We start from the raw sequence: 144,179 nt of genomic DNA, 5'->3' as shown, positions 1-144,179 counted from the left end.
GTCATAAATGATGATGTAACACAGGTTTGATAAATATTTTTCACTAGAATTTGTTCTTTTCAGCTAACAAATGTATTAAACCTCAACTTGGATCATATTTATATTTTTAATATGTTCATAAATATTATCATAATTTTCGCTAAATGCATATGTTTCGATATAAACAACAAATTTACATTCAAAAAAATTTATTAAACAAGCGTCACATCCTTATTTAGAGCATTGTTATGCAACAACGATAAATACCAAAAGTTGGCCCCAAATACCCACCATACAAAAATCTTTTCAAATACCACTTTCTCTTGAAAAGAAAAATCAAAAAAAAAATATTAAAGACTATATTTGCAAATAGGTTTTGACGTTCTTTCATCTGATTTTGACATCATTTTTATATTTTCTTCTCCTTTAATGCTGAACACCAAGCGAGGAAGTTACAACTTCCCCTTTTAACGTCATAAGTCTGACCCGACTCAGGATTAACCCTGGATTTACCGCCTCCGAAGCAGGCGCTCTACCAGCCGAGACACAGTATATGAACACAGGTCTTATGATCCCTCGTCATAACATGACTGAAAATTGTTAATTACGAGCGAAAACATACATACATACATACATACATACATACATACATACATACATACATACATACATACATACATACATACATACATACATACATTCATACATACATACATACATACATACATACATACATACATACATACATACATACGTACGCACGCACGCACGCACGCACGCACATACATACATACATACATACATTTATTTTCCATCAAACTTTGCCTGAATCCAAATGGATTCCTTGGGAGATGAAGTTGGGAATCTAGTTTCAGATACCTTTTCATTCAAATTGTTCTTTATTTATCTCTTTTATAACCAAACCTTTATGAAAGATTTATTTATGTATTCATTCATTTATTTGATTAGGGTTTAAAATCGTTTTCAAGAAATTCTGAGTTATATGACAAGTTTAAGGATGCATGCAGTAACCTAGAGTAAACCAGTAACTTTTGCCGTGTACCTGGCAAACTCGGTGAGTTAAAGCTGTAGTATGAATAGGGTTGATTTATGAATAACACCAATACAGTTTGGATCACCCATGGTTGAAATCTACCTTACGGTTGACATGGGTCTGGCCTAATAAAGAAATGTTGATGTACTTTTACTTCCAGTGGGTTCATGGCTATGAATATATGGCCTTATTGGGGTAGAACGGAGTAGCGGTGAGTTCATGTCAGCATTTAACATAAACCAACTGGAGTGACAGTGACAACTTGCAGAGGTGTACTGTGTTAGGTCAATATTAAACATGAACCCACTGGAGTGACAGTGAGATCTCGCACAGGTGTACTGTGTTAGGTCAATATTAAACATGAACCCACTGGGGTGACAGTGAGAGCTTGCAGAGGTGTACTGTGTAGGTCAGTATTAAACACGAATCCACTGGAGTTACAGTGAGATCTCGCACAGGTGTACTGTGATAGGTCAGTAGTAAACACGAACCCACTGGAGTGACAGCGAGATCTTGCAGAGGTGTACTGTGATAGGTCAGTATTAAACACGAACCCAGTGAAAAGACAGTGAGATCTCGCAGAAATGTACTGTGCTATGTCAGTAGTAAACATGAATCCAACGGAGTGACAGTGAGATCTTGCAGAGGTGTACTGTGTTAGGTCAATATTAAACATGAACCCACTGGAGTTACAGTGAGATCTTGCAGAGGTGTACTGTGTTAGGTCAATATTAAACATGAACCCACTGGAGTTACAGTGAGATCTTGCAGAGGTGTACTGTGTTAGGTCAATATTAAACATGAACCCACTGGAGTGACAGTGAGATCTCGCAGAGGTGTACTATGTAGGTCAGTATTGAAACCCACTAGAGTGACGGAGAGATCTTGCAGAGGTGTACTGTGTTAGGTCAATATTAAACACGAACCCACTGGAGTGACAGTGAGATCTTGCAGAGGTGTACTGTGCTAGGTCAGTAGTAAACATGAACCCACTGGAGTGACAGTGAGATCTTGCAGAGGTGTACTGTGTAGGTCAGTATTGAAACCCACTAGAGTGACGGAGAGATCTTGCAGAGGTGTACTGTGTTAGGTCAATATTAAACATGAACCCACTGGAGTGACAGTGAGATCTTGCAGAGGTGTACTGTTTAGGTCAGTATTAAACATGAACCCACTGGAGTGACAGTGAGATCTTGTAGAGGTGTACTGTGTTAGGTCAATATTAAACATGAACCCACTGAAGGGACAGTGAGAACTTGCAGAGGTGTACTGTGTTAGGTCAGTATTAAACACGAATCCACTGGAGTTACAGTGAGATCTCGCACAGGTGTACTGTGATAGGTCAGTAGTAAACACGAACCCACTGGAGTGACAGCGAGATCTTGCAGAGGTGTACTGTGTTAGGTCAGTATTAAACACGAACCCAGCGAAAAGACAGTGAGATCTCGCACAGGTGTACTGTGTTAGGTCAGTAGTAAACACGAACCCACTGGAGTGACAGTGAGATTTAGCAGAGGTGTACTGTGTAGGTGAGTATTAAACATGAATCCACTGGAGTGACCGTGAGATCTCGCAGAGGTGTACTGTGTTAGGTCAGTATTAAACATGAACCCACTAGAGTGACAGTAAGATCTTGCAGAGGTGTACTGTGTTAGGTCATTATTAAACATGAACCCACTGGAGTTACAGTGAGATCTTGCAGAGGTGTACTGTGTTAGGTCAATATTAAACATGAACCCACTGGAGTGACAGTGAGATCTTGCAGAGGTGTACTGTGTTAGGTCAATATTAAACATGAACCCACTGGGGTGACAGTGAGATCTTGCAGAGGTGTACTGTGTTAGGTCAGTATTAAACATGAACCCACTAGAGTGACAGTAAGATCTTGAAGAGGTGTACTGTGTTAGGTCAATATTAAACATGAACCCACTGGAGTTACAGTGAGATCTTGCAGAGGTGTACTGTGTTAGGTCAATATTAAACATGAACCCACTGGAGTGACAGTGAGATCTTGCAGAAGTGTACTGTGTAGGTCAGTATTGAAACCCACTGGAGTGACAGTGAGATCTTGCAGAGGTGTACTGTGTTAGGTCAATATTAAACACGAACCCACTGGGGTGACAGTGAGATCTTGCAGAGGTGTACTGTGTTAGGTCAATATTAAACATGAACCCACTGGAGTGACAGTGAGATCTTGCAGAGGTGTACTGTGTAGGTCAGTATTGAAACCCACTAGAGTGACGGAGAGATCTTGCAGAGGTGTACTGTGTTAGGTCAATATTAAACATGAACCCACTGGAGTGACAGTGAGATCTTGCAGAGGTGTACTGTGTTAGGTCAATATTAAACATGAACCCACTGGAGTGACAGTGAGATCTTGCAGAGGCGTACTGTGTTAGGTCAGTAGTAAACATGAACCCACTGGAGTGACAGTGAGATCTTGCAGAGGTGTACTGTGTTAGGTCAGTAGTAAACATTAACCCACTGGAGTGACAGTGAGATCTTGCAGAGGTGTACTGTGTTAGGTCAGTAGTAAACATGAACCCACTGGAGTGACAGTGAGAACTTGCAGAGGTGTACTGTGTTAGGTCAGTATTAAACACGAACCCACTGGAGTGACAGTGAGAACTTGCAGAGGTGTACTGTGTTAGGTCAGTATTAAACATGAATCCAACTGGGTATTAGGGAGTGAGTTCGCGTACGGACCTATTGTGCTATGCCAGTATTAAGCATTAACCCACTATATTGGTATTAGGGAGTGACGATGAGTTGTACAGGGGTCTACTATGCTATGTCAGTATTAAACATGAATCCATGCTCTGGGGTTTTAAGGAGCGACACGGAGTCCATACAGAGGTCCACTGCACGTGCTATGTGGGTATTAAAGTGAAAGACAACACCAGACTACATGTCTATGTCCACTGAAAGACTACCATTCAAAGTATCTTAAATCGGCATTAAATACTTTTTTTTAGGATTTTTTCATCCCAGTAAAAGTTTAGTGAATTTCGTCTTGTCAAAGCTTCAGTGCGTCTCCGACGGTAAGGTGACGTCACTTTTGCTCTAGCTGTCTAACGTCGAAGGTATTTCCCGTATAATAGTCTAAGCAGTAGCCTATGACACATTAAAGTTGTGAACTTCGGCGATGAAGGACCAAGTGATAAATAGCTTTCTCGCAAATATGCGTACTGGAAGGATATTTCTTATATTGCTTGAATTGTTCATACAGTAGGCCTACGGTATCATTTATACAGTTTACGAGTAGCCTGCAAATGCATGGCTGGGGTATTCAGGTCGCAACCTCCGGTGGGGTTTTGCTAGTACAGGTAATTCTGACCCCTATTAAATGTTTACAAAATTACAATAGATTGATATACAACTGGATTGATGCTCAATCCTGACACAAATGAAAATAAATCTAAGCACCACTGAGGGTGATCTAGGCATTTGATTCGCTGGATGTCAGGCTTCAGTTTTGTACTGTGGCTTCTAAGATGATAGCAGTGCTGACTTAGTTATCGCTGACGTCGGAGAAAGCACCCTCGGCTTTAACACAACTTTTCAATAATTTTACTGTATTTGAAAAAAAAAACAGAACACAAGATCCCTTGTATGCGAGAAAGACAACGGGCAAAATTTAAATTCTTCAATTCTAATAAACTCAAAGAACAAAAAAGAAAGATTTAATAAATTTTAAACATTGTTTGATGAGGTGCCGTCGACCTTCTCTTTCCCATATACCATCGGTATGCTTTATGAATTTTTCACTGACTCTGATATTTGTTATTTAGCAACTGCATGCTGACTAAACCCTAACATGAACGGCAAAAATGTATTTGTATAGTCTGAACAGCATGTCTAAGTAGGCCTAATGTCTACAGGAGAGATGAATGCGGTTTGGGAGTGATTGCTTTTGGTTTAACGTCGTACTCAACAATTTTTCAGTCATATGAATCTTTAGGGTGCATGTACGTGTAATGTGCCTCCTTGTAGCAGGACGGATTTCCACCGCTCTTTTATTTAGTGCTGCTTCACTGAGACGACTTACGGAAGGCAAGTAAGAGGCCCCGCCCGAGCCATTATACTGATACGGGTCAACCAGTCGTTGCACTATCCCCTTCATGCTGAACGCCAAGCGAGGAAGTTACAACTTCCTCTTTTAAAGTCTTAGGTGTGACTCGATCAAGGATTGATTCTGGATCTACCGGTCCCGAAGCGGACGCTCTACCAACTGTGCTATCCGGGCCGGTAAATGAATGCGGTTTGGGCCCACGTAACCTGACATAATTTGTGATATCGTCGTTGAACATTACACGGCTTTGACAATCAACTGATTTTACGTCTGTGGTGTCCCGTAAATGATACAGACATGTCCCACAACACTGTGTGAAATGGTATAAAAGTTTCGCGGCCCATCACCCTGTCCGAAGATGAAAAAAAAAATCCAAACATGGCAGACGTTGATTTGAGTTGTCCCATTCGACAGTTTAAACGGCTGGATTAGTGTTGAAAGATGGTTTACCAATGCTGGCTTTGACATTTCGGGCCTTGGACGGAATCGGTGGATAGTAAAAATAAGGTAGGGTCTGAGCCGGTGTTTTTTAGCCAAATTATCCGCGTCGACCGAAATGACCGAAACTGGGCGTTACGGTAGGAACTTCCAGCTCAGCCTTGAGCTAGGTATGAGGGGGTGACAGTGCGTTCATGCCGAGGTGAACTATGCTAAGTGGCTATCAAACATGAACCCACAGAGATATTAAGGAGTCACAGGAAGTCCATGTAGGGGACCACTGAGCAAGCATTCCTTGTGTATGAATGATTGTACTTGTGTTGTAATAGAGTGGGGTACAGTGCCGAACATGTGAAGTCTACAGACCACGCCCTTACCCTTCGCGCTAGTAATGGTTGAAAATTTAAGCAGCTGCACCGGTACACGACAGGCCTACAGTACTGTGTGGAAATTATTGACACACATACTATTACCGAGAAAAATAATTGTCACACTGATACTCAGAAGTACTTTTATGCAACACGTGACTATACATTACACATGTAAATGAATGACTCATCGGGAGCTGTATATGATCGTACAAGTCAAACTGTATTGTATTGTGTCTTTCCGCAAGCGGCAGTTGATAATGAATTTAATGCGACATCTATAGATATGACACGGCCAGAGTTTAGCGTTGTGTATTTACGGCAAATAACAACTCTGACTGAAGTAGTGAACAAGACATTTGTCAAATATATCCGCCTTTGACTGTGCATAGTCGGTCTTAGTTGTTGGCCTGTGAGCTCTCATTCGCACCTTAACGTTATATATATTCTCCATAAACATGAATAAGTGGTATTATATTCTCCATAAATATCACAGAAATGGTAATATTTATGATTATCTCAGAAGTATTAAAATTATTAATTTTTTAAAACATTTTTCACTTAAACGTACAGTTGAGTTACCTGCCTTCAGAGAGTGTATGAGTACAGCCCTAGTAGTAGTTAGTGTGTCAGGGCGAAGCAATGACCCATGAGACACTCACCAATGCGGCCCAGCTGGCTGGCTACCTCTATGGTTGTACGTGGGTAGGTCTGTCTCCCACCAATGCCCAGCAGGCCGCCGTCGTATAAGTGAAATATTGTTGAGTATGGCGTAAAGCTTCAATATCACGTCTTTCAAAGACTCTTTTTAAAACATGCCAGTATTCACATCATTTTCAGTAGCAGTAACACATTCAAAGACCGTTTGAACGCTTCGAGGAAACGACCTCCAACCGTCCGCAAACGCCCTAAAGGCTGTATTTATGAAATTAAAGTCTCACGTAACCAGGATTATATATAATCCTGGTTACTGAAGAGACCTTTCGGTCGCTATCATTTAGAAACAGGGAGCATCAAAACTCAGTAAATCTCCAGGAACTAACATAACCAACACTGCTACCAGAAAGCTGACGGAAGCTATAGAAATACGCTGATCAAAGCAACACTTTAACCGAGACATGGGATTTCTAATCTCCCCTGCCTACGGTGATCTCATCTCAGCAGACAGACGCTAGACTACCAGCCATCCTGACTCACACCTTTTCCCATAGTTGTTAATGTCTATTTCTTATCTGTTGTATGTCTCGTCTGTAGTGTTTCATCTGTTTTTCATTTACTAAATCAACAATGTAACCCTCTCTTGTCAATTTTATCAATCTCTTAATGTTGAAATCAACAGCTTCGCACTCTCTTGTCACTAATTACTTAGCACTGTCACTAATTGATCTTTATGCTTGATAGCGGCATTAGTTTCTATACCGAAACGTCGCTCACTGAATAAATTTATTTATTTATTTATTTATTTGATTGGTGTTTTACGCCGTACTCAAGAATATTTCACTTATACGACGGCGGCCAGCATTATGGTGGGAGGAAACCGGGCAGAGCCCGAGGGAAACCCACGACCATCCGCAGCTTGCTGCCAGACCTTCCCACTTACGGCCGGAGAGGAGGCCAGCATGAGCTGGACTTGAACTCACAGCGACCGCATTGGTGAGAGACTCCTGGGCCATTACTCTGTGCTAGCGCGCTAACCAACTGAGCCTGAACAAATAGAAGTTGTTAACCGTATATATATGTTAGGTTATCCAACTCAACTTCTAAATGTCATTGATAGAGGAACTATCACAGAGACTATTTATACAGATTTTCTGAAGACGACCATATCTGTGCTAATTAGCATTGCTGTTATTGCGCTATTTAGAACTGGATAGTGTTTACCAAAGTGCAGGGACAAAGCTGATGGCAGGTTGTCTGGAAAGCAGAATACCTGTTCTTTTACCTATAAATGAAATACATTGAAAATGGATAGTACAAGTTATTTAATATGGACGTGGACTAGGCCAACTTAGCATAGCCCCCCCCCCCCCCCCCACCTTCAACTGTTTCCACCTGTCCTAAGTTCTCTAAAGGCAAACCACGCTGAACTCTCCTAGTGAGTAGTTCTGGCACAAAACCCATCCGTAGTATAAATCCAGGTGTGGTAGGCAGGTTGTACTAGTTTTTAGTTGGATAGCAGAGGATTTTATTGTCCACGAAGATTTCCTTGGGGTTTACAAAGTAGATGACCTAACTGCTGAAACTTTGTTAAAGGTAAGTTTAGACGTAGAATGAATGTATCAATAGGAAAATTCAGAGGACAATATTATGATGGCGCGAGTAATATGAGTGGGAGAAAATCCGGCATGGTTGTCAGGTTATAGGAGTTGGAACCGAAAGCGTTGTTCACACAGTGTTACGGCCTCTCATTAAATCTTGCGTGCAATGGACGCCATCAAAGAGTAAAAGCTACTAAAGACGTTTTGGAAGTTACGCACGAAATTTGTAAATTGATCAAATACTCACCCAGGTGTGAAGCATTGTTTGATAACCTGAAATCTAATATTCAACCCGATACACCTGGAGTTAGGGCACTTTGTCCTACGCGCTGGACTGTTCCTGCCAAATTCACTGGGGAGCATTCTTGATAACTATGAGGTTTTATTTAATCTGTGGGAAGAGGCACTACATGTGAGACAGACACTGAAGTGAAAGCTAAGATTATTGGAGTGCAGTCACAAATGAGAAAATTTGACCTTTACTGGGGAATATCACTCTCACGTAATTAAGCCCTCCGATAATCCTAATAAAACATTACAAAGTCCAAATTTGTCAGCAGCAGTTGGTCAAGAAATTGCTTCTTGGACTGTTAAAATCCTTCAGAAAATAAAGCAAAACCGAGATTTTGACTTGTTTTACGAGAAGATTCTCCAAAACGCAAAATCACATGACCGCGCAAAAAACGCAAGGCGCCATCCCGATGCGAAGCTGGCTAAGGGGCAGGGCGTTTCCCTCAGACGCCGCAGTACTCAGTTAGATACACTTTCTGTAAAAATTGCCGAAAGGGAAGACTCGCCTGTTGATTTGAAATCTCTGATTTCCCTTTTTTCTGATATGTCACATCATGAGAGGACCTTTTTCTCCGAGGTTTGCATTGTACTTCGTCTGATCCTTGTCATGCCAGCCACAAATGCAACAAGCGAAAGATCTGTCTCCGCTCTCCATAGGCTAAAAACATACTTGCGGTCCACCATGACACAGTCTTGGTTAAATGACCTCATGGTCTTGTATGTCCATAAGGATTATACAGATAACATCGATATCAAACTGCAGTCAATCAGTTCATTGAACTCTCATACTATAGGCAATCAATCTTTGGATAGCCTAATTCGATCGGCAAGCAATTATAGCAGCGTGATTATTCAACTATGACACTCATGCGTCCACTTATTGCATGCCAGCCCTTACAAGTCCTCCGACTCGCTCTGTATTTTCAATATTACTACATTACTATTATATAGTTGGTTTCATGGGCAGCAGCCTGCACGCCAAGTTTCAAAATATAGTGGGCCTGCCAAAACGTCATAGCCATAAATACGCGGTGGAAATTATTGACTCGATACCCATTTGGGGTGAAAAAAAAAACAACAACACAATCTCTATTTATCTATAGGGTGCTGGATAATTTGTCTTCATTCTTGTTCTGCTTCTGTTTCTTTTTCAGTTTTCTTTTTTTTGGAAATTATTGTCCGACCATGGTCGGGGGTGGTCGGGGCGGTTCCGCCATCCATGACTATCCATGCACAACATTATTGGTATAGGACTATTTTCAAACTATTGCTGCTGATACCACTTTTAAGGAACTGCGTAGGTCTTAATTAATAATAATTATAAAAACATACCACTTTTACAGAAAGTAAACCGCAGATTTTTTGCAAAAAATCTAGATTTCACCGATCATATCAAGTTTACTGTCATTAGAAAGAATAGCTCAAATTATTGCCTTCCGGTAAATGTCGAACCTGCGCTGTATGTAGATTCTAATGCTCACAAAAGTTAAATATTGCAGCCCCATTTATAAAACTTTACGAAAGTTATTACCGATTTTGAACGATAATAACACGTGATGACAGAAGTGTTATAACGTTATAGTTACACTTTCATTTCAGCCTGTGTTTGCCCTCAGTACACGTATTTCTATATTACTCACACAGCTTTACATACCCCTTATAGCGCATGCGTCGCTCTCTACATTAGCCACAACTACAGAATCTTGTACACAAATCTTGAACAACGCCGAGGTTACGTGGGTCACGATAATGAGGCATGAATTGCTATGGTAAAAATCCTATGACGGAAGTTCAGGTAAAAATCACGTATGTAACAAACTGCCACTAGCAGCTTACACACTGGTTATGGCCTCTTCCTAGTCGACACAGCAACCTTTAGCACGTGACGACTGGAGTAAAAAAGCTGTAGTGTCTGCACACTTATTTTGAACGCACTATTTACAGAGTGGCTGGATTAAGAGGCGTATTGTAGGGGCGCAGTCGTTTCGGGGTGAAACCTTACACTATAGAAGTCAAGGTACATATGGAGCGGACAAGATTGATTCGCAGAGGTATGGAAAATTCATATATGTGTATATATGACCAATATATTTTTCTCCTTCAGGCCTATTTACACTGCACTGCCTGTATTGACAATGGTATTCTAGACTGCTTGTATATGTATACATGTAATTCATAGAGATTATACAGTGTTACGAGCTCTAGTTCATGGAGAAGTCACAAACAGGTTGTGAAACGTCCATACGTCTATGTTTCCGCTCGCACACAATGCGTTTACCCCATACATATGTTCTGTTAAATTGACCCGTATTGAGACAAATACCTATCTGTGTTATCTGTGTATGGGGCGGGGTCCGTGTATTGTGTTGGGTGCGATATATGTAGACCTATTTAAGCAAACCTGGAGTAGGGATATCGATTTACTATTCTGAAACTCATGAATTAGAAGCGTAACTCATTTCAAAATCGACCCAGGCCCTAACTCAACTGAACGAGGAGACTCGGGGCTTCTTTGGAGTAAACACAACAAATAACATAACATGAGTTATTCAGAAAGAGGGGTGGAAACACCACCGTCACAGACATTCTGATGCGTTTTGGCAACTCATAAATTTTTTATACTACATAGGTAGATACTACATAGTGAAAAAAATTCCTCGTTAATTTGAATTGTATGACGTGCCTTCTCCTTTACTGACCTACTTAAACTACACATAAATATACATCACACTATTGATGAAATCATTCTTTATCCTTCACTACGTTTGCATACAGAGAGTACGGGGATGTCAGGGTCGGAGCACGGCAGGGCCACTGAAGGAGAGGTATGTATGTGCTGTCCTTATACCTAAATATCTCACTAATGCGGTCGCTGTGAGTTGAAGTCCAGCTCATGCTGGCTTCCTCTCCGGCCGTACGTGGGAAGGTCTGTCAGTAACCTGCGGATGGTCGTGGGTTTCCTCTGGGCTCTGCCCGGTTTCCACCCACCATAATGCTGGCCGTCGTGGTATAAGTGAAATATTCTTGAGTGCGGGGTAAAACACCAATGAAATCAATAAATAACCTAAATAAGGCTCAGTTGTTTATCGTGCTACCACAGCGTAGTGATCCAAGAGCCTATCACCAATGCTGCCGCTGTGAGTTCAAGTCCAGCTCATGCTGACTTCCTCTCCGGCCGTAAGTGAGAAGGGCTCCAGCAACCTGCGGAGGGTCGTGGGTTTCCTCCGGCTTCGCCCGGTTTCCTCTCACCATAATGTTGGCCGCCGTACATATTCTTGAGTACGGCGTAATCAAACAAATAAATAAATATTTATTTGTTTATTTGATTACCTGAATAAAAGTGGATTTGAGTGGTCTCATGGACAACATTTTTAAAAAAGGAAAAACAATTATATGTGTTTATATATATTTCAAATTTTTATATAATCTTTCATTATTTAAACCACGTTTAAATGATGCGTTTTAACATCTGTACTTTTAGACAACCGGCTTATTAAAAGTACCTACATCCAACAATCGAGAGAAGCCACTGCCAAGCCACCTGCTGTTCTCTGTGGTATCCATACTGACCTGTCCGCCATTAGGCATCTTGGCGGTAAGGGAAGCGCTAAAGGTAAGAGCTCTCCAGACGTTGTCAAACAATAGTTTGTTTCTATAGGTCAGCTGAATATGTAAGCTAATGAAGGCCGTAGCCCTACATAATAATCATAATGTCGCCCGATTATTGTAAGTAGAAGTTCCTTGTGAATGATATAAATATGATGTGCATATCTATATGCGTCACACAAAGGGAGGTTCAGCAGTAACTTGACAGAGGTCGAAGGTTTACTTCGGGGGGTTTCCTCCACCCATAAGAGCTGATCATTAACGTATAAGTGACAAATTCTTTGGTGTAAAACTACAATTCTTTTATAGTCACCCTTTTCGTGCCCCCAAAGTCTTTCTTTTTCTCGTATCTGTCACTTACATATATGTCATATGAACTGTATGGTACAGGCATCAGTAATGAGTCACGAGAACTGGGTTGTTCAAGCTGCGTGTCTGATATATATATTGCAGGTTGAGAAGGCGGGGAGATCGAATGATTTGGACTGCGCAAAGAGAGCCTCATCAAGGGCGGCCATGTACAGTCTGGCTAGTGTCATGATAGGAGTCCACTTGGCCTGTCTGGTGGGCACTTGTGTCATCTGCTACTTATACCAGCACCATTGATGAACAAACAACGAAACATTATACTGTACCCTTATGCTATGATAGGAGCCCACGTGACCTTCCTGGTGGGCATTTGTGCCATCCATAACATTACACTGTAGTGTACTGTCGTTGTGTTGTACATGTACATAGTAGAACAATACTCTAATTTAAGAAAGAATACTTTGCTTTTAAAGTCCGCTCAAAACACTTCATTTCTTTCGGGAATATTCAAACATTTTGAAAAAAAAATAACATTTCAGTATTAAGTTATCTGTAACTAAGGTCTTCAGTAAATGGAAAACAAGGATGTTCGTTCCCAGAACTGCGTACAGTAAAACACCCGGGTGCGAAGGAGCGCTGGCATTGTCGGAGAACCTCCTCCTTTTTGGGGATGTTGAGACTTTATAAACGGAGGTGGTTTGTAATGATAACTTACAGAGCAATCTGTGCTCGACATTTGCCATTGTACTTTGAGAAAAAAAACACATCTCCACATTTAAACCTGAAGAAATTCCAGAAAGGATACTGTGTGCTATATTTGACGGGATACATCTTAGATAGGAAAGGCTGTCGCAGACCTTTCACAATCATGGATATTTATGCAGTTCTTTACTTGGTTCTTTGATATCTCCTGTCTGTTTATTTGTTTGAAGGAATAAATCGGTTCATTTTACATCCTGAGCAGGAGAAATGTGTTCGTTGTCATTTCATTCTTTTAGTCGGTAGATCTGTTAACACTAACCTAGTATGATCACAATGACCTACTTGCTTTGATCACTTGTTTACTTGCTCTTGTTGACGGTGATCTCAAAATCGCTTTGCTTTGCATTGGACGAGTGCACGGATTTCTGTGGCGTCAGAGTCAACTTCAAGTTATTAACTGACCCGTCCGTGAACAGAAACTCCCATGTAACAGGTTAATGATCAGTTTTGGCTTGTAACATACACTGTACAAGAAAACACACGAGAATGCCTCAATCTGAAACGCCAGAAACGGAGAGACTTTTCTTTACAGAGTAGCGTGGAGGAACAGCCAGCACCTCTGGCTTAGGTTCTCGTTGAAGATCCGGGCGAACAGAAAGGTGGTACAAGTATTAGTGAGCAGCTTGATCTTATCTCGAAAAAACAAAATAGATAGCATTGTCACAGGTGAAAAATTTTAGGATCAGTTAGCTAAAATTAAATCCAAAATAGTGACAAAAATAACGATGATTATAGAACAACAGGAATCGCGGATTTTTCACTTGGAGAACGAACATGATAGTTTGAGGGAGGATATAAGAGAACTCCTTCTGCAACAACAAAAAGATAAGGGTGAGCTCAGAGGGTAAACCCGGAGCTAATACTGCTACAGTCAAAACAGAACGATCTCGAGCAGTACTCGCGAAAAGATAGTATCACAAATAATGAAACACCCCAGCAATTGAGCTACTAAACAGCAAGCTGCATATGTTCGTAACACCTGGTGACATCAGTATTGCCCATTGCCTAGGCCCTGAGCAGAACGACAGCCACGCAAACAAGAGGGGGATCATTGTTAAGTTTACGTCAAGGAGGACTAAAATTGAAGTAATTGAACAACGCAGGTTTCTGAAGGGAACGAAAGTCGTTATAAAGAAGGACCTTACGCAAAAAAAAAGCAGCTACTCAAATTCGCAGCTGAGCACCCATTAATTAATTCGTCACGGTCGCGTGATGGAAAAATGTTTGCCAAAAACTGTAATGAACTGTAAAGACTTGTAAAATCAAAAAAATGTATTGATGATCTAACCAATCTGACTGTTGCATCCTGAAGACCCACTAGAATATCCCGTCATGCTCCTCCCCATCACAGTCAGAGATCCCAATTGATGTCCCGACAAGCCGAAGGATGTCCCAGTGTTTAGTACAAAATTTTTACATAAATTGAAAGAATAATGCACTTTGTGCCTTTCTTTTCTTCTGTTAAGAACTCCTACTAACCAACCATGGCTCAGACCGTTGATATAGCCTCTTTGAACTCTCGGGAGCTGGCTGATGTAAAAAAAGAAGGGATTTATTTAATTACTTTAAAAAGAAAAACTTTTCTATTATTTGCTTAGATTAAGGGAAACTGAATTAGGCAATATGATTAGGAGATGAAGTTCCAAAAAATTATCATTTCCGGTAGAATTTTAGAAAATGTTCTTGAAAGATTTTGGACATTTGGTTGTAAGATCAGCTAATGAGAGTTTTAGGAAACGCGAATTATCTGTTACACAGAAACAAGGGACAATTACATGTTTACCAAAAACAAATAAACCGAGAGATACTCTTAAAAATTGGAGACCTATAAATTCACTAAATGTAAGTTATCAGAGCATGTATTGCACATAGACTGAAACTGGTATTAGACAAGATTATACAGGAGGATCAGAGTGAGGTTTATACCAGGCAGATGTATCTACGAATATATACGTTTGATATACGTTGTTATGTTTGATTTTTTTTTTTTTTTTTTTTTTGATTGGTGTTTTACGCCGTACTCAAGAATATTTCACTTATACGACGGCGGCCAGCATTATGGTGGGTGGAAACCGGGCACAGCCCGGGGGAAACCCACGACCATCCGCAGGCTGCTCGCAGACCTTCCCACTTACGGCCGGAGAGGAAGCCAGCATGAGCTGGACTTGAACTCGCAGCGACGCATTGGTGAGAGGCTCCTGGGTCATTACGCTGCGCTAGCGCGCTAACCGACTGAGCCACGGAGGCCCCTTGTTATGTTTGAAGCTAAAGAAAAAGACATACATGGATTACTCCGTTCAACAGATTTTGAGAAAACCTTCGAATCCATTTCCTGGGACTTCATAGAAGAAGTTCTTGAATCTTTGAACTTTTGGAAAAGACTTTAGGAAATGGGTGAAAACATTTCACACAAATATCTTGTGTAACAAGTGTGTTATAAAACGGACATATATCATAAGCTTTCAATATCAGCCGAGAATGTAGACAAGATCACCCAATTTCACTCTATAGTTTTCTGCTACATACTAGGCTATATCATTAGAAGTAACACAAACATAATAGGCATAACAAATAACAGTACTCGGTATAAACTCAGCCAGTTTGCTAATGACACACAGCCAGTTCTTGACGGTTCAGAAGATTCTCTTGCTGAAGCGTTAAAATGTTTCCTTTACTTGCTTTATAAATACTTGGGCCTAAAAATAAATCTAGCAAAAAGAAAAGAAGTCTGGATAGGTTCTATGTCTGGAGCTGATCTAAAATTATATATAAAAGTGAAATTAGGCTGGATTACACAAATAAATACATTAGGTATTAATTTTTCATCAGCCGACTTTATTAACACGTGGAAAATAAATTAAGAACAGAACAACTTAAAATGGAATTATTTATTTATTTATTTGATTGGTGTTTTACGCCGTACTCAAGATTGTTTCACAGCATTATGGTGGGTCGAAACCGGGCACAGCCCGGGGGAAACCCACGACCATCCACAGGTTGCTGTCAGACCTTCCTACTTACGGCCGGAGAGGAAGCCTGCATGAGCTGTACTTGAACTCACAGCAAACCCGCCTGATGACACATCGAAAGAAATTAATACGGCACTTTATAAAGTTTTATGGAACGATGGCCCCGGCAGAATAAAAAAGCAGATTTTGACAAATGATTATGCTAGTGGAAGTATACAAATAATTAACTTGATTCCATATTACAGAAGATAAAATGAATTAGAAAAATAATTTTTAGTAAACAGAACTGGCAGGGAATATGTATTAATAATAAAAACTATCAAATGTTAAACAAAATGGGAAATGGTTACATATGAAAAACCCTTTTTGGAAATACATTCTAAAAGCTTGGCACTTTTCCCACCAAAAATTGTAGGAATGAACAACAGTAAATGTAGTAGATGAATACTTATGGTATAATTCGAACTTTAAACGTCCCCATTTCTTTATCCAAAGCTGGTTTAACAATAAAGTACGATGTATAAAAGATTTACTCGACAAGGAAAGCAAATTTCTACCATTTTCACAATTTAAGAAAATGTTTATGATTAAAGGTACATACATTGACTAATAATGAAATTACAAACACTCCTAAATCATGGATCCAACCTAACCTAAAGAAAAGGATAACACTGTTGGTTACGACTCACCAACTTCTCAGACATCTTTTCAACTTAAAAAGAAAAATGTTTATGATTAAAGGTACATACATTGACTAATAATGAAATTACAAACACTCCTAAATCATGGATCCAACCTAACCTAAAGAAAAGGATAACACTATTGGTTACGACTCACCAACTTCTCAGACATCTTTTCAACTTAAATAAATCGTTGTTTTATGACATGTTGAACCCCGCGTGTGAAAAACAGCACATTCATGATAAATGGGAATATAACCTTAAACTATGAGAAATAAAATGGGCAAACATATTTTCTTCTATTTTTCATTCTACACAATATACGAAACTGAGGGAATTTCACTACAAATTATAACATATGACAAAACCAACAAGATCGTATCTCTATAAAATAGGCCGTAAAGATGACGATGTTTGCGAAATATGTAAAACCACCAAAGGAACGCTTGAAAACCTTTTTCTGGAATGTCCGACTGTAAAGAATTTTGGGGAAAAAATTGAAGAATGGATAAACGATAGTTTTAAACTAAAAATTGAACTGTTTTAGGATGGAGAAAGGGTCAATCTGGTCTTAATATATTAACAATACTGGCGAAGAAATGTATTTTTAATTGTAGAAAAATAAAAACAGGCCTTCCATATCACCAGCTTTTTTACTAAACTACAAGAAAACCATGAAGTTGAAAAATATATTACAAAAATCTCAAGGAAACACAGAGTTTAGGGACAAATGTAAAAATTTTTATTACTATTTTACAACCCACAAGTGGGAGTGGTTAAAAATTTGAAGCATAAATGTATTAGACATATTATTCGGATACCACAGATATTGTCTTTTGATTGGTGTGAAAAAAAAAACAAACAAAAAAAAAAGTATCCCCTGATCACCAAGGAGGACGGATCGTTGATGCGTTAGAACGTTACCCATGGTTTGATAATTCCTATAGCCAAAACTATTGGTGTGAGAGTAATGCAGTTTGCACTATTCGATTTCTCGTCACAAAATAGGTCAGATGAACCCCTTTTAAACGGCATTTTAACCATTTTACCCAATATGAGTTTTTGTTTTATGACTTTGTTGATTGGCGTAAGCTACAACTTGGCGCAATGTCTTTACATGTAACGTTTAAGAAGGCCACTGGTTGTTTCTATATTAAACTTTCCGTTAAAAGTTATGTGGCGTTCAGTAGCCAAGAACATCTCAAATCGGAGGGCCAAGCCTGTTAGGATGATCGAGCAATTGTCTTACTTTCAGGCCAAAGTAAATCCCAATGCCTACATGTTTTACCATACCGCAGTTTCTGTATACAGAAAATCGTGAGTCATTTTATACAACAGGTTCTAAAAAGTATAATTTACACTAATTTATAATAAAGTATAATAACGCTGAACGACATAAATAAGATACCATGCGATAGGGAGCAAGGCAAAGAATCGCCATTTGCTAAACAAATATGAAAATAAAAATTGCCTGGTTACTAGGGAATGAGGACAGTTGTTGGGAACTTTTGGACGTTATCAATTGTTCGATCTTTTCCACAGCTAAAACTAATCGGCACCATTCGATTTCTCGTCGCAAAAATACATCGGAACAACCCCTTTTAAACGACATTAAAACAACTTTACCCAATTTGAGTTTTTGCTATATGACCATGGTGAATGGCATAAGCTACAACCTGGTGCAACGTTTTTAGATGTAGTGTAAGAACACCTCTGGTTGTTTCTATGTTCAACTTTCCGCTAAACGTTTTGTGGCGTTCCGAGAAATCGAATGGTGTAAATCGCATTGCTCTACGACAGATAGTTTTATCGGCAGCAAAGCTTAAGACATGAGCGACGTCACAATGCCATGCCCAACAAAGGTTCCTATTTCTTCGAAACCAGCGTGATTTCTGACAATTTTTCAACACCTGCTGATTGCTTGCCTTGCTCAGCATCGATTGGTACCTTACTTATGTAGTACAGTGGTGAACTGTGTTCTTTAGTGCAGACAGTATTAAACGCTTTACATTTCCTATGTACAAATACTGTGGTACGGTAGTAATGTACGTAAATGGGCCAGCTTTGCCTTCGGCTTAAAAGTAAACAAAACTGATGGGTGATTCAAATGGGCTTGACCAAAAGGTTTGAGACGGTTTGGGCTACCGACCGGCCCATTACCTGTAGCGGAATGTTTAACATAGAAAGAACCAGCCGGGTTTGTACACATTACATTCTAATTTACGTCAAGCGTCAAAGTAATCAGGCAAAAATTCATAATGGTTAAATTGTTCATATGTGGTTGTATTGGACCTGATCCGACATATTTTTGACGAGAAATGGCATGGTGTCAACCACATCGCTCAACGACAAATGTTTTTAGCGGTAACAAAGCTTAAAACATTGGTTGACGTCACAACGTCGTGCCTGGCAGCGGCCCGTACTCTTTGGAAACCAGTGGAATTTTTGACAAATTTTTTCTACACCTAATGATTGCTTGACTTATGTGGTTCAGTGCTAAAGTGTGTTTTTACTGCACACAGTTTAAGACGCTTTATGTTTCTTATACACAAATGCAGTGGTATGGTAGTACATGTATATAAACGGACCAACATTGCCTTCGATTTGGAAGTATCAGAATTGATGGCTGACTCGAATGGGGTTGGCCAAAAAAACTGGACTACCGAATGGCACATTACTTGTAGCGGAATGTTGAAAATAGAAACAAACAGTCGCGTTTGTACACATTACAGTGTAGCCTACGTCATTCAGGAAAGTCATAAGTCAAAAATTCATAATTGTTAAAATTATTCAAGTTGGTTACAACGGAGCTGATCCGAAGTATTTTTAATGAGAAATCGAATGGTGCCAAGTGCATTGCTCCTTTAGCCATGGTTTTTAGCGGTAGCAAAGCTTAGGACGTGGTTGACGTCGCAATGCCGTGCTCGGCACCGGTCCGTACTCCTTGAAAATCAGTGGAATTTTTGACAACGCCTGATGATTGCTTGACTTCAGTGGTGGTTCAGTGTTAAACTGTGTTTGCTTCAGCCTCTTCTCCCTCCTGTACCCTACTCCCTGTCCCCAGCAGTGTCTGTACCACAGACAGAGCATCCCCGCCCCTTGAGGCCGCTCTGATTGAGCTGATGCTGTTTGCTTCTTCACCGTTCCCATGGCATGGGATCGCGCCATTGTCTGTTCAGTGGAGGAGTCAACCCCTAAGAATCTTTAGATGAGTTACACAAATCTGATATTTGCTGTCTGTTGGACTGATGTGTGCTTCTGACGTCCTGTCCAAAGTTCATTAACTCTGAAGACGACACATCTTCTATGTTGAAAAAGGAATCGTCCACAACCAAACAGAATTGACATTCATATTTGTTGTTGAAATGCTTTTGGTAACTTTTACACACACAACAGTGTTTTCTGACAAGTTTAAATCAGACAGGTATTTATTGTCTTTTCAAAATGCTGCAAGGTGACAAGTACGCACCTCCTACATGTACATTACATTTTTTCTACACAATGCCCTCAAGCTATTCACAGATATGCACATGTTGGCCTTATTCATGCTGTAAGTATATTCATCAGTACATAAATGGTCAGTGATTAATTTATTTATCTACTTTTTTGCTGTTTAATACACTATTCGAGATTTTTTTTACTTTAATATAAGTGGGGTTTGTCTTCACCGTGGTGAAATTAATTTCTTAAACCTATCATATACAAATTAGCCTTTGATGCCATTGATATAAAGGGAAAACTTTCTTCGCCCAGGCTCGTTTCACAAATTAGTACATAATGAGAAGAAGCAAAACAGGCTGAAGGAATACGACCAATTACATTTAATAAATCTGTGATGCACTTATCAAACTAAAAAAAGCAGAATCAGCCATATACTTGTCATGGCAACTTTTTTTTTTCACTTCTGTCTCAACTATGCATTTGTCTTCATCTTTTTAAATCAACACCTTTTTCTACTTCATCTTGTTTAACGTTTGCTTTGGTGTCGCGTTGCATGGAGTCAGTCTTCATGTCTCCCTTTTTGTAAGCCACCACAAGTTATAACCAGCCTGCTTTGAGGGAAATGCCCTTGAGAATGCATGACCTTCACATGGTTCAGAATTTATAAATAAATGCTTATTTATCTGTGCATACTTAAACCAGATGGACTTAAAATTTGCAGATATATTTTTATGAATTTGCTATAAATAGAGGCAAAAATCTGCCAAAGAAGATGCAATTTGTTACTATTTTATAATAATTTCATTGATTTATTGGTTTAATAAGATTTATTTTCACCAACATGAAAAGTCACTAAAGTATATATATATATATATATATATATATATATATATATATATATATATATATATATATATATATATATATATATATACTCTAAAACATAACACTAATTGGGTAGGAAGGGACAAGAAGGGAATGGTAATGGGCCATCTCCCACTACACTGCGCCCTGTTAAATTAGGGTATATTTTAAGCTATGTACATAATAACAGTGGCTACTAGTATTTTATTTTACCTTGTAACTTCACCGATCATATATATATATATATATATATATATATATATATATATATATATATATATATATATATATATATATATATATATATTTGAAGAAATGGAGAAAGATCCAAGATCCCCTGGTGAGGAGAATTTACATAGGGAACTGCAGTTTCAAACTTCATGTTATTTTCAAGGAATATGGCTTGAAAATAACATGAAGTTTGAAACTGCATTTGGAATATAACAGAATGTAGAAAGTTAAGAAGGCGTTTTATTATTTTTTTTCCTATATATATATATATATATATATATATATATATATATATATATATATATATATATATATATATATATTTATTTATTTATTTTAAACGGCAGCTAAATGGCTCTCAGTAAAACTGTTAACATTATGAATTTATTTAGTTAATACTAAATTTAATACAACAAAACAAAATAACAAACTGTGGATCACGTTGAAAACATCTCATTGCCTAAAAATTACCTAACAAATTCTTAAAAGGAAGTATTTGAAAAGAAAACAACACTATGCACAATATGCAATAAATAATATATCATTGATAGGCCAATGATATATTATTCATGAACTTAATACACTGAGACCAGTTGTTCAAAAGTGTATTAGTTAATACCGGTATTACGTCAAATTTTATAATTAACATTTTAGCCAACTTCAGCAGTCAGTACAGTTGGCCAAAATCTAAAGTATAACAGCAGCAGACTAATTTCATATTGAATATACTGTTATGCCTTTATTTTGAGATAAGTACAAAATTGAAGACTTGGTTTAAAGTTAAATCTGGTATTAAGTTTTCAAACAGTTTCGAACAACCAGGCCCAGAACTACAAACCGTGTTAAGAATTATTTGAAAAGAAACAAAAATATATGTACAATATGCACACTTACATTTAATGCCTACTTGCCTGGGCACATGTTCAACAGGCAGCGTTCGTTTGTGGTTCATTCTTTGTTGCATCACGAGCTGTTGTGACGATAGGTGATGTGTGAGATCACACTGTGACTATGTCTTGCGCATTGGCAGTATGTTTTAATGTAGTCACGTGATTAGGCCCACTTTTTCGTGGTGGAGTGCAAGTTTCTCTTGATTGCGTGATGAAAAGCGAAAGGTATTGAGCAACGCATGCGCTTTAAAGAGTGTACCGCCACCCCTTTAGTGCTCTCGAATCAAGTCATGTGGCGTGATCACATGATGCATACAGAAGAAAATGGCTGACCTGCTGGATGCTGGCGATGCAAAGCAGAACGTCAGTGGGCACGAACATCTCTATAAAGTGCTTGTCATTGGAGAATTTGGCGTGGGTAAGAAACCATGACTCGTAATGACATGAATCTTCAAAGTTCAGATGCAAACGGAGTTTATTAACGAACGCAGTCCAGTGAAGTGAGTTTCTTTAGGTACCGTAATTGTATGTGTACACCGGCATAGTTTCAAGCACCCGGGTTCCTCGCGAGAGGGGGACCCGTGATAAATAACAGTGGTAATCCAAGATTGCTCTGACGTTAGGTTTGGCAAATTTTTTTCCTGCCACAAGGACCCAAACCAACGTCAGAGCTCTCCTCATTTTAAACCTGATGCAGTTACCTGCCCTTGTCAAATGTGTTGCGGCTGTCAGTATAGCCGTTCGTTTTGAGCATCACCAAGGAATTTTGGGTCCGCACAGCCTAGGAAATAACTGGCCGACATTGTGCTTGTGATTAGCCAACACGGCTAGTGCGTCAGATTTTTAAATAGAGCGTGCTCTGATGTTAGTTTCAGACCGAACAAAATTGTTACCAAACCTACTGAGCAATCTTGGAGTAGTTAAGTGGGCGAAATGTTGGTTTTTGCTGATTTCTAAAGTTTAGTGTACTGCTGGCCATTGACTCTATCATATTTGAAGGCTAGATACATTCTGATTACTTTTCCAGAAAGAATTTCTTAAGAATGTGGTGGCATTTGGGAATGCCTATTTCATATCATTTTTGGGGGAACAGACATTCCTACATGCTAATGGTGTCATACTGCTGATCCCTTTTCTTGCAATGCAGACAGTTTTCACTGTGACTGACATTGTGGACTCCATCCAGACAAGTTTAGCCTCAGGGCATTACCCACCTACTTGCTCCCCTACCCCCCCCCCCCCCCCACCCACCAACTTGTCCCTATACACCTGCTGCGAGTTCAAGTGCAGCTCGTGCTGGCTTCCTCTCCAGTATGAGGGCTAGCGTACATGTACGTAGGAATGAATGAAATAATTTTGTAGTCATGTGACAAAGAGGGGTCATTAGGGACATGTGTATATACTATGTTCTTGTGACAGGGAGAGTCCATATGGCCAAAGTGGTGGTGCCACTGAAGCATCATTCTGAAGACAACAGGGCTTGACAAATCCACTCAGTCACGTTATACTGACACCGTGCCATGCTACTAGTCATCTAGCGAGGCAGCAGCAAGTTACCATTTTTAAAGTCTTAGAGTAACTTACAGAGAGAAACAGCCCCATATTTGTTGGATTGAGATAAGGAACATTTACCACTATGACTGACACAAACTGACACAAATGGACATTTTCAGCATCTACTGCGCTGCGTTCGCCATTTCAGTAACTTATGAACTGCTATATATGGTATAGGTTTGGAAAATGTGATTATTTTTCATGAACAGATTTGAATGAATGTGATAGTATTTGTAAAAACAGTATTGTAATACTGAAGGATCTCTGTGTTACGCTCCTAAAACACTGTATTCTCTTGTACTTATGGTCACTGCTGAGAGCTAGAATACAGACTGTCAATGTGAATCCTTCGTTTGGCACACAAATAGCACATATATATGTGTGTTTTAATCTAGTTAAATCTAGTAGTATACAGAGTATACTCTGATTATCTGCTGATCATGTAGATACTATAAATGTCATGAACCATTTTGGTTTGGTTAGATTAACAGGTTTGTTCATTACAGAGACCACATGGTTGAGGTTGATTTATTCTAGGGAAGATTTAATGCATGTATGAACGGCGGTAAATGTTCTTACCGTCAATCCAACACATTTGGAGCTCTTTTGACATAACTCTCGCCGCTGTGTTGCTAGATAAGAGTTACCCGGCTCAGCAACTAGTAGTTGCATAAGCTTGCCTTGAACAGTTCTGTACTTCACATGTTGTCCTTAATGTGCTTATACTGCCTGCCAAATAATGTGTTTGTCCCTAGTCTGGGTCTATTTCTGAATATGATCCATGTTTTTTTTATCGCTTCACACTATCTGTCTTCAGGAATGGACAACAAACCTCTGCTGATCCTCCCCTCTTCTTGCAGGTCTGGAGCGTCTTGCACAAGGCAGCCATAGATTGAGTAAGCTGCAGTTTGAGGTACAATTCAGACTCATGTGTACAACGCAACAGTATATATAAATAACACTTGACTTTTTCTTTCCTGCAGGTAAGACATCAATAATAAGAAGATACACAGAAGGTAAGTACATGTGAATAATTCAAGTGGATAAACATGTATGTGTACATGTGAAGGTTCATTTATAATTTTAATGAATGAACAACAATTTCATGCAATGTAATCAAGCATCAATCATGTCAGTGCCAAACTACCTCATGAGAACATTCTAACTATGTATTCTGATTAATTCTTTTTGTTTTACACTCAGCGTTTTGTCATGGTATTTCAGGCCAGACAAATGAGTTACATGCATGATAAAAAAGAAAAAAATATAAGACCAACGAAATCCATTTAGATCTAGCATTGCTTGCCTAACTAAATGTAATAACTAAATAGTTGTTTAGAACACATTTCAAATGAAATGCATCAATCTTGTTTTCTTTTTGTTTTGTTTTTTTTGTCTTCAATATTTTTCAAACAAATATAAGCACACTGCTCGAGAAAACAGCTTAATTTCTAATGAAATTGCTATAACGTTTGAGAAGGCTGCAGTTCAAGCATCACAACAAAGCGACCAGTGTGATTTCTAAGATGTGTGTCATCCATATGATAGGAACATCTTGTGTTCATTTCTATTTACATGCAACATGTATTAATATATATATATATATATATATATATATATATATATATATATTATAACTGTTTTCATATTGCCTTTAGAAATTGCATACCAGATTTAAAGAGAAGAAAATGAGAATAAAAAAAAAAAACAAAAAATCAAATAAAGTAAGGGTCATCAGAAAGAAAATATACCATTTAATTTTTTCATCCAACAAACTGCAGGTAAATGTTTGTATAGTGGGTTTTATAGGCCATATTTTGATTTAATTGTTGAAAAAAAAACTGTAGCATAGAGAGTAAAACAAGAGCATCAGCAACAAGAGTGTGAGAGTTAGAAATTCAGCCTCTTTTCAGTTTACCTCAGTTAGGGCTTTATTCTAATTGTTCATGAAGACATTTTGTCCCTCCAAATTGCATTTTTTTTAATGAAATATACTTACAGGTATCACGTAGTCGTAGAAAGCATAGGAAAAGTTGGAGGATGAAGGGGGGGGGGGGGATTCCCCACAATCCCAACCAGTGAGGCGAGGGTCCACGAGCTGCCAAGGCTCCAGAAGCTCTTGAAAACGTATTTTAACAGAAAAAATATCCAATCCTCCAGGTTGTGATTAAGTATAATTGCACATTTTGGCACAAATGTAGTTATCGGATCACTTCCATGTTTACATATATGTACTTACTTTGTTGACTGGAACTGCCCGCAGTTTTATGGCTTCCAAGATGTTCTTTGCACACTATTTGCAGCTTCTGCCTCAATACAGGAATGTCCCTGCCACAGTCCATGCAGCATCCATTGAGAAGCAGCGTGGCGCTCTATGTGAAACGTTAATAGTAAATGGATGAACTCTGTACATGCATTTCAAACTGTACATGTAATATACGGCTATACAGAATTGGCTGTTTTCAGTTATTTGAAACGTGACAACTCTTTTGTTTATCAAGGCAACTCAAAACTTGTAGCATATAAATAGCACATATACATGCAACCCTTTCAGGTGACTAACTTTCAGCTTTTCTGTCATGTGACTATCAAAAATGCAATTTTTCGCGCTTGAATCACAATCTGCAACAAAACTATTTAGATACCTGTAGGTAAAGAAATAACAATGGATTTGTAATCAGCAGCTCCACAAGAGAGTAATGTTTTTAATGTTGAATTTCAAATGTTTTGTAGTTCTATTAAGCAATATGATAAAAACATAACGTTTTTTGTGATAGAAAACTTGTAGGCATGACTTCATCAAACATTAGCTTAGTAAGTATTATTGCCTTCCTGAAAATATGCCACAAGATAGGGCAAATACTGCTTTGAGTTTTGCAGAAAGCTGGAGGAGAAGACGCCATTGCCAGGTATAAATGTATATGTATTAACTCGGTTTTGAATGCTGAGTTACGTAGCCTGATTTTGCAAATTACAAAATTCTAATTTTCAATAATGACTTGATCGCTTTTATCCAGATTAAGTATCTGACCAATAAAATTACAGTGTGTTATACCAGATTAAAGTATCTGACCAATAAAATTACAGTGCGTTAATTCTTTTTAAATGAAATGTTTCAACACCCAAAATTAAAATTTTTTTTCTATGGTTAGGCTGAAAAATTGAGGAGAGGGTGAGCATATGTTGGCCCATCACTTTTGCAACTTTTGGAACTGTTAAATTAGATAAAATCTGTGCTCTATTATTTCATTATGGACTTCATACTAGTCTTTGTAACCTCAGATGGAATATAATTTCTTTTGTGAATTCATCTTTGTTTCTTTCAGGTTCCTTTTCGCCAAATTACAAGTTAACAATAGGTGTGGATTTTTCTTTTGTGAATCATCTTTTGTTTCTTTCAGGTTCCTTTTCGCTAAATTACAAGTATCAATAGGTGTGGATTTTCTTTTGTGAATCATCTTTGTTTTCTTTCAGGTTCCTTTTCGCTAAATTACAAGTTAACAATAGGTGTGGATTTTTCTTTTGTGAATTCATCTTTGTTTTCTTTCAGGTTCCTTTTCGCTAAATTACAAGTTAACAATAGGTGTGGATTTTTCTTTTGTGAATTCATCTTTGTTTCTTTCAGGTTCCTTTTCGCCAAATTACAAGTTAACAATAGGTGTGGATTTTTCTTTAAAATCTATAGACTGGGGACTCTAAAACAAAAGTAAATTTACAACTATGGTAAGTTCAGTATGAAGGGGTGCAATATGATGAATTGCCTCATTTTTGATAGTGTATAATGACCTTGAAGCATACTCAGCCTCTCACAGAACATCCCTGCAGCTAATCCTAGTTTTGCGTAATAACCCTGTTGCATATTTACCCTGTGTAATATGCTTGCAGCATGCTGACCTTGTCAGCTTGTAAAATGATGTCCCTGCAGCTTAATGACCTTGTGTATATATAGTAAAGAAATAGAAATATGGTAAAGTCTGAGGTCCGTGTAGTCTGAAATGATTTCCTAGATCACAGTGTATTAAAAATGCTACAGTACTGCACATTTCCATCAAATACAGACCAGGATTTCCCTATGATCACTTTGCCAGTACAAGAAGAGGGCTGTTTATACATAGCTAAACAAGTCAACCTTCCAACAGTGAAACACACTGAGTATTTCTAGAGTTGAGTTTTAATCATGCACTGGTGCAGTAGATGCTACATACATTGGAATTAAGTTTCAATGAACTGGTCGTACCGTAAATCATGAGTTTAACAGATGATTCAAAAAGTGTATCCCATGATTCCTTGTGGTTAATTGTGATTCCTGGAAATTGGACACAGCTGGGGGGCAGTGCGGATCTATGCAGTGTGTTCACAGGGTTTTACATAGCTGTGAAAAGACCAATAAACATGCTTAAGCTTCACTGAACATACTGCTGTTAGCTCTCGTAGAATCGCTATAGCTACTGCCAGAATGCACATCTCACGCCTTTTGTGCTGAATGAGCAATGAAATGTTGCTAGTACCATCTCTACATATTTTCTACCAGAATGAATGTTTCACATATGGTTTCACTGGTAGAGGTTGTGAGGAGGACGATGTGCCAAAACGGCGGATTACGGTGAGACAGTGGAACTGTAACAAATAGGCCAACATTGATAAGCGTACAGGTATTTCGAAACATCACGAAACGATGAATATGTGTGGAGTCTAAAGTAAACAAATACCCATATGCATGTCAGAAGCTACTTTACAAATATAAATACAATACTTCACTGCTCTGACTTACCCCGATTAGGTTCAGCTTTACAGGTTTGCCCTTGTTGGAGTAAGAAAATCCATTTTCACGCAATTGGCTTGAATCAGAACTCGTGATCACACGTTAGTAGTGAAAGCCTTGATGATCTAACAATAGCATTCATTATATGGAAATTTGGGAGAAGAGGTGCAAAACTATAGCCTGTTGAGTATTCAAATATAGACGGCTGAATTGTATTGACATCATGGCTAATCCCAGCCTTTCGCACAGCTCTGGGTATAGTCTTTGAAGTTTCAACATAGTTTAGGCGACCCGTCAATCACAGCAGAGACCACAGACCCGATCTGTCAATTGTTTTTAATTCTACTCACTGTAAAAAGGTTAGGTGTGTTGTGTAAACCACTGAAATACATGACTACATGGCTTTGCTGAAATGCTTTGGTAGCCAGGTCCTTAGTGGTCTCACAAAAATTGCTGTACATGTATTTAACTGAGCACGTGTATGTAAATTAATGGACCTCTGTCTGCTAGTCAAGATTCGGCGGGAGATTTCAGAACTGTGACTTTTCCAAGTGTTGAAATCGGTAAGCTGTCAGTTACAATTACACGCATGTGCCATCGGGGTGCATGGCAGTCGGCTGTCACAACAATGTAAGAACGAGGTTAGAACAGGTGGTATATCTAGTCTTGGAAACTTTGCCGAAATGTGTTTTGTGTATTGAACTGAAGGTACATGATTTGATGAGGCGGGAAAATAGAATTCTGAAATGAAATTGAAGAAATGTTTCGATTGTACCGAAATAATACCTGCATGAAATGTGGCAAACTCGACTGCTGTTTTACGAGAGCTTGACGACTGATACTTACCAATCAGACCTATATCGCTGAAATAGCTTTGTATGTCGATTTGTTAATTTCATTTTTATTTGCGGGGAGGTGAACGGACAACGCCGTTCCCCGGATAATCAACGGGTGACCTCCACTTAACCTCAACAATTAAGCATTTGCCGATTTAATTGAGACCAGCAAGTGTAACCCACAAATTTAGCCTGTCAACCTGAGAAGTAACACGTGAAGTAGCCTGGTTAGCGTGGACATTTGTGGAATATACAGGTTTGTTGCAATTGTCGCGTGATACTTTATTCACTTTAATTCATGAGTAAAAACAAAGGTGTGACTGGTCGGGAAATCTTTAAGCCTCACTGTCAAGTACTGTTCTTGACCCGCATATGGTGCGGATAACCAGCGTAAGTGTCCAAGAAGTCTAATTAAGGGGGTGGGGGGGCTAATATCTCATATATCATGCTGCCCCCAACTCAGGCTATGAGGACGTAGCTGACAGGGGAAGTTTTAGATCATTTTGTGTTTTACTTATTTCACAGGTCAAAAAAAAAATTTTTTTTTGTGGGACAACCGACAGACCCAACCTTGAGAACAAGTCAATGGCTTGTTATACTCACTTGGAAGATTAAATTTTATTTTTTTTTTAGCTCCCTAAGGTATCTAATTTAATTGATTGGTCTTTCACACCGTGCGGTGGGAGGAAACCAGGCAGAGACCAGGGGAAACCCATGACCATCCGCAGGTTGCCGGCACACCTTCCTACGTATGGCTGGAAAGGAAGCCAGCATGAACTGGGCTTGAACTCGCAGCGACCACATTGGTGAGAGGCTTGTGGGTCATTAAGCTGCACTAGTGTGCCACCCAACTGAGCCATGCAGGCCCCCTAAGGTATCTAAGGTATAGTGTGTAAATGTATATACTCGAATGGAAGATTAAATACTTTTTACCCTAGTCTAAGGCACTTGTATGATGTTGAAATGTACATACTCACATGGAAGATTATGGGGTTTTTTAAGCTCAAACATACAGTGATAGAAAGTTGCTTTTTTTTATGGTTTTTTTTTTTTTGCTTTCAGTATTTAAGAGGTCATGGATAGTGTGTACTGATGTAAGGTTGAGCTTTTTTATTGGTTTTAGTTTTATTGGTTTTGTGAATGTTTTCCAGTCATTTTGATTGACTTTCAGTGTAAAGTTTACCATTTATATGAGCTTTGTTTTCTCTGATTAACACATGTTTTCTAGAAATCCTCCAGAGTTACAGTTTCTTGTACATGGGGTCCCTGTGAGTTTTTTTTTTTTTTTTTGGCCAAATTTACCTATTTCTTGTAATCCAGAAAACTCCTTTTTGTGCACAGGCCTGCCTACATGTATGAGAACAAAAAGGGTATTGATATCCATGTTCCTCTAACAATTTTACCAGATTTGTCATCATTTTTCCTTTTGTGGACTCACTCTGCCCTACTGTAAACACAGATTTTATACCCATTTGCATTTCAAAGACCACTCCAACCAGTTGGTGCTTCAGCTTGAACTCTCCCACTAGGAAGTTTTAAATACTATGGTTCAACATTTGCTTAACCATTCAAAGGCTTGCAGTTGCCCACCCACATTGCGTGAATTACCAAATGCTGTTCTCAGTTTGCACACAAAGACCACTGCCCATAATGCTGTCTTTTACCACCGCATCAATTTACAACTGTATCATATGAAATCACTTCTTTATGCAATCTTTATACATAGGATAAACAGTCATAGTTGTGACAGTGTAATGATTTTGGTCTTTCTTATTGATTTACTGGCAAGAAACCTGCGGATGGTCATGGGTTTCCCCCGGGCTCTGCCCGGTTTCCTCCCACCATAATGCTGGACGCCATCGTATAATTGAAATATTCTTGAGTATGGCATAAAACACCAATCAAATAAATAAATAAATTTAATGGCAAGATCGTAGCACTGTCTAATTTGAGAACAGTATCTGAATGTATCACCTCACTTGAACATCATGGAGTTTTATGAACTGTTTAATCAGAAGAGCTATTGGTGTTCTCTGAATGCCTTGTATGCCTTTGTTTTATTTTGGAAGGGATATTGCTGGGCATGAGAGGTTTGGTCACATGACTCGAGTATATTACAAGTATGCGTAAGTTACATTTTATTTGGAACAGCATGTAAGGTTTGGTATGTAAAAATACATTTTCGGTTACACATAACGACCTTTCAGTGATAGAATTTGATTCCATCACTTAAGTTCTTCTGATTAGAAATTCAAAATTGAACTTATCAAAAAGTGTTTAAATTGACCGTAAAGTGGATAAATCAGTTTGAATCAACCAAAAGTGCATAACTTAAAAATGCTTTAGGTGAAACACGTTGTGTAGTGTATGTACATGTATGTAAAAAGAAAACTACACAGTTTTATATTTTGTGAGGTCAGTCTTTAATTAATTAATTATAGTACTTTCTTTCATACTTTCAGAATAGCGGCCATTATAGTTTTTGATTTGTCCAGGTATAGTAATTTATTTCACCAAACTTGTGCAAAATCTACATTGCACATCTATCTCACTTTTACCATTGTTGCCTGCGCTACCTTTTGTATATTTGTGACAAGCTAATTATCCAAGAATATCACAGAGGTAATTTTACTCATTTTAGCTCTTCAGTATTTACTCTGGTTAGTGTATTTGTACGCATATTTACAGTTATGCATGGTTTAATTTTTACATACAGTTACTATATATATGTATCTGTATCAGTTATTAGTTGATGAATTGGACTTAGTAATTATTGGGGATTTTTGAAAAACAGATCAACAATTATCGTTTTGGTACAGTATCTTTAAATTTATTTCCAGACCTGCCACATTTGACTCAGTTTTGAAGGTAAACTAAAACTTAATTAATTTGAGAGGGCTTACTGTTTTTTAAAATATGAACAATTATTGGTTTGATATGCTATCTTGAAATATGCTTTGAAGGCAGACTAAAAGTTTACTAATTTGAGCTCATGGGAGCTAGGACCGATTCAGGACAGGTTCAGTTTAGTAACAATTTTAAGTTGTAAAGTTGACCTTAATCTAAACAAAAAGAGAGAAATGACCAATTCTGTAAACATAAATGCATGATGTAGAAGGATGAACTGTTCCTGATATAAAGTGTCATGTTACTTGTATTACAATTGGTTTTGTGTACATTATACATAATACATCTGTGTCATTTTCGTGGCTCATCAGCATTACTGACAATTTGGATTTCAACATTCTAAAGAAATATTTTCTTGTGTGTGTTTGTAGTGGTTAAATGATGTCAATTCCAAGGTTATGTTAGCCAATGAGCAACCAGTGCCAGTTCTGCTGTTGGCCAATAAGGTAACTGTACTTGATTCTCATTGGTTATTGGTTTTAAAGTAAAAATTGCTAAATATTGTCCAGTTTTTATAAAATGTGTGCAGGGCTCATTTTATGTAACCAACTCAGATTCAGTTAAAAAAAGAAACAAGTGGACATAAGTTTTTGTATATTTAATAATTTCTTGCATTTTTATCGGACCTGTGTTTATTGCTTCAAGTATTGTCCAGTTTTTATAACATTTTTTGCACAATTTTACTAGAACGTCAGATCAAGAAAACCACTGAGCCTGATATATATGTACTGGTCCTGCATATTTAATGAATTCTGTGGTTCTTATTGGTTGTTGCTTTCCTCACAATAACGTCCAGTATGGTATGATTTTTATCAAATTTTGTGTACAGGTTCATTTTTTGTAACCCAGGATCACCTTTATAAACCAGTCTGATCTGCGTAATATCAAGTTTTTCTGATTTAATGATTGCTTTCCTTCTTTATTTATTTACGGAAAATAACTTCTTCTATATTATAAAAATGTAAGCAAATACATTGAACAATTTCTAATGTAGGCAAGTTCTAGAGGAATGTGGCATGGCAATACAACATTCCAACAAAACTCCAACCTGTGATGAAAGTTTTGTTTTTTGTTTTCAGTGTGACTTGGATGAGGTTCAGATAGATACGACTTACTTGAGCAAGTATTGCCGGGAACACAACTTCCTTGGATGGTTCCCAACATCAGCCAAAACCGGCTTAAATATAGGTAGGTGCATGGAAATGGAGCCCCTTTATACCGAATTAGATTGTGTTCAGCATTAATGACCTTTGAACTACCCTATTTCTTCAACCTTTGTGCATGTTTGAGGTCAAATTTAAATGCAATTTATCCACCTTTATATTTTAATAATTGTGAGGATTCATGTTTTCGTGGGTTTGCCGACATGGGGGCTTCACAGAAAATATTTTGCTTGTAGTGTAGATAGAGTAATCCTCAGAATAGGCTTAAATAACACCAGGTGAACATGTGAAAAGTTTGAAGAAACAGGGCCCTTCTCTTAGCCGGAGTTCATGTTTTACTTGCCTCATACCTGTCAATCCTAAACTATTCCAAAACTGTGCTGAGCAAAATCAATTTGTTTGTGTAATGAGGGTTTACAGTGGCTTTCAACGTAGTGATAATATTATGATATTGTCCTTTTTGTAACAGAAAAATTATGTAGAAATATTTACACAGAGCTGCCTCACTGGAGGACCATGCCAAGACACCAGATACAACTATACCCATATGATACTGACACCTGACAGACCAGTAAATGACATCTGTCTGTTGTATTGAGTTCTAAGTGAGGCATTGCAAATGTTGCTGATTAAAGTCTTAAGTATGCTTCAACCCAATAAACCAACCTTTAAGTCCCATAAGCCATAACCGCACACTCAACTACAACCAAATAATCATGTTCACTTTCACAACAGATGAAGCCATGAAATATCTGATAGAACACATTTTGACTCTACCGTCGGAAAGCCAGCAACCAGGGGAAGCTATCAGACTGCAAAGTGTCATGATTGATAATGATTCAGACAGTGAAGATGACCTCACAGAACCGAAGAGCAGATGCTGCAAGTCATGATGTACAAACATGAACAGTTTCTGAAAACAAAGGTGCTTTTACCCAGTATTTTGCAGGTATAAAAAGTGGATATTATGTCACAATTATTTATAATACAGGATTGGGAGTTTTTTTATTCAAGGTAAAAAATAGCTCTGTTCATGATGTAACTTTTTAAACCATACATGTTGTTCAGAAACTTCGTGTAACATTTTTAACTTTCTGTTACCTGTTACAAGTTAATATACTAGTCATTGTACTTGTACATTAATACTTATGTCCAGTAAAGCAGTAATATAAGCCCAGTTTGTCAGGAGGCCAGAAGGTTTAAAATATGGTGGTGGGGCTGATTCTTCAAAGCTGTTTCTGACGCAAGTCAAAATTTAAAAATTCTTCTCAATGCTTAGTGTTTGGTACTAGAAATTAGAATTTGGACATATTTTGCCTTAAGATGAGGTGTTATCGATGAGGTGGGCAAAATTTTAACTTCTAACATATCTATAGCCCAAATATAAGCTTCGAGATCATATTTCAAATTTTGATGTACATGTAAGTGAGAAATGGCTATGCAGAATCAACCCCTGGAGGCTAACATTGCAGAATTGTTCCTGACAATTTTATTACAACCTTCCACTCCAACCATGCCAACACTGGCACTGTGTTAATTATTATGTAATACAAACTCCTCATCGAATGGTTAAAATCAGGGCAGCTAGAATACATTTAATTGATCTAGGACTTTTTCTCCATGATGTTATATTGGTTTTTTGCATAACTGGTGTAAGTCATTTTTGATTCAATCATTGTTTAATGCTTTACTGAAGGATTTCGTGGTTTATTTTCACATGCTGGAGTGGAGAAATCCGGAGCAGCCATTGGTACATGTACATGAATCACTGCTCTTTTCCATATTCTAGAGTTATTATGTAGATTTCCATTACTGCTATTAACAAGATATCACAAATGCCCTAAAATTTCCCCCAGATAACCCTTAACACATCGATTTGCAGGGAGTTAATTTTTGTGCTAGCACCTCCATGTCTAGTGTGAAATAAGTTTATTCCATATGTTGTGCCGAATTGTTGTGAACTCCTGTCATTTATAGTCAATAACTAAGATGGAATCTGATTGGACCATGAATCATGCATATTTATGAAGGAAAGTTCAGAGCTGTAAAGAGTTAACATGGCTCAGTAAATCAAGGTAGATGATGTCGGACATCGCCAGCTTGATTCAATGAAGATGGTTGAAACGAGGCTCAACCGAGATCATTGTGGATTTCTGTCTCCTTATCAGGGCTAATTAAGATACCTCCTCTCTACATGTCCACTAAATAACTTCAACAATTACGTCATTACATTTCCACTGTACCCACTCTAATAATGATGTCATTACATTTCCACTGTACCCACTCTAATAATGATGTCATTACATTTCCACTGTACCCACTTTAGTAATGATGTCATTACATTTCCATTGTATCACTCCAATCATTATGTCATTACATTTCCGCTGTATCATTCCAATAATTATGTCATTACATTTCCACTGTACCCAGGCTGATAATTATGTCATTACATTTCCACTGTTCCACTTTCGTAATTATGCCATTACATTTCCACTGTACCCATGCTGATAATTATGTCATTACATTTCCATTGTGTCACTCCAATAATTATGTCATTACATTTCCGCTGTATCATTCCAATAATTATGTCATTACATTTCCGCTGTATCATTCCAATAATTATGTCATTACATTTCCACTGTATCACTCAAATAATTATGTCATTACATTTCCACGGTGCCACTCCAGTAATTATGTCATTACATGTCCATTCTACAACTCCAATAATTGTTATTACATTCCCACTCTACGACTCCAATAATTATGTCATCAATAACCTATTTGGATTATGTAAGACATTATGCAACAACTGTCTCTGGTATGCCTTTAACACCATAGAAGGGCTGTTTTTTCTAGTTTTTTGCGTTGTTTTGGAAGTGGGAAGCTCTTCCAGTAACCTGCTTATAGTTGTGGGTTTCCCCTGGCTATGTTGATTTCTCTTCCACCATAACCTTGAGTATGGTGTAAAACCCACAATCCAAATACATAAACCAAGATTCTTAATTATGGGCACTACTGTTGATTGTATTTGATATTTGTGCAGATGCATTATTTTAAATACTCTATTTTAATTATATAGATGAATGTATACGTATAGATATAAAAGTAAGATTTTTCTGACGTGAAAAAATGATAGAAAGAAGAAACAAATGAGGTTTCTCAACTTTCTGCATCTTTGTATTTCGACTGCAGTTTCGAATGCCTTGATAAGAACAAGACGTTCAAAACCTCTGTGGGAATACCAAGATAAGGTTCATATACACTGTGTGATTGATTGATTGACTGTATACTGCTGGATTATTGTAGAGAGCCTCAGGGAAAAGAACATGGTCAAATTTGACTGAGATCAAATATTTATTTTAATTGTATGTACAGTTTGCATGGGTGTAAGTTGATTGTATGTAAGTCTCCGTGTTATTAGTGTGTATTTGTTAACTGTATGAATAGTGAAGTTCACAATCGTAACCTGTGCAATTAATGCTCATAATATCAACTTGCATGGTTACAGGAACCTATGTTTTTTTCTTACACATAGATATTTGAGCAATGGCAGGCTCTTATCAGTAAAATATAACTACTACTATAGATACTAGTACAGTAAAACAGGGTGTTTTTTCAAAGGACACTATACATTTGGTCAACTTTAAAGTATTTAAAACTCAAAATTTAGCTTTCTTCTTTAAAGTGAATATAAAGTCAGCCAGTAAGGATGAATTAATTAATTCATAAAGCAGAATTCCAGAAATGTTCTAAAAGTATTTTAAAATTCTACACCTCTTATCAACATAATAAATAGGAAATGACCATCAGTATCTAGCCACTCATTTGGTGATGTCATTTTTCCATGTTATAGCTGTCTAGAGTGATGTCACAAAACCTAGGAGCTCTCCCGTACTGTGGGTATTAAACAGTATGCCAATGAGAAAATACAAGCAGAAATGCCTAATACCAGGTCAAAGAGTATCAATTCTGTCCAATTTTCAAAGTGTCGATGTTTCTCTTTGCCTGACGATCGGTCTGGGCAATCTTCGTGGGCATCTTCAAGCGTCTTGCTCTAGCAGTCTTGCTCGTCCTTGCCCTTACACCTTTGACCTGCATTAGGTTTGGCTGGCTGTATCGACGTCAGGGCGTTAAACCCCAAGCACTCACTCACTCGACGTCAGGGAATTTACCGACAATAGCAGGACCTTTGGATTTATAACAGACTCTTTCCTGCAGATTTCCAGAAGACATTTTCGTAATAAATCTGACTTTGCTAAGGATAAATTACACAACGCCACAATATTTTTCTTCAAGCAGTGGCTCTCCCTGGGCGGTTTTCTTGCCATTTCACCCTGACAAGTTACTGCAATCTTCCGGCCAACATGTACACGTAATTGTGACACAGCCAGCCTTTTTCAATTCCCTGTCCATAAATGTTTGGTCCAAAATGCATCAGTTTAACACTTAAACTAACCACAAAATCCAATTTATTGCATTTGTCCACTGTAAGAAACCACGCCGACAATCAAGAGATGATAAGTTTTTTGACGTGACAGCAATTATCACGTGACACTCTCAGCGCTTGCGATTGACCAAGTTCATAAGGGCTACTACAACATGGCTACTAGGAGTGAATTGTCCGTCAGTGCCATGTCCCCAGCGCTGAACTTCATCATCTGGGCTTTCAGAACTTTATAGAATTTTTTACACGTTTTTCTGTGATAACTGTGTCCTATATCCTTTTATCTCTCTATATATAGTGGCAGACTTTGTGTTCACTTTAAGTGGGAAGAAAGATAAGAAAATGGAGAATAAAAAAGTGAAATTAAAAAAAAAATGGTCAAATTTCATCCCTGAGGGGTTCGAGTATCCTCAAGAGTTCTGCGATGTAGTTTTCTTTAATAGTACATGCTAGTTGTTCCCAAAGACACAGATATGGTGTAAACATGTTCAGTAAATGTGAGGTACATGTGTTGCATTGTAGGTGTCCTTTATGTGATATTGATGAGAGTGTCAGTGATGTATGAACACTTCTTGATTTAGGGGCATCATTTATGTAATCAACGTTCAGTATTATTGTAAGTAGAGGCAGTTATACACCATATTTACTTATACATGTTCTTTTATATATATATATATATATATATATATATATATATATATATATATATATATATATATGTATATATATGCATTCTATATCTGGGTCATAAGAGTATAATTATATCAATTTTTTATTTTCAAAATATACTTTTGTACAGTAGACTTCATTTGTTTCAAGATTAAAGTGATTTTAGAGATTAAAATGTAAAGGAATCAAACAAGAAGAATTGTGAAAAGAAACCCCAAAGTTGAATAAAGTTGGGTTGATGCACATTTTGCTTCTTATCGTTAAAAGCTTTTTCAGACAATATTTATGCAAGTTTTCATGCAAGAACGGTGGATTAATATAGGACAGTACATGGTGCAGGACGTTCCTGTGATCCTGGCTGGCTTCACAAGAGACTGGGATGTTCGCATGATCCTGGCTGGCCTCCCAAGAGACCGACATATTCGCGTGATCCTGGCTGGTCCTCCCAAGAGACCGACATGTTCGCGTGATTCTCGCTGGTCTCACAAGAGACCGACATGTTTGCATGATTCTGGCAGGCCTCATAAGAGACTGACATTTTCACGTGATCCCATACAGTGCTGTTCCACTGGTCACATGGGTAATAGCTAGGGTTATCGCTAAATTAATATACAAAGTTCCAGGTAAATTATGCCATTTTTAGCAAGCCTCTGTAAAGTACAAGCGTAGTGTATGTCGTACCCCGAGCGCCAACGTCCTCAACCAATAATAAAGAAAGCAATGTTAAACAAAATGTTAGGGGTGGTGTCTTAAAAGGTACTGCAGGTATTGAGTTAAGGGTTTGGCAACATGTAGAGCACAATAGCATGAGGGGCATATTAAGTGGTTGATTCCGTGTGTACACATTAAGTACCGTAAATTACTGAATTCCTGAATTAGTTTATTTATTTATTTGTTTATTTGATTGGTGTTTTACGCCGTACTCAAGAATATTTCACCTATACGACGGCGGCCAGCATTATGGTGGGAGGAAACCGGGCACAGCCCGGCGGAAACCCACGACCATCCGTAGGTTGCTGATAGACCTTCCCATTTACGGCCGTAGAGGAAGCCAGCAATTAGTGTATTGTGTGTTAGAACCACTTTTAAACAAAATGTTAGGGTTGGTATCTTAAATGTATTGTACGTATTGAAGTTTTACATGCATATAAAGCACAATCACTCAAGAAGGGTGGTTCATCCCTGATGATCTGTGTGCATATTAATTAGGTAAATTACCAAAATCGCGATTTCAGTTCTTTATGCATTGAACGGAAGTTTTGCATTCCTGTGTCTCATACACGTGAGCTCTTTGGTAGCCGTGTTACCAATTCTAAGTTGGTAAGTACACGTAGGTCTATGAAACAGTAAATATGGAGTAAATATGGGGACCAACGGATTAAGTATGAATCAGCATGTTCTTCCATCCAGAAATTAATAACCCATAAAAATTAAATAGAGATAAAAATGACCAACTACTGGATGTCAGTCTCATCTTAAATCTTGGGTTTGCACAGGAAATCCACCTTGACATTTGGGTCATTCTACTATACCGGTATTTCACGTACCAGTGTTCAAATTAGGCTTAATAGTGCTTTCATTGTCTTTTTTTTTTTGTTTTACATACAAAATATCAATGAAGTACATATTTCTGAACTATACATGTGAGAAAGTAAAATTTCATCTTTAAAAATCCTGATATTATAAATTCTTCTGATTTTATTTTCTCCATAATATAGGAATATGACATGTCCCAGAATGAATTTATAAATACAGCACATCCACTAAATGCTCCTATTATGTTAATTTTTAAGATGAATCCCATATTGTGTCCTACAATAAGCATTTAATTTTGGTTTTAAGAATAAAATATCGGCTTACGGAAATAAATTTTGTTTTTGGGCTATTTGAAAATATTGCAGCTTAACACGCTATGATTCAATACCTTAATACCAGGTCATCTATATATGATTTGAGTGAGAGTTATCTACCCCTGATGACAACTCGTTCTGCTCGGGGAAAGGCGGGAAAAAGTTGGATCTCTAAAGCACGTGGTAATTTTTCCCGTGTTTTTCCCAAATATTTCTTGTCTTTACATTTGGACTAAACATTTTGTCACCTTAATGTTTCAGTTATGTTACTTACTGTTTCAAAACAATTTTGGAGTAATATATGCTGTAAGCAATTCAGTTGTGCTCATGCATAGAAAAGTTCCCCTGGCAAATTAACATGATGGCGTTGTTGTTGAATTTGTGCCAGTTGCCAATTCACCCCCTGTCGATAAATCCAAAACTAATGTCACGAAAGTATGCACGGAGTATGTGTGTGTGTAAACGTACCAAGTTTGGTGCCAGTTTCAGATGCCACTTGCCGATTCGCCCTCTAGTGACCAAATCCAAAACTGATGTCACAAAAGTGTGCGCAGTGAGTGTGTGCAAACATTCCAAGTTTGGTGGTGATATTAGCCTGATATAGCTATTTTAACTTGAATATCGAACTGGCCACTAGCGTTTAACTTATTTCAGAATATCGATTGGCATCTAACTTCACGAACAAAAGGGTAGCACCATGAATATATCGTCACCTGCATACTGTGTATGGGTCAAGCTAGTTGAGAAACAATCCAGAAGTGTTGGAAGGGGGAGCATTGGCAGTGCGCCACACCACCAGCCTTCTTTTAAAGTGAAACATGTAATAGTTACTGGCAGACAACTGCACCAAAATGCAGGATGCACTAGTTTTATAATATCTTGCAGATGAAACATCCCCAGGCTTAAATCAACCCCTGTATCAGTGGACATTACGAAGATAATTTCACCATGCGCATGGGTGTGTTTTACAATCAAGATACAGAGCAAACATTTTTTCATGTACACAAGAACAGTATGTGGCCAACCAGAATAAATAAAATTTGTCTGAAAGACTTTGGTGCTATTTCAGCAGAGTGTGCACCTAAGGCTCGTTTTAGATTACTGACATTTATTAACAATCTTAAATACACCCAGTCCATGTGTGACTCTCTTAAAAGTCGGGCAAAAACATTACAAGTAAACCACTCTGCCAATCCAACATAATAGGCTAACAATACTGTAACAACTTCTACGAAACATGGTATTTCATGCGAACCCCATGCTGAGAGCTTACACAGACTTAATGAAAAAAAAAAAAACCAAAAAAAAAAAAACCACACCAATCAGACAAATAAACACAAATTATAGGCAGGCTATAATGTGTTTTATGTCTGGACAAATTATCGTTTCATAATCTTTAATTCTAGATCGGCGTTCCCTCAGGGAGGCAAGACGTGGTTTGGGTGAAAGAAATTTCCCACCCTCCTCTCACTTGGGGGTGTGATGGTTTAAATTTCTGTCTTCAGTTTGCCTCTATTTTTAGCCCCCACCTTTTCCGGATTCTAACTTCATTTCATTTCCAAGTTTTAAAATACATGTACTAAATTCATTTCCATTTTTTATTTTTCTGTCACTAAATACTTAATAAATGTCATTTTTAAAAAATGACCTTATTACGCAATCAAATTGTTGTGGCATTTGTTTTAGTTATTGTTCGATCCGGTAGTCTCTGATCAATTTCGTCTGCACATAAATAAATCAGTGCTGAAGCCAGGGAAGCTGTGAAATCAAATGTCCAGCGTTAGTTAAAGGAGTCGTTTACAGCACAGAAAACATTCCATACTCTAGAAACCTCGGATAATAGTATCGGCCTGCAAAAATCACATCCATGTTATTCTCAAGTTCAAGGACAGTAGAAAGAACTGTGATCTGCTCATTTACTGTTATCTGCTGAGTTAAATTTGACAAGGTTTACTCGCTGAGTGTGTTGAGCTTTTAGACTTTTTCTACATTACTTGCATTCTTTCAGTTATTCAGTAGGCATGTAAAATGTCAAATTGAAGACCAGGAAGGCAAGCAGGTGCAGCTCTTATAGATAGCCAGTACATCAAAACAATGTTAAAATACTTGTACAAACATGCATTACAATTACTACAAGGGGACAATTCTAATTCTTTAAAGGAGAAGAAAATTTAAATATCAATCAAATAACATTGAAAAGAGTTTGCATTTCCTCGCAGGTGCATGCCATACCTCAAATTGATAAAATTATAAATAAAGTCAGCGCCAAAATCTGCTGTGGGCGATTCCATTTTGCCTAAGAACTAGTCCTAAAGTCTTCTGTGTTAGGAGGAGACTTGCTGTCAGAAACTGCCGAAGTGCAGTTCGTACATTTCCGATGGAACTCTTCTTCCCAGAAGGTAGCGAACAGTACAGTTCGTTTTCCGCTTGACGATCGGGAAACCGGAACGTTCGACATAGGTTCCGAGTTTACACGAACAACTCGGCAGTTTTAACGACTCTCATTGGTTGAGAGGCAACACACCCCCAGCATAAATTACAGGGTGTTAAAGATCGAGGACGCGATATACTCAGCGACTTATGCCAGCTTTGCAGTTTTCAGGCTTTACGTGTATGGCGTGGAAAAATCACAAAATGATGTAGTACGCACCACCAGATAGAAAAAAAATGTGCTCTTTTCAGCCTTTTTTTTTTTTTTTTTTCATGTTTTTAAGTTTTTTTCTTCTTTAAACCTAACATCATATGAGCAACCTACAAACAAACCAGTAAAGCTAAAGAGGATCACCAGTAAATTTGTGTTGTGTTTGTGACTCTATTTGTGTAGAACAGCCTGTTTCACAAAATGAAGAGTTTGTGCAGTGCACAAAAGGGCCTTTTTGATTGTGCTACTGTTAGTCAGGATCATGTTCCAGATAATGATCAGGTTTAGCTCTCTCCTTTGAGTGAAGAATGATTTAATAATATCAATAGGGCAATTCCTTGTATTGCAATACGGATCAGAGACAGCTCAGTACTGATAATGAAAGTACCATTATCACTCAAATCATACATGTACACTGAACCCTACCGTTTATCCTGTTCATAGTACTGTCTTTATGCACTCCTACTTAGTACTACTAGCCTCTGACCAGTGAGGTCAGATGTTTGAATCCTAACTCTTGCCGACTCAGTTTGGGTTTGTCTGGAATTGGCTATGGTGAAGCAACATGCTCCAATTCAGTGTTCATAAATCATAATGAAAACAAGGGTTGTTGAACCTTAGGATACCCTTGACATGACAGAACAAATAACAATGTGGTCAAGCCTGGTGCTGATCATCAAAATACTACCCGATATCCTTAAATCATACCCACTGAAGCAGTTCTTACGTTACAGTATTGACATAAAAACCAATATACCACAAGAAGGGGCGTAAGGATATGTGTATGTAGGACTTCACTGTGACTATATATATGATCTACACAATGGAAAATGCAGTTTTGCTCCAGAGGATTTCTACATTGTAGTGTCTTTGACACTTCAAAGACATAGGCCTACATGTAAATAGTGCAGTCACACAACTCATCAACCTTTACCAATATACATGTATGTATTCATTTAATTATGTGACGGGTGTTTTATGCCATAGTCAAGAATATTTCACGTATACAAGCCACCATTACGGTGGGAAGAAAAGAGGCATACCTTGGGGTAAACCCATGAGTATCCACAGGTTACTGCCACCTACTAATGTGTAGCCAGAGAGGAAGCCATTAAGAGACAGACTTGAACTCACAGCGACCTCATTGGTGAGAGGCTCTGGAGTCATTGTGCTGTACCAGCAAGCTAACCACCAAGCCATCGAACCCTCCTTTCCCTATATACAAGGGCATGCATGGAAGCAGCATACAAATCATAATTAACACTTTAATTTCTGTGATGACACTGGATTACAAAATCATGCAACATGAAGATCAGCTGTCACAATGGAGAGAGAATAAGAGCTTTCAAAGTAGGCCTTAAAGGGATATTGACTGGTGTGAGAGAGAGGCAAGTCCAAGCTATGCTTAGGCTAAGCTAAATTTCATGTGGAACTAAAGTTGCATGGTTTAACCCAGGAAACCCAATCTCCATTGTCAGCCAATCAGCGTCGATTATGAATCCCTTTAAGACACACCTGGTAAATGTACAAAAACACTGAAGAATTACAGTAGCAAATATAACAAACACAGACTCTCACTTTTAAATATATTTTCTCTCCGAACGCGATCCCTATTGTAATCGTTCTGTTTTTTCTTGTTATTGTTATTATTTTTACGAGGCTGGAACTTACAGCTTGCATACAATCTGTCTCCTACAAAATAGCAAGCTAATTTCATCTGCCTTGATAGATCAGTTAGTACAGCAGTACTCAGCTGATGATTAGAAAACTAACCCAAATTTCTTCCCTACTAGAAAGGTTCTCATTATTTTCACAAACATGATATAGGCTCATTTCATTACTCCATAGAAGAATGCTTCCCTCCTTTTTGTACTCCATTCTCACAAAAAAAAAAAAATAAACATCCTACTGTGTAGAATGCTGAAGCCTTTCCAGCAGTATAGTCACACTGACTGTCTCCAGCACTGCCTGTCGCTCCCTATCCCAAACTGCTGTCTGCTCTCCTTATACACAGCACTGCACACCTGTGCCACCTGAACCTATGAGGCTGCTAAGGGGCACTTCTACCTCTGCATCATCCCTGGCATGACACTTGCCCCCTCAGACTGCTGGAGCTGGTACTCCTGAAAGCGCAGAGAAATCCGCTGAGTCATCTTCAGATATTTCTCCATACAGTTCAGGGAACACTTATCCTAGGAACAGAAACAGAGACAATCAATTCCAACATCCTAGGCAATTTAACTGAAGATTTCATTTCTTACATTTCGGATGAACACAGTTATACACTTTATACCACCGTTTGTGATAAAACCAACTTTTCTATTTATTTTTTTTAATGTCATTTTTCTATACTCACTGGAGGCAAAGCCTGTTGTGGGTTCTGCGGTTGCATGTTCAATTCCAGCTTCTGCTGGTCTGCCTGTGTGCAGAGGCATGCTGATTTCCTCTTGGTTACTTTCAGTTTCCTCGCCTAAAAACTATGATTCTTGCCACAGAAGTGAAATATTCTTGATAATGGCCTTAAACACAACTGACACCTAATCTCCCATTGGGCCATGCAACCTTGGGGTAATTATGTTAATTTATGAATTTATACCCTGTCTCTGTCTACCAGTTAAAGAAACAAGCATATATATAATTGTTTCACTTTTAAAAGCAGAAAGTAAAAAAAATACTGAAAAAGAAAAAAAACATCCCCACACCTAAGCACGGCTACATTCTCGCTTACCTCTGAATCTAAAACTTTTCTTGTTGTGAAATCAGTAGCACAGTCATTAAAACACATCTCAGAAAGTTTGTTGTATGACAATAGGAACTCCTTGAACTGAAAGAAAAATGGCTTCCATAAGTTATCAGAAAATAAATTTGTAAATGATAGTCACACACTGATCATTAAAAGCAGCCTCCAGATGTTTCAACATTGGCATGACCCTGACCGTTGCATCATGTTCATCAAAACTCGTTCAGTTCGCAACCTTTAACAGTGAAGACAGAACCAATAACTGGGAAACCCTGTAAGAAGATTTTTAGCACATTAGTGACCTTTCGGTGACCTTGATCTTCTCCAGGTACTTCAATACGACATGCATGGAACAAATGAGAAACTGTGAGCAACCAATTTTCCTGCAACTTCTGCAAAACATAGATCTTCAGACCAATGTTTGTCCAGTTTGCAACCTCAGTGTAGAGGATAATATATACCAAGTTTTTTGAAATTTGAAATAAGTTTTCTCTGAAACTTTGTAACATGATTTTTACTTCATGCGTGGCCTTTCAGTGACCTCGAATTCAACGTCAATATGACTCGAGTGAAATAAATGTATGTGGAATACATGTATCACAATCAGAGTACTAAAGGTACATGTGTAGGGGAGAAATTCCCAACAACAGCTGTAAGCTGGCCTCTCCTCGGGAAACTACTCCCCATCCACACAACATCTATTTATACTCCAGGGGTTCATATAAATCATTTTTTCACGTACTGACCAACACTTTCTGGGCAAAACTGAGTTTTTCTTTCAGCTGAAATGGATTTTTTTTTTTGTTTCGACATGTTCAAAAAAATTTAATATTTTTGTATGATACCATACTTTATTGATTAAAGAAATTATCACTGCCTATATAAAAACTCAAGCCGTCCTCCTAACTGATACTGCAAACTGACAATCGGCACACATTGCGGTTATTATCATATGTATTACAGGATGCCGACACAGTGAAGTGTAAAATCACTTTTAGAAAATATTCAATCGTGAATCAAGACAGAATGGTCATGCATTCGTGGCTTATGGAATATGTGATCTTGTAACTTTCAGTCTGTAAAAGGACATGTCAAAAATGATCTAAAGAAAAAAAAAACATTTAAGAAAATCAAAATATATGCAACACCTTACATGTATACTAGAACCTAATCTGAATAGTGCATCCAGATGAATGCTCTGAATTATCTAAATTCTCTTGAAATATTAGCCTTACTTGTCAAAATAAACGAAGATTTCAATCAACATGAGCAGTTCAAAACGAAATCTGATTTGAAATTTACTCAGAAAATCAGCCACGGTAATGAGAAAATTAAAAAGACCCACAAATAGTAATTTACCCCATGGAGTATTAACTATAATGATCTTTAAATTGAGAGGCAACATATTTAGAGAGATGAAAAACATTGATCAGTGTGTTGTCTCTTTTTCCACGATGAATACTGCTGGATCTCACCAGCCTGAACGGCTGAAGTCCTGTCAGATACAGTTCTCCACGTTCAGTCTGTGAATAAAAACCACGCTTTTATAGCGAATCGATGTCGCTGGTTAATGTTCATATCTGACAAAGAAGATTTTAATTTCAATGTTCAAATCCATTTATCAAACTTCAGACCCCCGAAAATGAAACCTAGATGCTAACTGTGTGCTTGCCTTGAAAGGAGCTGAAGATATTAGCGCCACCGGACATCAGGGGTAGGAAACCAGTTAGACCTTGTGCGCTCACATGCAGTCACTCGCAAAAGGCTAATGTTAAAAACAGAATGATCGGAGGCCAAAGTAGGTCAAATTATTTGCGAGGATCGATTTAACAGACTAAAGAAGCTTACTACGTTTCATGTTTGATTTCATACGCCCCTCCGCTTCCAAAAATTGCCTTCTTAAATCTAAAATTTCCACAGAAGGGAGATAAGTTGTAACGCAAACAGGCTGCTTCGTGGAACTTTGGATATGTTCAAACTGAGTTTATGTAAAATTTCTTTCAACAACCCCCCTCCCCCTCAATTTGAATAATTATAAACAGTTATTGAGTTTTCTATTCAATCAACGGACGGAATATGACGATTTATATGAACCTGTCACTGTTTCATATATACGACATGATACCTACACTCAGCTGTTTCACACACACCTGACATGATACCTACACTCACTTGTTTCACACACACCTGACATGATACTTACACTCACCTGTTTCACACACCTGATATAATACCTAATACACTTGTTTCAAGCACACCTGACGTGATACCTAATACACTTGTTTCATGCACACCTGACATGATACCTAATACACTTGTTTCACGCACACGCACCTGACTGGATACACACTCACCTGTTTCACACACACCTAACATGATACCTATACACTTACCTGTTTCACACACACCTAAGATATTAACCTATACACTCTCTTGTTTCACACACACCTGACATATTAACCTATACACTCGCTTGTTTCACATACACCTGTTCACACTCACCTGTCTTTCACACACCTGCTACAATACCACTACACTAACCTGTTTCACAGTGGCTTCTGTGTCCAATGACTGAGGCTGAGCCATCTCTAGACTGCCAGGCAAATGGAGAAAGAACACTTGGTAAACTTTCAACCAATATGACAAATCACATATCTAATGTACTGTTTAGAAGGGAAGGTGTTTCCAAGATTATGAGATTTGATTTAAGAGTTAGAGACAAAAAATAAATATAAAGATATTACTTTACACATCCAGGTTTCAGACTTAGCAATTTATAAAAGGTCTCTCAAATGTAGAGAGTTAATATAATGTCCATGAATGTTTACTATAAAATATAAATAAAGATAACTGCATAATTTGTTTAATTGATATCAATAGCTTGTATGCGCCAAGAAATTACATTTGTCCTGAGTTATTTTAGAGTTCTGATTTTTATCTGATCCATCAACATGTTGTGAGGCAGAATTATTTTCGAGCAGTTTTCCAAAATGAGTTATGTACAACAGACACACAAATACAGTACCATTGGCTTCTGACAGTACCGAAACTACTCTTCGCGTGTGCACGTTTCAATGTTATGTTTTGGACATCATGATTAACTGTGACTATGTACTATTCAAATCATCAGTAGGTAATTGCTGTACGGATCTTGATCATCTGAACAGTGATTTGAGCTTGGAGTTTTAAAAGCCAAAATAATAATATATAATTGCCTGATTAGATTTTTATAAGATCTACTGTATTTACCTGTAAACATCAAGAAAATGATTGCATTTATAAATTGCTAAATGCAGTGAAAATAAACTGTTCCTCAATAGACACATGTATTTATTTATTTATTTATTTGGTTGATTCGTGTTTTATGCTGTGTTATATTTCACTCATACGACAACGGCCAGCATTATAACAGGAGGAAACCGGCCACAGCCTGGGGAAACCCACGACCATCCGCAGGTTCCTGCCACATCTTAAAAAGTACAGCCAGAGACGAAGATAGCCTGAGCTGGACTTGAACTCACAGCCACCCATTGGTAAGAGGCTTCTGGGTCATTGCGCCATGCTGATATGCTACGCCCGTCTGCCACGGAGGCCCCTATGCACATGTATATTAAGGGTTTAAAACAAATCAAACCTCAAAAATGTGTAATACCGTTTCTTATGACAGCTGCCAGGTTGAAAGTATTAAGGGAAAAATATCACAAAGTGTCCACCAATCCAAAATCTAAAATTTATCTGCACTGAACGCTTTTGATTTTCACTAACTTGTGACACCCAATCATGATAAATCTTTTGAACAGGGTTTTCATTTCCTGTCACTCGACCCAGGATTGACCCTGGATCTACCACTTCTCAAGCAGACATGAATGTTATAAATTGTATTTCCATGTACCAGTACTTGTATGTATGTAGATATAATATTAGTACCTTGGTATGATTTAGAAGTTTGTCTCACTAAACAGTGACCTTCTAAAGATAGTTGTGATAGTGTTAAGTTGCTATATGTACATTTCCTTTATTCTAGTAATCTTTAGATGTAAGAGACAAATCTTTACAGATTTGATCACAGAAAGGAGTAACACAGATAGTGTATATCTATGTTGATAGTATTTAACAATCAGCCAGAGGTGCTACTTGGTTATAGGGCCTATGATGGATACAAGTTCTCACTGTCTCTGCATGGGGGCGCTCATACATATACCTGCAGTTGGGGTTAGAATACACCCCATTCGCCCAACACTCATGCGCTAAGGCAATGTGTCGCCACGATTCTAACCCCAGCTTTTTGTATATGCGCTAGCGCCCCGTGTGGACCTCCCGAGAACTCGTATGCATCATAGGCTCTATCCCAGTAATCTTTAGAAGTAAGATACAAGGGTCATAAATCTTTACAGATCTGATCACGATAATGTAAGATGGAATTACTACGGTAATTGGTTTACCACTTTTAAATACACGCTGTATAATTAGATATGTACGTGTAGAAATTTACATGTGAAGTTAATAATTGTACCACTTGGTGGAATCATCCTAGATTGCTGTGACGTAATCTAGCTAGGACGATAGATACCCCACTCCTACTTTTAGTCCATCTATATGGACTCGGTTAGTTCAATTAGGAGTTAAAATATCAGAAATTGTTTAAAATAGACCTCAACGTTTATGACTCGGTGTGATGTTTAAAAATTTTGACTGCCACTCAGGCCTATTTCAGTTAGATTAATTTGCAGTACTATGTGTTTATTGCATAGGCAGCCTGTTTGGGTTGTGTCTCTTTAGCGCTTGTTCATGTGTCAAACAATCACGTGTAGTTGGCTTAAGCTTACTGTCAGATCACCGTGAAAAGCAGACGAGAAATGTTCGCACCACCGGCAAGTCACAACACGAAATCAGCAGCATGGTGTTGCATTCTACCAGAAAGTGGAATGGCGTAGCTGTAAATGTAAAACACTGTTTGATTGGCTCAGTACGTTGTCGCAAAACAATTCCACCAATCACAAGGAAGATAGCGAGCGTCGTAGGAGGTGTTTGTTGTTGTTGACAGCTGAGGCGGGATGTTGGAAGTCGAAGTGGACTAAATCTTGTGTGGTGGTGAAACATTCTTCTTTTATTCCTTCTTTTTCGACAGCCAATGACTAAAATTTGAAATCGAAAGTAGGATGTGAGAAGTCATTTACAAAAATGGTAGTTTCCTCTACCCACATATATGTAGTATATCTTATCCAACGTGCCTTTACTTTACTCCTGTGAAGCCGAAACATGTCGTACAACTTGTAATACCGTACGATCTTCGTGGTTTCAACTTGCTTGGCCGGAAAATGCGGTCTGAGAATGGTCATGTTATCTGAGACACGGAAACCGCTGTCATCCATGGCTCGGGCGACATGTGCACCCTACTGACACTGTAACTGTGTAGCTACCACATCAGCAAAGCTTTCTGCAGACCCAATAGCCTACATGTAGCTCTATATAGGCCTAGTCAATGGCCATGGTTATGTAGAAACATAACCCTATATGCAAGCATTGACTTACCCTGCGTTCTTCGGTTCTCAGTGTGCTGTTGTCATCATACTGTTTTCTGAAGTGGTTTTCCGCTACCCCTCTCCCTCTCCATGTTTCTACATGTACATAAACATAGCCCCATAGAGTTCGCAATAGCCTAATGAGTCAGATGTAGTTTGCTAACGATACAACGTTGAACAGAGGTCCCATCCCAAATCACTGAGTATTTTCCTAACCGCACTTAGAACCCCTGTAGCTTTTCTTACCTGACATTTTTCAATCAGCAACCCCAAGCCATGGGGATATCACTTTTATTAGACCGAAATCGGCTTCTGCTCTGATCAATTTGGTCATTTTTATACCGAAAACGTATGGAAGGCAAACATTGCCAAAAGTACATCTCCAGAATGAAATAAGCAGCTCTCAAACCGAACAAGCATCTCCCAAACCAATTAAGTATAAATGTTCATGCATATGGCCACACCAAACAAACATCCCCTAAACCCCCATGGAAAAGCTGAAGTGCCACATGCTTTTATAGTGATAAGAAATTGACACTTTGACAGTGATTTGATATTTCACAAAGAGGAAACATGGGTTTGCATATGTAGCAACAGCTTGACCTGTAAAATGTCGCTCTCATGACAGTTGTGAGTAAGGTACAAAAGTGAAATATTATTTAATCATCACTCGCATACTTATATTCGCCACAGAATGAGGTGAAAATTGCCCAGAAGACCACAGAGCCATCGAAAAACGTAACTCACCACACTTTTGCTCATGACAAAATAAGTTTTTACTCATATTTTCGTTCCACCGACATGCTCGTCAGAAGGTTCTGTGCCCACACAGGAATTTTACTGTGGGCGTGGGGCTCAGTGGGTTAGCGCAGCATAATGACGCAGGAGCCTCTGATCAATGCGGTGGCTGTGAGTTCATGCTGGCTTCCTCTTCGGCCGTACATAGGAATGTCTCTCAGCAACCTGCGGGTGGTCCTGGGTTTCCCCCGGGCTCTGCCCGGTTTCCTCCCACCATAATGCTGGCCGCCATTGCATAAGTGAAATATTCTTGAGTACGGCATAAAACACCAATCGAATGAATAAATAAAATACTGTGGGCATTCTCTCTGCTGTGAACTAGACTTGGCTGACCCATTGTTTAACATTCACAGCCAATTTCTTGGCTACAACTTGATTATCCATACTATAGATACTGTTCATCAGTAATGACTTACTATCTTGGTCTGGGGCTGTTATAGATGCTGGCTCTTTCCATGTGAACATAGGTGTAGGTGCTCAAATTCTGCGGGCTCTTTCCTTGTGAACATAGGTGTAGGTGCTCAAATTCAGTCCGTAAACCCTATGCTTACTCTGTACCAACCTCCTTCATGTATATGTAAGAAATAATTATCTCCGAAATTCATGTCCTGGCAACTCAAATTGTTTTGCCTCTGAAATTGTTTTGTGTCTCAAATGCAGTCTGTGCTTTTGGCAGAAACATAAATTTAGAAGTGACAATACATGCATGTTGAACCTCACATTTATCCTTTTCCACAGCTGCCATGACAACCTGATTGCTAGGTTTCTGTATGTTTGCCGCAAAAAATTTACCCGTATTAAGCGTGACTATTGAGTCTGAGGTATAGTTTCAGTTGCTTTGTATTTAATATACATGTAGATGCTGCATTAATTTTTGGTGGATAAATACAAAATCTAGGTGTACAGGTGATGATGAACTGGGCTGCTGGATGTGAAATATCAAAAATGCAAGAACAGAGGTGATATCGAACTATGTGACATTTCACTTTTATCAGTGAAAAAAATCTTTATATTTTGTTTGTACCTTTATATAAATAATTTTAATAAGTACATCTGTTTACCAGTTTGGCTTCTTGTTCTATCCAGCCATACTCCTCACAGCGCATCCTTAGCTCTCTACCTTTCGCTTTACATCAAAGCCACCACTAGGCAAGCTTGACCTTTGGAGCCTTTCAGATGGGTGTAGGCTTGTTTAAGCTTAGCCTCATCACATGTGTCCTTCTGTGGAACTATTTAATCAGCATTAATCAATAAAATTGTTTTAGGTTTTGACTAGAATCATGTTGTACCTACTCTAGATAAAGAGAATGCATGTGTATAAAGTATTGTTAGATACAAAGGTTGAGATGGATTGTTTGTGTTTTCTGACATCACTTCCTGCCTCATCACTGTGCCCTCAGTGTTCAAGATTTTGGTACAGAATTTACTAGTGGTGGCAGTATTGTAAAGCAAAAAGTAGAGAGATACGCATGCGCCGTAAGGAGTATGTTATCCAGCATGCATCTTTCTGCGGGAGCCATTCAGGTTTTTTTTGATGAATATATTTAGTTATTGTACTACTGTATTTGTTGTTCATGTACATTTTGTTGATGTACATCTCTTTTGTTTCTGTCAGTTATGGTTTGAGAGGAAGCTTCAGCTGATGTATGATGGAGATTCTTCAAGTGACAGATGCGGCTGTTAAAAGTTTGACTAAAACAGGAGGATCTTCTGTGTCCCACCCACAGCCACCATTAGAGGTGGCCAGCACTAATACTAAGGAAAATAACAATGGCTGCGGCATGGAGAATGGCATTAGTAAAACAGATCACTCAACAAGAGCTAGAGAAGTTCTCAAACAAAATTCAAGCACAAATGGAACTGTGAAAATTGTTGATAATTGTGAAGAAGTGCACCCAAATTCCTCAGCTACTTATATTCAGATCAAGTCACCCAGTTTGGTTGACAGGGTATCAGCTGAGGCACCATCGTTGAACTCAACGGTTTCTTCAGGATCTGCATTCAGCAATTCCTCTAGGGTTAGAATCTCAAGCAAAAGGGTGAGAGAAATTCCATCGCCATTTGAGAAAACATCAGATCGTCCTCAGGAGGTGACTAGTGTTCCTCCAGCTTTGTCAACCAAAAGACAAATCTGTGACCTGTTATCTCGGACTGAGGTAGGCTCTATGCCAGAATCCTCTGTGGTGGTGGTAGAGTGCCATAAACCCAAAACTGCTGCGGGATCTGACGAAGGAGTGGCACATGGAACCAGGAGTGTGCAGCCCTACCCCAGGCTCTTGTCTCCACGCCGTAGACAACATGCCTCCAAAGGTAAAACCCTGATGATGTGGCAAGAAGACAAAATGTTATGCCATATTTTTAGCTTACTTAATAAATAGTTTTACCACTTTTGCTTTTTCTTTACTTTATCTTAAAGTTGATATGTCTTTAAATGTATAGAACTCCCAGATTCTGTCTCATTGCTTTACGTCTAATCTCTATAGAAACATGTTTTAATTTTGTGTCATTTTTAGCTCTCTTTTACCAAGTAAGACAAGATGTTGTGATGATATTAAATCATGGAAAGTGTCAGCGTTAGCATTGGTGTTGGTGTATGGTTTCTATCTTTCAGTTTAGACTGGTTTGAGTTTATAATGATAATGTATTATGACACATGTACAGTGTCAATCGACCAATGTGGCTATAGTGTTTACATACAATTACCTCTTGCTGGTTTGATTCGGGCTTCATGTCCAAAGGGTTAGCTGACTAATGAAGTGAGATTTTCCCATATAACTCCCGCTGGTTTGATTCAGGCTGCATGTGCACAGGGATAGCTGACTATGAAGTGGGATGTTTCTATATGACTCCTGCTGATTTGATTTGGGCTTTATGTCCAGAGGGTTAGTTGACTAATGAAGTGAGATTTTCCCATATAACTCCTACTGGTTTGATTCACACTTCTTGTCCTTGGCTGACAGATGAGGAGTGATGATCACATGTATCTCCTGCTGGTTTGATTCAGATTTAATATTCAGAGGTTTGGCTGACAGATGAGGTGTGATGTTTCCATGTACATGTATCTCCTGGTTTCATTCAGGCTTCATTTTAAGAGGATTGGCTGACTGATGAGTTGTGATGTTCACATGTACATGTATCTCTTAGTTTGATTCAGGCTTTATTTCAAGAGGTTTGGCTGACTCATGAAATGTGATGTTCCCATGTACATGTATCTTCTGGTTTCATTCAGGCTTTGTTTCAAGATGTTTGGCTGACAGAAGAGGTGTGATGTTCCCATGTACATGTATCTCTTGGTTTGATTCAGGCTTCATTTCAAGATGTTTGGCTGACAGATGAGGTGTGATGTTCCAATGTACATGTATCTCTTGGTTTGATTCAGGCTTTATTTCAAGATGTTTGGCTGACTGATGAGGTGTGATGTTCCCATTTACATGTGTCTCCTGGTTTGATTCAGGCTTTATTTCAAGATGTTTGGCTGACAGATGAGGTGTGATGTTTCCATGTACATGTATCTCCTGGTTTGATTCAGGCTTTATTTCAAGAGGTTTGGCTGACTTGTGAAATGTGATGTTCCCATGTACATGTATCTCCTGGTTTGATTCAGGCTTCATTTGAAGAGGTTTGGCTGACTGATGAGGTGTGATGTTCCAATGTACATGTGTCTCTTGGTTTGATTCAGGCTTTATTTCAAGATGTTTGGCGGACAGATGAGGTGTGATGTTCCAATGTGCATGTATCTCTTGGTTTGATTCAGGCTTCATTTTAAGAGGTTTGGTTGACTGATGAGGTGTGATGTTCCAATGTACATGTGTCTCTTGGTTTGATTCAGGCTTTATTTCAAGAGGTTTGGCTGACTGATGAGGTGTGATGTTCCAATGTACATGTGTCTCTTGGTTTGATTCAGGCTTTATTTCAAGATGTTTGGCTGACAGATGAGGTGTGATGTTCCAATGTGCATGTATCTTGGTTTGATTCAGGCTTCATTTGAAGAGGTTTGGCTGACAGATGAGGTGTTACACAGGTTCTCAAGAATGCAATGTATTTTACTAAGTTTACTACAGCTATCTGTTCAGAAAACTGCACAAAGCTGACTTTCCTGTCTTTCATGCAGAGTTTTAAGTTTAGATATGGATAAATCTAAAAATATCTAAAAAAAATCTAAAAATATCTAAAAAAATCTAAAAAAAATCTATAAATTAGTGTGCAAGTACATGTTCATTGTACTGCTGTCAAACTGGATACCTGCTACAGTAGTCTTGGGTCTACTAATCTGCCTTATTTTACAGATGTGTCGGTGAAGATAGACTCACCTGATCAAGCAGAGATCGTGAATGTTCCTCAGAGGCTTGGTGACAATAACAGCCCCATCCACTCAGCCCTCCAGTGAGTTGTCTCACTCAGAAGATGACCAGTCAAGGCACAGCGATGTTTTGAGCACAGGACAGTTTCAGCCTTGTGGTAAAGTAAGTAAATGAATGATTCAAACGATCGTAAAGTAAGTATTATAGTATATAAAGCATGAATGGCTCTTTTAGGATGGTAAAGTATAAAGTAGTATTAAAGCATGAATAATTATTTGATGATGGTAAAGTAAGTATATATGCGTGAATAATTATTTGATGATGGTAAAGTATGTACACGTATGTAAGGGTGAATAACTCTTTGATGATCGTACAGTACAGCCTCGTGCTGGCTTCCTCTCCGGCCGTACGTGGGAAGGTCTGTCAGCAACCTGTGGATGGTCGTGGGTTTCCTCCGGGCTGTGCCCGGTTTCCACCCATCATAATGCTGGCCACCGTCGTATAAGTGAAATGTTCTTGAGTACGGCGTAAAACACCAGTCAAATAAATAAATAAATAAATAAAATACAGTACAGCCCAGAAACAACTTCATATTTCAAGAACATCACTATATCCAGCATGTGTAGATACAGAAGAAAAAAAAGGGCAGTTATGCCACGTGACACATTGTTGAATTCTTTGATGTGATGGGATGAGAGGTGCGATAAGAACGTCCTTACATGGATGCTTTTATTTGCTAGTGAATCTCACATCGCATAGTCCAGACTTTCAAACAAGGCGCCCAAAAATGTAAAAAAAAAAAAAAAAAAAAAGAGAATGCATGAACATGCTTAAAACATAATCAAGATAAAAGCGTTGTGTTGTCGTCATGAGTTATTCTTTCTAGTTATGAAGTTCCTGTTCATGTACATTTCAGATGCATGTGCCCGCACTCAAACAAGGTGCCCCTGTGGTGGGTCAGTCAGCTGCTGAATGCTACAGACAATCTTCAGATCTGCATATCATTCACTGTCAGCTCTCAGACAAACAGAAGACCATCAAGGATCGTTTTACGAAGAGGTACATGTATGTGCTAATATGTAGTCTGTAAATCCCCACAGGGCTATATCCAGGATTTTAAAATTGGGTCCTTATTTGAAAAAAGAGAAAAGACTACTGTACGGTTTATCTTTTGTGACGGTCATTAACAGTGTGTAATTTACTGGGTATGCAAGAAATTTTCATTTGAAAAAATGACACCATAATATTTAGCTTTGCGCTGTATTTAATTTTTTGACAAATTGGAGTGGTTTTTGGGTCATGTCACCAAAACTAGGACAAAGGCAGAAGCAAAACCACAATGCATTATATGAGTACATAGACACATATTGGGGTTGCTCTGTATTAAAGTCATCAACATTTGTGGCCGATGCCCTCGTTGGAAGTAGGTGGGCTGTAGAACATTGTGAAAACCTACTTCTCAACTCATTTTTGGTGCGCAGTAACTGATAATCTCACCTTGTAGACTGAATTTTATTACACAATAGATCGATCATCTGATTCTTGCCTTCTTTCAGCTTTTTGAAATATCTGCATGTTGCCCCCTTGACACGTTTTCTGCAGATATCTTACCTAGCCCCAGCTCTCTGTCCCGCCATTACTGAGCCATATGTTTGAAACCGCAAACTCTCCTGTTCACTAGTTTTCACCAATTTTTACACACTATTTCTTAATCTCTGCACGGAGACTTTAGCAGTGCCACAAAGCGGTCAGACTGTCATGTTATTATGGAGTTACCTCCCCTTTGTTGGTGAGAAATGGTGAAATCGGTCATCGATTTATATGAAAGATAAACTCCAAGCACAAGTTTTAATAATTTTTGTTTGACTGTTTGAATATAGGTGCTTGGGTTTAAAAAATGATTGGGTTAAAAAAAATGGTTCCTTTGATTTTTTGAAGCGTCCGTTTTGCCTACACAGAAAGGGCCACAGATCTAACCCTGAAGCCAGTATTTACTGGCAGCTGCACTGTATACAACTTTCAGCGTGTGATATCACACGGTAAACGAGCTGATTTGATGTCTATAGAGCCACGCAAATTAAGTGAACATATAGTTAGACTCGCACACAGCTTTTATCAGTCTTTCTGTTGATTATTACATATGCTACAATCTTATATACATATTATACTTATAGTCTTGTCTTGGAGCTGTATCACTATACGAAATGTAAATATAAAAAGTCTCACAGTTTATTAAAATATTTTACAGCTGTGGGTAGCTCTTCTGATAAAATTATAATGTTAGTACGTGTATGTAGCCACTTTACAGCTTTGGGGTCTTAATTCAAAAAAAAAAAAAAAAAAGCAACACACTTTCATGAACTGAGCACATCAATGATGAAGAACACACAGAAAATTAGTTTATCAGAAAATGTGTTCACTTGTTTGAATTTGATTGTATCAAGTTAGGCACCAACATTCTTCTTTTTAGTGGAGGAAACCAAACGTCTTAGGAATACAGTATTTAAAGAAGAGCTGCCATTATGAAGCCTTACTACTGTTTAAAATGTATGTTAATTGTCAGAAAGTAATACTGAGTGTACCACAGATTAATACTAAGTAGCAAGGTATCGAAAAATCTTTAGTTGAAAATTACTGACACACACCATGAAGTATAGCAATTTTGGCTAGACCCGAGGCAATGTTAGAATGCAAAAGGTTTGGGAAGTTAACCCATTTCTGTCCAAAACCTACATGCACCCTGTACAACATGATTTCCATGGTATGTTGCCAGAAGCACATGCACTTGGTTGCATAGGTGGGGTTTCTGCTAGCAGTGCAACGTCTAGCAAACCAGTTTGACTTGCAAAAGGTTTGGGAAGTTAACCCATTTCTGTCCAAAACCTACATGCACCTGTACAACATGATTTCCATGGTATGTTGCAAGAAGCACATGCACTTGGTTGCATAGGTGGGGTTTCTGCTAGCAGTGCAACTTCTAGCAAACCAGTTTGAGTTCCTATTAAATGTATTAAATAGGTGTGTGTGTTTGGTATTAACTACATCCTCCATGTTCTCGTTTATAAAACTGTTGTATTGGGTTAAATTTTGTTGATGGTTGTTTTGTTTGTGTTCAGGATATTCTGCATGTTGACAAGGTGGTATGGACTGTTTTGTGTCCCATATTGCTGCGTTTATAGTGGAAAGGATATACATATATAAATGAAATTCTGAACTGGCCCTGAGCCCAATTTCACAATGCGGCGTAGAATAATTTTCTTATCGTACATTTGTCGATTTGTCGTACGATATTTTGCCCATCACTGTTACTGTACCATTGGCCTACATGTGCGATCATCGTTCATGTACGACATCTTTATGAAACTGGTCCTGAAGTGCATTGAACTTCTGCCTGTCTATAGCCATTGTCATGGTGATTTATGTCAGGAGAATTGACAGACAGTATCTTTGAGACTCAGACTTTTATTTATTTGATTGGTGTTTTACGCCGTACTCAAGAATATTTCACTTATGCAACGTCGGCCAACATTATGGGAGGAAACCGGGCAGAACCCAGGGGAAACTCACGACCATCCACAGGTTAACACGAATTAAGGTCATTGAAAAGACAGTTGGGATTGCAGGAAAACTCATGACAGTGTGATGCATTCTCTTGGTTTTGGCCAAGCTATTCATCGGCATAAAAATGACCAAAGCCAGAAGTGATGAAAACCTTGAAATGAAAATGAAATGACATATGTACATGTGCCTTAAACCAAATAACTAAATCCATGACTTCTTTCCTCGATATTAGATTCTTGCAGGTCACATGTTACATTTGCTTTTTGAGGGAGATGTATAGATTCCATTTGATTTTATTTTCTGTTTCCAGATTTGAGAAGCCTGGTCCTGTTCGGCGAGTTGTACAGCCTAAAATAGTGAGTCAAGCCAGCAAGTCATCAAATGATGAGGATGAGAAAACTAAACTATCCTCAGCAAACACTGACGCCATCACTGCAGCTGTAGCTGCTACTGCAGCCGTGGCAGCCACACAACCATTCCTCAAAGTAAGCACACGTTCTGTAACTTGTTTTTTTGTCTTTGAACTCTGCTGGCCACCGTTGTATAGGTGAAATATTCTTCACTACGGCATAAAATACCAATTTAATAAATAAATAAATAAATTAAATAGGCTCATTTAAATTTGTGGAATATACCACTTTATTTTCTCTGCTGAACACTTTTCACTACCTCCTGGGTCACTTTCACTTAAATCATATTTGGCACGTTCGCTTTCTACTGATCCTGACATTCCCCTCACACATGATTAGATACACATGATTAGATGATTAGGTCAGCTTGATTGACCTACTTTCTCTTTGTCTATTAATGTCTTTTAGAACACTGTCTTCAAAACTGCTGGGAAATAATGTATCCAGTCTAGTGCTATTCAGACAGTTAGCTTTGTGGCACGGATTTGATTCTTGGTGGAATCCAGTGTAGATCTGTAAACTGTCTTATTCTTACTGATATTATTTCCAAATATCTAAAATGAGTACAGTTCTGAAGATTATTGTTCCAGGCTCAGCAGGATTTGGAAAGAAAAGATGGCTGAGATCTTGAAAAGTATATCGGACCTGAAAAGTGAGAAAGGTGAAGGTGCTACAGAAGTGGGCAGACACGAAAAATACTTGGAGAAACCTGTACCTGATCAGTTTTCTACACTTACCCAGGACAGGCTGGATCAGTTGGATAAACTTCAACAAAAACAGCTAGAAATGCAGGTAAAGAATAAAGACTGTGCCTTGGCACCACTGTAACCAAAGTGCAATTTGCTTAAATACATGTGAAGACAGTTTTGAGCAAGGATTACTAGTATTGTGACTGATAATATCTTCAAGACTTGAATATTTTGTGTTCAAGAATGAGAATGAATGAGAGTTTTGATGTGGGAGTAGAGTGAACCAGGAATAAGTCAGATTACATGATAAAGAAGGTTAGTGACTGGGACATGTATAGTATGTGATGGAATGAGAGTTTTGATGTGGGAGTAGTACGGTGAACCAGGAATGAGTCAGTTTACATGATAGGGAAGGTCAGTAACTGGGACATGTATAGTATGTGATGGAATGAAGAGTTTTGATGTGGGAGTAGAGTGAACCAGGAATGAGTCAGGTTTACATGATAGGGAAGGTCAGTGACTGGGACATGTATACTATGTGATGGAATGAGAATTTTGATGTGGGAGTAGGGTTGAACCTGGAATGAGTCAGTTTACATGATGGGAAAGGTCAGTGACCGGGACATGTATAGTATGTGATTGAATGAGAGTTTTGATGAGGGAATACGGTGAACCAGGAATGAGTCAGTTTACATGATAGAGAAGGTTAGTGACCGGGACATGTATAGTATGTGATGGAATGAGAATTTTGATGTGGGAGTAGGGTGAACCTGGAAGTCAGTTAATGATAGGGAAGGTTAGTGACTGGGACATGTATAGTATGTGATTGAATGAGAGTTTTGATGTGGGAGTAGGGTGAACCTGGAATAAGTCAGTTTACATGATAGGGAAGGTTAGTGACTGGGACATGTATAGTATGTGATTGAATGAGAATTTTGATGTGGGAGTAGGGTGAACCAGGAATAAGTCAGATTACATGATAGGGAAGGTTAGTGACCGGGACATGTATAGTATGTGATTGAATGAGAGTTTTGATGTGGGAGTACGGTGAACCTGGAATGAGTCAGTTTAATGATAGGGAAGGTTAGTGACCGGGACATGTATAGTATGTGATGGAATGAGAATTTTGATGTGGGAGTACTGTGAACCAGGAATGAGTCAGTTTAATGATAGGGAAGGTCAGTGACTGGGACATGTATAGTATGTGATGGATATGAGAATTTTGATGTGGGAGTAGGGTGAACCAGGAATAAATCAGTTTAATGATAGAGAAGGTCAGTGACCCGGACATGTATAGTATGTGATGGAATGAGAGTTTTGATGTGGGAGTAGGGTGAACCTGGAATAAGTCAGTTTAATGATAGGGAAGGTCAGTGACCCGGACATGTATAGTATGTGATGGAATGAGAGTTCTAATGTGGGAGTAGGGTGAACCTGGAATAAGTCAGTTTACATGATAGAGAGGGTTAGTGACTGGGACATGTATAGTATGTGATGGAATGAGAGTTCTTATGTGGGAGTAGGAGTGAACCGGGAATAGGTCAGTTTAATGATAGGGAAGGTCAGTGACCGGGACATGTATAGTATGTGATTGAATGAGAGTTTTGATGTGGGAGTAGGGTGAACCTGGAATAAGTCAGTTTACATGATAGGGAAGGTTAGTGACCGGGACATGTATAGTATGTGATGGAATGAGAATTTTGATGTGGGAGTACTGTGAACCAGGAATGAGTCAGTTTAATGATAGGGAAGGTCAGTGACTGGGACATGTATAGTATGTGATGGAATGAGAATTTTGATGTGGGAGTAGGGTGAACCTGGAATAAGTCAGTTTAATGATAGAGAAGGTTAGTGACCGGACATGTATAGTATGTGATTGAATGAGAGTTTTGATGTGGGAGTAGGGTGAACCTGGAATAAGTCAGTTTAATGATAGGGAAGGTCAGTGACTGGGACATGTATAGTATGTGATGGAATGAGAGTTCTGATGTGGGAGTAGGGTGAACCTGGAATAAGTCAGTTTACATGATAGAGAAGGTTAGTGACCGGGACATGTATAGTATGTGATTGAATGAGAGTTCTGATGTGGGAGTAGGGTGAACCAGGAATAAGTCAGTTTACATGATAGAGAAGGTCAGTTGGAATGAGAATTTTGATGTGGGAGTAGGGCGAACCTGGAATAAGTCAGTTTACATGATAGAGAAGGTTTGTGACCGGGACATGTATAGTATGTGATGGAATGAGAGTTCTGATGTGGGAGTAGGGTGAACCAGAAATAAGTCAGTTTACATGATAGTGAGGGTTAGTGACCGGGACATGTATAGTATGTGATGGAATGAGAGTTCTTATGTGGGAGTAGGGTGAACCGGGAATAGGTCAGTTTAATGATAGGGAAGGTCAGTGACCGGGACATGTTTAGTATGTGATTGAATGAGAGTTTTGATGTGGGAGTAGGGTGAACCTGGAATAAGTCAGTTTACATGATAGTGAGGGTTAGTGACTGGGACATGTATAGTATGTGATTGAATGAGAGTTTTGATGTGGGAGTACGGTGAACCAGGAATGAGTCAGTTTAATGATAGGGAAGGTCAGTGACTGGGACATGTATAGTATGTGATGGAATGAGAATTTTGATGAGGGAGTAGGGTGAACCAGGAATGAGTCAGTTTACATGATAGGGAAGGTCAGTGACTGGGACATGTATAGTATGTGATTGAATGAGAGTTTTGATGTGGGGGTACGGTGAACCAGGAATGAGTCAGTTTACATGATAGAGAAGTTCAGTGACCGGGACATGTATAGGATGTGATGGAATGAAGAGTTTTGATGTGGGAGTAGGGTGAACCAGGAATGAGTCAGATTACATGATAGGGAAGGTCAGTGACTGGGACATGTATAGTATGTGATGGAATGAGAGTTCTGATGTGGAAGTAGGGTGAACCTGGAATAAGTCGGTTTACTTGATAGAGAAGGTTAGTGACTGGGACATGTATAGTATGTGATTGAATGAGAGTTTTGATGTGGGGGTACGGTGAACCAGGAATGAGTCAGTTTACATGATAGAGAAGTTCAGTGACCGGGACATGTATAGGATGTGATGGAATGAAGAGTTTTGATGTGGGAGTAGGGTGAACCAGGAATGAGTCAGATTACATGATAGGGAAGGTCAGTGACTGGGACATGTATAGTATGTGATGGAATGAGAGTTCTGATGTGGAAGTAGGGTGAACCTGGAATAAGTCGGTTTACTTGATAGAGAAGGTTAGTGACTGGGACATGTATAGTATGTGATTGAATGAGAGTTTTGATGAGGGAATACGGTGAACCAGGAATGAGTCAGTTTACATGATAGAGAAGGTCAGTGACCGGGACATGTATAGTATGTGATGGAATGAGAATTTTGATGTGGGAGTAGGGTGAACCAGGAATAAGTCAGTTTACATGATACAGAAAGTTAGTGACCGGGACATGTATAGTATGTGATTGAATGAGAATTTTGATGTGGGAGTAGGGTGAACCTGGAATAAGTCAGTTTACATGATAGGGAAGGTTAGTGACCGGGACATGTATAGTATGTGATTGAATGAGAGTTTTGATGAGGGAATACGGTGAACCAGAAATGAGTCAGTTTACATGATAGGGAAGGTCAGTGACCGGGACATGTATAGTATGTGATGGAATGAGAATTTTGATGTGGGAGTAGGGTGAACCAGGAATAAGTCAGTTTACATGATAGAGAAAGTTAGTGACCGGGACATGTATAGTATGTGATTGAATGAGAATTTTGATGTGGGAGTAGGGTGAACCTGGAATAAGTCAGTTTACATGATAGAGAAGGTTAGTGACTGGGACATGTATAGTATTTGATTGAATGAGAGTTTTGATGAGGGAATACGGTGAACCAGGAATGAGTCAGTTTACATGATAGGGAAGGTCAGTGACTGGGACATGTATAGTATGTGATGGAATGAGAATTTTGATGTGGGAGTTGGGTGAACCTGGAATAAGTCAGTTTAATGATAGGGAAGGTCAGTGACTGGGACATGTATAGTATGTGATGGAATGAGAATTTTGATGTGAGAGTACGGTGAACCAGGAATAAGTCAGTTTAATGATAGGGAAGGTTAGTGACCGGGACATGTATAGTATGTGATTGAATGAGAGTTTTGATGTGGGAGTAGGGTGAACCTGGAATAAGTCAGTTTACATGATAGGGAAGGTCAGTGACTGGGACATGTATAGTATGTGATGGAATGAGAGTTTTGATGAGGGAGTACGGTGAACCTGGAATAGGTCAGTTTACATGATAGGGAAGGTTAGTGACTCAGACATGTATAGCATGTGATGGAGTGAAAGTTTTGTTGTGGGAGTAGGGTGAACCAGGAATAAGTCAGATTACATGATAGAGAAGGTTAGTGACTGGGACATGTATAGTATGTGATTGAATGAGAGTTTTGATGTGGGAGTAGGGTGAACCAGGAATGAGTTAGTTTAATGATAGGGAAGGTCAGTGACCCGGACATGTATAGTATGTGATGGAATGAGAATTTTGATGAGGGAGTACTGTGAACCAGGAATGAGTCAGTTTACATGATAGAGAAGGTTAGTGACTGGGACATGTATAGTATGTGATCGAATGAGAATTTTGATGAAGGAGTAGGGTGAACCAGGAATGAGTCAGTTTACATGATAGGAAAGGTCAGTGACTGGGACATGTATAGTATGTGATTGAATGAGAGTTTTGATGTGGGAGTACTGTGAACCAGGAATGAGTCAGTTTACATGATAGGGAAGGTCAGTGACTGGGACATGTATAGGATGTGATGGAATGAAGAGTTTTGATGAGGGAGTACTGTGAACCAGGAATGAGTCAGTTTACATGATAGGGAAGGTCAGTGACTGGGACATGTATAGTATGTGATGGAATGAGAATTTTGATGTGGGAGTAGGGTGAACCAGGAATAAGTCAGTTTAATGATAGGGAAGGTCAGTGACTGGGACATGTATAGTATGTGATTGAATGAGAATTTTGATGTGGGAGTAGGGTGAACCTGGAATAAATCAGTTTAATGATAGGGAAGTTTAGTGACCGGGACATGTGTAGTATGTGATTGAATGAGAGTTTTGATGTGGGAGTAGGGTGAACCTGGAATAAGTCAGTTTACATGATAGGGAAGGTTAGTGACTGGGACATGTATAGTATGTGATGGAATGAGAGTTCTGATGTGGGAGTAGGGTGAATCTGGAATAGGTCAGTTTACATGATAGAGAAGGTTAGTGACTCAGACATGTATAGCATGAGATGGAGTGAAAGTTTTGATGTGGGAAAAGGGTGTCAATTTACATGATAGAGAAGATCAGTGACCAGAGCATGTATAATATGTAATTATAAGAATTTTTTCATTGTGATTGGGAAGCTGTTGGGTAGAGATCTTCTGGTGTCAGTGCTCAGCTAAACACATTCTTAAGACATAAATATTTTATACCTTAATGTATTTGCTTTTTTTTTTGCATTGGTTGATAGACTCAGCTGTTGGCGATGGCTGACAGAGAGTGTAAATCGCTGCCAGTGAACAACCCCAGAACACCTCCCAATCCATCCAGAGCGCAGTCAAAGAAAGCTTTCTATAAGTCCAAAGTTACTGATGTATCCAAGGGAAATAAATATGAAAAGACTGCTAGCACAGTCCACCAGAGGGAGAGGGAGGGACTAATGGCTTCTCCCCTGGACACACCTTCGCCCCGTGCCAAACCACCTCGGCCAATTGGGTACAACTTGGAGCCACAGAAAGCTACCCAAAACGGTATTAAGAAGGATAAATATTTACATATGAATGCCTTTACAAGAATGCCTCCTGGGGATGGAATCAAAGGCCTGCCAGCCGTTTAGGAGAGACAGAATTTTGGCCTGTTGTTATTTATTTGAGAAGAAGAAAGTACTTCATTCTGAACAAAAAAACATTGCAAAATAGGGAAGATTCACAATAAAGAGGTGGAAGGAGACCACAGCAACTGCAATGGGCTGTTGGTGACTGCAAGTACAAATCAGGAAAAAAAATCGTGGGGCCATTTTCATGAAGAATACTTTAAAAGTGCTTAATATGTAGCCAACAGCAAAGGGCACTTCGTATCTCTACAACATATTTATTTATTTATTTATTTGATTGGTGTTTAACGACGTTTTCATGAAATTTCACGTATACGACGGCTGTCGGAATTATAGTGGGAGGAAACTGGGCAGAGCCAGGGGAAACCCACGACCATCCACAGGTTGCTGAAAGACCTTTCCACGTACTGTCGAAGAGGAAGCCCAGCATGAGCTGGACTCCAACTCACAGCAGCCGCATTGGTAAGACACTCCTGGGTCATTACGCTGCGCTAGCGTGCTAACCAACTGAGCCATGGAAGCCCTACCTCTACAACATAGTTAGTAATGGTATTTAAGGCTTGCTTAGCTAGGTGCACTTTTTGAAACAAAGCCATTTCTGAGTCAAAATTTGAAATAGGTTCTGAAAGCTTATTTTTGGGCTTTACAAAATTAATCTTTTGTCCACCTCATCCATGTTATCTTAAGACAAATGTGTCCAAATTTAAACTTCCAGTATCAAAAAGTAAACACTGTACAGAGTTTTGAAATTTTGACTTTAGTCGAAAATAGTTTTGTTGAATAGGCCCCAGGGCCTGATTCCTCACAGTTATTGTTGACTTAAGTCAAAATTTTAGGTGTAAACATGATTGAAGGCTCTTCTTGCTGTTCACAACAGTCTTATAGGAAGCATTGGTATGATCTATATGTAAGTCACCTATTTGACTTCTCTGAAAAATTAAATGTTGGCTGTGTACATCTTTATAAAAATGTTGTATAGAGATCTTTTTATTCCATATAGACATCAAATCAGAAATACATTGTGAAAAATTGGCCTAGTTTACCAGTTTGTGTATGTCTGCTTTTAACTGATTTATTCATTTCATTGGGGTTTAACATTGTACAGATGACTACCTCACTTACACACAGGCAGCCAACTTTATAGTACATATATGTAGAGGAGACGGGAGTACCCAGAGTTAACTACCAGCCCTTGATAAGTCATTGACAAACTTTCCCGCTCATAAATTGTCACCCTCGGTACAGGTTGAATATGTATGCTACGTTGATGTAAAGCTAGGTATCTCCAACAAACATCATTGACGAGTATTGAATATCAAGCTTCTTAGGCACTTCTCCCAGACCACCTTTTAGGAGAAAGCAAACCTGACTTGCTGTCAAGTTTTCAAAATGAAGTCAAATCATCTTTCCTCCAATCAGTTGAAGAAAACTAAGAATTTGAGAGGTGACAATGGCTTTTCAAATTGCATTTCAGAAGTTTACAACTGACCACAGTCCATCATAGGGAGGTCTTTGGTCATACGTGGGAAGGCCTGCAGATGGCTGTATTAAGTGAACTATTCTTGAGCTTGGCATAAAACGCCAATCAAATAAATAAAATAAATCGCAAAATTTTTGAGTCTAAATATTTCTGGTGTGAAATGTACATCTTGTAGGGAACATGCTGAAAATGCTGAAAATTTTCATGACACAACCTTTTAAAGATTGAAAATGCAGGAGTACTGTATATGTTTGTGTGAAATTTCAGGTTTTGCTGTTTTGCTATGGTTCTTTTTGTGTGAATGTTTAATATGAATGCCAGATTATACGACCTATCTTCATCCGGAATCAGTATACCATTTCACCATGATCTTTCAGAAAATGGTTCCTCTTTATTTGATGCTTAATATAGTGTCTACTATCATTTACATCACAGCCATTAGTTAGGCAGATACTTGATTTGATGTTATCTATTTTTGCCCCAAACAGGTTGCAGTCTTCTGCAGGAAATCCTGGCCACTCGTAGCCCAGAGAAGGATGCAAATGACACTCTCAGGAGTAATTTTTCCTCTGGCTCCTACATGCCACAGGCTCAGTCAACCCAGTTTCCTAGACAGTAAGTTAGCTCATCCTCACTCCCACACATTGACTCCGTTAGGAGTAACTTTTCCTCTGAATCCTATCGGCCCAGTTAGCACAGTTGGTTAGAGCATCTACTGCGGGAGCGGTAGATCCTGGGTCGAGTCACACCTAAGACTTTAAAAGAGGAAGTTGTAACTTCCTCGCTTGGCGTTCAGCCTGAAGGGGATAGTGCAACGACTGGTTGACCAGTATTAGTATAATGGCTCGGGTGGGACGGCTTACTTACCTTTGGTAAGTGGTCTCAGTGAAGCAGCACTAGATAAAACAGCGGTGGAAATCTGTCCTGCAACAAGTAGGCACATTACCTACACTCTAAGGACTCCTGCTTCATCATATGACTGAAAAATTGTTAAGTACGACATTAAAACCAAGCACTCACTCACTCACTTACTCCTCTGGCTCCTACATGTCACAGGCTCAGTCAGTCCAATTTCCTAGACAGCAATTTGACTCATCCTCACTCTCACATATTGACTCCCTGAGGAGTAACTTTTCCTCTGGCTCCTACATGCCACAGGCTCCTACATGTCACAGGTTCAGACAGCCCAGCTTCCTAGATAGTAAGTCAGCTCATCCTCTCTCCCACACATTGACTCCCTGAGAAGTAATTTTTCCTCTGGCTCCTACATGCCACAGGCTCAGTCAGCCCAGCTTCCTAGACACTAAGTTAGCTCACCCTCACTCCCATACATTGACTCCGTTAGGAGTTACGCCTAGCAATTTAACTGTTTTCTCTGAGGAAAGTACTGTGTTATCATCAGCTTTAAATTGTTTGCCATTGTCAGGGACGTTGGCTAATAACCTGAAATGAAACTTGATGGGATTTACTTTCATATAGTTAGGCGCAAACCAATTTCTACTATTTCGCTGAAGTCTAGATTACGACCGACTTCGCCTGTCATACTTGTGGTTGTCATCAGCATAATTTAACAATTTACATTTTTGATGAATGGAAAAGGGTTGTTAATGAAGATGTGGAACCATAGAGGCCCATGAGTACAGCCTTGTGGAACAGCTGAAACAATAGGCTTCAGGGAACTAGATACGTGGTCAATTTGGACATGCTGGAACCTGTCTGTGAGCTAATCTGGTAGTGTAGCGCTGTGCATTCCGTAAGTGATCAATCTGTCAGTGAGATCATGCGGTATAGAGTCAGATGCTTTGGACAGGTCAATCATCTAAGCCCTGGCTGCATCTCCATTATCTAGTGAAAATTTCCAGTCTTCTACTAGTCCGATAAGGCATGTTGTGTGTTGGAACCTTTACTGAACCCTGATAAATATTCTGTGTAAACTTGACTAGTAAATGTGCGGAGTTGTTTATTTACACAAGCTTCCAACATCTTAGATAGAGAAGAAAGAATGTTTATAGGGCGATAATTTTTCTTATCTAAAAGATTGCCTTGTTTGTAGATTAGTCTGATATTTACATATTTACAAACAGGAAGGAAATTTACTTGCTTTATTTATATATTTATTGATTTATTTGATTGGTGTTTTACGCCGTACTCAAGAATATTTCAAGATTATGCAACGGCCGCCAGCATTGTGGTCGGAGGAAACCGAGCAGAGTCCGGGGGAAACCCACGACCATCCACAGGTTGGTCGGAGACCTTCCCACTTGTGGCCAGAGAGGAAGCCAGCATGAGCTGGACTTGAAACTCACAGCGACCGCATTGGTGAGAGGCTTCTGGGTCATTACGCTGCGCTAGCACGCTAGCCAACTGAGCCACAGAGAACCCCTACTTGTTTTCATAGCAGAATTTAAATATTACTGCCAACAGTCATGCTATAACGGGGGCAGCTAATTTGATCAATTTGATCGCATGACTACGATCCAACCCGTCACTTTTTGGGGTTTCAGGCTTCAAGAATTTGAGAGATTTCATAAGAAGAGACTTCCCTAAAGGAAAACTGGGTCATATAAGGGCTTTTAATCGCTTTATACTTGGATGCTGGTGGATGGTAACATCATCCTCGGAATCATTTCCAAGTTTTTCCATTTATAGTGCATTCTATAAAATCATTATATCCATAACATTTACAACCACAGAGGGATCTGATATTACTGCATTTTCATTAGCAATATTCATGTATATTCTTTCATCTCTGAAACTACCCTTTTTGATAAAAATGGTCGAATCGTTGGCCAAAGTTTGAACAGGTTTTGTCATTATCTTGAGAAGACTTTTCTGCAAAATATTCCCATGTCGCTTAGCAACACAGTTTTGTTACCTGATTATGTATTTCACGATAATTCTTCCAGTTTACTTTATTCAGATATCTGTTGTATTTGTTATGTAACTGTGCTTTTTTCAGCATGGCTTTTCTGACATGAGGCAAGTTTATGGCTGGATTTTGTGGGTTGATGTGTTTAGTTTAACATCTCTAAGCAAATATTCAAACACAAAATACTGGTCATCAAAATCATCAAAAATTTCTGCCACCTGAAAAGATGCATTTCGTAAATCTTTAGTGAAATTTTCAACATTAAAATTCTTGTAAGAACGATGTGTAACAAACTTTTGTCCAACATTTTGAAAAAAAAACATTTAAAAATGGCATAAATTAAAAAATGATGGTCGCTCGATCAGTCCTGTATCAAAAACACCAGATTGTTTGAACCATTGTTTTTACCTCGTTTTCCCCCATCCCAACTGTGCGACAAAACACAAAACGTCAACATTTGTCAGGGGGAAGTCTGAACACCAGATTGTTTGAACTATTGTATCTCCCTCGTTTTCCCCATCCCAACTGTGCGACAAAGCACAGAACGTCAGCATTTGTCAGGGGTAAGTCTGAGTACCAGATTGTTTGAACCATTGCCTCTCCCTCGTTTTCCCCGCATTCCAACTGTGCGACAAAGCACAGAACGTCAACATTTTTCAGGAGGAAGTCTTAGTACCAGATTGTTTGAACCATTGCCTCTCCCTCGTTTTCCCCCATCCCAACTGTGCAACAAAGCACAGAAGGTCAACATTTGTCAGGGGTATGTCTGAACACCAGATTGTTTGAACCATTGCTTCTCCCTCGTTTCCCCCATCCCAACTGTGCAACAAAACACAGAACGTCAACATTTGTCAGGGGTAAGTCTGAGTACCAGATTGTTTGAACCATTGCTTCTCCCTTGTTTTCCCCCATCCCAACTGTGCGACAAAGCACAGAACGTCAACATTTGTCAGGAGGAAGTCTGAACACCAGATTGTTTAAACCATTGCTTCTCCCTCATTTTCCCTCATCCCAACTGTGTGACAAAGCACAGAACATCAACATTTGTCAGGGGAAATCTGCACAGCCTTAACAGCACATCATCATCAGTGACAGTCAATTATTCTTGATGAACTTTGCTTTTGCAAAGTGGACATGTCTCCAGGTGTTTCTCTTTTTGTTTGTATTATGTAACCAGAACAAATGGTTGCTGAATTCTTTCAAGTTTGATACTGAAATTTTGCTGAAACAAATACATATATGTACTGTTCCCATCATACAGTATAAAGCCTGTGTAGGCTATGGAGTCATTTCTTTCAGTTTTGAACTATTCATTTCGTCATGTTTCTGTTCTGTTTGTATTTCACCTAGTACTGTGATATATTTCTGATTGTGTCAGTAAATTATGTCATGCGTTTCCTGTCAAGGTGTAGGTTTAATTCAATTTATTTTTATGTATTGTAGATATGATGTTTAACATTGCATCTTGTCAGAATGCTTTATTAATGAATTATTATTTTTTTGTAACCATACCAGGACTGTCTTCCCTGAATACATGTATATAATCTAGTTTAATAATTGTGTATATATACATAACTTTAGACTTCAAGGATGTACTTTCAATTATACACCTATATAACCTAACTCAGTCACCTGAGCACATAGACATGTAAATGGATTTGTGGGTACAAACCGTCTGTGGGATTGTCTAACAAGATTTATTTCATAAACCATTCCACACCTATGTCCACTTTTAGGACTAGGACAAATACTGTCCTTGGATACCATGGAATACACCAGGGATGTACTCCATACAAAGGCTATGCGTATATCTGCCTTGAAACACACAGTATTCAAGTTGGGAATATATTAGCTAAACCTAGTCATAACTCTTTCATTTATTATTGAATATGATAGAACTTGATATGTAAATTTTCTGAAAGTCTTGGAAACCCATTTATTTTTTTGTTTTGTTTTGACTGGGTTTTTAGAGATATTAGTGTTTTCTCTGTGTTTTAGTGTGACTGTCAAGCGCTGCTTATTGGGGTGAGATGTCCTGTCCTGTCTTAGGTAGTTTTATGGCTGTCCTGATTGGTTAGAGATAGGTTGGGAGGTGTGGCTCAGTCCATTTGTCAATTTGATCAAATAAATGTACTCAATAGTGACAGATTCATATAAATTTGATTTGGTTCTTTTCTCAAAGAATAAAAAATAGCTGAACAGGGCATTGCTTAAGACTTAAAAGATGCGTTTCCAATGGTTTTATTGGAGTGGCTTTAATCTGACCTAGCCTAAGTGTGACAAATGTCTGCCAATGACATGACAACAAGCCATGTCACAAGGCACATTTTCTACCATGAAATAACAAACCTCAGGTTTCGTGGAAAAAGTCCTGCGCGTTGGTTTGCTTTCAGTTGTGAAATCTTTAGTTCGTGCATTTGTGATAATTTGTGGTCTTTCTAAATAATTTCAATAGTTGAGGCCTGGCAAAAATCAGTAAAATTTTTGATGATGTCTCATTGTTAATTAATGCAGGTAGTGGCTGTCAGCAGAGTCTGGCAGTGGGTTGACGGTTATTAATCACTCTGGCAAATAGCAACCAACACGGAAAGACCATCTCAAAACAGCCAGGCCCTTAAATCAGGCATGGAAGCTTGACACCATGATGTCAGCAAAGCACGCAATTCTGCAGTTCAAAAGCTTTCAGATATGGCCTCCCCCCACCCCTCATTTTCTGTGTTCCATTGCTGATGTCTTTACTGGTTGCTATATTGCCGGTCAATGTACCAGTTCACTGAGGGTAGTGTCACGGCATCAAATAGCTGGCAAGTCATTAAAATTTGATCTGTCCACATGAAACAACCATGTGTCCAAGCTGCCTATGAGCCTGAAGCAATATCTCCACAGGAAAATGTTACACACATCTGTACCTGGCCTTATTGTTTTGGTGTTTTACTTTGTTCCATGATTATGTCAGAAATGGTTACCTGTTACTGCTTGGACTACAAATCACTCCAGCGTTTGTGATATAGGGAGAAAGACATATCTACATTTATTAATATAATCAACAGAAGGAAGGTGACAATCTGGTCACCATGTTCACATGTTGACAGATGCGATGCGGGACATGCCACCACCTCTGTATCCATGTATCTATCAAATGTCAAAACTGCACGTGCAACTAGAGCTGTAACTGGACACAAATATGGACAGACAGATGGACAGACAGACAGATAGATGGACAGACAGGGAGACAGACAGATGGACAGACAGACAGACAAATGGACAGAGTTGGACGGACAGACAAATGGACAGACAGACAGATGGCCAGACAGACAGATAGATGGCCAGACAGACAGACAGATGGACAGACAGACAGACAGATGGACAGACAAAAAAAATAACGATACCATAATTTGACTCCTAATATATGTGAAAAGAAGGTGGTGATATTAGGCTGGTGAACAAAAATATGATGGTTTACCAATGAAAAGTTAAGTTTTCATAAAATTTTATTCATTCACAGAGGTAACAGCTCTGAGAAAGCATGATATTGAGTTGCATGTGGCAATTTTTATACATGGCCACAGTGTTGCCTTCAAAGTTTAGGGTTAAGCACAACGTTAAACCCCAAGCACTCACTCACTCACTCAAAGTTTAGGAGTAAAAGTTTTTTTTCTTGATAAGGCTTTTGAATGAACAAACCAATATTTATAAGTTTACATCATTTTAAGGATTTTTCAGACTTATCCAGATAACCAGATATCTTTGAAACTTGACACTAGACTTTTCTTTCAGTGCAGGAAGTCGGGGTAATATTTTTGGTATCAGAATTTCAAAAACCTGGATGTGAAGGCGGACTTTCTGATTGTTAGCAGGCACATCTGGTTTGAATAGAAACGTGCAGTTCTCGCGACCTACTTGAATGTCGCTGTTAACAGTCCAGGTGTTACATATATACATACTGTAACGGACCTGTGACAAATGTGTACCGACGACCTGGAGAACCTGCCATAACCTAGCAATAAGGGTTGAGCCCAGCGTTTACAAACTGTGCCTCCAGACAGACAATTAATGATGTAATTAAGTTTAAGGATTATTGATATTTGCACATTTTGGATGTGTAGGGCAAGGAGCTTTATACATGTATTATCAATAAAGCATCACGTCTGTCCTTCATATCCCACTGGTAAACCATGAAAAGCCATTCCTATAGTTGATAATCACAAGATACATTTCAAAATAAGCCGAAATATCAGTTCACAAAGGAATATGGACGAATTGAAATGAAACTGGCCTCTTGTGCTGTATTTGCTATTCTTCTAACTGTTTTGCCACATTTAGTTTCTGCTGACATAATATTTAAACATAGTGGGAGAGAATACATTATTACCCTGCGCTACATGTTCTAACACATATTGCATGATACATGCATGATACATGCATGATAGAGTGTGAGGGTAACCATGCCCCTCCAGCATGATCAGAATTCAGGGTTCACATTAAATAGTGTTGTCTTTAGTAACATGTGGATTAAGAGGTTTAGTGCATCTTCTCGTGTAGGTACATGTAGGCGCTTGATGGAACACTGGGAGTTTATCCTGGAGTTGGACCAGCCCGGATAGCACAGTTGGTAGAGCGATGTAATGAGCGGTAGATCCAGGATCAATCCTGGGTTGAGCCACACCTAAGACTTTAAAAGTGGAAGTTGTAACTTCCGTGCAGCATAAAGGGGATAGTGCAACGGCTGGTTGATCCATGTCAGTATAATGGCTCGGGTGGGACAGCTTACTTGCCTCCGGTAATTTGTCTCATTGAAGCAGCACTAGACAAATTGTTGAGTACGACGTTAAACCCCAAGCACTCATGCACTCACTCCCACAGGTGCAGTGATCATGTTAATATGATGTCAATTGGTGCCTCATTGTTTAGACTGTCTGGTGGAATCGCTTGTATTGCTAGAATTTTGGTATCTAAGTTTGCTGCATGATATAGCCTGCAATGTTTTAATATGCCTGCATCATGTACTTGTAATCAACTGGTTGTCCTGCATTAAACTACTTTATATGCATATCTACAAACCAGAAAATTGGCACTGAAACTGTACATGGATGGAGTTAAAGATTGTCATCATGAGTCTCAGTTGGCCTGTGTCATTTATTTATGTATTTATTTTTATTCTATATTTATTTATTTCATTCAGAGAATATATTAATTTATATTATGATGAGACAGATAATATTAGGACTAGCTGGCATCAATAGTGAGTTAACTGACAATTTAAAAAATGGTCTTATTGAAGGAAATAAATAGCAACATCCAGTTTACATTTGTGAAGATTTGTGAATGCTGGTCATGGCTAGTCAACACCAATTTATATTTAACAAAGAGGAGAACCCAACCTTACACACACACATACCTGTATCATGTATATTTAGATAAAGAAATGATCTGTAGCTGATTGCACCAAGCCATTTCTGACCTCTGTCAAAATTGAAAATCTCGTCATCGTCTTTATACTGAAAAATTATAATTTTGACACTTTCGTCTTAGAGTAACATTAATGAGGTGGTAAAAACTTTAAATTTATTGGACCCACAATTAAGCCCCAAAATCCAATCTCAAATTTTCACTAAGTCAGAAATGGCTTTGTAGAATCAGCACCTGGGGACGATTCCACTAAGCTATTTCTGACTTAAGTCAAAATTTTAAAACTCTTTATGATGCTTAGTTTTAGGCACTGGAAGTTGAAATTTGGAAACAAAAATGCCTTAAGGTAACATTGATGAGGTGGACAAAATTTCAATTACAAAAGCCCAGAAATAAGCATTAAGACTGTGATTAAATTTTGACATAAGCCGGAAATGAGTTTATGTGCAATCGGCCCATGCACAGGAAGCTCCTCTAGCCATTCCTTCTCCTGCATAGTCTGGTCTAAATTTTGTTAGGAACATAACATAATCTCCAATACTATTTTCTATGTGAAAGTATATATTTGTTTTCATATTTCGCACCTTTATGATTTGTATACTGATAAACAGTGTTTGATTTCTTGGAAAACTTGAGGGTGTCACCAAAAGTCTGATTTTCGATTTACTGCTAAATGTAGCTAGCTGAGCCCAGCTGTCTGTAGACCATCATTCCAGTCACAATCGTGGGCCATGGGGCAGGTGGCCATAAAGACGGCCAAAGTAATTGGTGATAGTGTGAGAGGAATGCTGGCAGACCTCTTGATTTCATTGACTCTATCAATCATGCCCTTCGTTATCTCTGCCTGACACTTCTCTTGATGACAAGAATAAAAAATCCTCCACGCTTTTTCCTACCTTGGGAACAATGGCTTCAACGTTGAATTGACAATGAGTAGATACAGCTCTGATGGCATGTCTTACAGACCAACAAATACCAGTAGGTACATCACTCTCAATCTTTAGATTTCTCAAACCTTTTCTTTGCCAGTGACTGCAATATTCAGTGGTGAAATAAATATCATAATCTTGACACTGTTGTCTTCAGTGGTATATTTATCTTTGATAATCGACATAGAGATTATACCCAGGAGGTAGATGTTCACGAGTATATGAATAATATACAGTGTTTGTTAATGTTAGAAACAAAAATAAATTCTATTTATTATAGTGTTAGTTTTGAAAAGCCCTCTGCGGGTCGCAATTGAGGGTACTTTAGGCTTTCACTTTGTCAGTCTGTCTCTCTCTCTCTCTTGGGCCTTTAGTTTTCTGTATCATTTTTGTTACCCTTTAAGATTTTAAACTGAGACTTTGTAGAAAGGGTTTAACATATCACATGTACAGTAAATTTTATGATATATGACAGTTTTGTGGTGGTGATGTATGATTTTTTCTGTCAGGGTTTTTTAATTACTTTTTGGCTCGCCTTACAAAGAAAACCCTGTTCGTTGGCATCCAGTAACAGGGGAAACATTGTTAAACAGAATGTTAGAGGTGGTATCTTAAAACATACCGCTGGTATGGAGTGAATGAGTGCATGCTTGGGGTTTAACGTCGCACTTAACAATTTTTCAGCCATATGATGACAAAGGAGTCCTTAGAGTGCATGTAATGTGCCTCCTTGTTGCAGGACGGATTTCCACGGCTCTTTTATCTAGTGCTGCTTCACTGAGATGACTTACTGGCAGCAAGTAAGATGCCCCGACCCGCCCCCGCCCCGCCCATTATTCTGCTACAGGTCAACCAGTCACTGCACTATCCCCTTCATGCTGAATGCCAAGCAAGGAAGTTACAACTTCCCCTTTTAAGGCCTTAGGGGTGACCCCACCCAGGATGGACTGCGTCCCGATGCGGCCGCTCTACCAACTGTGCTGTTGGGGTCGGTATTGAGATCAGGGTTACACACATGTAGACCACAATACGATGAGGGGGATATTCCGTCTTTGATTTTGTGTGTACATGTATGTATTACATACCATAAATTACTGAATTCCTGACTTGGTATGTATGTATGGATTAGAATCAGTGTTGAACAGAATGTTAGAGGAGGTATCTCAAAAAGTATAGCTTGTATTAATTAAGCTTAGGATCTCCACACATGTAGAGCACAATAACATGAGGGGGATATTCCATCGTTGATTTGGTGTGCACAAATTAAATATCATAAATTACTGAATTTAGTAGTAACTTAGTGTATTGTGTATGAGAATCAAAGTTAAACAAAATGTTAGGGGTGATATCTGAAAAAATACAGTATATATTGACCTGAAGTTTTACATGCATATAAAGCACAGTGACACAAGGGGGATATTCCATTGATGATGCTCTGTATGCATATTAATTATTGTATGTTACCAAGTTCATGATTTCAGTAATTTATGTATTGAGCTGAAGTTCTGCATTCATGTGTCTCTTTGGCTCTTTGGTAGCCTGTGGCTACCATATCTTTTTTTAAAAACACAATACATATATTTTTACATTTATACACCCCTGCCATTAGGCGGACCATTTTATATTATAGCAATTTTGTCCATGTGTCCATCCGTCCGCCCATAATCATGTCCAGGCTATATCTCTAATTGTTTTTCACAGAGAATTTTGCATTTTGATGGATACATAGATACATGAATGACAATTTGTCATGACTCACATTCATTCATTTCGGTGGTTGTCATGGTAACCACATAGCCATTTTCCTTATATATACATGTACTTTATATATAGATATGATTTCGTGTCAGAGCTATAACTCAAACTGTTTTCTGGGTAGAGTTTTAATTTTTGGTGGGTACATACATACACAGTTGACCATTTCAGAATATGCTAGCAAGAAACAAAAAATTCATTTTTTTTTTCTAGCATTTTATGGTATAACGATTTTGCCCAATTTTTAGCTTTTGGTGGATACATTGTTCACTTGTGCAGTTGTCGTGGTAACCACATACCTGTCATCAACATACGTGAGGATTCGTCTCACGGGTTATACGCACCATAATGCTGCTGGTATTCTTTATACAGTTCAAACAGATGCATTTGTTGGGGATTGTGTCGTGTTCACCTGAACTCTTGTTAGTTTATGTCATACCCTGAGCGTCGGTGTCCAGTAACTATACATATTAACCACTTATTCATTATCGTGATGTTGTATCTAAGTTCTATTCGAGACAACAGACATGTCGGCATTTGCCGTTTTCCTCGCGCAAAATTTTCCAAGTTTTATACACGCTTATACTCGCTCACACACGACGGCGAAAACGTCGTCTAAATAACATGGGAGTTCATACAAAACTCTGCTTCACGGCCTAATAAGTTCAACCCAGGTTTCGTTTACATTCACAATTTATTTTCTGGTTATCATTTTCTCTGAATATTGTTGAATGTTGTTCATTTTCCACGTTAGCTTTCACCTTGTCTGCTTGCTGCAGACTAGTGCGAGGGAAGTGCCCGGAAGTCCGCAGTCTCAGTATTTCACACGGACGACATTTATGAACCTGTGAATATCTGAGAATATCTCACGTGTATGACAAGATCTTTCGACTTTTTTTTTTGCTTTAGAGATCAGTATTTGAACATACCATCTGACTTGTACATTATGCTCAACTGCTCAATCAGACGAGCTACCGGTGTTGTTTTTACCTTGTTTTTAGGTGTTTTATACTTTTGGTTAGTCTTTATACTTTTGGTTAGTCTTTGTTCTCTAATTATACATACGTGCAATACAAGATTGTACGTATAGGCCTACTAGTACATGTAATTCTTCAGTACAAATGTTAAATAAATGTTTCTTAATATTGTACATATATGACATTCTTACATACACGTATGTACAAGGATTTCTACATATGTACAATAGAACCGGACATACATGTATTTGGAATTGTTTTACACATATGTATTTGAAGGGAATAAATTTATAAATAATGAAACACAAACCAAACATAAAACATGTTGTGTAGGTAGTACTTCGGTGACCTAGTTCATTAACACAGGGTTCCTCCTTGTCATAAGGAAAATCCAAAACTTTGGTGAATTGGCGAAATTGGTGAAGTGGTAAAGCTGTAATGGTCGACCTGGTGAGAGCGGAGGCTATATCCTTGGTGCCGGGCAAATGTATATCACCACTATGAACACAATGGTTGCAAGTCTCGTGTATATTTATACTTGGATTGCATTTCCTATCCGACTCAGTGTGGTTTGCTTCCCGCTGGACTGTTAGGATACCTAAGACCATTACGTCAGTTTTCACATGTAGGCCTAAGTATACGTTGACATATATTCATAGTATACAGTCCTATCCTTTTTGGGTCATACTTTCAACATACACGTTAGTAATCAAACGTATGTAGATGTAAGGTGTTTTCTATCAAGCCCACGGTAATTATGGACAAGTGAAAAGGCTGGACAGAGCAGGGAAATAATCACCAAATATGGGCAGGTGAAGAATAGAGACATTACTTTGTGGCGCTCGCGTGATTTCCATGGCTTCCTGGGTTGGCTGGCCCTCATATTGATTGTGAAGTCAGGTCATGCGACCTGAGCACCCAGACGCATAGCATTGAATAATGCATAAACTGAAGCCAGTGTTTCCCGATGTCTCTCTCAGTCCTAGTAAAGCCATACAGGTGGTGCAAAAATCAACCGAATGACATCTTGATGTGCCTTTTAGATTTTTCGTCTGCAGAACTGTTGCGCAATAAAACATACTCTCAAAGAACTATTCGCGAGATGAACATCATAAGAAAAAACTTTAAAAAACCATGCATGAAAAAAAATTGTTTTATCTTTCTCCAAATCTATGTGAATTCGTAATAAATATTTAGAGGGATCTTTTAGTGGGTGTTGTTGTTTAGTGTAGGCCTTTCGTTTTAGGATCTACAGATCGATCCATCTTGGGGATAGGCATTGAAGCACCGTCAAACTCCGTCAGCGTTCTGTCTGTGAGTAAATACTTCTACAAACCAGTGTAGATTTGGCAAACACTTATGCATCTGCCAGACTGGAATGCGTTCTGTAGTGGAGTTCTGGATTGACAGACCGCAGCTGTGAAACTGCTATAGGTGCTGTAGCAGACACTTTCAACATGTCCTCGTTATATAGGTGTGGCTAAGAAGCTTTGTTATTTTTGTAATTTTTCATATTTTGGACAGCAAAATTTTCCAACTCCGTTTTCTGCATTTTGTGTTATGAATTCATAATTATTTGGGCATGAAAATCGAAATGTGAGGAAATGTCGATGTATGGATTGGTCTAGCTTTAGTCCGGTCTACATCGGACTAACAGATTTGCTGCACAAAAAGTTCAAAGCTAAGTTAAAGAGGCTTTACCGCAGATTGTGAGGGGGGAAATCGCGAAGCACTAATCAATTTAAAAGAAAAGACGAGTCGAGACCAAATGTCTATATGTGCATGGAAAAAGTATCCCACAGGAAGTTTAAAAAGTACAACTTTATTTTTGTTATGTTGCACAACCCAGATAGCGCAGTTTAAAGTAAGCAAAATCACCGCTTCGATGGCATAATGGTTTGAGCGCCAGCCTCGAAGTCGGGAGACCGGGATCAAACCCGGTTCAGGTCATATCAAATATTTTAAAAATGGTACTTGTTGCTGCCTCCCTTGGCGCTCACCACAGAACCTAGAGCAAGGAAACAGGACTGGTTGGCCTGGTGTCAGTATAATGTGCGTGGGGTGTCTTCGGCACGATATTTCAGTAGCGGGAGCAGCACTTCGGCGGCATGGAATTTCCCTGCCACTAGAAGACACAGTATATGTACACACAGCAAATTATTCCTCGTCGTCACATGACTGAAAATTTTTAAGTACGACGTTAAATCCCAAGCGCTCTGCCCGGTTTTCTCCCACGATATGTTGGCTGACGTAGTATAAGCGAAATATTCTTGAGTATGGCGTAAAACATCAATCAAATAAATAAATATGAGTTAAATCCCAAGCATTCATTCATTCGCAAAATCATGAGCCAATCGAATCTGTTTTATCCAATAAAGCGAGAATTTCTTCTATAACCAGAAGACGTGTCGGTTTCGGCTTGTACGTCACTCGAATCTTCGTTTTGCCTTTTAACCTCCATGTGCCTGGCGTAAAAGGGACGCGACATTGTTTTTTTCGGTTGCTTTCACATTAAATGAAAGTGCATCCCATGGCCTCGTGAGAATTTCGTATTGGAACATAACGGATATAAAGTTTAATTTTTCACAGACCGTGCGCTCCGTGTACATGTGGCCTTTAATTTATATTTCACTTATACAACGGCGGCCAGCATTATGGTGGGTGGAAACCGGGCACAGCCCGGGGGAAACCCACGACCATCTGCAGGTTGCTGACAGACCTTCCCACTTACGGCCGGAGAGGAAGACAGCATGAGCTGGTCTTGAACTCACAGCGACCGCATTGGTGAGAGGCTCCTGTGTCATTACGCTGCGCTAGCGCGCTAACCGACTGAGCCACGGAGGCCCCGAATTGATTTTGATTAATAGTTTTAAATACCACATGCACGTATGGCAATCTGCGTCTATATTGACAGTACATTCTTGGCTCCCAGTTTTCAAACATGTAGGTATGGTATAGCCAGTGTCTATATTGTATGTTAGCGCATCATTCGCTTCCTCTTCTCAAGCATGTACCTTTGGCAGTCGTTGCCCATATTGCCTGTTAGCGCCTGTTTCGCCCCCTCTTCTCAAGCATGTACCTTTGGCAGTCGTTGCCCATATTGCCTGTTAGCGCCTGTTTCGCCCCCTCTTCTCAAGCGTGTACCTTTGGCAGTCGTTGCCGATATTGCCTGTTAGCACCTGCTTCACTCCCTACTCTCAAGCATGCACGTTTCACAGCCGTTGTCTATATTGTCTGTTAGTGACTGCTTCGCTCCACCTTCTCAAGCATGTATACGTGTGGCATTCGTTGTTCATGTAAGCTAGTGCATGCTTTTGCTAGCGTTTCTCGAAGATTCACAAAGTTGTAGTTTTAAAAGTGTAAAGTTGTGGTTGGGGTAGATCGTACTAACAACAAGATGCCTGAGTACACTAATAATACATGAAACTCCACCATGATTACCTATTATCAGAGTTAATTCATACAGTAATAAGTTCACAGTTTTGATGGGAAACACAGTGGTGCTTGTTTGTTTGCGCTTGAAATAATATTAATTGTGCTATTCAGCTCATTTTCACTCCTCTGCCCGCTTTCCTCCCAACATAATGCTGGCCACCATCGTATAAATGAAATATTCTTGAGTACGACGTAAAAACCAATCAAAGTAAAGAAATCATTTTCACTCGTGAATTCAGTATGGTTGACACAATTGTATAAAGCTATATACATATATGTGACAAAATGCAAATTAATGTGTAGTATTTAACAGCCTATTTGTTACAATTTTTGATCTTGTACTCCCCCCGTATTGTTTTCACACATCTTTTCTTTTAATTGTATTGTTCTGGTGACTAATTGTGGAATTAATCAGTGTAGTTGTTCAGCATTCCACTCGCCCAAAGTCGTAACCATGCATCCTGCGCAGTTGTTCAGCATTCCACTCGCCTAAAGTCGTAACCATGCATCCCGCGCATTTGTTCAGCATTCCACTCGCCTAAAGTCGTAACCATGCATCCCGCGCATTTGTTCAGCATTCCACTCGCCTAAAGTCGTAACCATTCATCCTGGGCAGTTGTTCAGCATTCCACTTGGCTAAGTCGTAACCATGCATCCTGCGCAGTTGTTCAGCATTCCACTTGGCTAAGTCGTAACCATTCATTCTGCGCAGTTGTTCAGCATTCCACTCGCTTAAAGTCGTAACTATTCATCCTGGGTTAAAGTTGTTTCATGCATTGCCCTATTTCAGAGGGCCACGATACAGCTGTTTTATATATCGTGTATATATATATATATATATATATATATATATATATATATATATATATATATATATATCCTCTTGTCAGCATGCACAGTTGGTAGAGCGTCCGCTTCGGGACGGGTAGATACAGGATCAATCCTTGATCGAGTCACACCTAAGATTTTAAAAGAGGAAGTTGTTACTGCCTCGCTTGGCGTTCAGCATGAAGGGGATAGTGCAACGACCGGTTGACCCGTATCAGTATAATGGCTCGGGCGGTGGCGGCTTACTTGCCTTCGGTAAGTCGTCTCAGTGAAGCAGCACTCACTCACTCACTCTTGTCAGCATGTGTTGTTCACTTAGAGAAGCCTCACGTGTCTGTAGCGAATGTACTGCCGTGACGTCACAAGGTCAAGGGTGGTTTGATCGAAGTAGCGGATTTAGCATGGTGGACTTCACATTGCGAAAATATGAAGGGTTTTTGAACCTGGAATCATCCATGTTTCATTCATTGATGTATCGACAGCCGTAATCAGAACCATGTCCCTTCAGAACCTTATTGCACGATACAATGAACAGATATCTTATGAAAAGCTGTTTAAACCATATGATGTGGAATAGTTGTATGTATGCGCTATTTTTTAAAAATTGTTTTACACCTTCATAAACGCTGCTTTTAACTTGCAGTATACAACACTTTGGTCGCGTTCCGGAGACATTCAAACGCCTTAGAAGAACTTCTCCGCATTGTGAAGACTTGTATTATCATAGTGAGACATGAAAGTCTGCACATTTCTTTAATCTCGTAATGTCCCAGTTTGTTATAGTCCCGGATAGGATAGCGTGGGTGGTATCACGTGACTAGACCAGAAACTATGAAGATATAAGGTTTTTCTCGATGAGGCATCAGTTCCCCAGCCCTCACTGCTTGTGGGGTCTTGGTGACAATGACTAAGCGAGCGACGACCCCAGCGGTTCGATAAAGACCACCTAGTTGTCTATCACCAATATATGGTGTGCGTGTCTGTACGTCACACGCCGAAAGGTGGGGTAACTGGGTGCAAACGGACGTCCGTTTTTATCATGAGGCAGATCACTAATATACATGCACAGAGTGAACCTTTATATGAAACAACAACAACTCGAACCATTATATAGCTGGCAGAGCTCGTTACTTCGGTATAATCCCCTATAATCAAACAGCTTTATGACCCATAGAGCAGGTGTCAGTATTTCATAAATTGTACATTGTAAACGTTAATAAGTCATCCTCCAAATCAGTTTGCGGCGCTTTGGTGGAAGGTAAGGCGAGAGAGTAAGACCCAGTGCAAAGACGGAGTTCGTCTGTGAGTTTGGCAGGGCGTTTCTGGGTAGTCTGCACGGGCTCGTGTCGACATGGCAGCAAGACCTGCTGAACGGACTGTACATACCTGCATGACATTGTGAAGATTGAGAGTTAGAAGACACAAACTGTTAAAAGCCAAGTACAGGGCTTATATTACATATAGGGTTAGAAAAACCCCATGAAGTTTTATTCCCGCTTGTTTTATTTGCACTTCTCTGTTTTTAAAGCGCATATTTAGTGAATAAAAAAATTTAAACGAAAAAACGTAGACCTGTGCAAACAGGTAAAGGATACATGCTTTTGTGTGAAACTAGACGGGTTACATTATTCACATATCTTCGTTTATCAACTTTATTTCCTGCAGGACTGTTTCTTCAAATGAGGGCGTGACAGATTTATTTTTCCTGCAGGACGATATATTATTGAAGAATTCCTGAGATGGCAATAAAGCGTTGTCTTTTGACTTCAAAATTCAGTTTACTTCAAGACAACCATATTAAGTTATGTACGTCTGTAATGCTTAATACATCCCATGGCAGAGCTACATGTGGCATTCCCAAGCGTAAGGTGGTTTGTGGCAACATGTTGCAGGCCAAGCGAGCGTCGTATATTTTAGATATCCAGGATCTTGGCTGATAACAAACACCTGGTCGGGGATAACAAGGGCAGTGATGTCATCAGCAAACCTGGTTGGCAATCAGTCTTGTCAGCCTGGACTCCAGGCGATGTGCAGGGTGAATCACGTGAGCAGTCCTAGCCAAGCTGTTCAGTGGCGGTCAGCAATAAAACACTCGTCTGCTACATCATACCGACCGTATTGAGGTTACGGGGAGAATTTCCTGCCTGGGTTACATGAGCTTGAAAACATGAGCCTGATGTACGTCATTCTCTGCGGACAATTTGAATAGCATAGTGTTCTTAGGCTATATATGAACAGTGTCTGTGATATCGGATGAGTATGTTACATTACTAAATTTTATGTCTCACTGCATTAGAACCACATTTCTTTTCCTTGTCTCCCTTGGTATTTTGTTGTAATCATGTACATTTTATCTGAATTTACATACAGTTGTGGCCAACTCGTAAAGCCACATCGTAACTGCTATCTACTGGGTAGGCAATATGTTGTATTTTAAACTTCAGAGTCAACGGGAATGAAATGTGAAGAATGATACTATTTCATATGGACTTTTGGATGACATGGTTCAATTCGGGAACCGATATTTTCAGTCGGAGAAGCAGTTCATGGCTGAAAATCGATCACGGAAGATAACTGTCCAGTACTTGAAGATAGCTGTTTGATGGATTGGTTAAAGCATGCATACAGTAGATTGTTTGTCTGTTTTTCGCTGTAATGTTTGTTTTGAACTAAATGAAAGGTAGAGACAAATAATAGAACGCTAGGCACCTTAAGATAAGCTTTAGGTTTATAGAGTCCAGGTGGACATAATATGCTCTTCGGTTAAGATAGCTGTTCATACATGTACCTGATGTATCTAGGACAACATATAAAAAGCTATACTTAAAGCGTGATGTATGCCATTTTATAACAGATATAGGGCTGCGTAAGAGGCTGGATATACCTCGCGGGGTGAAGTTGCCATCTTATGTTTGCCAAAAACTGTCTGTCGGGGGTTAGTTTCTATTTTAGCACGTCGGAAGATTCAGTGCAGACTTTTTCTACTTTCTTTACCCCGATCACGTATGCATGTCACAACAATATGAGGGGCAGCGGATTTCGTGACTAGTCTTGCTGCTGGTTAATCGCTGGCATCTGGACAAGAATGTTATATTAGCTCAGCCTATAATGAACTAGGTTTCTCTGCAAGAACTAGGTCGGTGAGCTCGATTTGGCGCTTTATCAAATCTCGACGCGCTGCTAGTGACGTCAACTACCCAGCCAGATGGTTTCCCGGGAGATGTTTAGGGCTTGTGCCATTTCTCCGCCGCCCAGAAATGATTGATGCAGTATTGATTTTTGACCAAGGGCTGCCGACCAAATACACGTCCGTGATGTCAGCATGGACAAGCTTTATTCATGACATTAATCTGGTTTTATTGATGTCGTCCGCGATCCCTGCTATCGCCTCACATCCGCTCGATTTCTTTCTGGGGCTAGCTTCTCGTCACGATTCGAGCTTAGCACGAACACACGTAAACCTAGCCTGATTCAATCAGTCCAGTTTCAAACTGGAGAAAAAGCACGCAATATGTGGCCTGGGGTAAATCTTCGCTGAGCCGTCACTAGGGGCCCTGTGCAGGACTCTCATATCATCCACGTCATTTCTTAATTTCCTCCTCTTCCATCGCACATCTGTCTGTTTTCTCTTTTGTCACCAGTGTCTACCATTTGCATTCCTTTCGTTGAGTTTTGATCAACAAATAAAGCATGCGGCTTATGAGTGATCAGGTATTTGAGACACTAGACACGGCTGTGCTTTACTGTCCCATTGGTATTATAACACATGTCGTTGGATCCCGGCAACGTTAACTGGAGAGAATTTAACCGGTTGTTAAAGGGGCAGCCTGGCGTATAGAAGAGGGACTTGGATGGACGTGGGTGGGTGAGCTGTGCGTGTGCCCCGCTATCAAGTATATGGACGGCAATCAGCCCGGATACTACTGCCAGTTCGACTCGAGGCAGTTGCGTGCAGACTTGTCCACGAGGCTGATCGCACTGTTTTTCCGCTTCGCTTAGTCTAGATCCCTGCGGGCAGTTTTTTGCTGTAAGGTTCCTGTTGTAATTTTAGGTGAGCCAGAGCTCTACACAACCAACACGCGTCAGTGAGAGGGAAGGACGCCGAGCTGGTTTACATTGGGATACGCATGCGCACCACCCAAATCGGTGTCAAACTATTTCAATTGATTGCCGGCTGAGAAAAGAGAAGTCGGTAGACATCAGACACTGTGCGTGTGTTTACAAAGTCGCCTTGCTGTGATCGGAAGGAAAATGTACCTTGGTGCGCCTGGCTCGTCTCGTCGTCTGTGAACACGTAGGCCAACTTCAACATGGCCATGCCGCACCGAGCACAGCGCCAGCACTGCTATCTGTGTGACTTGCCGCGCACACCATGGGCAATGTTACATGATTTCTCCGAGCCCGTATGCCGCGGTTGTGTGAACTATGAAGGGCCGGACCGGATAGAAATGGTGATTGAGGCAGCTCGTCAAATGAAGAGAGCTCACAGCTTCCATGAAGCCCACGGCTCTCACAGCAGGCCGCCCATGAAACACCAGCCTCATTCTGTGCCCGGACCTGCAGGAACGATGTCAGCCCGAACTACAGCTCACGACTCACATTCAGGTCTGGATTCACGGCCGCACCCACCCCCCGGGCCACCACCCGGACCGTTAGACCGATTCCCTCCTGTTCACGATGCTCGGCCGACACGGTCTCTACTTGACTATAGTCAGCGCATCTCCAGCAACCCTGCGGGGACAAACGGACCGAGTCTGCACCGCGATGAATCCGGACCCCCGGAGCTCCACAGACGGAGCCCCAGTGTAACAGGCGTCAGGGGGGCGGGGGTACACGTCCACCACCCACCACCTCCTCTACACATGAATAATGGAGGGGTACCCGGTGGGCTGGCTACTTTCTCATCGCACGGCCGGCCGCCTCCACCACAGCCATTGCAAGCTGCTCATCACATGAACGGTAAGAAAACGGAGCATGAAGATGACGACAACTCGAATCATTCCAGTAGTGACGAGACCGGAAATTTACGTCTGTCATCGGAGGCGGAGCTGGCCAACAAACCTCCCCCCGTCCGTGAGACACTGGCCATTCTGTCTACCACTGTCCCTTTTGAGGTGAGATTAAAAAAGGACCATAATTTTTGTGGTCGTGTGCTGGGATTTGATGCCTGCTCAAAAGCTGGAATAGATTGTGAACTGAAGACTTACGTTGAATATCCATTAGGCTCCAGCAACATTTATCACAGTACATCAAGCGTCACGAAGCAGATGTTTCAAGACTGTATGAAAGACTTTGGTAAGAACTTGTCTTCAGGACTTAAGTACTTAGAATATGAACTGAAGCATGATTCTGGAGATTGGAGGCTACTGGCAGATTTTCTCTCTGAACCTGTTAGATTTTTTAAAGAACCGGTAAAGAAAGAAATGATGCCAACACCATACCTTGATCCCAATTACCCCAACTGTTTGCCAAGATCATCTCACCTGACATCTAAACACTCTGCTCGCACATACTTTGAGGGACAAATGAAAAAACGCAAACTGTCCCCAGAACCAGATCATGATGTGAACAGTAGTGGTAAGGTGACTGTTAGCGAAGAACAGCATAAACGCCAGCAGTGGCTGCAATCACAAGCAGAAACACTGAAACTAACCATTTCCTCAGCAGGCTATGTTGGTAGTTCTGGTCCCCCAAGCTCTTCATCTGTCTCGCCCATGAGTAATCACACCCCTACCCCTCCAGATGGTGCCCCCTCTCAAGGTGGTCCCTCTCCAATGGCAGCTCTAATGAACGTCACAGACAATCTTACCTCAAACTCGCCCAGTCGTTCAGGTGAGGGCTCCCTGATTACAGGTAGACCTGGTGTGCGGCAGACAGGCCACTCTCCATCTCATGCTCCAGGGGCTCGCACCCGGCTGCCTCAAGGGGCTCTGTCCTCGGACTGCGGGGGTGGTCAGTCAGACTCTGCTGTTCCTAGCAATGAAACCCTCAAGTGTACATTGTGTCAGGAGAGGTTAGAAGACACTCACTTTGTACAATGCCCTTCTGTTCCTGAACACAAGTTTTGCTTCCCTTGCTCCAGGGAGAGCATTAAGCGTCAAGGGGCTGGCTCTGAGGTGTACTGCCCAAGTGGTAAGAAATGTCCACTGGTGGGATCAAATGTACCTTGGGCATTCATGCAGGGAGAAATAGCAACAATTCTAGGAGAAGATTACAAAGAGATGAAAATTAAGAAGGAACGTGATTCTTAAACTACTATTTTATTGTTGCTAACTCTTTGGATTTGGTGGCACTTCCACATGACTGACAGTGGTGACATTTTATCTTGTCTGTATTGGCATGTATATATTTCATGGTTACATACTGTACATGTGTACATGCAACTGGAAACTGAGTGCCATGTGTGTTATTTATGGCATGGCCCAGCATTGTTTTAGCGGTGTTTTAGTGGTGTTGTAAGTATACTTAATTAAACTGCCCTAACTGAGATCGTTGGCCATGAAAGATTGGACAGAATTTACGTATCTATTTCAAATTCAAGATTTCTTTACTTCCTCATGGTGTGATATGATACTGGGATAAAACTGAAATGGTACCCAGTGAGAGATATGTGTACATACTTTGTGCCACTGCCTCTGAATTAAGATGATAAACCGTACAACTGTTTTGTGCTACACAACTGGGTTACAGGTGAAAATGTCCCCCCTGGATGTTAAGCTGTCATGCACTGTTACTGCTGTACGTGTGTCCCTGTATTTGACTGGAATGTTGATGACATAACACACCGCTACAGTGAGGATTTTTAACAGATCTGTATTTTAGCCCTGCAACAAGACTAAAGAGAAAAGGACATTGACTTAAGAAGATACAATTTGCTGATTTTAAAATTGTTCATCCATTGTGATTGTGTCTAATGGGGTCATATCAGCTTGTGCTACAAAAGAAATAAAAGTAGGCTGATGATAGCACATTGTAAAATGAACACAGTGTTGTGTGTGGAAGGGAAAAGGTTATAGTTCAAAGTTCACATAGCCACATTTGTATTACAGATACTTCTAGTTTATTATGAAATGCAATCCTAATGCCTGACCTGAATAAATTATGTGTGAGCTTGAGCTATAAACTGCTCTTTCAATCAGGCCTGTTTGTAAACAGTCCAGCTGCAGCTGATTGATAATGTATGTGTAGCAGTTTTCTGGCTGAGTTTTATTGAAGAAATGTCCGGTGTAGAAGAGAAGATGGGATAAACTAAACATTTTTTTGTGCTGGTACTCTGCATGGAAATCATAAATTTTTAAAATTATTTTAGGAGTCTTATGTCGAAAGCTGCTTACAGTATTAGCGAACTAGTTTTCTTGTGTGGACTTTGACACTATTGTTTACAAACCACCAGTTTTATTTATGGCCACATGTATTAAGATATTTGTTGGATGTATGCCAAGATTCAAGGGACTGTTGAACTAGTGTTTACACTTGCTAACCTTCGGTGAATGTAGCTTCAGTCAGTCATGTAACATTTCACTGCTCCAGTTAAATGCATTTCTTATCGCGAAATAGTGCTATATTTGTTTCTATGGAGAAACTAGTCTTGTACTGCAAAATGTTGTAGATCGAAATACATTGTGCTGCCTTTTTGTGTGGTACTACCAGAAAAATACCAGTGTGTGTGTGTGTTGGCCAGGTGTACAGCCTGCTGACCGTCTTCATTATTATGTCAGAGACAGCTATCTCTGCCAGAATATGGGTGAACACGGATTACATTTATTGAAAGCTGGCAGCCCATCAGCTCAATCATGTGCCTGATGGGACACTGTTATTATAGCCCTGGATAACCGCCATTTTGCAATGAATGGCTTGCTTCTATTCACCACTGTAGAATGGTTGGTAAAGTTTTGGAAAACAATTGATTACTGATCTCCAATTGCCCAGTTAATTCTTTACAATGCTTAGGGACCTAGATCACCCAGCAGTTGCAATCTCAAGCTGTTGATCACCCCAATTTGAGGTGAATATACATTCACATTTTTTTAATGTTCAACTTCTCTGCTCGCTTGAACTTCCATCACATATGATCCAGGTTCCTGGGCCAAACGTTTGTACTGTTTGCAGTCGTGAAGCCTGGGAACCAGAATAACCATGTAAGCAGGATTATAACAGACATGAAACACGGTCATGTTGAGAACTTGAAATCAGCAGAGGGGTTGATCAAATGTGGATGGATATTTGCCTTTTGGATGATCGACATGTATACAAAAATTGTAAAAAGCTTACATAAAATAGTGTAATGCAATAATGTGACTTGCTGCCTAGTTGTCTTATACAAAAGCCGGCTGCCAACCTGCCTGCCTTGGCCATCAGAAGAGGTGCAGACCATACACATGATCATGTGGTGAGGACGTGTTCAGGTGCACACAGCGTATGCATGTTCTCAAATATGCCACAGCTGTCAGTCAAGGGTACAATCAAGCATGCTGAAGCTAGAATTACTGTCGGACTAGTGTTAAAGCATTATACAGCTTGAATCAGTTGGTTATAATATAATTGTACAGTTAAACATGGTACAGCTGGGATTACTGTCGGAAAGGTCTACACTCAGGCATGGTACAGCTATAGGGCTTCTGTCAGATCATTGTACACTCTGACATGGTACAGCTATAGGGCTACTGTACACTCTGGCATGGTACAGATGTAGGGCTACTGTCAGATCAGTATGCACTCTGACATGGTACACCTGTAGGGCACCTGTTAGATCAGCGTACACTCTGACATGGTACACCTGTAGGGCAACTGTTAGATCGGTGTACACTCTGACATGGTACACCTGTAGGGCAATTGTTAGATCGGTGTACACTTTGACATGGGACAGATATAGTGCAATTGTTAGATTGGTGTACACTCTGACATGGTACAGATATAGGGCTGCTGTCAGATCAGTGTACACTCAGGCATGTTACAGTTAGGGGAGTTATTGGACAAGTGTACTATCGAGCATGTTTTTTTTTTGTAGCGAAACTTTAGGTCGTTAACGAGGACTACAACTTGACACTGGATTTGCACTAACAATCATTTTATTATATTATGGTAATCATTTTAACACATATCTACCAACCCATTCCTACTCAATATTTCATTGACATATACAGAAGGAAGCTGGTTGATTTATACCATGATAACAGTTAAGTTACATGTAGGTTAAACCAAAAAGTCTAGGGTGGTAAACACCATACTATATACACATACATAGGTTTTAAATTTCAGTCTGTTAGACGGGCACAAAAATCTGTAAAGATGTTCTACTGAATAAGACACAAAACTGTCAGTCTTGAGAGACCTCTGAAATGTTCAAAAAAAATCTTCCCGTTTATATTAAGTGTGCCTGGTTTTAACTTTTGTGGTTTATGGGATAAAAATATTTATAATCAGTGCAGTATTCAAAATATGAGGAAGAGAGAGTTAACAAAGGCGTTTGATGGGCCTCCGTGGTAGAGTAATTAGGGTGCTAGCAAAGCACAATGACTCGAGAGCCTCAAAGCAAGGCAACCGCTGTAAGTTTGAAGTTAAATATGCGAAATGTGGAATATGAGTGACTTTATAGAAGACATTTGTAATCAGCGCAGTGTGTGTAAAATATGAGTAAGGGAGTATAATATGGCATTTGTAATCAGTGGAAAGTGTGAAATATGAGTAAGTGAGTACAATATGACATTTGTAATCAGTGGAGAGTGTGAAATATGAGTAAGTGAGTATAATATGACATTTGTAATCAGTGGAGAGTGTGAAATATGAGGAAGTGAGTATAATATGACATTTGTAATCAGTGGAGAGTGTGAAATATGAGTGAGGCAGAATATCAGCACAATATCTGTAATCAGCACAGTGTGCTAAATGTAAGTAAGGGAGTATAATAAGATATTTGTAACCTGCAGATGGTCTTGGGTTTTCCTCCCATCATAATGCTGCCTGTAGTCGTATAAGTGAAATATTCTTGATTATGGCATAAAACACCAATCAAACAAAGAAATAAATAAATCAAGACATTTGTAATCAGCGCGGTGTGCCTTAAAGGCTAGTAAAGGAGTATAACAAGGTATTTGTAATCTGTGCAGTGTGTGAAATGTGAGTAAGGGAGTATAACAAGACATTTTTAATTAGTGCAGTGTGTGAAATGTGAGTAAGGGAGTATAACAAGACATTTTTAATCAGTTTAGTGTGTGAAATGTGAGTAAGGGAGTATAACAAAGACATTTGGAATCGGTGCAGTGTGCGTGAAAAACGAGTAAGGGAGTATAACAAAATATGTATTCAGTGCAGTGAGCGGGAAAAGCGAGTAAAGGAGTATAACAAAACATCTGTAATTAGTGCAGTGTGTGAACTGTGAGTAAGGGAGCATAACAAAACATCTGTAATTAGTGCAGTGTGTGAATTGTGAGTAAGGGAGTGTAGCAAGACATTTGTAATCAGTGAAATGTAAGGGAGTATAACAAGACCTTTGTAATCAGTGCAGTGTGTGTGAAAATCGAGTAAGGGAGTGTAACAAAATATGTATTCAGTGCAGTGAGCGGGAAAAGCGAGTAAGGGAGCATAACAAAACATCTGTAATTAGTGCAGTGTGTGAACTGTGAGTAAGGGAGTATTAACAAAACATCTGTAATCAGTGCAGTGTGTGAAATGTGAGTAAGGGAGTGTAGCAAGACATTTGTAATCAGTGAAATGTAAGGGAGTATAACAAGACCTTTGTAATCAGTGCAGTGTGTGTGAAAATCGAGTAAGGGAGTGTAACAAAATATGTATTCAGTGCAGTGAGCGGGAAAAGCGAGTAAGGGAGCATAACAAAACATCTGTAATCAGTGCAGTGTGTGAAACTGTGAGTAAGGGAGTATTAACAAAACATCTGTAATCAGTGCAGTGTGTGAAATGTGAGTAAGGGAGTGTAGCAAGACATTTGTAATCAGTGAAATGTAAGGGAGTATAACAAGACCTTTGTAATCAGTGCAGTGTGTGTGAAAATTGAGTAAGGGAGTATAACAAGACATTTGTCATCAGTGCAACATGTGTGAAAGTTGAGTAAGGGAGTATAACAAGAGATTTGTAATCAGTACAGTAAGGGAGCTTAACAAGACATCTGTAATAAGTGCAGTGTGTGTGAAAGGCGAGTAAGTGAGTATAACGAAATATCTGTAATCAGTGCAGTGTGTAAAATGTGAGTAAGGGAGTATAACGACATTTATAATCAGTGCAGTGTTTGAAATGTTTAGAAGAGGGAGTATAGCAAGACGTTCGTAATCAGTACAATTCATGAGTAAGAGAGTATAACATGACAGTCAAGTGACAAAATAACTTATATGTAGAAGCGATAGTAAAACTCAAAAATATGAGCCTCAACAGTGATGTTTGTCTGATTTCTTTGGCATTCAAACTTTTAAATGATCTCTCTCCTGTCATCTGAAATTTCAGTGAATAATGGTCACTATATGTCATTATGTTTTCCACTAGATTGACTCTCCACTTGGTAAACCTCTTGACTCAAAGCTAAAGATTTGAACATGAAATCTGATTGGCTGAAGGGCTACACTTGCAATGAGCCAGGGCTTTAATTTTCACTCCTTAGCTGTAATTTCAACTATAACTGAGGATTTAATTAATCAAACATTTTGTTTGCTTAGCCTTTAGGACTTAACAATGTTGCTTTCATCATTATATGGGTCATTTCTCGATGGTGTCTCCTTGTTCTGGTCCCAAGGTGACATTGCCTTATCTGGGAGGAATACCTAAGTACACCTAGTCCAACACTGTTATACAGATCAGATGGTGAACATATGGCCGAGAAAGTATACGTCTACATAGATGGTTTATTTGCGACTAGACTCGGGCTTGAACCCAGGTCAACCCTGTAGGGACTGCACGGCTACATGTATATACCTCTTCATTTATATCATCTGTGCATAATAATGTTCTTTCTAGAGCATTACACCAGCCCGGATAGCACAGTTGGTAGAGCGTCAGCTTCGGGACCGGTAGATCCAGGATCAATCCTTGATCGAGTCACACCTAAGACTTTAAAAGAGGAAGTTGTAACTTCCTCGCTTGGCGTTCAGCATGAAGGGGATAGTGCAACGACTGGTTGACCCGTATCAGTATAATGGCTCGGGCGGGTCGGCTTGCTTGCCTTCGGTAAGTCGTCTCAGTGAGGCAGCACTAAATAAAAGAGCGGTGGAAATCCATCCTGCAACAAGGAGGCACATTACACGTACATGCATCCTAATGATTCCTTCGTCGTCATATGACTGAAAAATTGTTGAGAACGACGTTAAACCCCAAGCACTCACTCACTCACTCTAGAGCATTACAGCTGTCCTACAAGTGGATATTGTTCTTCTGACAATAATATTTTCGCGTAAATTATTCTATTTTTGGATCAACTTGTAATAATATACTTGATATAAATGTGATATAAAAGTGTTACTGTATGTAGATTATTTAGTAGCCTCTAAATTACATCGTATTGGAAAATTCACTATATTACTTGCAATCTCTGAGAATGATGATTAGAAAACCAATAATTGACATTTCAATAAAGTTCAATTCAGCGTTCAACTCTAGGTTTTCCACTCAGTATTGAATAGTTTCAAATCCATCCCAGTCATCAATACATAGAGGATATTGCACAGTAAAGTTGGCATGAATACCATAAATATTGTTCGAGTGAGAGGTGGAAATGATAACCTTCACGTCTCATGGGTTATCATTTCTAACTTTCACGAGAACAACATTTATGGTATTCAACCTTCACTGTGCAATATTTTATTTATTATTTATATCCTGACATTTTCTCTACATGTATAAAAATGTGTATCAGTTTTTATTCTACTACAACCCAGTCTGTTATTACATTCCCCAACAGTCATAGAGGTTTTCTAGGTTCTATTACAACACAGTCTGTTATTACATTCCCCAGTGGTCATAGAGGTTTTCTAGGTTCTATTACAACACACGCAGTCTGTTATTACATTCCGCGACGGTCATAAGCGTTTTCTAGGTTCTGTTACAACCCAATCTGTCATTACATTCCCCAACGATCATAGAGGTTTTCTAGGTTCTATTACAACACAGTCTGTTATTACATTCCACGACAGTCATAGAGGTTTTCTAGGTTCTGTTACAACCCAATCTGTCATTACATTCCCCAATGGTCATAGAGGTTTTCTCGGTTCTATTACAACACAGTCTGTTATTACATTCCACGACAGTCATAGGGGTTTTCTAGGTTCTGTTACAACCCAATCTGTCATTACATTCCCCATTATAGAAATGTGTTCTAGAAAGAACTGCAGACAGTTTAGTAAGACTACCATGTACTAGGATCTGGTTCATAGATCACAACTCGCAAGTCATTATATTCTCCTACATTATTATCCAACGCAGCCTTAAGTGCTGTGCTGAGATCAGTAACGCTGTGGTCCTGTTGTAGGCGTGCACTGTTGAAAGTAGGCCAGTGGTGTGTGGAAAACCTGATAGTGTAGCTGATACAGGAAGTCTATCTGACACCAGCATGTATATTAATAGATACTTGTGATGTAACTCAAGGTGGAGTACGTGCTTACACAGCTTAAGTGATGATATATTTCTGGACAGATCAAGCTTCAGATATCACTTTTACATTTTGCACATCTTGACTTTTCCGTATTTGACCGAAATACAGGAGGTATATACAGTATGTGTACAATAGTCTGTAAGACAAAAAAGAAATGAAATTGTTTTGATCTTACTGCCTGATCAATGGGTAAGCTATCATCTCTGTAAAGTTCAACATGTATGGTCCCACAGGGCACAGACAGGCTTTCAAGAGCTCTTAATTATAAAGAGCATGGTAATGCCACCTATACAATCTTCTCTCAAACTTAATTTAAAGGTATCAATATTTGACTGATCTGCACAAATCAGTAAATATACCATGCACGCACAAATAAAATTGTCTTAAACGTTTTTGGCCTGGATTAGCATGGAATATCATCTAAGTATGATATAACAAGTACATTTAGTGTGTTTTCTCAGTAAGCTTTATTCAATAATATACCCTAAATAACCATGAATTTCTTCCTTGACGAACTTGCCCATTTTACCTCTCTAAGAGTTCTGTTGATTTGAGAAGGGTGTTTTGAGGTTTACTTGGAACACGGGATGATATTCTACTGGAAAATTGTAAGTTTCAGCACCAAAATAATATTTATTTGCCTCAAAAAATGCACTTTTGTGGGCAAAATTTTACGTCATTTAGCGTAGGTGAAATAACCTGTAGAGCAGTCCAAACATCAGTGAATACATGAGCCGCTCCAATGGAAGATTCAAATATGTAACATGTAGTGTAATGGAAGATTCAGATATATATCATGTAGTGTGATGGAAGATTCAGATATATATCATGTAGTGTAATGGAAGATTCAGATATATATCATGTAGTGTAATGGAAGATTCAGATATATATCATGTAGTGTAATGGAAGATTCAGATATATATCATGTAGTGTAATGGAAGATTCAGGTATATATCATGTAGTGTGATGGAAGATTCGAACATGTAAGATGTAGTGTAATGGAAGATTTAAATATGTAAAAGGTAGTGTAATGGAAGATTAAAATATGTAGTATAATGGAAGATTGGAATATGTATCATGTAGTGTAATGGAAGATTTAAATATGTAACATATAGTGTAATGGAAAATTTAAATATGTAATATGTAGTGTAATGGACGATTCAGATGTGTAACGTAGTGTAATGGACGATTCAGATATGTAACGTAGTGTAATGGAAGATTCAAATATGTAACATGCAGTGTAATGGAAGATTCAAATATGTAACATATAGTGTAATGGAAGATTTAAATTTGTAGCATGTAGTGTAATGGAAGATTTAAATATGTAAGATGAGATAGACATCTGCTACTCTCCTAAGGTAGAAAACAACATGCAAATTTGCAGTGCAGCTGATTACTGTTTTGCATGATATAGCCACATTAAGGCACAGCTCTGTCATGGCTTGTGAGACCTTTTCAAAGAGAATAGTGTATGGCCATCCATCACCCTTAGTTGAAGCACAAAATGGATGCTGAGAGGTTTCCACGGTAACTTGATGCAGAAAGCAGCCCGGCTGAAGAGTGCTGACCCTGACGGTAAGAGAGATCCCGTGAGAGCTTTATGGAGTCATGTCCAGCTCATCGGATCACCAGACATACCTGCTGAATAATTCAGACGTTCAAAATTAAAAGTTTCTAAGAAATTTTGACAGCAAATGTTGACAGGAATTTCTTTGCTACTTCCTAATATTTTGTCCAATCATTCAAATGATAATGTTTTTCTTAGTTTTATTATGGCTGCATTCTGTACTGAATGATGGGAACCATTTAAGACTTAAGTTCGAGCATGGTTGATAAAATGTGTAGGTCATTCGAAACATGTTCCGAACCTCATAAAACAAAATGTTTCTTTTTTGATGTGATGGCGTCTGGGTGTGAAATATCAAAATGTAACAACAAAAGTGATATCTAGCAGTGTGAAATATCACTTTTATTATATTATAATATAAATGACATGTATATATACATGTACATGTAAGTCAGAACAATTACTGATCACATGTACACTGATTTACAAGCAGAAATATCTCATACACTGTACCGGTATGTCATTCTTTTTGTTTTCTCTTGCACAAAACAGAAATTTATTGTCATTCTTTTCACACAATTTGGTTCTGTAAATCCGTTCTTGTTCACGAAAAGTATCTCAATTATCCTCATGGTTGGAAGTCACACATATCTGACTCATATTAGAGTCATGTTATATCATCTTTATACGCATGTATATAGGTAGGTTTTTTTAAAGCTTGGAATCTGCTTTGTCCTTTCTGTTGAAATTCCCGGTCACAATAAGTGTGGTTTATCTGCAAACAGTCTTTGAAATTCTAGAATGTGTACCCTCAAACATATCCAGCTTTCCTTTGTCTGCCCTCTCATTAATGACTTATCAGGAACATGAATAATTTATTCTGCAGTTCTTGTGGGTTGTTTTACATCAGTGGTTGACTTCACCAGTTTGGTTGAACTTCCCTTTGCATAGTTTTTGTCTGGTATTGTTTTCCACTGCATTAACATACAGCCGCTTGTGGAATTTATTTGTGCTTATTAAAGAGGTGGTGGTGTGGATATTTGCAAGGTCTGAAATTTGTTTTGACCACTTGGTCTTCCACCAGTACGGTGGAAAGTTTATCAGTAACATGCCAAAGGTTGAGGGATTTACCCTGGGTCCTCTGGAATCATCCAGCCATAATCTCTGCTATATCCTATAAGTAAAATAATCTTCAATATGGAGTTCAAGAAAACGAATCAAGTAAGTTAAGTTGTTTGATTGTTCTTCATCTTTAGTATTACAGAGGAAACCTGACTACCCATAGCCAACCTTTGTAAAGAAACTCGATCCCACATGTGTGATCTACTGATTTCCTCAACTCCAATATGATTGGTTGAAGACTATAAAGAGTGGTCTCCAGCAAACATGAACCAGTGCAAACAGACCCACAACCTCCATCATCTGCTGGTTATTTTTCACCTGAAAGGTCATCTGAAATATTATAGTGAACCAGTGCAAACAGACCCACAACCTCTATCTCCTGCTGGTTATTTTTCACCTGAAAGGTCATCTGAAATATTATAGTGAGCAAATTTATGAATCCCCCCCCCCCCCCCCCCCCCCCCGTCCAAGGGATGGAACCGTGTGTGCCGATGGTTGGGAGCCATGTACCATGAAGTTTATCAATGACTTTTCAGAGGTTGGTGGTTTATACCTAAGCACTCGTGTATCCTCCACTCCACAGAACTGACCACCATTGTACAAGTCAAAAGTGTTAAGTGAACAATGAAATAAATATGTGTAGATAAATAAATCCTATCCAAAAATAACCAACAATTTTTTGTGTGTGTTTTAATGCCACTTTAATATGAAAGTTTCCCAACTATGTGAAGAGCTGCTTTTCGACATGTAGCTCATGCAGACTCACACCTGATCATTTGAAGACAATGGTTAAAGGGATTGTTAATTCTCGTTTGGAATGGCTAATTAATCTGTTTTCAATATTGTACAAGTATCATGATTATTATTATCATCATATTATTATTCTGTCCCTTACAATCACTATTAATGCCACTGCAGGTTTTTAGCTGGCAGACTGACTGCCTGTCTAAGACGAAGTAAATAAAGTAAATCAGTCATTTGTATGCATTCTCATGAGAAGTCTGACTGACAGACAGTTGGGCCGATAGCCTCTCTAAAACTGAGATGCCCAGGGCCGGTAGTTTTCTCTGTGTTTACCAAAATGTGAAATCCCACCTTCTTCTCTTATTGAATTCCTGGTCTCAGCAAGCACTAGCCAGAACTCATTAGAATGCGAGTACACACCTTGGTGATAATGTTTTTATAACACGCCAGAGAAAGGCGGGCTTCACTAGAATTCCCCACACGTTTCACAGTCTGTAATAAGCGTGCAAGGAAAGGAAATTTAGGATCAATTACGCCAGATTTTTTTCCGCTCGTGCCCCAATATTTGTAGTGGCTGCCAATGCCTGGGATTGCACAAGGGCAGTTTGTATGGCATGAAGAAGTTGAGGTCATTTATCTGTTGCTGGTTCTTGCATACACCATTTGGTCCATGCCTCACATGCTAATTTACTGCTTTTGTGATTAATACAAGTAGTTATACACCTTTCCACGGCTCCTTGTCACTCTGTCCACATTCAGAAGTCATTTTGTAGTTATAAATATTGTAATGTTTGTTAGAAAATGACCTGAGACAGGACAGTTGCTGTCTTTCTGATGGCATCCAGGGCTATTCAGTCATATGGGGGCTGTTTCTCATATTTGGCATGACATTAACATTAAACACCAAAGTGGTATATGCAGTCAGGATGCGCCTTCATGGTGATTAGGCCGACCCAGTGTAACAACCACATCGAGCAGCCAGTCCCTGGCATACATAACTGTGTGATTGAGCAGATCTAGCCTAAGCCACTCCGAGGACTTAAAAATATCAAGCCGTGGTTACAGGTTCAAATCCAGCTGTTGATTGTGTTGCTGTGGTTGGTGATCTGTCAGAAATGCGTGCTTGTCAAAGCTGATAGTCACGGTACCTTAGATTACCATTGAGCGCACAAAGGTGTCATGAATAAAATTATTTGGTGTGTTCATACTTGAAACTGTTATATGGCAATATCTTATCGATTACATACACAGAAAAATTACAAAAGTTCTCAAAATTTTAACATAGAACAAGGTTTATCTGGATTTGAAGACAAGAATAACGTTTTCACATAGCTATGTATTTTACCACAGTTTGTCGATGATTGCACTTTATAGTATTCAGTATGGGAATTAACCACTTTCACTAACTGACAGATTATTTAAGCTCATTTTAAACACGAGCAGCTAAAATTGATTAAGACCGTAAAACACATACTAATAAAGCTCCAACTCTCTTATAGTTACAATGGATCCCAGTTTGTGATTACATGTGCTTGTACATATCATATGCTTTGTCTTTTTTTAAAATCACCTCATAAAGAATCACCACTAGCTATACTTGTAATTGTTATTTTCTCTTACATGTAAGTTACCAAGTGAGGAAATACCAACATCAACATCAAAATTGAAAGTCTTAGACACAGGTGTACATGAAGACTGAAAGTTTGTTTTCGACAGTTATGGCTCCGAGGCAGTTACCTCTAAGTTTATACAGCACTTGTGTATGGTGTGATCGATGCTGGTGAGAAAGTCAAGTTTTAGTTAAAGTTCTAGTATTACCCAAATTCCTCAACCTTTTGGCATATGAAAGTGCAATTTAATACACATTTTTATTTGATTTTGGAGACAAAATTAAAGTGGTTGATTGGCCAGTTTCATGGCTTGGCAAAAAGGACAATTTTATCCGTCTGCACAGAGTAATGCCTTCAGAATGTGCTGGAATAAACGCCTTGCAAACATAACAAAAGGTTGAACAATTACAGTATCATTATTTTGGATTTAGCGCCAGTATCTGTGCTTTGCCCAGAAAATAAAGATCCTAAATAATGATAACACTGTTACTTTCAAACATGTCCTGACATATATATGTACATGTACATTCATGTCTATATTTTGTGATGTATTAATATAGTGTAAAAATGAGTCTTGCTTTTTAAGAGTTAAAATGCTCTTATATTACATTAGAGTTTCCATTGGAACATGACGATTCTATGACACAAACCAGATGCACATGTGTGCTATTTGACTAGTGTTATGTATATACAGTATATATGTAAACTGATCCTTTTGTGTAATTTCAGGCCTGCTGATCGCCTTCCACTTACAGACAAGTCGCCTTTACCAAATCCCAACGAGTCTTTGATCGAAGAGCTTACCAATCTCAAACAGCAGATTAAGCAAATGCTGAAGGTAAGGTTTGCTTTGTGGTGTACTATGTTGTGTACTATGTTGTGCACAGTGTGATATCCTTTGTGGTGTACCGTTATGAGATGTACTGTGTGGTGTTCTGTAATCTTGTTTTCTGTGTGGTGTTATCTGGTTTCCTGTGTGGTGTACCGTTATGAAATGTACTGTGTGGTGTACTATACGATGTCCTGTGTGGTGTCCCATTATCAGGTTTACTGTGTCATGCAGTATTTCGTGTCCTATGTGGTGCACTGTTATGTGTGTCCTATGTGGTTTACCAGTACAAGATGTACTCTATAGTGTACTGTGTGGTGTACTGTGTGGTGTACTGTATGGTGTACAGTATGATGTCCGGTGTGGTGTCCTATTATGATGTCCTGTGTGGTTAACCATTATAAGATGTACTGTGTGGTGTACTGTTTGGTGTACTGTACAGTGTCCTGTGTGTTTACTCTTATAAGGTGTCCTGTGTGGTGTACAGTTATGAGATGTGCTGTGTGGTGTCCTTTGTGGTGTCATGTATGCTAGATAATTAATAATATGTGCATATAATTCTGCATGTGTCCACTCTAATATAACAGCTAGTTTCTTATTGATACCCAGGATTTCACTAGATAATCTGTGATTACAAAATACTACAGAACTACAAGTAAAAACAGAGCAGTGACAACAATGTGGTAATTGACATACAGTCGCACATATCTGGTGAAATTCGTCCTCCTGTCAGTCAGGGGTTCATTCTACACGTTACTGTTCAAGTGAAGTCCCCTCTTGTCAGATTTCTGAGGTACCTGGCTAAGGCTTAGTTCAGCTGTTACCTATTTGCTTTTACACTTTCTGGACTGGCAACGAATGTAAAAGCAAAACTTAGTATCATCTATAAATGGAGAAAACTTACAGATCTGATTTGTTTCAAATATATGCTTCTCCTCTTCATACAGATTGTGTATGGAATAAAAAGTTGCTATTGATTCTTGTATCCATTGATGTATTTTTTGATACGCTCATGTATATTCACCAAGTTTATATCCATTTCTTTGTGGTGAGTCTGCATAAGCGTCCAGTAAGTCCAATAATAATAGGAGGCGAATGTTCCATCATTGACATGTGCTGATGCATATTAATCACCATATGTTACAAAATTCACGGCTTAATTAGCTCTTGTATATTGGAATCAGTGTTAAGGTAAGTACAAGTATCTTAAAAAAGTGCTAAGGCAACCTGTATCAAGCTCAGGTTGTGCATACAAATAAGGCAGAATATCAACAAGTGAATGTTAAATTGTTGATGCGTATGTGTTGGTGACCATAAATTACAAAACTCTGGATGTTAAGTTGCTTTTATGCATTAGAATCCATGTTCAGTTAAATGTTTAAGCACTTTTTAATTGAGCTGAAATTTTGCATCCATGTGTCTCCAACAAGCGAGCTCCTTAGTAGCCTTGCTACTAAATCTAAGTTGTTTCATATGATAAAGTTGTAGATGGCAATGGCTTGACAGAATTTCTTTCATGAATTTGCTTGAATTTTTGCTTACCTTTCATGCATAACTGGTTAAAGCATTGCATAGCTGCAGCGGTCTTTTGGCTTTTGACAAATGAGGCTGTATGTGCCAATACAGTCCTCACTATATCGACTGCTTTAAATTTGGAGGTTTGCCAGGTACCAGGCAAAGGTTGGTGGTTTTCCCCTAGGACCTACTTTCCTCCACCCATATCATGTAAATGAAAAAATTCTTGAGTGTGGGTGTAAACACCAATCTAGTTAATATATACTCATGTAGGTGTGTGTTACAAAGTACATGTACCACATGGTTTAATTGTTTGTGGACTTTTTGTTGTCTCTATAGGATGGTGAAGACTGGAAACATGATATGATTACCCACAACAACAACAAGGTAAACTGTCCCTACCAGAAGAGCTGGAAAACTCCACACCAGAAATAAACAATATGAACAAAACCAAACATTTAAGTCGAATTTAGCAAAGGAATTTAGTTTCATCTGTTGTTGGGTTGAGTATTTGTGACCTAGACTTTTCAATATATACTGGCTGTACCCGTAAGGTTTACGTGTAGCAATCCTGTTATAAAGTATGGAATGTTTTATCTACAGATATCCGTGCATTCAGTTCCGCTTGCCAGAGGTCCATGCCCTTTGGACCCCTACCTTGTAAGTACCTGGACGTATGTGATACATATAAACACAGTATCTTGTGGAGAGTATTGCTCAGCTGTATGATTGATAAAAGAAGGGCTAGGCAAGGTATCTTAACCCAGTCTGCTTAAAACTGCTTTTGCTATCCCTCATCATAATGTTGGTAAAAAACACAAATGGAGCTGTAAAGTGGAATAATACGGAGCTTTGTGACTGTTGTTGCTGTCATTCAAACATTTTTTGTTTTGTCATGCATTCATTCATTTTCTCTGGACGGTTTGAAACTGACAAGCAGCTATTCTCAGTCAGCGAATACCTACTTATCTCCTACAGTGAGCATGGAGAAGGTGTAAACTTATGTATTACACAAATTGTCTTTCCTACACATTTCTTTAAGTATTCTCCAAGATTATAAAGTTGGTGTTCTGTATGTTTCTTAGGAAACCCTAATGTGTGCCTCGATCCTATGTCTTTGCCTTTCTCTGCACTTCTATACAAGGCCTTCATGTCAAACACGCTAGCTAGAATGTTTCATTATTGAATAGTGCGGCCTTGCATGTGAATAAAGGTTAAGAAAATCCTCACTTAAGTTTACATGTATGCATCACTTCAGATTCTCTTTCACACGACACCATCTGACTCCAGGGTGCGCTGCAATCAAGTCGCCTTCTGGCTCACACGGGCAGTACTAAACAGTTATAGCGCCCCATCTAGTCAGATAGTTTCAACTTTAGAGTCAGGAGAAAGATGATCAGGAGAGGCGTCAAAGCCCAATCCAGCTCTTCTGAGCGTCCGATTACCGGATGTTTGTTTGACTTCAGTTTGAAAGTACTTGGTTATGAAAACAATAAAGTTTTCAAAGGGCATGTAAAATCGTAAATGTAGTAACTGAAGCAGGTGACGAAAATTGGACCCCCGATAATTTATTTGGCATTCAGATTGTGTGGGCCGAAAATTACTTTCACTTTACTTTGAAAAAAAAAAAAAAAAAAAAAAATGCCGACCGACCGATGCGATTTCAAAAAACAGGATTTATTACCTGCAACAAACAACTCTTTAATGATTGCCTGTCTTGAATAAAATGATCAGATGCACATGTCATCCGGGATGGCAGGGGTCTCCAAATATCAGTAAATACAAGCCATCCATTGACTGAGTTTTCGGGCTAGGTGCCTGTTGTGGAGGGGGTGGAGGTCAACTGTAGGAACTGAGGCCCTTAAAAATGTATGAGAATCGAAATTTTTGACAGTTAGGCGCCCTTCACCGGTAGTTCCACCCCCTGCCCTTCTGAGGCCAGATTGGGCCCTGGGCGTACATTGTGCAAGTTCAGTTGGTGTATATTTCAATGAATACGAGATAATGGAATGTTTGAAAAAGTAATGACTGGGTGCCGCACTGTAGCCTCGTGTAAGGAAAAGGCTAGCGACTCTCTACAGTTGATGTCACAGCCTTCTGATTGGAACAAACAAGTAACTTAACAACTGCTGCATTCCAGGAGAGAAAATCTCTTTATTTTCTTTTTTGTTTGGCTTTATGGGATATGAGCTTTGCCCTTGTCATTTTCTATAGTCAGCATGGCCGAATCACCTATAGCAAGTCTCGTGCAACCACGGTCAAGTCTTGTGTAATCGAAGGGAGTTCTTTTATGAGACCTGGTCCTTATTTTCTCAAATTGTTTGCTTTTGTAGGCCATGTATGTAACCTTATACAGTATCCTGCGTTGTGTTACTGCAGTCGTAAGCCACACATAGGCATGGAATAATCTAGAATTTAGTTGTAAAAGTATCGCGATTATCTCCTGTGGTCTGTGTTGTACACATAGAGAAAGCCCACATGCCTGCCAGGTGTGTACTATTGTGACGTCACAAGGTCAAGGGGGGGCTCGATCATAGTAGATTTTCTCATGATTGATCACCAGGTTCTACCATTTTTCTTCTGTTTTTGACATTTTAAATGATCAGAACTGATTCAGGGGACACCAAACTCTCTACAGTTTGGCAGGCCCAGTGCTGGGGATCTACTTTAAGCGTGATGTAAATCTGATATGGTATGTGAATCGCATTAAATACATACATTACCGTGACAAGTCACTCTCCTTTGAATGATCAATCAGTTCTTTTGAGAATTGTTTCGTTGACTTCTATATCTCTTTAGCACTGTTGTCAATAAAATGATTATGTTAAAGAAAATATGCAGTAAAACAAAATGCAGTCTTGAAGCCACTAATTCTCTCATAATGTCCCTCTCAGAGGTTGCGAGTAGAGTGTCGTAGTCATGTGGTTTCTGCCTAAAGCAAGAAATGGGCTGACGTCAAATATTTAAGAATAATGATTGTTGTGAGGGAGAGTTGCTGGTCATAAAATTAAAGCTGTATGGCAAGAGATACAGGATTTTAATGTTAATGCATGTAGTGAAATGCTCTGTGGCTCAATCGGTTAGAGCGCTAGCACAGCGTGATGACCCAGGAGCCTCTCACCAATGCGGTCTCTGTGAGTTCAAGTCCAGCTCATGCTGGCTTCCTCTCCGGCCGTACGTGGAAAGGTCTGGCAGCAACCTGTGGATGGTTGTGGGTTTCCCCCGGGCTCTGCCCGGTTTCCTCCCACCATAATGCTGGCCGCCGTCGTATAAGTGAAATATTCGTGAGTACAGCGGAAAACACCAATCAAATAAATAAATCAAATAAGTGTAGTGAAACGATTCCCTTTTACTTAACAGATGCTTGCTAGTTGCCAGCCTTGATAAACAGGGTGTTTTACACAGAAATGCACATTTCAGTCAGTCAGGTAGGGTCAACACATAGTAACCAGCAGCGAGTAATTTGCCAGCCATTGTTCATGAAACAATACTGCAACTTTCTTAATTGTACTGTAGCTGTTTGGGCTTTCACAAAAACTGGAATAAGACAGACAGCTGATCTAGTGGTTGTCTACAAATGTTAGACTGCATAAAGTGTCATACAATCTGGAGCCCTATGAACTGTTGTTACCAAGGCCCCTCAAGATGTGAGAACTTGGCAGTCTACAAATTCACTCTCCGTAGTCAGGTAGGAAACTGCACCTCATTTGAAGAAGGACAAGCATCACAATTTCCCCTGACCATTTTGAGTTGATTTAACAAGCTGTGATGATCATCCCTTTATGTATAGGTAATTGACTTACATATGTGTAGGAAAGGTTGACCAAACCTTGCCCTGGCTGCCATTGTACTAACACATAAATGTAAACCAGCAATGCTGTATGATTTATTTATTTATTTATTTGATTGGTGTTTTACGCCGTACTCAAGAATATTTCACTTATACTACGGCGGCCAGCATTATGGTGGTAGGAAACCGGGCAGAACCCAGGGGAAACCCACAACCATCCGCAGGTTGCTTGAAGATCTTCCCACTTAGGAGAGGAAGCCAGCATGAGCTGGACTTCAACTCACAGGGACTGCATTGGTGAGAGGCTCATTACGCTACGCTGAGAAATATATGAGAAATGTGTGAGAAATTTTATTGCTTAATTAATACATGTAATGTTATTGGGTGCACAACTTGATGGGGTTAAAAAAAATGGTGCATAAAATGATGTTCCATGCATGTATATACTGCGTAAGGGAGCACTGTAAAATATGAAGACTTCCAAAATGCGACTGTCTTGCAAAGAAGCATGGTTATAAGGCATGATCTTAAATATATATATTAAAAATAAAAATGATCAAGAAAGTTTGGTGGTCCCCAGATTCTATTTCTCTGAATGTTGCTGCAGGGTGGTAGAGGTTTTCTGTGCATGGCAGATGAGTGAGATGTCTACATGTATATGAGCAGTCTGCCTGCACGGTCACTCTGTGTAAACACACTAAACCATGTGTGCTTGTCTGACCGCGCTCACACCTTTCTCGCCCCCTCGGTCCTCAGCCCTGAGGCTAATAAGGGCAAACAAGAATATACAGCAATTGGATTTATTACTCAGCGTTTCCTTGTTGTGCCACAGGCTGTTGTTTGCTTACTGTAGCCAAAAGGCTTCAGGACGAACACATTGCGATGGAGTCAGGCACATTACATGTTTACATGGGTTGTGTGCCAACATGCTGACTCCACGTACGTGTTGACTGGCCAGCATGCAACATTCACTAGCTGTTAATTCACAAATTTCAAGGCTGTTTCAATGAACATGATCTAATGAAGGGAACTTCTGAAAATGACTAAACAATGGCTGTGTTGAAGTGTTTGTTACAAACATTTTGGGTTTACAGGCATATCTGCTTCTGCATCAGCACTGCCATGGGTCAGCTGTACAACTGGCAGTTGCATCAGTCTCACATCATCAGAAGTACTGTAAATTATGTAACGTTTGCATTCATTACTGTGTACGTGTACACATACACGTAAAACTACATGTATTCTACCTCAGCTAAATTGTACATGTAGTGTATAAATGTAGATATCCAGAATCTTACTTCCGTTCATACTATGGTGAAGGGTGTGGAAAATCACTACAGGAGTCCTAAAACAAGGTGCCAAATACATGCACGTGTCAGTGGCATTGGTTCTGTTAAAATCAGTGATACATGTAGTAGCTGGATCAGTTTATGAAGCTGAATTTCAAAGTTACAGTTTTACAAAGTACAGTCCATTGTACTTGTGGAATTCAGAAGTCATTAGCTTTGAATCAGTACCCTTGGCTGCTGGTGTTGACTTGTAGGTTAGCCCATATGACAGTGGTGTGAATCAGTACCCCTGGCTGATGGTGTTGACTGTTGTAGGTTAGTCCATGTGACAGTGATGTGAATCAGTACCCCTGGCTGATGGTGTTGACTGTTGTAGGTTAGCCCATGTGACAGTGATGTGAATCAGTACCCCTGGCTGATGGTGTTGACTGTTGTAGGTTAGCCCATGTGACAGTGTTGTGAATCAGCACCCCTGGCTGAAGGTGGTGTTGACTGTTGTAGGTTAGCCCATGTGACAGAGATGTGAATCAGTACCCCTGGCTGATGGTGTTGACTGTTGTAGGTTAGCCCATGTGACAGTGATGTGAATCAGTACCCCTGGCTGAAGGTGGTGTTGACTGTTGTAGGTTAGCCTGGGTGACAGTGATGTGAATCAGTACCCCTGGCTGATGGTGTTGATTGTTGTAGGTTAGCCCATGTGACAGAGATGTGAATCAGTACCCTTGGCTGATGGTGTTGACTGTTGTAGGTTAGCCCATGTGACAGAGATGTGAATCAGTACCCCTGGCTGATGGTGTTGACTGTTGTAGGTTAGCCTGGGTGACAGTGATGTGAATCAGTACCCCTGGCTGATGGTGTTGACTGTTGTAGGTTAGTCCATGTGACAGTGATGTGAACCAGTACCCCTGGCTGATGGTGTTGACTGTTGTAGGTTAGCCCATGTGACAGTGTTGTGAATCAGCACCCCTGGCTGATGGTGTTGACTGTTGTAGGTTAGCCTGGGTGACAGTGATGTGAATCAGTACCCTTAGCTGATGGTGTTGACTGTTGTAGGTTAGTCCATGTGACAGTGATGTGAACCAGTACCCCTGGCTGATGGTGTTGACTGTTGTAGGTTAGCCCATGTGACAGAGATGTGAATCCGTACCCCTGGCTGATGGTGTTGACTGTTGTAGGTTAGCCCATGTGACAGTGATGTGAATCAGTACCCTTGGCTGATGGTGTTGACTGTTGTAGGTTAGCCCATGTGACAGTGATGTGAATCAGTACCCTTGGCTGATGGTGTTGACTGTTGTAGGTTAGCCCATGTGACAGTGATGTGAATCAGTACCCTTAGCTGATGGTGTTGACTGTTGTAGGTTAGCCCATGTGACAGTGATGTGAATCAGTACCCTTGGCTGATGGTGTTGACTGTTGTAGGTTAGCCCGGGTGACAGTGATGTGAATCAATACCCTTGGCTGATGGTGTTGACTGTTGTAGGTTAGCCCATGTGACAGTGATGTGAATCAATACCCTTGGCTGATGGTGTTGACTGTTGTAGGTTAGCCCATGTGACAGTGATGTGAAATCAGTACCCTTGGCTGATGGTTGTTGACTGTTGTAGGTTAGCCCGGGTGACAGTGATGTGAATCAGTACCCCTGGCTAAGGCCCCATCCTGTGAAAGAGTCTGAGGCAGAGCGGGAACTGAAGAAGGCACAGGCTACTCGCAGCTGTTTGGAGTCCAACCTAGATGCAGTGGTCACATCTCGGCATGGAGGAGCTGATGTCTATGCTGTGTTGGATGCTCTCTACAAAGATGGGTTAGTGGAAGCTCTTTACACTTATCAGTAGTATGCCTACCAACTGAGTGTTCCATGCAGTTTTCGCAATCCTTCTTTCTGTAAGAATTTTGCACTAAATCTGTTATCATTCAATTATTTTCAGAAATTTAAGCTGAATTTACTGTGCGGGCATATTAAGCTTAAATAAGCTGTGGTCACTTTTTGTGATAGGTTTTTAGCATTGCTGTTATTTTGTTGGCCAGTGTGCCTGATTTGAATGAAAATCAATAAAGGTCGCCCAAACATCGACTGGTGTTTGATGTTTTTACTAATATCGATTAATTTAGCATTACCTGTAAAGGTCAGTAACGCTGAGTAAAGGTCGACTTCGACCTGTCCTATTATAAAGCTGTAGGACTTAAAATCACCCTCAGTTATATATGGTTTAAATCATCAAGTGCACTTGTGAAGTAGAACTACTTTTTTGCTATAAATGTCTTAAGAGTTATCTCCCTTTGACCCAGGGAAGCACTACTGACATCCAAGTTGTAATTTATTTGTTTGATTGGTTTTCAATGTATTCAAGATCTTCCCACTTACAATACGCCAGTCAGGTTGAAAGGTGAAGGAAATATGAGTTCCTGGAGTAAACCTCAATTTTATACATGTAGCTGACAAACTTTGCATTCACGAAACACAATATTAATAGCGGGATTTTGCACTTCTGATAGACTACATTTACGTGAGTTGTCATTAATTACTAAATTTATTACCATCAGAACCCTTTTCTGTTAAAATCCATGTTAAGGTAATTGTTTAGGTAAATTACCATGTTAAGGTAATTTAATTTGTGTATAGAGCTAAAGTTTTGCGTTTGATTTAAGGCTGTACCTTTAAAGGACGCGGAATGAATCTGTACACTGTCTTGAAGTTTTTGACTCAGGGTTGACTAAATTTGGAACTGCTTTATTTTAACTCCTCGTTCTGACAGGCAATCCTTGGAACTGACAAGGATTCAGAGGATGGTGGATGATCACATCTTGGAAGCTGAGACGCAGCTTAAGGTTAGCGCACAGAAAGCGAGCAACTTACCCTGAGAGAATTTCATGATTTCATGGAGATTCATTTACCATTTAAAACATGTTGTTTAAGGTGGATGTTTATGGATGGGCAGTTTATAGCGTGTCATGGTGAAAAGAATTAAAGCATTGTTGTCCACCTGGCAAGAGTTGCCGGATTCCAGTTCTTCATGTAAAAAGACTAATGTTTTCTTTTTGAAAAAAGTAGTTTGACCTTTTATGTTTGAAGTTCTTGTTTCCTGGACATTTGGATTTCTGTATTCCCTATGTGTTGATACATGTTTTACACCCTGAAGATGTGAGATGATGTTTACACCTGTACTTTACCTGCAGATAAACGTCAACTTTTACTGTACTACTTTCAGAGGGAACTTGCAAAAGTGCCTGTATGTTCAACAACAACAACCAAAGACAACAAAGCTAGGATACTGAAGACTGATAAAACCAAGCCAGGTGTCAGTAAGATCAGCAAAGCGGGTGGTGTGCAGAGTCAGAGGTCCAGACAAACAATACAGCTGGGCAAAGAAAATACAAATAAAGTGTCCAAGGTGAGTACAAACATTTACTGTACATGCAGCTTGTAGCTGCCCTGGACCAGTGTTAGTTGTCATGTGGTCCAATTATTCCTGGATTAATTTTGACAGTTGTAGGTAAGTTGTTTATACCTCTGTATTTGAATTGAAAAAGTAATTAAAGAAAAAGTTTTGACAGTAACTTATCCATTGTAATTTGAAAGTCTTTGGCAAGATGCCAACATGCATTTTTAAACATGTTGAATGTGTTGTAAATGCCAAAGCTACTCTAGGAAAATTTGAGAGCTTGATGCGAGCTTGGAGCTAGCTCAGACGTTAATACTAGCGAAAAGCAAACTATACTCAGCCAGCTCCACTTAGTACAGCTCTTTCTGATCTGCCCAATTTTGTTGGCTTAAATTTGAATGGCTCAGTTTAGTCCATCATTTTCGTCCGTGCGAATGCAAAACGGCAGTTAGGGCTCAGCTGCATACTAATTCCCAAAGAAAGTGCAAGCAGCCATAACATAGTGAACTGAACTGAACGGAGCTGGCTCCAAAATGGACCTTTTTCAGTCTGGCATATTTGCCCTTGTGTGACCGTGGCTATGGACCACAGGGGGCATGTGGGTGAACCAGATTGAACCAGGCTGGCGGTATCAGGCAGAACTGTTGTTGGGCCCAGTAATTCTACAGGATACATTTGGCTGATATGCTGGAAATAACAAACTCACGTAATAAAGCTTTATGCTGTCCCTATATTTCAGAAAGTGATACCTACATAAGTGAGAATACTTGACTGTCAATACGCTTATCCCCAATACCACTACAATAATGTACCAAGAGGTTTGTTAGTTACCTGGCACCGGATGGGGGTTTATTAGTTACATGTACATGTACCTCACACAGGATGGGGTTTTTTTAGTTACATGTACCTGGCATAGGATGAGGGTTTGTTTGTTACATGTACCTGGCATGTAACGGGGGTTTATTAATTACATGTACCTGGCAGAGGATGGGGGTTTATTAGTTACATGTACATGTACCTCACACAGGATGGGTTTTTTTTTAGTAACGTACCTGGCATAGGAGGGGGATTTATTAGTTACATGTACCTCGCACAGGATGGGTTTTTTTTTAGTTACAAGTACCTCGCACAGAATGGGGGTTTATTAGTTACATGGCATAGGATGGGGGTTTTGTTAGTTACATGTACCTCACATAGAATGAGGGTTTATTTGTTACCTGCGCCTGGCATAGGATGGGGGTTTGTTGGTTACATGCACCTCTCACAGGATGGGTTTTTTGGAGTTACATGTACCTGGCACAGGGTGGGGGTTTATTAGTTGCATGTACCTGGCATAGGAGGGGAGTTTGTTAGTTGCATGTACCTGGCAGAGGATGGGGGTTTATTTGTTACCTGTACCTGACATAGGATGGGTGGTTTATTAGTTGTATGTACCTCACACAGGATAGGGGTATATTGGTTTCATTTTTACCCAGGGACAGGATGTGCCGGTATATGGTGTCAGTAACTCTCATGTTGATCTTTGTGACTATGTCATTGCAGACAATTGCTTGTGACACCATTATGTTGTCATGTAGTATTTTGTTTTTTTATTATTCATCAGAAGTGGCTGTTGGCTGACACAGAGAAGTTCCTCAGCCAAGTGTATGGAAAGGCCCCGTATCAGTGTCAGCCCAAAACCCTCAAGGAGCCTTACCTCCACTATGTGAACACAGCCCGGCCTAGATCCACCAGGCCTACGGCAGTGGTAGAAACTACAGGTTAGTCACTCTAACTTTAAGTTCAAAAATTTAGACACAAGTAGATTTACATGTAGTGATATAAGCCGACTGTGGTTAAAATGTTGAAAATAATGTTAAAAAGGCAGCCTTTGTAGTTTTATAGAACAATCAGAAGAGTGAAAGTAACTTCACTTAAGGCTATTCTGCATGTATGTCTTGCTTGTAAGTTTCTGAATTTCTTACACGTATGAAATTCAATTTTTTTGTATTGAAAGTTTGGTGGGCAAAGCCAGCGTAAGTACATTCTGACAAGATGCAGCAGTGAAAACAACATACACTGTATGTGTATCCGCTATGATGCCAAAACAGGCTCATTCAAATGCATACATAGATATTAATGTCCTTATCTTTTTTCATGTTTTACTAATTTCTTCTCTTTATACAGGAGTGGAGGTTAAGTCCACTAAGGTTCAGACAAATGTAGCTGTTCCACTGGTTAATGGCCAGTATTACTTCAAGACAAAGAAAGGAGAGGCCAGGAAGACAGGTAATTCCACCGTAGCATTGATCATTTTGTCAACAGTGTCGGAGATTGCTATAGACTGCTTTGTACAGACCGACAGACGGACAAAGCAGCCTTCCTATATATAGTGGAAATTCGTTAGATTTACTTAGTTTATAAAGTTTGTTAAACATACATATATCTCCAGGGGAATAAGAAACCCAACCATTGTGATGCAGCATTTACTGAGTTATCCCCCTTCATTTGATTATTTTTTGATTCTTTTTAATTACTATTATCATGTCCTATTGATTCCATGAGATTTCATGGAACTTGGTAAATGGACCCAGTGGTAGGCGTTTTGTTTAGTTCCTCATATTTCTGTCCAACTTTCTCCTGAGTTGATATTTCAGCGTTCAATTCTTGTCAACATCATAAATGTATCTTGAAAAAGTATTGAGCCAAAATCTGTCAAACTGTAGTAAACATGGACATATTGGAGAAGCCTCCATAGATTAATTTATAATTAGTATGACTTTTGTTCTTAAGTTAGAGTTAATATTAACCTGATTGGGATCTGCTATCATAACCTGTATTGCCCCAGCTAAGCTATAATGCACTTCTCCTTGTTGATGTGAACGAAACAGAGCCATGCCAATTTTTAGCTAGTCTTGCGGAGTTAATGAGGTATTGTGAGAGGGAGATCAGATGTCACCGGTCTCCAGTTTGGTTAAAGGCAAAGAAAACACTAAAATAAAGTATTTATCAGATGGAAGACCATTGAACATTGTCCAGGAAAATAGTTTGACTTCTAGAAGTTTTCTAACCGACTAAAATACATTTAAAACACAGGATTCTATGGTGGTCTGTTGGGACCCAGTGGATATCAGTGACATCACAGCAGTATTTTTGGCCTGAAATAATTCATTTCCAGGCCCGTTTGTTGAATGCATTTATCACTCTAAATGAAGATGCGTTTTGAATAGTGAAATATAGCAGTTTATGTGTGTCGAGTGGCAAAAAGCTGAAGTGATATCACTGGTCACAATATGGTCAGGAAAGGCCACGGCAGAATCGAAAGTTTTAAAGGCATTTTACTGGGAAAGTATTCTAAAAAGCATACATCAAACTGTTTTCCCCGCACAATATTTAATGGTCTTTCATCTGGCATGTATTTTATTTTAGTGTGTTCTTTGCCTTTAAAGTTTTTGGCAAATCATAGGATTGTAGTGGCGAACCACAGTACAGAGATAACCAATCATCAGTAGCAATTTTCATATCAAAGATCAGTGAGCATTTTGCTCGGCTATTCGCAGGGTTACAGTTGTCTCCCATAGTACATGGAATGCCAAATGCAGTGAGCGATTTGCATATCCAAGACGGCTGTGGTAAAGTTTTGCATTAACTCCCCACAGTGTCTGATTCCACCACAGTGATTTACAACTCCATACCATGTGAAGTCATTGCTCTGCAATCCTTACACATACAATAAATAGTCATAATGACAGAATAATAATTTTTTCCTTTCTTTTTGATTTAATGGCAAGACCTTAGCACTATATAATTAGAGGATAATATCTGTGTGTGATAGTGTCATTCTACTTTATTTGGGTTTAGAGGTGAGTATTTGAATGTATCACATGACCTGAACATTATGCAGTTTTACAGACTGCTCAATCAGGCGAGCTAGCAGTGTTCACTGAATGCCTTGTTAGATTTTGAATTGTGCCTTGACAAGGGACAGGTACAGTAGCTGAACAAGGCTCAGACTGAATGGTTTGTCAGACATGTTAACTTGTGATTAATGTTATGTAGCGGGGCAGAGAAGTGAACTTATCACCATGGCCGTGCCCCTGGGTTCTCCACAAACTGAAGCAGGGGTAACCATCAGCACCTCCTTTGTCCCGCCCCCTTCCCTGACAACATCACCCAAACATCAACCCAAAGCCTCTCCACCTTTAAATGTTACCATGGTGACAGTCTTAGAAGAGGAGGAACCTGTTGAAAAGAAACAAACCCTCGTTAAACAGGTTGAGTATACATATTCTGGTTATATTGATAAATATATCTATGAGAAGGTATTTCATTGTCTGTAGTAAGAAGTTTATTTTAAGGATTAGTGTCCTGATTTAGCATTTTTTCTCATAATGAGCTTCTCATTATAAAAATTATTAAAAAAGGGTACTTTAATCATAGTTATATGGCTCTTAAGATAATTAGACAGGTTTGATGCAAACCGCCAACACTTGGTAGTCTCTGCCAAATTACTTCTTACAAATCCAACTTTTACAAGCTGTTTGCCATTAGTGCAGTATTAAAAAAAGCTAGAAGAGTGACAACAAGCATATCAAATTTCTTCCAAAAGGATTTGCTGCTCTGCATGCGGTTGTAAAAACAGACAGCTGAAATACCGCTAATGTCATTCATTCACTGTTTTCACAGAAGTCGCAAATTAAAATCTGTCCTTTATGACTTTATACCTGATGCATTATACAGTGTACATTATTGTGAGAATGTCTGTGAAGAAGGTGAGTTAGTATCTGACCATTGCACATGTATCTGTTACTCTGTTTCAATCTAGCTGTTACCCAGCGTGAATGTGTCCGGGGTCAGCCCAAGGACACATGGCACAGAAGCCACCTCCACAAATTCAGTTCAACCCGCAGACCTATTTTGATGTAGCACATCACGATGCATCAGCTTGTGAGGTAAAAGTAAAGTTATTTACAATGTACTTATTAGATTCAGCATTGTATATGTCCAGAACATAAAGCAGCATTATTTTAGCTTTACCCCTGAGGTATCTTGTTTTATAAATGTAGTAGATTTGGGGCTTGAAGAATTGTGTTGTGTTTTTTTTTTTTTTTTTTTTTTTTGAGGAAAATAATGCACGTCCATTTATTCTTTGCTAGGGAGGTTGAAGTAAATAATAATTTGGTGCTCTCATTTCATAAATTTGAGCTTTTTTTGTCTGGATGATAAGTGTAGAATTTCATTTGGTGTAAAATGCTGAAGTAGGTTTGTAGATAGTACATAATGGCATTATAGTGTTAACAGACAGTGTCAGTTGAAGTGTATTGCTAAGTGATACATGCATTTTAACACATGTTTTATGTCTCTTAACTTAAACAAGAAGTATCAGACATATAGCAATGTTAAGTAGCCAGTGGACATTAAAGTACTGAAGATTGTCTATAAATTTGGCAATGTATTTGAGGTATGTCTGTATCTGTACTCTGTAGGAGGAGTCAGAAGAGGACGACAGCTGTCAGATGGAGATCACAGGGACAGGCATGACCCTCCCTGGTTACCAGGCTCCACCCCCAGCAACCTACTATGGACCAGAGTTTGCGCCTGCTGCACTGTAAATCAACCTGTTACAGAATCAGAAATCCTTGCTAAAATCTGGAACTAAGAGATTCCAGAGAAATACAGGCATTAGAATGGTTAGTTTCTTCTTAAATGGTAATGAAGAATCATTAAGATATTGTAAACAATACATTTCGCATATTATCCTATATTATATTACAAAAAGTATGCACACCACTGTATTTGCAGCTAGGTGTGTAATTGTAAACTTGAAGAGCCAAATACGGGGGACATTTTGATACTTCATAGATACAACCAAATTGCAGCATACCCCCAAAAAAGCCAAAATTATGGCGAATTGTGAGTTATCAGTGGTGCTCAGATTAAAAGGCTGGTCTGCGTTTGGAACTGCTACATTTATATGCACCTGCACTGTGGAAGTTTAAATGACATGCAGCAATGATTTGTCTCTATGCTTACATGCATGTACTGTTAGGTAGAATGATTTACTTGCCTGATATGGAGGTCAGATTGATCAGTCGTGGAAGTGAGAGAAACACCTCACCTCACCAGGTACCTGACTAAATGTCTGACCTTCATCAGCAAAACCTGGCTCCAAACACATTCTTCTTATGGGTAAATGATGCAAGTTTTTAGATGTGCTGAATGACTTGCAGTACTGAACTCATTCAGAGAAATGGTAATTTTCTGAGGTCATTTATTGACGATGAAGAGAAAAATGTAAATCTGTAATTAAAAGTAACTACCTTTACTTTGTTTAATTTACCTATACAAAGAAGAGGCATGACCGCGTACACTTGTGTCATATACCCAAGTGTCAGCATCTGCGTCCAGTAACAGGGAAATATATATATAGTAAATGTTAGGACTGGTGTCTTAAAAATTAGCACATGTATTGGGCTCAGGGTTTGCATACATGTACATGTGGAGCACAATATTAAACAAGAGGGGTATGTTCCATCACTGATGTGCTGTGTACAATACTAAACATGAGGGTGATGTTCCATTACTGATGTGCTGTGTACAATGTTAAACATGAGGGGGACGTTCCATCACTGATGTGCTGTGTACAATATTAAACATGAGGTTGATGTTCCATCACTGATGTGCTGTGTACAATATTAAACATGAGGGTGATGTTCCATCACTGATGTTGCTGTGTACAATATTAAACATGAGGTTGATGTTCCATCACTGATGTGCTGTGTACAATATTAAACATGAGGGGGGTGGTCCATTACTGATGTGCTGTGTACAATATTAAACATGAGGTTGATGTTCCATCACTGATGTGCTGTGTACAATATTAAACATGCGGAGGATGTTCCATCACTGATGTGCTGTGTACAATATTAAACATGAGGTTGATGTTCCATCACTGATGTGCTGTGTACAATATTAAACATAAGAGGGATGTTCCATCACTGATGTGCTGTGTACAATATTAAACATGAGAGGGATGTTCCATCACTGATGTGCTGTGTACAATATTAAACATGAGGGTGATGTTCCATCACTGATGTGCTGTGTACAATATTAAACATGAGAGGGATGTTCCATCACTGATGTGCTGTGTACAATATTAAACATGAGAGGGATGTTCCATCACTGATGTGCTGTGTACAATATTAAACATGAGGAGGATGTTCCATCACTGATGTTGCTGTGTACAATATTAAACATGAGGGTGATGTTCCATCACTGATGTGCTGTGTACAGTATTAAACATGAGGGTGATGTTCCATTACTGATGTGCTGTGTACAATATTAAACATGAGGGTGATGTTCCATCACTGATGTGCTGTGTACAATATTAAACATGAGGGTGATGTTCCATCACTGATGTGCTGTGTACAATATTAAACATGAGGGTGATGTTCCATCACTGATGTGCTGTGTACAATATTAAACATGAGGGTGATGTTCCATTACTGATGTGCTGTGTACAATATTAAACATGAGGGTGATGTTCCATCACTGATGTGCTGTGTACAATATTAAACATGAGGGTGATGTTCCATCACTGATGTGCTGTGCACAATATTAAACATGAGGGTGATGTTCCATTACTGATGTGCTGTGTACAATATTAAACATGAGGGGGACTTTCCATCACTGATGTGCTGTGTACAGTATTAAACATGAGGAGGATGTTCCATCACTGATGTGCTGTGTACAATATTAAACATGAGGTTGATGTTCCATCACTGATGTGCTGTGTACAGTTTTAAACATGAGGGGGTTGATGATGCTATGTACGATGTTAATTAATACCATAAATTACAGAATTCACAACTTCAGTATTGAACTGAAGTTTTGCATTCATGTGCCCTTTACAAGTGAGCTCTTTGGGCAGCCTTGCTAACAAATCTAAGTTTTGTCTTTGTTTTTTTTGTCTTTGTTTTTTTTATATAATGCAGTTAAATGTTTGAATTGTTCAGTGGGCCAACTTAGTTGTAAATGACATCACAAACTTCATTTTCAACCCCCAAACAGTATTAAATCTTGGAACACCTCACTTATGTGCTTGGCATCCACTATTATCAATATGGTACATACATGTTAAGCCCACACCAGAATTCAAGCAATTAATTAACTGCAGTTTATCGGCCCATTTCCATGTAATTCTTTCCACAGGCTGAATAAGAGTTTAATGCTCTTAACTGCAGTTTGTGTGTTTTAGGGTTGAGCAGGAGCTAATGGCACGTTTTGTGGCTGATATGTACTCCGACAGCAGAGGTAAGGAGGTGCCTGTAGCTGTCCCAGATTCCACCCATGGCCACACCGACTCAGATTCTGAGTCTGGATCTGCATCCAGTAAGTACAAGTCTGGAACTGTTAACACCTGTCAGTAGTATACTGCACTTGTCAAGAAAAAACAACAAGTAAAAATTTATGGCAAAGAAGTACAGTTGAAAAAAAAAAAATTTGTTGCCTGTTAAAATTGATGTAACTGTGTTCATGTAGCCTTAAAGTCAAACTGGAGGATCAATAGAGTATCTCACTTTGATGGATTTGTTGAAAGAGAGTGCTTTAAGTTTTTTCATCTGTACTTCCAGTTGTTTAAGCTGTCAAAAATATCCTGTGCCTGCACAGTAAAGAACAAGCATGCTTTGAGTGTCATACCCCTAAATCGCTACCATGAAAAGTGTGATAGGTCCTTTATAACGTCAAAAGTCAGCTGAAGAATTATTGGAACCGTTATTGTCCTGAGTAGTAGAACCATGGGTTGTCCACTGAATTCCCTCCCTTAGCACACCAAGGCAGCAGCTATGGTGTAATGTGAGATGGGGTTTTGATAAATGAAAAAATGGGACGTTGGCTCTAGTTAAACATGCAGATCACTAATTTCTTAACATAAGCTATAATTTGATGGGTAACATAGTGTAAGAAAACATCTTCCATTGAAAGTCTTTGAAATGTCAATGTTTTTTTTTTTCATCTTAGATAGAATGGAAGCATTCAACAAGGTTTGCTTTTCATGTCAAGTATACACCAGTAATATCCATTTAGGATCAGCTCAGGAATGTGGGTGGACAGGGACTATTTTGTTCTCAGATCCTGCAATGTTTTTACTATTTATTTTGCCTCATGTCCCTGAAGCACTGCTGATGTGGTGTTCAGTATGATTGTGATGTTGAGCTGTGTGTGTTTCAGTTTTAGGTGCTGTAGGGGGGGCTGGCTTGCAGCTGTTTGTGGACGCTGGTCAGCCTGTGAACAGTCAGCTGGTAAGTGAGGTGATCAAGGAGGTTCTCCAGGAGAAGATCGCCAGTCTACTGGGGGAGTTCCCAGAGAGGGAGGAGAAGCCACTGGCAGAACGTGCCGGTTCGCCTAACCTCGTACAGGAGGAGAGGGCCGGAGGGAGTCCATCACCCAAACCATCACACTCGACAAAAGTTAGTATATGTGGGTAAGCCTGGGTGTATGAACCAGTATGTGTGGGTGTGCCTGGGTGTATGAACCAGTATGTGTGGGTGTGCCTGAGTGTACTACCCAGTATGTGTGGGCTGTGTGTCTGAGTGTATTACCCAGGATATGTGGGTGTGCCTGAGTGTACTACCCACTGTGTTTGGGTGTTCTGCCCAGTATATGTGGGTGTGCCTGGGTGCACTACCCAGTATGCGTAGTTGTGGCTGAGTGTACAACCCAGTATTTATGGATGTGCCTGAGGGTACTGCCCAGTATGTGATGGTGTGCCTGAGTATACTGCCCAGTATGTGTGGATGTGCCTGAATGTACTACCCAGTATATGTGGGTGTGCCTGAGTGTACTACCCAGTATGTGTGGGTGTGGCTGAGTGCCACATATGAACTAGTTTTTTATACCTGTGTAGAGGATGCTTCTTGGGAATAGTAAGATATCATGGTTAGTGTGTCAGTGAGCCAGGATCCTCTTACCAATGCGGTCACTGTGAGTTCAAGTCCAGCTCATGCCAGCTTCCTGTCCCGCCACTGTGGGGCTTTATAGCAGGAACCTGCGTGCTGTCGTTGGTTTCCCCTGGCTCTGCTCAGTCTCCAACCACCATAATGCTGGCCACAAACAATCTTTGTCACTCAAAATTGGTTGTTGCACGTTCTTTTTGTCTTCTCAGCCTTTACCTCGGTCTCCTCGTAAAGTGATCCCAACCCCAGAGCCGACTCCCCGATCAAGTCCTGTAGCCTCCTCTCCCCCAGCCACATCGCCCGTGTACACCCCTATCCAGTCTGTGGAGATAGAGGAAGAGATGTCTCCAGTCCCGCAAGCCCCAGTGGAGCCCAAGGAAGAAGCACCAGTGGCTACTTTGCTGGAGACGTCTCTGGAACCAAGTTCCGCGTCTGTAGACATTGTGGATATGATGAACAAGATAGCTGGTGAGGGACTTCACTTCAACTCAAACAGTTGTATAGAGTGGCCGTTCATGTTCTTGAAAATTTGTCTCTATCACTACAAGATTTCAGTTTTCTGTGTAGCATTTGCCTGAGATTTTATAAAATTCTGACGTGAGACACCGTAAGTGTATGCACACGCTGGAATGCGGAGGGCTGTGGTTTTCCCCTGGGGCTCTGTCCATTTTCCTCCCACGATGGTACTGGCAGCTATGGTATAATGAAACAAAATACTTAGTTATGGCCCATGACGAAGGTACACCTGTTAAAGAGAGAGTAAACTGTCTGGTATAATTCAGTGGGCTATGTCTCTGAGCAGTTTGTGTTAACTTCAACAAGTTATCTCCCTTAGACAACATCCACATGGTGATATGACTATCTTGGTCAGGGGCCATAACTGAGTATTGTTTTCCATTCAGGTTTTCTTGAGTACAGCGTAAAACACCAATTAAACAAAAATGGATAAATCTGCGCTACTTGGTCTCAGTAGAAAAACTGACCCTAACACCTGCATTTGTCCTGTTACACTCCAGCACATTTCACACTACTCTTTTGCCTTTTCTACTATAGTCTTTTCTTTTGGCATCAGTTACTTAATGAGTATATGTCATTCCAATATAGACCACTCAGTCTTGATGCATTTTTGAAGGATATATGGACTTTATTATAGACTAATGCTCCGGTTGGTCATGATATCAGGACAGTTTTGACCAATCAGCGTGGCCAGGACTTTTTTTAGAGGGGGGTGGGGATGGGGGCGGGGGGGGGGGGGGGGGGGGGTAATGGGGAGGTGTTTGTAAACTACCCCAGTTTAACAGATGAAGGTCCTGACTCATAATCACTTGGAGTGTAAATAAAATTACAACTCACCTATTTCTTCTTTTTTTTTGCTACATTCACTTTCATTCTCATTATCTAAAATTGTCCACAAAACACATGATCTAAACATGACAACTCGGCATGACAAACATGACAAACATCCTGATTTTTTACCTCACCTGTACAAAGTACAGGTGTATCTTATGCCATGTCCCAAGAATCATGTCCAGTAACAGGAAAAGTAATGTTAAACCTATATGTGGGAAGATCTGTCAGCAACCTGTGGATGGTCGTGGGTTTCCCTCGGGCTCTGCCTGGTTTCCTCCCACCATAATGCTGGCCGCCGTCGTATAAGTGAAATATTCTTGACACCAATCAAATAAATAAATAAGTAAATGTTAAACCTTAATATTACAATGAATGAATTAACGCTTGGGGTTTAATCTCATACAGTGTACTTAAAAATTTTTAGCTTACCTGAAGTATAGACATAGCAAAGTACAGGCGTACCTTATGTCGTCTCCGAGCGTCAGCATCCAATAACAGGGAAAGTAATGTTAAACATGATGTTAGGAGTTGTATCTTAGAAAGTGCTGCAGGTATTGAGGTCAGGGTTTGCACACACGTAGAGCACAATAACACAAGGGAGTTGTTCCATCATTGATTCAGAGTGTACATATTAAATACTTTAAATTACTGAATTCCTGACATAGTGCATTGTGTACTAGAATCAATGTTAAACAATATGTTTGGAAAGATATCTCAAAAAGTATTGCATTTATTGAACAGCAGGTTTGCACATATATTGAGCACAATAGCATGAGGGATATTCCATCAGTGATTTGGTGTGTACATCTTAAATATCAAAAATTACTGAATTCCTGATGCAGTGCGTGTGTATTAGAATAAATGTTCACCAGAGTGTTAGGGGTGGTATCTCTAAAAGTAGTGAGGGGTGTCATCAATGATATGGTGTGTGCATATTAAATACCATAAATTTCCAAATTCTTGACTTAGTGTATTGGGTAATAGAATCAAAGTTAAGCATAAATTATTTATTTATTTGATTGGTGTTTTACGCCGTACTCAAGAATATTTCACTTATATGACGGCGGCCAGCATTATGGTGGGTGGAAATCGGGTAGAGCCCGGGGGAAACCCACAACCATCCGCAGGTTGCTGGAAGACCTTCCCACGTACGTCCGGAGAGGAAGCCAGCGTGAGCTGGACTTGAACTCACAGCGACCGCATTGGTGAGAGGCTCCTGGGTCAAGTTAAGCAAAAGGTTAGGATGGTAAAAACAAAGCATGCGTATACAGCACAGTGACACAAGGGGGATGTTCCATTGCTGATGTTCTGTGTGCTTTTTAATTATCATAAATTACCAAATTCACAATATTCTAAACTTTATGCATTGAGCTGAAATTTTGCATTCATGTGCCTCCTATAGGCAAGCCCTTAGCCATGCTACCAATTAAATCGAAGTTCAGTTATATGATGACGAGGAGTTCTTTAGGTGCGTGTGCGAATACCATGGTTTCTTGTGGTAGGGCGAGTCCATGCTGCCAAAGTGTTGCCAAAACTGAAGTATCATGCTGAAGACATTAGACACGACAACCCAGCCTGTCACATTATACTGACACCGGGACAACCAGCCCTGTTTCGTTGCTCTGCCCTTGGTGCTAAGCGCTTAGCAAGGCAGCAACAAGTACCATGTTTAATGTCTTTGGTATGGCCCAACCAGGGTTTGATCCTGGGTCTCTCGACTTCACGGCAGGAGCTCTAACCATTAGGCCACCGAATCTTGAAAAGGACTGCAAATATTGATTACAGGTTTTGCACACATGTAGAGCACAATAAGATGAGGGGGATATTCCATCGCTGATGCTGTGCGAGCATATTAATTACTGTAAATTACCAAATTCCTGTGTTGAGCTGAAGTTTTGCATTCATGTGTCTTTTACTTTGCTTCTACAATCTCTTTGATAGCCATAGTTCTAATGATTGCCAATTTTATATTACCCGGTGAGGAGGAAGAACTTTCCGGATTTGGACAGCTGTTTTTGAAGCAGTGACATTAGAGACTCTTAATTCGCAATGTGCATCATGATACATACTCATGATAAATACTTTCACAGTGTATGCCATGATTCTTTGCATGTGGGTGTGGTTATGATTTCAGCCACGGTGACATTCCCTGTGGAAGAGGGGCCAGTAGTGCAGACGACAGGAGCTGCTGCGACCCCCATTGCCTCCCCAGAGCCTCCCCATGACATGAGGGAGCCAGAAGAGGTTATTGTTACACCCCCCTTATCGGGTAGCCCTGTCAGGACTGACAGCCCCCTGGAGGCTGATCTGGCTCGAGGCAGCCCAAGAGAGAATGAAACGGTCTCACCGCTACCAAAGAAAGAAGTGGTCACACAGACGGACATGGAGACGCCTACACAGACCCCTCAGCCAGAGCGCATGTAAGTTCTCATACATATATACCAGTAAGATATTATGAGACAATGAATGTAATATTTGCGGTGAAGTGGTTGAGCCTGAATGCTAGCTGAGGTCAGCTCAGTACCCAGGGGCGCAGGATATCTGTATGGTGAGTTATTGGGTGGTCACCAAGAGTAACTGTACTCATCACTCCTTTTTACTGTATACACTGATGTCATCATCTTTGTGTGTGCTCTTAACTAGTGCAGTGGTGACTGGACAGAACTGAAATCAGCTGAGTTCAGGCTGAGACTTGGTGAATTGTTTATCTCTCAAAGGCTGTTGTATTTTCAGTGACATGTCCACCTCCATCAGTAATGTGAAGCCTATGCAGGATGAGGTCATCAGCCTTTCCCAGTCTGACATCACTTCCCTCACCTCTAGCCTGACAGAGACCGTCAATGAGAGCCTGTCGGAGGGACAGTGGCTGGTCAGTCACAGTGAAGGCCAGCTTCCACATATTGCTCTCAATGAAGGTAATATGTACATATATGTATAGTAAAGATAAATTTAAGATAAATCCAAATATCCAAATACATGCCTGTAATTGATTTAATATGGGAATATCTATGGAATTGGATACTTTTGCAAAAAAAATCTGGCTCTTAACCCATCTTGACTGACAAAAATGTTTATGTGTACATAAAATATTTCCTGATGTCTTGTCAGTGTAAAACAGCAGTCTTGTCAGTGTAAAACAGCAGTCTGGTCAGTGTAAATCTCTGGTCTTGTCAGTGTAAAACAGCAGTCTTGTCAGTATAAAATAGCAGTCTTGTCAGTGTAAAAGAGCAGTCTTGTCAGTGTAAAAGAGCAGTCTTGTTAGTGTAAAAAAGCAGTATTGTCACTTTAAAAGAGCAGTCTTGTCATTGTAAATCTCTGGTCTTGTTGGTGTAAAACAGCAGTCTTGTTGCTGTAAATCTCTGATCTTGTCTGTAAAACAGCAGTCTTGTTGCTGTAAATCTCTGATCTTGTCAGTGTAAAACAGCAGTCTTGCCAGTGTAAATCTCTGGTCTTGTCAGTGTAAAACAGCAGTCTTGCCAGTGTAAATCTCTGGTCTTGTCGGTGTAAAACAGCAGTCTTGTCAGTGTAAAACAGCAGTCTTGTCAGTGCAAATCTCTGATCTTGTCAGTGTAAAACAGCAGTCTTGTCAGTGTAAATCTCTGGTCTTGTTGGTGTAAAACAGCAGTCTTGTCACTGTAAATCTCTGATCTTGTCATTGTAAAACAGCAGTCTTGCCAGTGTAAAACAGCAGTCTCGCCATTGCAAATCTCTGGTCTTGACACGTGTGTACAGTTTTGTCACTTGTAAGTGGCCATGAATTGTGGTTTACAACGCTCTTGTCTCATCACCAGCTGTCAGACTGAAGGTGCAGACAGGCCACAATCGTTTGGGTGATTTCAGCTTGGCCAGCACACTGAGGGATACTGAAGATCTGGAGACAGTAAGTCACTCCTTCAAACCCATCAATTGTGGTAAAAGAACCGTGTAAATTCTGTGTTCCATTTGGTTCATAATTCAGTACACTCACCCGGAAACACTGAACAATTTGATCGATAAAAGAAGGCAGATTAATAACTGAACTGGAATGGATACGTTATTTAGTGCTTCAGACTTATAGAGAGGTTCATTGATAACAGTGAAGGAGTGAACGGCATCTTCAAATATATTTTATAATGTTACTTCAGCTTTTGATCCTCATGCCGGGATATTTATTATGTCAGTAATAACTTTTATGTGTTTCAAATGAAATAAATTGCACACAGTGGAATGTGCAAATACTAGCAGCCAATCAGTTGTGATGTGTACCAGTAGCCATCATACAACATCGCAATGCAGTGTCAGAAAAAAATTACCAGAACAAGAATATACACTGTACACTTGATATTGCAGATGTTAACATTGTGACATTATTTCATAGTAATAGCTGTCATCATTTCTAGACTTCGGATCCATGAGGGTCAAAAGGGTGCAGTAACTGGTGATTGGAATGTGTTTGAAGATGATTCAGTGTCTTTCTTTGCCAGTATTATAAATGTTGTAGTATATGTAGACATTGGTCATACCGGTATTTATCATGTTATATTTAAAGCATTTTTCTGTTTGTTTCAGGATATTTCTCACAGTGAGGGAGAATTTTGTCATCAGTCTTTAGAAGACCCAACAGGCATGTTAGCTCTGCTCAATAAGATACAGGCAGGAGCTGGATTTTATCAGTACGATTTAACCCTGCCTGATGTACAGGCTGTGCTCAACCAGACTGGAGCCAGTACAGGGGAGATAAGCTTGGGGCAACAGGTGCACAGGCTTAGCCCCCCACACAAGGAGAGCAGGAGGTCAGGTCGGCAGTCTGAGGACAGACAGCCTGACAGACAACTGAACAGGCAGACAGACAGGCAGCTGGACAGACAGACCTCAGCTCCTAAAGTAACTGTGATACAAAGTCTGTCAGCAACGGATGAGACTGGTGGAGATGGGAGAAGTGAACAGGTGAATGAAGCAGCCAGTCATGATGTGGTACCACGGCCATCCATCCTGAAGAAGTCCCAGGAGTTAGGTCAGCATGATCTCTACACCTTCTTCAGTAGTCGGTAGTGATATGTTGATCCGATTGTGTTAATTAATGGAACCATTCCCTACAGCCGCATCCTGTTGTTTGATTTATTGATTTGATTAGTGGAGTTATTTATGACGTACTCACTTATACATCGGTTGCCAGCATTGTGGTTCAAGGAAAATAGGTCCTGTCTTTTGCGTACCAAAGATATCTGTATGGGTATCTGATTACCCCCTGTTTGTTGCCAGTATTTATGTGTCACGAACAGCCTTGATGGGGATTTAGTGGGAAACTATGGGTTGTGAGGTGTACTTTCAAATGTAATGATTGTAAACTATTAAAGAATTTTACGATTCTCTTGTGGGGAAACTTCCCAAAATACCATAAATGTGTCTGTGAGAATCAAGTGAGGTCAGGGTAGGCTTGTGGAGAAGTAAGCTTGCACACACTGTTCGCAAGATTATTGCACATGTTATAGGCTACATTTAAGATGACATTGTGATGCATGTGTTGACTGAATGTCTTCCTCAGATGTAGCTGTGAACATGAGGACGAGGGAGGTGGTAGCTTCTCACCCTGCAGGGAGCCGCATATCTCCAGGTCAGGGCAGCTAAAACACCCAACTCTACATCGTATTTAGGAGGCTTTTCTCTGAGACTAGCTAAAGTACATGGATATAGAATGACAATTTGTATGGAAGCAACTATGGTCCATTTTTCAGTGTCTGAATGTCATGCTCCTGAACTGAATCCGGCCAAAATTAAATTCTAGACTGTTGTCTAAGAGTGAGGTCTTACAGAATGACGGGTTAGATTGTGGCATGTGACAGTCATGTTGTTGCGCTGCAGGTGGAGGAAGGCGTGGTCAGAAGAGCAGTGGTCCAGGGGGCAGATTTCTGGCCAGTCAGATGCCTCTGAGGAGAGACTCAACTCGTCCTGGCAGAGGAAACATGGAAGAGGACTTAACAGCCAGCAGAAAAGGTCAGCCTCTTATTAACTTAACCATCCTAAAGGACTAGTGGTAATGATGTTCATATCATCCTGAAGCTGTAGTGGTAATGAGGTTACCATCTTACAGCTCAAGAGGTACTGAGGTTTGTTACCATCGTACAACTCTTTTGGTAATGAGATTTGTTACCATCGTACCGCTCTACCTCTGTTGGTAGTGAGGTTTGTTACCATGGTACAGCTCTGTTGGTCATGAGCTTTGTTACCATCCTACAGCTCTAGTGGTGGTGAGGTTTGTTACCATGGTACAGCTCTGTTGGCCATGAGTTTGTTACCATCCTACAGCTCTATTGGTAATGAGGTTTGTTACCATGGTACAGCCCTGTTGGTAATGATGTTTGTTACCATCCTACAACTCTAGTGGTAATGAGGGTTGTTACCATCCTACAGCTCTCGTGGAAATGAGGTTTATTACAATCCTACAGCTCTAGTGGTAATGAGGGTTGTTACCATCCTACAGCTCTCGTGGAAATGAGGTTTATTACAATCCTACAGCTCTAGTGGTAATGAGGTTTATTACAATCCTACAGCTCTAGTGGTAATGAGGTTTATTACAATCCTACAGCTCTCGTGGAAATGAGGTTTGTTACAATCCTACAGCTCTAGTGGTAATGAGGTTTGTTACAATCCTACAGCTCTAGTGGTAATGAGGTTTGTTACAATCCTACAGCTCTAGTGGTAATGAGGTTTGTTACAATCCTACAGCTCTAGTGGTAATGAGGTTTATTACAATCCTACAGCTCTAGTGGTAATGAGGTTTATTACAATCCTACAGCTCTAGTGGTAATGACTGTGCATTAGTATTCACTCAAGCCTCTGCCTAGAATTCGGCCTTGAAGTCTGGAGATCTCGGATCAAACCGGGATCAGGTAATAACAAAAACTTTTTTCCTGTACTTGTTTCTGCCTTGCTTAGTGCTCAATACTGAGAGGTTGGAGCAAGGAAACATGACTGGTTGGCCCAGTGTCATTATAATGTGACTGGGTTGGGTGTCATATTTGGTGTCGTCAGCATGATACTCCATTGGCTGCAGCACTTTGGCGGCATGGACTTGCCCTGCCATAAGAACACACAGTGTATGTACACACACGTAATGGCTCCTCCTTGTCATATTTCTGAAAAAAATGTTAGCTACAACATTATTAACCCCGAGCATGCATTCATCTATTCTAATTATTATCTTACATTTTACAGACAACATTGCAGTATTCCTCAGTATTAAAGTTATCCATACCATTTAACTGAAACCTCTCTTAAAAGTGAGCTTAGCAGTCCTGGGACTAAGATGCTGACTTAAATCTCATTCTAATGGTGTAGAAAGCTGACTGAAATGACAATTGAAACTTGACAATGACCTTTCACACAACCAAAATAGAGACCAGGCTGTCGTTGTTGCAGTCACAAAGCTGACACAGCTTTCTCCACACCAGTCCCTACCAGTGCTTGAGGTGAAGCTGGACTCACCTTAGTGTGTAGATTTCTGTGACTTGTCTTGTATTCTTGCCAATGTCACCCCCTACCTTCAACCAGCACAGTAGAGTAGCTACTAGGTTTATCTACTGCATTAAAAATGACTGATTAAATTACTCTTTCCCAATTTTCACTTTACATGAAATGGATTTTGATCTTCAAATCTGTGAAGTGTTCAAAAGCTGCAACCAAATTATACTGGTGTGGTACCTCTCTTTAGAATAGATCTCTTAGAATTGAGATAATTTTTTAGGATACAGGGAGTCCTTGTTCCCTCTCACTGCTCGCATATCACTTTACCCTCCACATCGGAAATTGTGAGACAAGGCAATATTATTTTAAAATGATGGTAATAGGAAATGAAAATCGTTGGACCAGTCACACTAGATTGCCAAAATAATATGACAGGGAACAGAGAACAAAGTGTTATATAGGCTGAACATAGAAAAGTTTGTCCACATGAGCCATGAACTCACCTTGTGTCATTCAGATTCTGCCTCAGGACCATGTACCATTACAGCTCAATTTGTTAGTTACTGGGGCTGTAGATTTGTGTAACAGTGTTTCTTAATTGTTACAGATGACACTGTTATTAAAAGGTAAAAGTATATTTTTGTGTGTGATCTGAGTTGTTGCTGATTTGTGTGCTGACAGGTACTGGCTCATTGACACCTGACCAAATGAGGACAGATGTACTTATCAGCCAGACTTTCAGCCAATCGGAGGGCAGAGCAACATCAGCATTCAACCAATCAAGAGAACTGAGACAGTCATTGAACAGGTCTGAAGACCTGGGATCCTTGAGAGCCTCTTATGAAATGACTGGATCCGATTATCAGAGTCACAGTGTGAACCAGTCTGTAGATCTAGCCCAATCTACACACACCATGAACACAGCGTCTGCCAGTTTTAGTGAGACAGAGTTAAGGCACATGGCTGAGTTTGGGACAGGCAGTGGCACAGGCCCCAGGGTTGTCTCTGTGACTATACCAGGCCAGGGGCAGGAGGACACAAACTCTGAAGGAGGGGATAGTCTGTGAGGCTATACCAGGCCAGGGGCAGGAGGACACAAACCCTGAAGGAGGGAACAGTCTCTAAGACTATACCAGGCCAGGGGCAAGAGGACGCAAACTCTGAAGGAGGGAACAGTCTCTGAGACCTGTGGAGATTGTGTATGCTGCTATATCATAAGAGGATGAATTAAATGTTAGAAGTTAACTATACCTGGTTATGTATATATAAATGACTGGTCAGATAATGCTCAGTAATTAGTAATGTGTATTATTCATATCCGTCCATTTATATTAATATATTTGTATTTAAGTGCATTGGGGAATTCTCCAGAATTTATAAAGATAAAATGTGATTTGTGTAAATGTCCGTTATCCAGAGAGCATAAAGATTTTCCAAACTAAGGCCTACATTCTTGCATTACTTACACAAAGACTATAAAATGTCTATAAATGTCTAAATGACATGCATTCTACCCTAACAACTGATGGTAAAAGAATGTTGACAGGAGAAGCAGAGTACCGTATACAGTATGTGCGCTTTTTCATGTCACAGATGTGTGACACTGGTTGCTGCTTTGGGTTATTTCCACATCTTTACATTCCTCATTGCTGTACATTTAGTTTGTTTAAGTTGTGAGATAAAGGAAATTAGTTAATCATATAAAGTTAATGTATTATCACATGCCCTTAGGAAATAAGAAGTATTCCAGGTATTAAACTTGCAAACTGAAAAAGAATGTTTTGTTGTAAGTGTTTTGACGGTAAAAGAAAACATTATGTATGGATTTCACAATTACGAAGTTTAGAAGACATTACATGTCTGTATGAAGTTTGATCACTCTTTGATGCTAAAGGCCATACTCACCAATTTTTTGCTAACATGGTGGTGGTCAAATTTCTGGGTATAAACCACAGATCGTTGTTGGGTACTAGACAAACCTGTTGATTTAAAGGATATTTGGAACGTTTGGCTTTTGTTTCTTAAATACGTTCCTTAGGATGTACGCTAACATAAAAGTACAAGAGGTCTTTTGCTGGGAAAACGCCAATGTGGCGTTAAGCCATAATCACTCATTCATTCTGGGTGCAAACTTTATTTTAAACTAATAGCTGTCTGTCCAAAAATTAAGTAGCCTTTTGTCATAACTTTCTTCATTAACCATAATCTGTGTTTTAATTAGTTCTGGATGACTACACCTGCGTAGTCATGGATTGCTCCCATTGCCTTTTGAAGGAAGCATTGTAAAATTTCCCAAAACAGTCTGTTACTAACCTACCCGGCCTGTCGAGTTACTCCTTTACAATGCTTGTGAAGTTCAAGCAAGCCGACAAGTTGAACTTGCTGAAATATGGATGGATATTTACCTTTGGATGATGGACAGCTTGGGATATTACCAATCAGGTGCCCTGGAACGCTAAGCATTGTAAAGGAGTAACTAGACAGGCCGGGGAGGTCGATGGAGGATATGTGACAAGGCATGGGGTGGAAGGGGTGTAGTGGGCTGCGTTGGGAACCAGCGCCATTCACCGTGTAGTTGACATACTTCTCAACGGTTAACTGTCAGCCAACCAATATGTGAACTGACTTCTCTTTACCAGAGGTCATCCCTTCATACCTTAGAACTGACTGTCATCTTTGGTGGATAACTTGAGTTCAGTTGATATAAATGTTTCGATCAATGACGTATCAGAGCAAAGGAGATGTTATGACCAATGAGAGCATCTCTCTTAAATGTGCAATTGGGTCCAGGATGCCTGATTGGATAATACTGTCATGCAGACATTCTAGGTTGATGATACACCAGGAATTGTTGCACCTGGTTGAAATATAGCAGAATTTTGTCTGTTTTTGATAGAACTGAAAAGTTTTCGCCCAAGGTGACAAAATGTTATGAAAGCGACCACAGCTAGAAAAAAAATGATGGTCTTGAAAAGTTTAATTTTTAGATATTTTAGAGAAAAGTGCAAGCTACATGTGGTTGTATGCCATGGTACCACACAAAAGTTAGAGGATATATATTTTTGAATTGAACGTACATATATACATATAGAATTACTAAAGGAAAATCAGTGCTTTTGTGTGTTAAACGTGTAGGAAAGCGGCCCAATTTTGTCTACTCAATTTCGTTGTGATCAGGTCAAGTTGTAACTGTCTTCAACTGACTGATCTTGGATTTTTTGTGTATATTTACCATGGCTGACCCCCAACCATTACTCCACCAACCCACCCCCTTTTTTTTGCCCCACAATTTCCCCCTCGCACCTAAAAGCTTGAATTCATTTATACAGGTAACTATAGGATTGCATGTACGCATTTCAACAGAACTCTTTAGGATGTATACAGATTGATAGTTATTTCTATCGATTACTCCAAACGTAGATGTGCTTGGTATAGGAATCCACAATTATGTATTTGTTACATGCAAAGTGACTGAAAAGCATTAAACGCACAAAAAAACAATAAATACGCTAATGGTATGTTTTAAGATATGTCTGAAAGTTGAGTCGCTACTTATATTTGCTGATGGACAGCTTCGGTGACCTAATGATTAGAGCGTCGGCCTCTAATCAGTCCCGGGTTGGGCCATAGTAATGACATTAAAATGGTCCAGTACTTGTTTCTGCCTTGCTAACGCACAGCACAGAGAGGTTAGAACAAGGAAACAGGACTGGTTGGCCCGGTGGCATGGGTTCGACCTGCCAAAGAAGACACGATATAAGTACACAAAGATAATGACTTCTCGTCGTCATATGACTGAAAAAATATTAAGTACGACGTAGAACCCCAAGCACGCACATATATACAAACATACATATATTCGGTCAAACTGAGCAGACGAACGATCGGTCATTCGCACTGTATCGTACAATGGGAGTTTGAAAGATTGCTCGGAGGGTTTTGTCTCAAGAAGGATACTGTATGTCCCGATGTCTGTTATCGTAATGTCCATAGTAAGACTCAATACTGTGATACATTTGAAGCGAAATATACATTTTTCTGCAGTTTGATTTACGAAATAAAAAATGTTTTTCAGCGAAAAGTTTTTTACAGCTTGGCCTGAGTATAAACACGTAAAAAGTATGTTATAGGAGATAGATTTTCAACGTCACTACATGTACTTTGCTCAGCAGATTTGAAATAGTGTAGGAGAAAATGGAGACGAATGATAAGAGAGCAGTCCAAACTTTTGATTTAAAAACGACACACAAGTGCAATAAAATGGGACTAAACTGCTGAAAAGTGTTGAATAGAAGTTGTCTACTATAGTGGTATTGTGAGTTGGAATCCAGAGGTATTCTGTCTTTGGACCTTAGCATGTTCAGAAACTATAACCCTTCACACAAAATCATGAACAATTTATAAAGCACGTGTTGCAAATTACCTGTGCTTGTTTTTCCCCACCTTTACACATTTGGTCTCATTTGCTAGGGAAACGTTCAAACATCCGTCGTATTCTGTGTAGTAACGAGCAGTTTATCTGCTAGTTGGAATCCTTTGAATAGGATATTTTATTATGTATTTCAAGATACCCTCCAGCATCGAACTTGTATAGGAAAATTTTAGACCGAGGTTTTCTTCGTCAAAGGATGGCCCAAAACCAACGTCAGAGCGCGTCCATTTAAAAACTTGATGCAGTTTTCCTGCCCTTGTCTAATATGCCGAGGCTGTCAGTACAGCCATTCGCTTTGTGCATCACCAAAGAATCTCGGGTTCACGCGGCGGAAAATGGCCGCCAGACACTGTGTTTGTGATACTTCGACACATGAAAAAATAAGGAACACAATTGCAAACTCTGCAAACTCCAAGCCGTGGAGACAAAACTCCAGGCCTGGGAGGCGTATTTGATGGTAATATTGGTTTCAAACACCGTAACAAGCTGCCAGGTTTTAAATGGAGCGGCCTCTCGCGTCGGCTTGGACCATCCTTGGCCGATCAAAAGTTTTGCCAAACGTCAGAGCAATCTCGGAATCGGAAAATATGTGTGGAAATCAAGCGCGCGGAGAAATCTGCAGTTCAAATTTCATCTTTGTTTCCGGGTGGATTCAACTGAATGTCCTTGGAACATTGAGTACAAGCGACAGTTTTACTCGAACATTATTCCAGGGAATACGTTAAAGTGCGTAAAACTAACTTTCGTATTTTTAGTATAATTAAGCAAAGAGCGGACTGACGAAAGAAGTCAAGTCATACATGCATGTTTTAAATGGGCTTTTGTTTAATCATCACTATGATGATAATATATAAAACAAACCGGTAACGAAAACAAAGCGTTATGTAAAAAGTATGAGCTTCTTCAACCTTGGGTCATTTTAACGTGTTGTTGGATTTTACCTTTGTTCACAGCGCTGGCTTTGGCTTTTGAGCGGTGCCTGGTGATAAGGCCTGGGATCTATAGAGTGAGTGTCACTGTTCGATTTGGACGTCTTGGTGGAGGTGTTACGTCAATTCTGCATTTACTGCCTTGTTAGTTCTTTCTCATCTCGTGCTTTTTGGCAAATGTTTGTTTTGTCAGAGAGCTTAGCCATTGTTTGTAGCGATTTTGTCCGTCTGTCCATCCGTATTCGTGTCTGGGCTATATGTCCAGTTGTTTAACACGGAGAGTTTTACTTTTTGGTGGATACATAGATACACAGATGACAGTGTGCCGCGACTCACTTTGTTTATTTCCACGGTTGTCAAGGAAACCACATAGCCACTTTCCTTATATATACTATACAAATAGATATGATTTCGTGTCCAAGCTATAACTCCAACTGTTTTCTGCGTAGAGCTTTAATTTTTGTTGGATACATACATAATTAGGTGATGATGTGTCGTGACTCACATTTGTCCATTTGCGCGGTTGCCATGGTTACCAGATTGGCATTTTTCCCTATATATATATATATATATATATATATATATATATATGTATTCCTCGTAAAGTTTTCATTTTTGGTAGACACATTTGTCCTCCTGCGCGGTTGTCATGGTGACCACATACCCACCAACCACTTGTGAAGATTCCCATCAGGGGTTATACTCACCACAATGCTGCTGGTATTATTTTATTCATTTCGAATTTCGAACAAATGCATTTGTAGGGGGCGTATGCATGTTGTGTTCACCTGAACTCTTGTTATAAAATGTAGTAAAATTATACCTATGGGGCATACTACGAGACGGAGACTATGGGGCTTTCTATCGGGTCAGTTGAGACAGACATCTACAGGTTCATAATCGGTTTCAGCAGCGTGCATTTTTTTCCAAACAAGCTGATATGACTAAGTGAGAATTATGCATTAATCAAAATTGCTTTATGTACTTCATATACGGTGGTGTTTAGGTCTACTGTGGCCATATACGGTGGTGTTTAGGTCTACCGTGGCCATATACGGTGGTGTTTAGGTCTACCGTGACCTTATACGGTGGTCAGGTCTACCGTGGCCTTATACGGTGGTGCTTAGGCCTACCGTGGCCATATACGGTGGTGCTTTAGTCTACCGTGGCCATATACGGTGGTGTTTAGGTCTACCGTGGCCATATACGGTGGTGTTTAGGTCTATCGTCGCCTACCTCATTCCTGTTATTCTATTCTGGTATAGTTCTGGTATGCTCGCCTGGCTTCGGTAAAATCTGTGAATAACTTCCCCCTTTTTCTGATGTCCTGGCATTGTGTGCGATGGATACTAGTCGGTAACACATTTTTGAACCATTGAGTTTAACTTTTAAAAATGACATCTCTCCATCTTTCGAGTATTGAGATAAAGCCACAAACTGACAGAAACTGAATTGTCAAAATAAAAACGAAATCAACTTTTTAACCCATTCACGTTGAAAACCGTACATCTCACTCTCATTATTCAAGGACATCTAAATTCGCAGGAGTGGGAATGTAAGAGGGGGACGATGTGGACTTGTCTTTGTATTATACAATGGGCGTTTGACAGATTGTAAGGAGAGATTAGTCAACTTTTCCTGCAAAAACGGAATTGTAAAGCAAGACGTTATTATATCTATACATATATAACTGTTTTCAGCGATGAGGTCTGTTTTCTTATAGCTTGCCCTTAGTAAACATATATAAATATATGTAAATTACCCTATAAGGGATTTTCAACGATTTGAATATAGGAAAATATGGAAACGAACAGGAGAGCAGTTTAAATTTGATTTAAGAACGACACGAGACATATAAGTGGAACAGAACTGAACTAAAACTCATAAAAGGTGATGAATAGAATATTGATACTTTCAGTTGGACACTAGAGGTATTTTGCCTTTGAACCTTTGCATGTTCACAAAACTACAATCCTTGGCATAAACCGCGGAGGGTTCAGAAAGCATGTCTTGGAAACTAAAATGCATACGTGTGAGCACTTAAAGTTGTATTTTGATGTCATAGTTAAACTGATCGCGGCATTTAAAGGAACACGTTTAGGGGAATGATAACGAGACTTGTTAGCAAGAGCTGGTACTATAGAGCTTGTCTGTTCGACACACGCAGATGCAAAACTACAGCTCAGTAAACGGTAGCCTTCTTGTTAGCTCGCTTGTACGAAGTGGGCAAATTGGAATCATCGCCAGGAAATAAGATCGAGTAGATATGTTTTCCTACACTGATAAATCAAGACCAGGGAAAACACAGGTTAGGGTGAGACTTACGACTTAGGGTTATTGTCCCCACCTGCCTACCAAATGACTCATCCAGCCACATGAGAACAGCACGCTTGTTATAGTTTAGATATATGAAGGGAATTTTTTTTTTCACAAATACACACAGCTTGTATAAAGTACTATAGGACTCCTCGGTGTTTCGACAGCAAATTGCAGTCATCGCCGTCTACTCGATGTATTACCTGACGGTGACTGCAATTTTCTTTGGAAAACTCTAAATACATCTTCTGGATGGGCGGTTAAGCTTTTTTAGCTTATCTGTTGTGGGTATTGTATAGGCCAACATAAAATGATGAAAGGTTATTGGTACCTTTTGGCCGCTGTGCTTATGGATGCGGTGCGCATGCACTTATAGGGCCTACTAATGGAAGATTGAACTTTTTTATTTTTTTTCATTGGCTTGGTGAAAAGTTGCATTTATATCTATGTACTTCTAATGTCAAACTTACTAGTATTATAGACTTTGGAAATTTCACTTTTTTGTAAAACAAGTAAATGTACGTCCTCCAGAAGCCCATGCAGACCAACAAATTTTTCTACATTGGTCAACCTGCAAGTTCCATAAAGCCTGTTAATTCTAAAATCTTTGATATTATTAGTACTATCTATGGAAGCCTATTGATTTCCTTGTCACTGTGGCTATTTGACCAGATTTATGGACAGTCAAAGTTTACCTGAAGTTTACCTTTATTTTATCTTGTACTAGTATATATATTATGTCTAGAGATCTTTCCACATCTACTCATACAAGACGTCTTGGACACCAGGGCGCGCGTGTACAAAAGGATTGTAACTACGATCGATCGTAGACCCTACAACTGAGTTTACAACTGATTGTAAAAATAAGTTGGGCCGCTTGCACAAAGGAATTATGTGCCGATTGTAAATTTTTTAAGTTACAATCGCGATCGCGCGATGCGCTGGTAATACCACCTCGGTCACGGAGGTCCCAGAACTTAACACTGAATCGACCAGAAAATTGAGCATTCAATGCTGAATTAGGGTTCAGATTTATTAAGTAGTTTATAATACTATGCATTTATCCAAATGATCTGTGAATATCATAGATATATGTAAAAAAAGGTTAGAAATTGTTACCTGAAAAGCAGTATTAGATCATTAATGTAAACTACCTAGCTGTATCATTTGCTCTAACCGTTATTTGAAGCTTACGACAGGTGTGTGCAGTAAGCTCCCTCTGTACTTTGTACAACCGAGCTGAAAATGGGTCAAACCATGAAAGAAGACACGAAAATTCTTCCCTGCACAAGTTTGATGACTCATTATTTCGCTGTTCTCAGTTCTAGAATGCTGAAATAGAGAATTCCTTGATAACACGTAATCTGACCAGGATAATTTCAGAGCTTCTCACTGCAAAACTCTCCTGTCCAGCCGGCGTAACATGCACACACAAAGTCAACAAACTCTTGCTCCATCCATCTGTTTGGGGGCCTATTGTCCCGGTCTTTGTGGCTGTGATCAGGTTTACTGATATGTCCTTCGGAAATGACAATCTGGCTCTCGGGACTGGGTATCACGCTTCCGGATATTTGAGTTTGCAGAGACTGTCCACCTGAATAATGAAGGCTTGTAGCCCTTTGAGCTTTGTTAGCATCGTTGACTTTTTTGTGTAGATCGGTGTTGTCTTCAGTTACTAAACCCGACGAGCTATTTAAGAAGGACAACATAACCCATTTGCGCTTAGGTGTTGCGTTATTAACTCTGCGCCTGTATCTCTGGTGTACTTGAGGAGGTTCTTCTGACAGCATCGTTTCATAATGCTTGTTAGAACTGCCATCGACGTGGTCACTTCGCTGAGAGTGCTCAGCACCACTGATCAATGAAATACGCGGATGGTCCTGTAATTCAAGCTCACTGTACAGACTTTGGTACTGCATGGGCAATTTGTGATCTTCGTCATGTGTCGGGCTGTGACGAAATATACGTAATATGTTTAATATGATTATAATGATGATCTGGGTAATGGTGTTCAAGAACGACGAGTTAGAATCTGACGTCTCCTTGGTGTTCATTGTAGGAATGGGAGTGTTATGTTCTACGTCCATCACACTGTCTGTATTCATTGTGGTCATTTCAGGGATCGTCAACCCAGTCACTGCTGTGAAGTCAGATGAGATTGTCTGGATATCGCTCTCCCACGAACCGATGCCGGTGGTTGTGTACCAGCGGGTGCTTTTTGCATTTGAATGCTCAGATTTCCGCCCTGTCCAACTGTGTTGGTTTGGATTGGTAACCGTGATTGGACTCGTCGTCAGACGAGTGGCCCCACGCCTTCCTTCTGAGGTTGACACGATGGTGTCAGTTTGTTGCTTTCGTGTATATCTGGACATAGTCTGGTGAACATCGCTGGTAACACCCAGTCCTTTCTGTGTAGTAGATTCAGAGCGACTGTGTGTTTTATCATTATTAAGAAAGTCAGGCGTGGACACTTTAGTGTCATTATTAACATGATGGTGATTTTTGTCTGTAAATACTTGCTGAGTGGAGCCTGTCGAAGAAATATCTCCATATGCTTGCGTTGTCGTAGGACCAGCTGCGGAAGACGAGAGAGTGTATAGATTAAATGGCGTTTTATTGCTAAGATTATCATGTGGTAGATCAGTAGGTGAAGTCAGTTTCGAACCATCAATCGAAAATGTATAGTTTGATCTTGTCCTACTGTGTTGTGTACCTATTATTCTACTAGTAGTCTTCCTACTAGTAACGTGAAAGTCTTTCTTTGTAAACCTCTGTGTAACCGTTCCCGCAGAAGGTAACATATCTCTTTCTTTTGTGGTGAAACGTGTAACTCTCTCGATAACCGGTTTCCTTGTGGACGGTTCTCTGTCTATAACAGTTTTCCTTGTAAACACCTTTCTCTCTGTTACGCCTTCCATAGAAAATAATCTGTTAGCAACTGTTGTCCTAGTAGAATACAAACTGTCTATAACGGTATTTCTGGCAGATGACTCTAAGTCGGTTGTCTTGCTGGACAAATTCTTCATATCAAAGACATGTCCATGGGAATGAGGCGATATTTTAACCTTAGTTATAATTGGGCCCCGTCCTATACTTACTCGCCCTGGTTTTCTCGATTTATTTTCCATATATTGTAGAGATACACAACGTCCATGACCACTGCAACGAGTCCGACTACATCGCTCAGTCCAGTCTAAGACGGATTTCACATATGGACCCAACATTGAGTTTAAATATTTGTGCAAACGCTTGCATTGTTTTTCGTTTTTAATATTACTGGAACTATCCCAGAGAACGACGCCGTCGGCACCGGAGATAGCAGCTTGTCCAACTGTATTCTCTAAAGCTACCTGAAAAGGGGAAAAGACAAAATCAAAATGTGTTAAGTCAGGTATAATGTACGAGTATATCGTTTAATCTAACCATTTTGATACCGAATAAAAACTTAAGATCATTAAAGCGTCTATCTGCTTAATGACCATGTGTGCATAACGTCGCTAAATGCTTTACTGGTATACAGACATTGAAAGCTTAGTTTAGTGTCGATTGTACCAATGGCCTACGGAAAACTTACAATAAACTCAAACCCACTAAAACTGGCATGTATACTGAAGTAAATGTTAAGGGTTGTTAGCATTAATCATGTTATATGACAAAATAAAGAAACTGAAATTTTCGAAAGAATGTAGTGATATACATTCCTCGAACA

At 39.5% G+C, this 144,179-nt stretch overlaps 8 protein-coding genes across 10 annotated transcripts in view; 6 read left to right on the top strand and 2 right to left on the bottom strand.

The window, feature by feature from the left end:
- The first annotated feature begins 10,152 nt into the window (after positions 1-10,152).
- On the top strand, positions 10,153-13,335 carry LOC135469038 (uncharacterized). Of its 2 annotated transcripts, XM_064747556.1 has the most exons (5): positions 10,178-10,255; positions 10,405-10,511; positions 11,236-11,285; positions 11,942-12,073; positions 12,520-13,335. In XM_064747556.1, the coding sequence occupies exons 2-5, from the start codon at positions 10,484-10,486 to the stop codon at positions 12,670-12,672; spliced, it is 363 nt and encodes a 120-aa protein (XP_064603626.1). In that variant the 5' UTR covers positions 10,178-10,255; positions 10,405-10,483; the 3' UTR covers positions 12,673-13,335. The 2 variants fall into 2 exon arrangements, with proteins under 2 accessions (XP_064603625.1, XP_064603626.1); XM_064747555.1 differs by having other exon boundaries at positions 10,153-10,511.
- A 9,174-nt stretch (positions 13,336-22,509) lies between these two features.
- Positions 22,510-38,545, top strand: LOC135467840 (ras-related protein Rab-32B-like). The gene is given in 10 exon segments (XM_064745729.1): positions 22,510-22,630; positions 24,750-24,782; positions 27,392-27,456; positions 27,458-27,489; positions 31,434-31,490; positions 31,827-31,859; positions 32,205-32,232; positions 32,643-32,717; positions 33,351-33,459; positions 34,170-38,545. Coding segments are annotated over 10 exon segments (684 nt in total). The 5' UTR covers positions 22,510-22,536; the 3' UTR covers positions 34,328-38,545.
- A 5,740-nt stretch (positions 38,546-44,285) lies between these two features.
- Positions 44,286-50,694, bottom strand: LOC135468509 (mitochondrial import inner membrane translocase subunit Tim9-like). The gene is made up of 4 exons (XM_064746796.1): positions 50,605-50,694; positions 48,320-48,371; positions 45,767-45,862; positions 44,286-45,230 (listed from the first exon to the last, which is right to left on the bottom strand). The coding sequence occupies exons 2-4, from the start codon at positions 48,362-48,364 to the stop codon at positions 45,102-45,104; spliced, it is 270 nt and encodes an 89-aa protein (XP_064602866.1). The 5' UTR covers positions 48,365-48,371; positions 50,605-50,694; the 3' UTR covers positions 44,286-45,101.
- Positions 50,695-50,830: 136 nt separating this feature from the next.
- Positions 50,831-106,041, top strand: LOC135467181 (uncharacterized). Its single transcript, XM_064744947.1, has 10 exons — positions 50,831-50,869; positions 53,714-54,408; positions 56,385-56,561; positions 57,316-57,458; positions 60,271-60,445; positions 60,961-61,162; positions 66,584-66,863; positions 68,915-69,041; positions 103,992-104,100; positions 105,946-106,041. The coding sequence occupies exons 6-10, from the start codon at positions 60,986-60,988 to the stop codon at positions 106,039-106,041; spliced, it is 789 nt and encodes a 262-aa protein (XP_064601017.1). The 5' UTR covers positions 50,831-50,869; positions 53,714-54,408; positions 56,385-56,561; positions 57,316-57,458; positions 60,271-60,445; positions 60,961-60,985.
- On the top strand, positions 86,127-92,350 carry LOC135468399 (interferon regulatory factor 2-binding protein-like A). The gene has a single exon (XM_064746639.1). The coding sequence runs from the start codon at positions 88,939-88,941 to the stop codon at positions 90,877-90,879; it is 1,941 nt and encodes a 646-aa protein (XP_064602709.1). The 5' UTR covers positions 86,127-88,938; the 3' UTR covers positions 90,880-92,350.
- Positions 106,042-106,194: 153 nt separating the features above from the next.
- On the top strand, positions 106,195-119,642 carry LOC135467180 (uncharacterized). The gene is made up of 9 exons (XM_064744946.1): positions 106,195-106,266; positions 112,290-112,486; positions 113,439-113,511; positions 113,892-114,074; positions 115,669-115,825; positions 116,232-116,333; positions 118,104-118,318; positions 118,870-118,996; positions 119,531-119,642. The coding sequence occupies exons 1-8, from the start codon at positions 106,195-106,197 to the stop codon at positions 118,963-118,965; spliced, it is 1,095 nt and encodes a 364-aa protein (XP_064601016.1). The 3' UTR covers positions 118,966-118,996; positions 119,531-119,642.
- On the top strand, positions 119,623-134,539 carry LOC135468538 (TALPID3 protein-like). 2 transcript variants are annotated; one of them, XM_064746842.1, is made up of 11 exons: positions 119,623-119,734; positions 122,302-122,435; positions 123,276-123,514; positions 124,210-124,468; positions 127,485-127,770; positions 128,084-128,265; positions 129,142-129,230; positions 129,899-130,343; positions 130,875-130,943; positions 131,192-131,323; positions 133,475-134,539. In XM_064746842.1, exons 2-11 carry the CDS (start codon positions 122,318-122,320, stop codon positions 133,858-133,860), a joined length of 2,205 nt encoding a protein of 734 aa, XP_064602912.1. In that variant the 5' UTR covers positions 119,623-119,734; positions 122,302-122,317; the 3' UTR covers positions 133,861-134,539. The 2 variants fall into 2 exon arrangements, with proteins under 2 accessions (XP_064602912.1, XP_064602913.1); XM_064746843.1 differs by lacking the exon at positions 130,875-130,943.
- A 6,961-nt stretch (positions 134,540-141,500) lies between these two features.
- LOC135468417 (uncharacterized) overlaps positions 141,501-144,179 on the bottom strand; it is an 11,387-nt gene continuing 8,708 nt past the window's right edge. Inside the window, exon 5 of the mRNA XM_064746672.1 lies at positions 141,501-143,820. Coding sequence (XP_064602742.1) covers positions 141,850-143,820 — 1,971 coding nt within the window. The 3' untranslated portion in view covers positions 141,501-141,849. The remainder of the gene's footprint in view (positions 143,821-144,179) is intronic.

This window comes from Liolophura sinensis, chromosome 6 (genome assembly GCF_032854445.1).
Source record: "Liolophura sinensis isolate JHLJ2023 chromosome 6, CUHK_Ljap_v2, whole genome shotgun sequence".
Lineage (NCBI taxonomy): Eukaryota > Metazoa > Mollusca > Polyplacophora > Chitonida > Chitonidae > Liolophura > Liolophura sinensis.
Note: the sequence above shows the minus strand (reverse complement) of the source record. Positions and strands in the feature narration are given on the sequence as shown.

Coding starts and splice junctions, on each gene's coding strand:
- LOC135468538 (XM_064746842.1), top strand. CDS start 122,318: ATGGCACGTTTTGTGGCTGATATGTACTCCGACAGCAGAGGTAAGGAG. Junction 123,515..124,209: donor AACCATCACACTCGACAAAA/GTTAGTATATGT, acceptor TTGTCTTCTCAG/CCTTTACCTCGGTCTCCTCG. Junction 124,469..127,484: donor TATGATGAACAAGATAGCTG/GTGAGGGACTTC, acceptor TTATGATTTCAG/CCACGGTGACATTCCCTGTG.
- LOC135467181 (XM_064744947.1), top strand. CDS start 60,986: ATGGCTGAGATCTTGAAAAGTATATCGGACCTGAAAAGTGAGAAAGGT. Junction 66,864..68,914: donor ACAGAAAGCTACCCAAAACG/GTATTAAGAAGG, acceptor TGCCCCAAACAG/GTTGCAGTCTTCTGCAGGAA. Junction 104,101..105,945: donor AGATTAAGCAAATGCTGAAG/GTAAGGTTTGCT, acceptor TTGTCTCTATAG/GATGGTGAAGACTGGAAACA.
- LOC135468509 (XM_064746796.1), bottom strand. CDS start 48,364: ATGGCTCAGCCTCAGTCATTGGACACAGAAGCCACTGTGAAACAG. Junction 45,863..48,319: donor CAGAAGCCACTGTGAAACAG/GTTAGTGTAGTG, acceptor TTTTTCTTTCAG/TTCAAGGAGTTCCTATTGTC. Junction 45,231..45,766: donor GAAAAGTTTTAGATTCAGAG/GTAAGCGAGAAT, acceptor TTCTGTTCCTAG/GATAAGTGTTCCCTGAACTG.
- LOC135469038 (XM_064747555.1), top strand. CDS start 10,484: ATGGAGCGGACAAGATTGATTCGCAGAG. Junction 10,512..11,235: donor GACAAGATTGATTCGCAGAG/GTATGGAAAATT, acceptor GTTTGCATACAG/AGAGTACGGGGATGTCAGGG. Junction 12,074..12,519: donor CGGTAAGGGAAGCGCTAAAG/GTAAGAGCTCTC, acceptor TATATATTGCAG/GTTGAGAAGGCGGGGAGATC.
- LOC135468399 (XM_064746639.1), top strand. CDS start 88,939: ATGGCCATGCCGCACCGAGCACAGCGCCAGCACTGCTATCTGTGTGAC.
- LOC135467180 (XM_064744946.1), top strand. CDS start 106,195: ATGTTTTATCTACAGATATCCGTGCATTCAGTTCCGCTTGCCAGAGGT. Junction 113,512..113,891: donor AAGCTGAGACGCAGCTTAAG/GTTAGCGCACAG, acceptor TACTACTTTCAG/AGGGAACTTGCAAAAGTGCC. Junction 116,334..118,103: donor AGGAGAGGCCAGGAAGACAG/GTAATTCCACCG, acceptor AATGTTATGTAG/CGGGGCAGAGAAGTGAACTT.